Source organism: Salvelinus namaycush, chromosome 32, assembly GCF_016432855.1.
Source record: "Salvelinus namaycush isolate Seneca chromosome 32, SaNama_1.0, whole genome shotgun sequence".
Classification (NCBI taxonomy): Eukaryota; Metazoa; Chordata; class Actinopteri; order Salmoniformes; family Salmonidae; genus Salvelinus; species Salvelinus namaycush.
Window position 1 is genome coordinate 12,767,724 of NC_052338.1, and position 144,179 is coordinate 12,911,902.

The following is a 144,179-nucleotide window of genomic DNA, read 5'->3' on the forward strand; positions in this document are numbered from 1 at the left end:
GTCCTTTGGGAGTATAAACTTGTATGTATTAAACATGCTCACAGTATCTTAGTAGGGTATCCTATTAAGGCATGGAAAGAGAGCTCAGTGGCTAGCCTTAGGTAGCGACTAGGCTAATTATTATCGCGCCACCTAGCACCGTGGCTGTACAGCCGCAGCTAGTTGGTAAAAGCTAATTGTGCCATGTACTGTGAATAAAATATTACTCTAACTATATTGTCCTTGTTAGAACATGTCACCCTATACATACCATCATTGTTCATAACGTTAAGTTACTGGATGAATAATTGTATTTTTTTTGGCAGCAGGGTGGAGGCACGTTTCTAATCAAGATATGAATTCACTAGTTTGTCCTTGGTCGCGTTTAAACTCACCCCATTCCGTACAAATGTGCGTAACCGCGACATTCAAAACGAGGCTACAAAGAAAACTAATGGGACTGTAGCGACTGTGTTGACTTCAAAATCGGGGGTGTGAACTAGGTTTCTATTCAAGCGTTGATCGACATGGTAATGGCTCTATAGTATTGGAGAAAAGTTGAAAAAATTGACCCTCCGTTACATCTTGACGTGTCATGTCGTAACGTACAGCACGCATAAAGCAACTATTTCTGTCTTACAATCTCTCTCCACCAGGTGTAGCACTTCTCTCATCGTTTAATCTTGACGCTAGGGGTCAGATTATTATAAAAAAATAAAAAATAACGTTCCCAAGGTAAACAGACTATTTCTCAGGTCCAGATCGTAGAATATGCATATAATTTACAGATTAGGATAGAAGACACTCCAAAGTTTCCAAAACTGTCAAAATATTGTCTGTGAGTATAACAAAACTTATTTTGCAGGCGAAAACCTGAGGAAATCTAACCCGGGAAGTGATTTTATTTATTTTTTTATCTGTGTTTCCTTGCCCGTCTTTCTTCCATTTAAAGGGGTATCAACCAGATTCCTTTCCAATGGCTTCCTCAGGCTGTGACCAGGCTTTAGACATAGTTTCAGGCTTTTATTTTGAAAAATTAGCGAGATTTTTCAAAAGTAGTCAGGTGTCCTTTGATTAGTTCCTGTGAGCGAGAGGGGTAGCTCTCCATTTTCGTTCTCTCTTTTATTGAATAGGTTACGGTCCGGTTGAAATATTATCGATTATGTTTGTTAAAAACAACCTGAGGATTGATTATAAAAAACATTTGACATGTTTCTACGAACATTACGGATACTTTTTGGAATTTTCGTCGAACGGAACGAGGCTGTAGTTTTCTGAACATAACGCGCAACCCAAATGGCGTTTTTTTGTTATAAAAGTAATATTTATCGAACAAAAAGAACATTTGTTGTGTAACTGGGAGTCTCGTGAGTGCAAACATCCGAAGATTATCAAAGGTAAGCAATTAATTTTATTGCTTTTCTGACTTTCATGACCATGCTAATTTGGGGCTAGCTGTTCTAGCATTGATTGATACACTCACAAAAGCTTGGATTGCTTTCGCTGCAAAGCATATTGTCACGTTCTGACCTTAGTTTTTTTGTATTTTCTTTGTTTTAGTTGGTCAGGGCGTGAGTTGGGTGGGTTATCTATGTTTTGTGTTTCTATGTTGGGTTTTTCGTTTGGCCTGATATGGTTCTCAATCAGAGGCAGGTGTTAGTCATTGTCTCTGATTGGGAACCATATTTAGGTAGCCTGTTTTCTGTTGTGTTTTGTGGGTGGTTGTCTTCCGTGTCTGTGTGTTCCACATGGAACTGTTTCGGTTTTTGTTCGTTCAATTTATTGTTTTGTATTTCAGTGTTCAGTTTGTTCTATTAAAGTTTCATCATGAACACTTACCACGCTGCGCTTTGGTCCTCCTCTCTTTCTCCAGACGAAGATCGTTACACATATTTTCAAAATCTGACACGATAGGTGGATACAACAAGCTAAACTGTGTTTTGGTATATTTCACTTGTGATTGCATGATTATAAATATTTTTTGTCATATTTTGCACCCTGCAATTCAGCGGTTGTTTAGGAAAATGATCACTCTAAAGTGATCCGTAGCGCAGAGAAGTTAAAAACAAGAAATGGACAGTGACGGGGGTAAGGGGGGATACCTAGTCATTTTTTTCGTCATCATTGCATGCGATCATCATTCTCAAAGCCGCTGTTTACTTCTAAGATCACTTTAGCACCGCCCTAAAAACCCGATTCAAACTCGACACAAACCTTCAAATAGGTATGTAATGACGCATTATATAAACTCTTTATAGTGTTTTATTTACATTTTAGAGGCGATAGGGTGATAAGTTGGACAGATCGAGTGAAAAAAGCAATTTTCCCACACGACATCTGTCCTTCTCACTATCACGCATTAGTTTCGTGCGCGACAATGTATTGTTTGGCCTTGGTTGGGTCTAAGAATGTCTTCTGCTCGCAGGAGGGAGTAGTGATCTTCAGTACAGCTGGTAAAGATTGCCCAACTTAGTATCCAGACAGCGGTGTAGGAGCCCCCTCACCTCGTTGAAGGCTGACATCTTCTTCATGACTGTTGCCGTGTAGTCCGGGTAAATGCTAATATTCTGGCCGTCGTGGGTGATGGGAGCCGCTTGCGCTGCCTTACGGAAGAAGACATCCTCCTTCTCCTGAAGGTAGTGGAATTGAACTACTATGGGTCTGGGCGGCTCCCCATTCTTCGGTGCAGACTGTATGCTTCTGTGTGCGTGGTCAAGGGTGGGGGCGTAATCGAGGCCTATAATTTCCTGTAGCAGTTTAGCTATGGACAGGGTAGGCTGCATTCCAGCTACTGTCTCGAGTCCTTCTCTCACACCAAAAATGCAACCGTTCCCCCGGCGTTGTCTGTTCTTGAGGTCCTCAACCTTGGAAGTGAGTTTGACGACATCTGATAATAGCCGGGTGACTTGCTCTTCCAGTGTCACCACTTTGCAGCATCTTCCAGGCTATTCAGACGGGTGTCATGTCTCGCCAAGTCTTCGTTAACGGAGTCAATCTTTATGTTGACCTCGGTGGCAATAATAGCTATTTGTGCGGATAGGTCTGTGGATAATAACCCCACTTTAGCCAGCACAGTCTGTTAAGATGTAATGATAGCCGCCATTACCATGGCTAGGTCGGGGATATCAGAGTCCGTGTCAGGTGAGCCCGAGGCCTCATCAGAGGCCTGGTCCTTTGCGGCCCGCGGCCGTTGTTGTCTAGACATTTTACGATTTAAAGGACAGCAATTTCAGGAAAAAAAGCCAGATTAGTAAATTGGTTCGATTCCAAATTAAATGTAATAAAATGAACACTGTGGGGGAAGTGTTGGTCAAGTATGAATAGTAAATTGTTTGCCCTGGATCGGAGCACCAAGAAAACACGTCTTCACCAGCGCCCCCTCACTCTCGATGATTCTCCTATAGAACACTGTGAGTGCCCTCTGGGACAGTCCAAATTTCTTCAGCCTCCTGAGGTTAAAGAGTCGCTGTCGTGCCTTCTTCACCACAACGTCTGTGTGGTTTGACCATTTCAACTCCTCTGAGATGTGTACGCCGAGGAACTTGACGTTTTTACCGTCTCCGCGGCGAATCCATTGATGAAGTTGGGGGCATGCCCCGCCTGGTTCTCCTGGCACCATACCGTCAGAATGCCTGCTTCCTCTCTGTAGGCCATCTCGACGTGGTTGGTAATCAGGCCTACTACTGTTGTGTCAGAAGCGAACTTGATGATGGAGTTGGAACTGTGGAGGCCACGCAGTTGTGGGTATAGAGGGAGTACGGGAAGGGACTGAGGATGCACCCTTGTTGGGGATCAGTGTGGAGAAGGTAATGTTGCCTACCTTCACAACATTGTGAAGGCCGCCCGGCCTGTCAGGAAGTCCAGGACCCAGTTGCATAGGGAGGAGTTCAGTCCCAGGGCTGTGAGCTTTGTGGTGTTCTTAGAGAACATTAAGGTATTGAAGGCCGAGCTGTAGTCGATGAACAGCATCCTCACATATGCATTCCGCTTGTCCGTCTGGATGAGGTCAGTTTGCAGTGCAATGACGATTGCATCGTCCGTGGATCTGTCGAGGCGGTAGACGAATTGTAGAAGGTCGATTGTGTCCTGGAGGGACAAGTGATGTAGTTATTGACTAGCCTGATAACAGAAGTGAGTGCTACAGGACGGTAGTCATTTAGTTCACTTACTTTCCCTTTCTTGGGCACAGGGATGGTAGTGGACACTTTGAAGCAGGTGGCTATAATGGGGAGCTAGAGCTAATCTGAAAACACAACAGCTAGCTGGTCTGCAACTAGGGATGCCGTCTGGGCCATTTGAATGACTTACACATAGTCCTCTTGGTCCTCAGGGGCTCTCCTCGGCAGCTCAGAGTCATTTTGCTCAAAGCGTAAGAAAAAGTTATTTAGCTCGTCCGGTAGGGCGGCGTTGGTGTCTTCGACATAACAGGTTTTTATTTTTGGTACATACGCCTTGTATTTTCCTCTGAATTGCTCCTCCATTAATCCTCCAATTGTTTAACCATTGATATGTTCTAGGCCATTTTGGGACCTTAAAGGAAAACTCCACCCAAAAACCCAAAATCTTTTGATATTTGTTTCATTAATCCAATGTTGATATAGTCAGAAAATGTTTTGCATGTCAGCAATCAAGTTTTCAAGAGAATCATACGGGCCAGATTTTGTATTTTGAAAGTCAAGTACTGTCCAGTCGTGGCCAAAAGTTTTGAGAATGACACAAATATTAATTCTCACAAAGTCTGCTGCCTCAGTTTGTATGATGGCAATTTGCATATACTCCAGAATGTTATGAAGAGTGATCAGATGAATTGAAATGAATTGCAAAGTCGCTCTTTGCCATGCAAATGAACTGAATCCCCAAAAAACATTTCCACTGCATTTCAGCCCTGCCACAAAAGGGCCAGCTGACATCATGTCAGTGATTCTCTCGTTAACACAGGTGTGAGTGTTGACGAGGACAAGGCTGGAGATCACTCTGTCATGCTGATTGAGTTCGAATAACAGACTGGAAGCTTCAAAAGGAGGGTGGTGCTTGGGATCATTGTTCTTCCTCTGTCAACCATGGTTACCTGCAAGGAAACACGTGCCGTCATCATTGCTTTGCACAAAAAGGGTTTGACAGGCCAGGATATTGCTGCCAGTAAGATTGCACCTAAATCAACCATTTATCGGATCATCAAGAATTTCAAGAAGAGTGATTCAATTGTTGTGAAGAAGGCTTCAGGGCGCCCAAGAAAGTCCAGCAAGCGCCAGGACCGTCTCCTAAAGTTGATTCAGCTGCGGGATCGGGGCACCACCAGTACAGAGCTTGCTCAGGAATGGCAGCAGACAGGTGTGAGTGCATATGCACGCACAGTGAGGCGAAGACTTTTGGAGGATGGCCTGGTGTCAAGAAGGGCAGCAAAGAAGCCACTTCTCTCCAGGAAAAACATCAGGGACAGACTGATATTCTGCAAAAGGTACAGGGATTGGACTGCTGAGGTCTGGGGTAAAGTCATTTTCTCTGATGAATCCCCTTTCCGATTGTTTGGGGCATCCAGAAAAAAGCTTGTCCGGAGAAGACAAGGTGAGCGCTACCATCAGTCCTGTGTCATGCCAACAGTAACGCATCCTGAGACCATTCATGTGTGGGGTTGCTTCTCAGCCAAGGGAGTGGGCTCACTCACAATTTTGCCTAAGAACACAGCCATGAATACTGAATGGTACCAACACATCCTCCGAGAGCAACTTCTCCCAACCATCCAGGAACAGTTTGGTGACGAACAATACCTTTTCCAGCATGATGGAGCAACTTGCCATAAGGCAAAAGTGATAACTAAGTGGCTCGGGGAACAAAACATTGATATTTTGGGTCCATGGCCAGGAAACTCCCCAGACCTTAATCCCATTGAGAACTTGTGGTCAATCCTCAAGAGGCGGGTGGACAAACAAAAACCCACAAATTCTGACAAACTCCAAGCATTGATTATGCAAGAATGGGCTGCCATCAGTCATCAGTCAGGATGTGGCCCAGAAGTTAATTGACAGCATGCCAGGGCGGATTGCAAAGGTCTTGAAAAAGAAGGGTCAACACTGCAAATATTGACTCTTTGCATCAACTTCATGTAATTGTCAATAAAAGCCTTTGACACTTATGAAATGCTTGTAATTATACTTCAGTATTCCATAGTAACATCTGACAAAAATATCTAAAGACACTGAAGCAGCAAACTTTGTGAAAATTAATATTTGTATCATTCTCAAAACTTTTCGCCACGACTGTATAGAAAATTATTTTTACCATCTACTATTCTTTTTATTCAGAATTTCAAAAATAACAGTTTTTGCTATTGGATTAAATGGTAGTTGAAACTCCTTAAGAGTCTATTGACGAACCTGGAAGTCAATATATGTAACATAATAAAAATATCCTCATCAAAATCTTTCAATAGATATATATTTTTTGCATGGGTTGCATCTCAATCCACCACTTCCTCCTATGTCAGCATCTGCAGTGGAAGGTGGCTGAGCTACAATTTAATTGAATCTTTATTTAACTAGGCAAGTCAGTTAAGAACAAATTCTTATTTTCAATGACGGCCTAGGAATAATGTTTTTTTTAATCTTGTCAGCTTGGGGATTTGATCTTGCAACCTTTTAGGTTATTAGTCTAACGCTCTAACCACTAGGCTACCTGCCACCCCGTTCACAATGGTGTTTGTCAGACCTTCTCACAAAAACGTCAGTAGTGTCCAAATGGTTTGGCCTACAAACAAATGGAAGTATGGAGGTAGTTTTGTGCCAACAAAAATAAGGGGTTAAATATGTGTCCAAAAAAACCAAAATATTTCCTGAGCTTTCTTATCTCCTAGATATAGGACAGACACTTCAAAACCTTATTCCTTATGTTACATTTTTTGACTGTCTTTTTTCGCCATTTATTAATGTTATTCAATGCGTATCAAAAACAGGTCATATGTTAGCTTACTATTTAGAAAACATAACTCGGGTCACTAGACATGATGGAGGTAATGTGTAAAGTAAGGTCAAAAGGTAAAAAACTCGAAATAAAATGATGATCACAGACACGTTCTTGCATACAGTATCTCTAAACATTGACAGGTAACGGAAAATGTTTTGAAAGCCAGACATTCTGAAGTTTTGAAAGCCAGACTTCCATTCTTTACAGAATACAACTTTTGGTCCGGGGAAGCTAGTACTATCTAATCATGGATTGTAACATGGTAGAGTAAATAATGTCATTATTTCAATTTCCAAGTCCTGTAATTAATCCCCTTTGCATTACACAGTTGAAAGGCACTCAAGACTCCAGAATGTGATGCAAAGCTGAGCCCATGTTGAGTGTGCATGATGTGTGAATGTGTTTTTCTATTTTCTAAGTGTGGGCACATGCTTATGGCCACATTGGTATTGTACTTGTCTACACCCTACATTGTCTACGTGGCCTTTTGGATCCTATGATCTCTAATTCCATTTTTCACTCTCCGTTCTCAATGGAGTAACAATTGATCATCATGCAAATGGTACTGAAAGTACTGCCCACTCTATTGTCAGGCTATAGTCATTAAGAACAACTATGTGTGTGTCACACCCCGATCTGTTTCATCTGTCTTTATGCTTGTCTCCACCCGCATCCAGGTGTAGTCCATCTTCCCCATTATCCACAGTGTATTTATACCTTTGTTCTCTGTTAATCTGTTGCCAGCTTGTTTTGTTCGTTAAGCCGACCAGCGTTTTCCTCCTTGCTCCTGTCTGTTTCTAGTTCCTTTATTCTAGGTTTCCCGGTTTTGACCATTCTGCCTGCCCTGACCCTGAGCCTGCCTGCCGCTCTGTACATTGTCACATCACACTGGGTAATTGACCTCTGCCTGCCGTTCTGTACAGTTTGGACTCTGATCTGGATTACCAACCCCTGGAACCCGGAAGCGCTGTTCGACATGTTCCTGCATGGAGTTTCGGAGGAAGTAAAGGACGAGCTTACAGCCCGGGAACTACCGACAGATGTCGACTCGCTCATTGCCTTGACCATTTGGATCGATGGGCGACTACGGGAACGAAGGAAGGAGAGGGGATTCAATTTCACTCGCCAGCCCAAGGATTCCAACTCGCCTTTGAGACACCCCATCCCCGTTGCCGAGAGAATCCGAGGCTACCCGGGTTCTCCCGAGAGTCTCCGAAGTCTACCAATTCACCCCTTCCCGAGCCAATGCAACTAGGCAGAGCTAAAGTAGGCTGTCTCCAGCCGAACGGCTATACAGGCTTCACAGTAAGAGTTGCCTGTATTGCAGAACTACGGATCATTTCGTCTCCACCTGTCCACTAAAAGACCAGGCTCACCGGTAGGAGCGAGTACTCTGGTGGGCCATACGGAGAACTTCTCTTCTCCCCTTACTCGCACCCCTTTTCATGCCCTTTTGCTGAGGGGGAACCAATCGAAATCTCTCCAGATACTCATCGACTCTGGGAGCAATGAGAGCTTTATGGATGCTACCCTGGCGTCCAAGCTGGGCATCCCCACTCAGCCTCTCTCAATTCCCATGGACGTTAGAGCGCTGGAAAGGCGCTCTATAGGCCGGGTAACCCACAATACCACCCCCATCAACCTACGTGTGTCAAGGAACCACAGCTAGACGGTCCAATTCCTGCTCATTGAGTCTCTTCAGGTTCCTGTGGTATTGGGATTCTCTTGGCCCGTTCTGCCACGCTCATTGCCTGAAGTCAGCGCAGCCTGCCCAGGACATCTTCCTGGGGGCTCGTAAGTTGCCCCGGACCTCTCCACCATTCCCGCGGAGTACCAGGACCTCCGGGAGGTGTTCAGTAAGGCCCGGGCCACTTCGCATCCGTCGCACCGACCCTATGACTGCGGGATTGACCTTCTCCCAGGCACCACTCCGCCCCGGCGACGACTGTACTCTCTGTTGGGTCGGGAGACCAAGGCTATGGGGGCCTACATTGAGGACTCCCTAACTGCTGGGTGCATCTGTCCTTCTGCCTACCCAGCCGGTGCAGGGTTCTTCTTTGTGGAGAAGAAGGACAAAACATCATGGTGAACTGCTACCCCGGAGAGATAACCGGATGTTTGCTCCTGACGAGGTCCACTCCTCGGTCCTGGAGTGGACCCACTCCTCCAGGCTTGCCTGCCACCCGGGCTCCCGTCGGACCCTGGCCTTTGTGCGAAAGCGCTTTTGCTGGCCTACCATGGTTCCTGATGGGTTCCCTGGGTTATCAGCCCCCGCTCTTCCCTGAGCAAGAGGAAGAGGTCGGCATACCTTCGGCCCAGATGTTTATCCGCCGCTGTTGTCATACCTGGAAGAGAGCCCGGACGGCCCTTCTCAAGACCACCTCCAGGTCTCGACAACAAGCGGACCACCACCGGACCCCGACTCCCAGGTATCGTCTCGGGCAGAAGGTATGGCTCTCCACCCGGGATCTGCCACTCCAAGTGGAGTCCTGCAAACTTTCCCCCCAGTTTATTGGCCCTTTCCCCATCTCCAAGGTCATTAGCCCCTCTGCTGTTCGTCTTCTGTTGCCCCGTACCCTCCGTATACATCCCACTTTTCATGTGTCTAGAATCAAACCCATGTCTCACAGCCCTTTGTCTCCTGTCTCCTGAAGGTTTGACCTCGGGGCAGGGGATTCCAGTACCTGATTGACTGGGAAGTTATGGCCCGGAGGAGAGGTGCTGGGTCCCCGCTAGGGACATCCTGGACCCAGGCCTCATCGCTGATTTCCAACACAGGAACCCCATTCAACTAGGTATGCGCCCAGGTAGGACGCAGGTTGCGCCTGGGGGGACTCTCATACCCTGATCTGTTTCACCTGTCTTTGTGCTTGTCTCCACCACCCTCCAGGTATCGCCCATTATCCACAGTGTATTTATACCTGTGTTCTCTGTTTGTTTGTTGTCAGTAAGTTTTGTTTGTCAAGCGTACCAGCGTGTTCCCCCTTGCTCCTGTCTGTTTCTAGTTCCTCTTTTCTAGTTTTCTCGGTTTTGACCATTCTGCCTGCCCTGACCCTGAGCCTGCCTGCCGTTCTGTACCTTGTCACACCGCCCTGGATTATTGAACTCTGCCTGCCCTGACTCTGAGACTGCCTGCCGTTCTGTACCATTTGGACTCTGATTGGATTACCGACCTCTGCCTGCACTTGACCTGTTGTTTTGCCTGCCCCCTGTTCTAGTAATAAACTTTTGTTACTTCGACACCATCTGCATCTGGGTCTTCCCTAAAACGTGATAGTGTGAAACAGTTTGCAGTAGCTGATAAGTGTCTTATCATTTTGACCAGTGCCGTGATAATGAACTATTTAAGAACAATAGAACATTGCTACAGTGTCCATTGAAATAATAAAATGTAACATTGTCCACTATTGAAATGCTCTATGCTATTAGTAACATAGGGCAATGAATGGCTGACATCGTCAGCATCAGATGGGTTCAACTCTTTATGCTATCATAAGTATATATTGTATACACTGAACAAAAATATAAATGCAACATATAAGTCTTGGTTACATGTTTTATGAGCTGAAATAAAAGATCCCAGAAATGTTTCATATGCACAAAAAGCTTATTTCTCTCAAATTTTGTGCACAAATTTGTTTACTTCCCTCTTAGCGAGCATCTCTCCTTTATCAAAATAATTAATCCTCCTGACTGGTATGGCTCATCAAGAAGCTGATTAAACAGTGTGATCATTACACAGGTGCACCTTATGCTGGGAACAATAAAAGGCCACTCTAAAATGTGCAGTTTTGTCACACAACACAATGCCATAGATGTCTTGAGGAAGCGTGCAATTAATGCTGACTGCAGGAATGTCCACCATGCTGACTACAGGAATGTTCATTTTTCTACCATAAACTGCCTCCAACGTCGTTTTAGAGAATTTGGTAGTGTGTCCAACCGGCCTCACAACCACAGACATCGTGTGGGCGAGCACTTTGCTGATGTCAACTTTGTGAACAGAGTGCGGAGTGAGGTTATGGTATGGGCAAGCATAAGCTACGGACAATGAACACAATTGCATTTTATTGATGGCAATTTGAATGAACAAAGAGACCGTGACGGGATCCTGAGGCCCATTGTCGTGCCATTCATCCACCGCTATCACCTCATGTTTCAGCATGATAATGCACGGCCCCATGTCGCAAGGATCTATACACCATTTCTGGAAGCTGAAAATATCTCAGTTCTTCCATGGCCTGCATACTCACCAAACATGTCACCCATTGAGCACGTTTGGAATGCTCTGGACCGACGGGTACGACAGCATGTTCCAGTTCCTGACAATATCCAGCAACTTCTCACAGCCATTGAAGAGGAGTGGGACAACATTCCACAGGCCACAATCAACAGCCTGATCAACTCTATGCGAAGGAGTTGTGTCGCATGTGTCGCACACCAGATACTGACTGGTTTTCTGATCCACGCCCCTACCCTTTTTTAAAGTTATCTGTAATCAACAGATGCATATCTGTATTACCATTCATGTGAAATCCATAGATTAGGGCCTAATGAATTGATTTCAATTGACTGATTTCCTTTTATGAACTATAACTCAGTAAAATCTTTGAAATTGTGGCATGTTGCGTTTATATTTTTGTTCAGTATATATTAACAGAAAAAATGTTAAATGAACAATGTACAGGAATACAATAGTACCCAGAGTCAATCAATGAAAAATAAATCAAGTGTTTTAAAATAGTATTAAGTTGGGTTGTTAGTTGGCTCTCTTTGTTATCTGTCTAACTATCGTATAAAAACTACACATCCAGGTATTTTATACTATTTTAACTGATATAATCACATTTGACAATTGATGTTATACAAGCGATGTTACACAAGCCTCGAAAGTTATAATGATGTTTAGGGTTATGGGGAGGAGTAAAGAATTGTTGAAGGCTGTGAGCTCCAAAACAACAGAAACCCGTGATTGTGGGTGGCCTGTGTGATCCATAGAATGGTTTCATTCCATTTCTAGTTCCATATGTTCCAAACAACACAGTCAGGAATAAGGAACGCACATTAGATATGGAAGAATTCTCAATGATTGGGCCAAAATAGGCATATCAAGTTTTGTATGTGCGTTCGTAGTTGGTAACTTTGTTGTTTGCAGCGTGTATGGAACAAAAAATGGAATGGAAATATATTAGATGGATTACACGGTTCTGGTTGAGGGTTTTTATAAGGTTTCCTCAAAACCATCTGATTACAATCACACTGGGAGCATGTACAACAGGAAGAGCTCAGTTTAACACACCTGATTATTTGTGTAAAGCTTAGAGAGATTACGGCCTGAAAGACTGTTTTATTCTGTAGACTGTTTACTTTCCCAGTCGTGTATTGACTCTGTACTTTACAACTCATAATGCACAAACACAATGTGGATTTGGTGTTCATGGTTGTAAAGGAGGATTTTAACAGGTTTATTATATTTATGTACAGTATATATATATATATATATATATATATATATCCTTCTTATTCCGGATATATACAGTACATACACCTATAATACCAACTGGGTTTGAACCTCGTTTTGAATGTCTGCACTCCAACAGACGGTTAGCCTGCTGAGCTAAAGCATTAAGTACATATTTGGTTTTCATATATTTTATTGGAGTAAAAATAAATACATTCCAAGACAAAACAAAACATGCCACAATGTTTAATAAAGCATTTATCTTAATTTAATATTTAATAATGATTAAAAAGAAATACTAAGCACAGGTTAACAGATCTCAGCCAGGTTTACTCATCATGCAAAGATAGTTCATGTTTCAAAGTACTTCATCAAACCACCTCCACGACACCTGCATCTTACAGTGAGATGGATGGAGAGAGATATATCATTTTCTTGGAGCATCGTGTCATTCACACATTACTCATATACTACACATGCTAAACAACCTGTCTGCTTACATAATGTTAATGGTATTCACATTGGGTTCAAATAAATATGAAATCGCCATTTAAAAGGCGTATCCTTCCTTTACGGGTGTGGTGTGTAGATTACATGGACAGAGGTAAGCGGTTGAAAGCATTTTCATGAATGAATCTACTTTGTACCAGCCCACATCCTATTTCTGTAAATCAATAAAGCCTAAACCAAATTTCATGTAATTCAAAGGATATTTGGGATTGCATGCATTTTGAATTACTTCAGATTAGATGACTTGAAGCATGTAGTTATTTCTACATTAAACTACTTTTAAGGTAGAAAAATACCAACTTTGATGTTGGAGTGAACTGTCACTTTAATGAGGACACTTCAATTAAGTTTTATATTAAATTGTATATAACATGATGTGATACAAACTCAATACACAGAAATCAAGGACACTAATGATGTGTAGTGCTCAACTCCCAAAACTAACTTAAGATCTGTGCATGTAACTTGAGTTTTTGCAAATCTTCCATTGACATCATTGGGATCTCAAGTCAAGTTAGGCTTCATTTCCATTTTGCAAGATATCACATTATTAGTGTAAACTCCCTATTCAAATATCTGACCAATTAAGGAATGCACTTTGATTTTCACATATATTTTTTAACAATACTCTTTAACATTATACAACTGAACAGTTACACAAGATGCAAAGCAAAACATCTGAGATATTTGTACCAATATGTTTTTGTACCAATGGACAAGTCAGAATATAATAAAGATGCTGGTTGTCTTGATAACAGGGTCAGAGATGATGACGTCATATAGAGTAATAAAAATACTAGCAAGGTTGCCCAATATTTATGCGCAAACAAATAGGTAATAAATAAAAAATTATGAAACCATTCATTCCGATCATTTTCTTTCTTAAAATATAACATACTAAATTCCTGACAAACTATACATATCTACAGGGGCTATGATTTGGTCTTGCTTGTAGCTCATCTTTATCTGCTCTTGTTCTGTTGACCAGAGTTTGCCTGAAAAAAGAAATAATGATTATCATTAATATCTATCATATCAGATAGATTATTCTTTTCTTGATCAAGCAAGAAAATAATAATATGTTTCAAGGGGGTTTGGCTAGTATGGAACCAAGGCCCTACTGTTGATTTTCACAATAATTGAATTGCTTGTTCATGCCAATATTACATATTCTCATTGAACCCAATTTATTGGTAATTTACACTGAAAATTACAGGTTATTCAAACCACACACACAAGGTGGACAATCCTGTTTTTTTCATCAAAAATAATGACTCATTTCGATTGAGCCTCATATGGGAACAGATTGGCCAATGAATGACTCACAATGGGAGGTGGGGAGAGGCAGCATTGTATAGGCTTCTTCCCATACAAGATATATCCATTACATTTAAGGCTATTATCAATATGATTGGCATACGCTGGGCAGGGCCACTAGAATGCAGGGGTGAGTCAATCTGCCGCCTTTACTACCAAAGTAAGTACAGGGGTATCAATCACCAACAAAACAATGGTGCTGGGTGCCATTCACAGGAAGTATCCCTTATAAGCCTTTGTACGAGTGACATATAGTGGCATAAAAGATTGTAGGGCGTTGCTGTGAATGGACAAGCTGTGTACTGATCCAACATAATCTGATATCAAATAGGAAAGACCAACTGTTTTAATTGGACTCCTCTTTGGCCATAGCAGGCCAATTGGATGTCAACAAAACAAAACTACAGATTGCAAATTAGATTGAATATGTTCTATCATTCCATCAATGTGCACGTGACACGCAACACAATGAAAACATATGTATTTAATTTTTGTGCTGCAAATTATTTGCATAAATTCCTGTAACTCTCTCCGCTGTGTAGTGTATTTGAAATAGTTTAATGTATGTGTGTGCTCTGCTTGTGTGTAATCTGCTGCAATGTAAAAGCCATTGAAGAACAGTATTATGAGGTTGACTTGATATGTATTAATAACAACAGCAAAGAGCAGAGATGAATGCATTTGTTTGCATTATGCTTCTCCCCTATTATTTGGATTATATGGCTGTGTACTGTGTGGCTTGGTTAAATTTGTTTAAGCTGAAAGGGCTCGCTCTACCCATTTGTCCCTGTGGTAAGCACTTGAGCCCAAAGTTTTCTGGCCCCTCCTTTCTCAGTCCTTTCAATACTGCTCTTTGTGTTTTGCAAATGTCTTGGAACATTATTCTTGATGCTATGATGACAACTGGGAAAAATAATAGATTTGGACAATGGGATATGGATACTGTCAACAGGTGGAACCTGCAGACATCATTCAATCAAGGTATCCATATGTACCTGAACTTGAATACGCAAAACGTGGCTGTCACAACTATCCTGAGCAATATGTTATTTGTATGTCACAGGTCAATGATATTTTAAGCCGTATTTTAGTGACATAACATTCACAACCAATCCAGAACGGTCTGTTAACACCACCAATCAGGAGCTGTGTTGGATTTAGGTACCTGTTGGTATGTCACCTCCACATCTTCCTGCTCAGGGGTTCACTATGTACATGCCTGTTTTATTCTTCTTTCGGGGCTCATCCTGCTGAGAGATATAACTCAGTATCAGACAAATGCATTCATTTCAGAACTTCCTTTTAAAACACCCCTTCCTCTAATGTCTATTGTCAGATTATCCCATCCTCACTAAATGTTTGCAAAAATGATCTAGGCGAAGTTCATGAAATCCATTCAGCATTGTTAGTCCAATACACTTAACACTCACAGTAATTCAAATATTTGGCTTAAAGTCTTTCACTCTGGCTTTTCAATTTGCAGCTGTTGCCTTGATGTGGTTTTGGATTGTAGATGATCAAAAGTATTATTGTTCCTATTCTTTTGTAGTTGATTATAATAAGTATCATCAAATGTACAGAGGGGGCCAGGCCAATTTGATTCATTTGTATTGTACAGTGGCTTGCGAAAGTATTCACCCCCTTGGTATTTTTCCTATTTTGTTGCCTTACAACCTGGAATTAACCTGGGGTTCATATCATTTGATTCACACAACATGCCTACCACTTTGAAGATGCAAAATATTTTTTCTTGTGAAACAAACAAGAAATAAGACAAAAAAACGGAAAACTTGTGCGTGCATAACTATTCACCCCCCCAGAGTCAATACTTTGTAGAGCCACCTTTTGCAGCAATTACAGCTACAAGTCTCTTGGGGTATGTCTCTATAAGCTTGGCACATCTAGCCATTGGGATTTTTGCCCATTCTTCAAGGCAAAACTGCTCCAGCTCCTTCAAGTTGGATGGGTTCCATTGGTGTACAACAATCTTTAAGTCATACCACAGATTATTAATTGGATTGAGGTCTGGGCTTTGACTATGCCATTCCAAGACATTTAAATGTTTCCCATTAAACCACTCAAGTGTTGCTTTAGCAGTATGCTTAGACTCATTGCCCTGCTGGAAGGTGAAGGTGAACCTCCGTCCCAGTCTCAAATCTCATGAAGACTGAAACAGGTTTCCCTCAAGAATTTCCCTGTATTTAGTGCCATCCATCATTCCTTCAATTCTGACCAGTTTCCCAGTCCCTGCAGAAGAAAAACCTCTCCACAGCATGATGCTGCCACCACCATGCTTCACTGTGGGGATGGTGTTCTCGGGGTGATGCGAGGTGTTGGGTTTGCGCCAGACTTAGTGTTTTCCTTGATGGCCAAAAAGCTATATTTTAATCTCATCTGACCAGAGTACCTTCTTCCATATGTTTAGGGAGTCTCCCACATGCCTTTTAGCGAACACCAAACGTTTTGCTTTTTTTTTTCTGGCCACTCTTCTGTAAAGCCCAGCTCTGTGAAGTGTACGGCTTAAAGTGGTCCTATGAACAGATACTCCAATCTCTGCTGTAGAGCTTTGCAGCTCCTTCGGGGTTATCTTTGGTCTCTTTGTTGCCTCTCTGATTAATGCCTTCCTTGCCTGGTCTGTGAATTTTGGTGGGCAGCCATCTCTTGGCAGGTTTGTTGTGGTGCCATATTCTTTCCATTTTTTACTAATGGATTTAATGGTGCTCCGTGGGATGTTCAAAGTTTCTGATATTTTTTTATAACCCTACCCTGATCTGTACTTCTCCACAACTTTGTCCCTGACCTGTTTGGAGAGCTTCTTGGTCTTCATGGTGCCGCTTGCTTGGTGGTGCCACTTGCTTCGTGGTGCCCATTGGTTAGTGGTGTTGCAGACTCTGGGGCCTTTCAGAACAGGTGTATATATACTGAGATCATGTGACAGATCATGTGACACTTAGATTGCACACAGGTGGACTTTATTTAACTAATTATGTGACTTCTGAAGGTAATTGGTTGCACCAGATCTTATTTAGGGGCTTCGTAGCAAAGGGGGTGAATACATATGCACGCACCACTTTTCCATATAAATTTTTTTTTTATTGTTTAAAACAAGTAATTTTTAAAATTTCACTTCAACAATTTGGACTATTTTGTGTATGTCCATTACATGAAATCCAAATGAAAATCCATTTAAATTACAGGTTGTAATGCAACAAAATAGGAAAAACGCCAAGGGGGATGAAAGGCACTGTATTGCACTAATTGTGGTATTAGTAATGTTAGCTGCTGTAATATTCAACATTTCCAGCGCCAATGGCAGATAAAGGCTATGTTGAGGTAGACCACTATAAGTGCATGATCAGATGATCAGATTTCATGTTTAGAGGTATTCTTACAATGGTCTCAAAGGTCTTTCCATTGGGTTGCTCCTGTATGAGGGCTTGGGGGCCATGGGAGACATATCCGGGGAAAGAGCCGATGTTGGCGGTGCTCTTTTGTTCATCTTTTGACCTTTTACAGCACCAACGCACCACCTGTTGAGAGAGCAACATATAAGAAAGCTATCAGACATTGCGGAAAACTGTTTGCGTTAAAATATCACAAAATATTTTTTTCCGAATGGACACAAAATACCATGCAGGTTACTCACCATCATGATGAAGATGATAATGAGGAGTAGCAGGATGACAGCGGCTAACACCAACAGAGCAATGGCCCATCCCGGTACCCAGTCTCTGAAACCACCACCATTACCCCCGGAAGCAACGTTGGCAGTTGTGCTAGATTTAGTTGTGGTGCTTGACTGAGGCCTGGTGGAAGGCTTCAGGGGACGTTTAGTAGAACCGCCAGATTGGGAGGTGGTTGATCTCTTACTGGTTTTTGCTGGGTCCACCCTCCCAGGTGAAGTACTGGCACGGTGACTTGTGGTTGGCGGAAAAGTTGTATTGGTCCTGTTGTTTACTCCTGAGCCATCGGTTATCACTGAAGATGACGTAGATGTAACACTGGGTGTACTGCGTGCACTATCGTTTCTCATTCCACTGCCTATAGTGGTAGAGACGGTTGCAACCCCAATTGGACCTTCTTTGGTTTTGTCAAAAGAGGGATCTTTCGTAGTTGTAGCCAATGGAGTGGTTGTTGGCTTATTAGTAGTAGTGGTTGTTGGCTGGTTAGTAGTAGTGGTTGTTGGCTTATTAGTAGTAGTGGTTGTTGGCTGGTTAGTAGTAGTGGTTGTTGGCTGGTTAGTAGTAGTGGTTGTTGGCTTATTAGTAGTAGTGGTTGTTGGCTGGTTAGTAGTAGTGGTTGTTGGCTGGTTAGTAGTAGTGGTTGTTGGCTTATTAGTAGTAGTGGTTGTTGGCTGGTTAGTAGTAGTGGTTGTTGGCTTATTAGTAGTAGTGGTTGTTGGCTTATTAGTAGTAGTGGTTGTTGGCTGGTTAGTAGTAGTGGTTGTTGGCTTATTAGTAGTAGTGGTTGTTGGCTGGTTAGTAGTAGTGGTTGTTGGCTTATTAGTAGTAGTGGTTGTTGGCTTATTAGTAGTAGTGGTTGTTGGCTGGTTAGTAGTAGTGGTTGTTGGCTTATTAGTAGTAGTGGTTGTTGGCTTATTAGTAGTAGTGGTTGTTGGCTTATTAGTAGTAGTGGTTGTTGGCTTATTAGTAGTAGTGGTTGTTGGCTTATTAGTAGTAGTGGTTGTAGTCATGGGAGTCGTATTTGTTATGGTTGTAGTAGGTGTGGTGGGGATGGTTATGTTTGGAACCACGGCTGGTACTGGTGTTGCTTGAACTGAACAGAGAAAAGAGGAACTCACTCAGGTAAAACATTCAATCAGAGTAATGAATCAATGAATATTACATTATGTAAAAATACAATTGGTATATTTGTATGTCTTACATTCGGTATAATTTGAAATTATCTGGAGAACGGCAGAAAGATTGGCTTTGATATATTCCAGGAAGAGATACTTGACCACCCATTGATTGATAGCCTCTGTGTAGAAAACTATGGTAGCGTTTGCTATCACTGATCCACGACTGTGAAAGATAAGATTCAGAAAATGAAGAAAGTTAAAGATAATACAGTATAATAACAAATCCAACACCCAACCTTGATCAGGTGGATTGCGGGCATTAAACACGGCTTGCAAACCAGAAGATCAGAGGTTTGGCCCTGCGTGAGGCACAGCCATTTTCAATGTTTGATATGTCTCTACCCTAACCCACCAAAACTTAACATTAAGGATATTGCGTCATTGAAGCTATAATTTTTACGAGATTATGTCGTTTAGACGAGACAAGTCATTCCAAGTCATAATTTGACGTTTCTATCTAAGTCAAGGACAGATATAAATACAGTGTTTATACTTTAGTGACACATCCTCTTAAAAGCAGATCTAGGATCCAGGTGACTTAGTCAAGCTTACTGTACCTGAAAGTCATTGCTGCAATGCCCTCATAAACGGATCCTGTTGAGCACGTACGACACCCGTAGACTTCAGCAAGCTGCAAAATACTACATTAGTCCACCATTTCCATCATTGTCATGAGACCATCCCTTTCAGAGATCATTCCTGCTGTGATAATTGCTGTAAGTAAGTAAGTAAGCCTTGTCCGAGCCAGAACAGCCCATAGGTCCTTGCTGTGGTATAGTGGTATTGTTTAATTCAAGGCATGGTTCTCAAGCTTACCAATTGGTTGACCTCGTCATACATTTTCTTGTAGTCCTCAGAATTTGGACTCAATAGGGAGTCATTGAAGACCCGATTGGTGATCTCCATGCAGATCTGGTAGGCCATTTTTGCTGTGGGGGTGGTGCTCATACCCGCTGGGGTGACTGAACGGGGCACTCGAAAGAAGCTGGCAGACAGGGCACCTGTGAGAAGCAAAAAGATATACCTTACTCAAGTGGATAATTTAAGGCTATGAGTGTAAGGTGGACAAACTTTCATCTTGGGAGTCAGAGGATATTTGAGGGAGCCTAAAGTGCTTACAGATAGATGTAGAGTCTTAATTTGAGCCAGTTTGCTACAGCAAGAAAATAATCCTGCAGCAATAGGAAATGTGAATTATTAAATGTATTATAATTAAATGGACACTTTTTGTTGGGGTTGATACATTTTATGTGAGGGCAAATCAAGCAAATCAATTACACACTTTAGAAGCCTTTTAAAATTTTGAAGACAAGACAAGTTTGCATTTCCTGCTGTGTATGTAACTGTTATGAATTTTGTATTGTCAATTTGTTGTCTACTGTATTTAAATGCCACTTTAAACGTGTACATGATACTGCAATAAAATTGACGTATGGGGACAATAAAGTCAGGAAAGTAAAGTGCAGGAAAATTCTCAGCAGCAAAAGAGATTTTAAGATCCTACATCTGTGCACATACATAGAGTTAGATGTTGGCTGTATAGTTTGAGATAGCCTGACGACTGTTAAATAAAATTGTATTTTTACTTACTTTACCAGTTGTCCGTGCAGTTGGTCCTTTTGTAGTTAGGAATGTGAGACAACATATCCACAGGAAAGTATAATTACATCAACTTGTCAAAGAGCTGGTAGTGCTTTCAGATTTCTATCACCTGACGCATGCGGAGAACCATGTAAACACGTTCTTGGCAAGTATGCATACATCTCATGCATGTATTTTCATCTTGTGCGCATGCTTCAGGTGATATAAATCTGAACGCATTACCTGCGCTTTCAAAAATTGGATGGAATTATTATTTTCTGGGGATACTGTATATTGTATCACATTCCTACCTGTAAAAGGACACGTACAACCCGTAAAGTAAAATATAATTTTATTTAACATTCAGGCCTGTAGAGGTCATAAAAGGAAACTTTCCTATCCAAACACTCATTTATGCCCGACATAGAATTCAATGTGTACCGGATTACTCTATCCTCATTACTCTTTAGCTTAGATTACTCTATTCGCATCAGACATCAATTGAAGAACAATACCCCTCTCAAAAGTGTTTGCACTTAGATTGACTTTGCTAATTAGTTGTTGTGGGATGCTCAACTCATGGAGATCTGAGTGTAGAGAACACTCGAGCGATTCCATCACTGTCATTAATATGCAAGGCATTTAGGGTTGGAACTATGACTACAGTATACAAGGACCATTGTCCTTTTAGCTCAAATGAGCCAAACAAAAGTAGATTGAATTGAATTATGGATATATTTCAAAATAATTGTATTTTCAAGTCACAGAAAGTAGGGCATCTTTTCCCGCTTAAAATCAGTCATATATACCTGAATCAACACCAAGACAATCACCAGTCAATTTTTTTGTAGGGGTTGATACATTTTATGTTAGGGCAAGTCAAGTGTGACATTTTTCCAACTTCAAGCTACAGAAACATTTCTCCTTCCTTTTTCCATAAAGCAACAATAATGTTGTATTTACTTAACTGAATGAGTTTTCTTACCTGAGATGGCAAATATTAAAATGCATTGTGTAGTCCTCAAAAGGTTAGTCGAAGGTCGTACCATCTTGATGATTAAAATCAGGCTATTTAAACAAATTCAACCAAATATATTATACAAATGATTTAACTTCTCAAGTATGGACTTTTCAATGATGAGTGGAATTTGTCATCTACGGGGTGAGGTACCAGTCTTTTATCTGGGTAAACCTAACTCAGTTGTCACGTGGGTCTGAGGCTGGGCCGTGATAAAACTGAGTGAGAGGTGAATCATACCTCAACTCTGTTTGCTTCTGTGATTCTTGAGCTATAGCATCAAGGCACATTTGTTTGACCTGAACACACAATACACTGAATTGGATCTGAAAAAAATGATATCTATATTTGTCCTGACACTTGTGTAAATCATTGGCTGGGCTGCAATTTATTTAACAATTATTTTATCTGGGAGTCATACTGAGACCAAGGTGTCATTTACAGATGAGCCCTGAATTACATAAATTACTGAGAAAACACACTTTAAAACATAAATTCAAAATGCAAGCAGGAACAAAAACATGGTCGTAAAAAACAAACACATTCATCAGTAAAAAGGTCCTCAATCAGCTTTCTGAATTACCCTAGAGGCACCAGAACATCACATTTAACAACATTTTGAAGATTGTTCCACAAATAAGGTGCAAAAAAACTAAAAGCTGATTTACCTAACTCAGTAGAGACCAAAGGAATTTCCAGAGTTAGCCATCCCTGAGACAGGTTGTGGTAACTCGTATGTCTAAAGTTGAATAAGGATGTTAGGTAGAGTGGGACCTTTTGTAAAAGGGCTTTATGCATGAAAACATAGCATGTATCAACCTACGTGACATCAAAGAGGGCCAACCAACTTTCTGGTAGAGAATGCAGTGATGAGTACAAAAATTGTCGCCCGTAATAAAGCGCTTTAATGAAGTGGCAGCTGCGTTCATATAGAGGATGTTGCCATAGTCTAGGACCGATTAACTCAAATAATTAGGGGTTCAACAAGGGTTCTTCTAAGATCCTCAAAGTTCTTCAAGAATCTTAGGGTTCTTGGTACTGAAAATTGCCACCAAAAGGTTCTTCCAAGAACCCCATAGGAGGTGGGGTTCATCAACAAACCTTCTTAGTCTTGCAGGAACCGAACTGCCCAACTGAAACATTTGAATTTGGAAGGATAGCTGGTGCAGGCACTTAACTGAAACATTTTAAGATCTCCTCAATTTAAGGTAAGGTTTGTCCCGTGTGTGATCTAAATTGATGTTGTTTTATAATACCATCTATACATATTTGTGCAAATCTTTCTAAAACAGAAAATGGACACAATTCAATGGATATCAATCAAGAAAGAAGTAAGAATATGTAGGCTATAAGAATATGTTGAAGGCTAGCCGTATTGGATGCAGGACTACTCACTTTTGCGTCTGTGTCTGCAGGTATGCAGACGAGGAGGCACACAAAGGTATGTCAATTGGTATTGGTATGTAATGCAGATCACATTTACCATCCTCCTTCCTTACATTTTCAATGAAAATCCCATAGGCCTCTACATTATGGACAAGGTATGTGTATGGAAACCATTATATAAAAAAACAAAATCATTCACATTTACCACAAAAAAGCAAGTTATGAATACTGTTGTGTGCATGTTTTGCCAATCATCTTTATAATTACTATTTTTTGGATTCACAGACTTCACCCTCCCTACACCTCTGATGAATATAACAGGAAACCTGTTAGATCACCATGCACTGCAAAATCATTCTGGCTGTGGATACGGAGAACATCAAAACATTAACATCAACACACTCTGCTGGGAGTTTACCTCATATTTGGATTTTGGAATTCTGCTTTGCCTCTAAAATCATAATAAACACTGACAACTAAAATATTGTGTTATTGTTATTATGCATGTTATTATTATTATTAATAATAATAATAATAGGGTTCTTCCTCGAGGATCCATTAAAATCGGTTCTTTGAAGATCTTCAAAGAACTTATAGGGGTTCCCACACAGTTTCAATGTGAAGAACCCCTAAATGATACTCCAAGAACCTTTTATTTTCAGAGTGTAGGAACGTCGACTGAATAATCTGCTTTCAACTATTTAGCGGCAGGACCTATTTCTATAGAAGAGCCTATTATTATTCTCAGCTTCTTAACAAACTCCTCAATATCGTTATTAAAATACGGCTTTTCATCTATCCAGATGCCCAGATATTTGTAAGCAGGGACACAATCAATAGGGACACCATTTTTAAACCAGTTACATGCAGCCTGGTCTAGGCCAATTGAGGAAAGCCTCTGAATTAGCAGTGAGTGATCAACAGTATCAAAAGCCTTTGACAGGTCAATGAAGAGGGCAGCACAATGTTGCCTTTTATCCATACAGTTAACCACCTCATTTATAACTAGGGATGCAGCAGAGATAGCGCATTGACCTGGTCTAAAACCTGACTAATGGACATTTAGAATACATTTCAAAGATAAGAAAGATCTTAAGTGAGAATTAATCAAGGATTCTAATATTTTAGGCAAGAGAGTTAGGCTGATGATTATTGAGGTCACAAGGATCACCACCTTTTGGAAGGGGGAGTACATGGGCTGCCTTCCAAACCTTGGGGATAGTACCAGATATAATCATCAGGTTAAAAATATGGATTAATGATTCAGTAATCAGGGTGGCAGAAAGCTGCAGCAAAAATGGATCAAGCATATCAGCTCCAATGGATTTGTTATACATACATCTTATTAAGCAAGACATCTAGCACATCACAGATAGTAAATTGTAGAAATGAAAACAAAGATTCACTAGAAGTTGACAGGTTAACCGTCGAGTCAGCTAGAAGCTGGCAGAGGGAAGAGCAGTCAATTGACTGACCAAGGTCAACTACACCACCGTTTCTCTCAAATAAAAAGCCTACCGAGATAAAATGATGATTAAAAGCATCACTTATCTCATTCTTCTCAGTTATGATGCCAGAGTCAGACAGAACTTGCTTATTATTGGAATAGCTAAATAGTTGTGTTAGCATATGGATAACATTATTGATAACATTTTAGACAGAGAGAGGAAGGCATGCATTTGAGACTCGAGAAGGCTAACCAAATAGGTGTTTTTCCAACACTGTACTCTGATGTTGTGTTTTCTCAGTTAGACTAAAACAGAAAAGTGATTTTCAAAATCATTCAAAATCAGCATTTTCAGTATCTCAATCAAAATGCTTTAATATCTTTGGTTATGATACAGCTCTTTTATATTGAACTTAAACTTCTTGATAACTCAATTTCAAATGTTGTCATTGATTAGGATCTGTTTATACACAAACAAATCATCTCCTTGACGTTAGTTTTTTGCCTAACCTATTCTTATAATTGTGCTTCAAAAGGGAAGGGAGTTGTGTGGCAAAGGAGGACACAAAGAAAGTTTTTGACGTATGTAGCTTGTCACCAGCATGTAAAATTGCTTTTTAATCCATCTATAATAGGTTGTATTTGCTGTCGCAAAGCCTTGGAGCCTTTGCTTACTGTTATTAGGTCCTTGTATCCACCCAAATAACTTGTCATGTTGGAACGATTTACACTCTGTTGTGTAATGGCAAACCCTGTGGGATGCAATTCATCAACCAGAAAATAAACTATGAATAAGACCAGGGTTGGGGAGTAACTGATTACAAAAAAACTGTAACTGTAATCAGTTACCAGCAAAAATATTGTAATCAGATTACAGATACTTTAGAAAAAATAGATGATTACTCATTGGATTACTTTTCATTTCAGAAAGGATGTTTCCAAAAAATGTTTTGATTATGACACTTTTCTGTTTTCTCAATGACATTCAATTCACCATTGAAAAAAAGGCTCAAGTTTAAGTTTGTTACACCTGAGCGAGTCTGGCCACAAGTCAGAGACCACTATGATGAAACGCCAAATGCGTTTGATTAATTATTTTTGTCTAGACTATGATTGAGCTGAGTGATTGACTATCCAACACAACACTAATAATCAACAACACAAGTGAGGTACAGTGCCTGTAATCTTGAATTTTCTTCCATGGCCACAAAATGTTTCAAGGCTGGGATTGTATTAACCAATGTATGACCAAATGAACATCATATTACTCACAGGCTAGTGAGACATTGGGTGCAGACTTTCTGTTGATTTTCAACTATAAAAAACTATGTTTCCATTCTGGCTGCCTGCAATCTATTGGCTATCTGTATGCAGTTAGTGCCGCCCAGTGGTAGAATGTGATTAATATCTTACCTAACTTGTCTGCTATATATAGTACCTATACCGCGGTCCTTGAAGAGCCTCTACACTGTAGAGTCTACAGGGTTCTCAGTGTCCATGTTTATTTTTTAATTTTTTATCCCACTTACCACAGACGTTGAATTTTGATGCAATTTTTGATGCAAGAACCGCGAAAAGGTTGAGTTTAGGTAACAATAAATTAAATACATTTAAAAAAGACTTTGAAACCGAACACTCCGCATCATGCCTAGGTTTTGTATGGGTGTCAGGATGAAATCTCCATTTCAACATTTTACCTCTACCCTATGCTGCTTAGAAAGGATGATATTACTAAGCTTATTGTATCATGACTCAAGATATGACCCAGATGCAGACACGGGAGGCGGATAGTACAGTTCTCAGATGATTTATTAGAAACACGGGGCAGGCAAAGGGCAGTTCGAGGGCAGGCAGAGGTTCGTGATCAGGTCAGAGTCATGCAGGTACAGGATGGCAGGCAGGCTCGGAGTCAGGGCAGGCAGAATGGGCAGAACCGGAAAAAACTAGGAAACAGAAATAGAGAAACAGGAAGGTGGGAAAGAACGCTGGTAAGACCTGACAAGATAAGACGAACTGGCAACAGGCAAACCGAGAACACCGGTATAAATACACAGGGGACAATGGGAAGATGGGCGACACCTGGAGGGGGGGTAGAGACAAGCACAAAGACAGGTGAAACCGATCAGGGTGCGACATATTGAGCACACAAGTACCTTACTATACCCGACCTCTGTAAGGGATATTGGCAAGTGCCATTGTCAGAGGCAACCAACCCGGAGTCATCAGCCTTCCACACAACATCTGATAATATCAAACATCATATGAACTGTAACGGACTTCTTCTCAAATGCCTCTCAGACCACAACGGAAAAAACTGAGAATAGCATATAAACATAGCATAGCATATTAACAAGCATATAGTTCAACACAATGAAACCATGATTAATACACAATTCAATAAAATATAGCTTATAAAATAAGTTTAAAATCTTTCATGTACAAGCTGTTATTGTGTGTGTTGACATGGCTGCATGTGTGTTCATAGCCGCATGCATATGTGTGTGTATGTGTGTATGTGTGTGTGTACCTGGCTGCGTGCATGTGTGTGTGTGCGTGTGTGTGTGCATAACTGGGTGTGTGTGTGTGCATGCATAAAAACATGAATGTTCCTAGCTTTCTCATGCTCCTCCTCTGAAGGGGTGTCCCTCCACCCCCCTCAAGTACCTGCAACAAATCACCACATGGAGTTTGTTAGGACATATCAAACTATTTTTAAAGCATGGCAAGCATTGTCAGCTTTTAAAAAATAATAAGAGCACTATGAATTAAAAAGATTGTTGCTACGGTCATTTTTTTGGAATACCAAAAAAGTACCCCATTCCAGAGAAGTCTTTTAGTAGTGCCAGCACATCTGAATTCTAGTAAAGGTCTCACTTTTGACATATTTATATAAACACAGCAGTATCAGTAGAATGACCAGTAAAAACAGGCCCACAAGACCCACAATCCCCCCCAACTGGGACAGATGAAGACGATCCAAAAGCTGGGACTGATGAGACTTTAAGGACCGCAGAACATCAGACCAATACTCAAAGAAAAATGTATATGAAATAGAGAATAAATATAATTTATTGAAGCGGACACATTACTGTAGATAAAATATAGAATAAATATCTTGACAACTGACTGGCAAAGGTTGCACCTCCAAACCTATGCTTTTTAACACTAACATAACAAATCTTAGACTATCAAAGACATTATGAAAAGATAACAAGTGGTCAAATAGGTTCTCTCACCTCCAACTGTCACCCAGCTCTCTAGTTATTCTCCTTCATTAGACATACACTTATAGGAGCTTTCATCTGCCTGATTATGCCACTATGGGGATAGTTAAATTCTCCGGTGGTCTCATTCTTGATGCGTAATCTGTCTTTGTAGTACTCAGTCCTGATATCTAAATCCACAGCGCATAGTAATAGATTCTCCCCGTCTCCAGGATCACAGCAAAAATATATTTACACTGTAAATCGGCATGCATTAATCAACATCACTATAGACGTCATAGACAGACATCACACACAATTTAACAATTTCGTTTGAGCTTGTATCTCATAATGCATTGAATTCTACAATTACAATTTTCATGGAGTACAACAGTCATACCATGCAATGTGATGTTGACAGCAGTACTGTACTCTCCTGTTCCAGATTCACACCAGTATACTCCACTGTCCCCTTCAAGTGTGTAGCTGATGGTACATGTGGACCCTGTTACTGACCCCTTGTTATAGTCAGACAGACATTGACAGGTATCCTCTGTCTGTAACTTTTCAGTCTCTATCCAGTAGCGTTCCCCTTCTCCTCAGAGCTCAATGTGAGAGATTTCCATGCAAAATGCTGGGTTTTCTTGGGACTTATGGTAAAAGAAACTAAAGGAGGATGCATATCTAATACAAAGACATACTTGGTCAGAGTTTCAACTGAGATACAGTAGTGTGAGATAGACAAGCAGGCAGGCAGACAGACCCATAGAGGCTTACCTCCTGACCAGAGAAAATGAAGTTTGCTATTTGCCTCTCCCAGCTACACACACACACATATCCTCCTTTGTAAGTAGAACCAGCAGGGATAAGAGTGTAGAATCTCCCTGCATTCCCATTACTTATGTCATATAGGGGCTCAAGAGGTTACTCTTCTTTGTATCGAACAATCTTGTTCCAGAAGAACCTCCAGCCTGTAGATAACTCTTTAACCCCACAGCTCAGTCACTGAGTCTCCAGGGTTTGAACCTCTGTCAGTCATTTTGGCAGGACTGATTCTGTACTAGGGCTCTGTACTGGAGTAGCCGGACATCCTGTCCTTATACCACTTATACTCCCAGTCTCTTATATCTAATAATGACTATCTCTCCACTGAATATCTGGGGCCAGTCAGACTACAAGGTCACAACAGCATTGGGTCTGTCTGTACAGACACAACACACACAATAATCTCCATTTTACAATTCTGAATATATTAATCGATACTCATGACAAAAAGCTTGAGGTTACATTAAGAACTGTAAATGGATCATGTGTAGACAATACAATTAAGTAAAATGCATCATCCATTCATGTTTAGGTAAAAAATATAGTTTATTTCAGATTCACCATTAATATTTATCTGGATTGGATCACTGTACAGGGTGTAGTAGGCAGGGTCTTCGCTCCCAGCTCTGCACCAGTACTGCCCTCCATCTGAGACACTGACTCGGCTGTGTAGGAGTATCCAGCGATAGTAACTGGGTCAAAGCCTTGGCTGTGTCTGTACCAGTAGATTGTCCACCCAGAAGACTCGACTGTACAGGTCAGTGTCACTGTGTCGCCTGTGAATACAGCCCTTTGGCCGGACTTCAGTGTGGCTGTTGGACGATTATCTTTTGGAATTAAGAAAAGGGTGTTATGCAACAGGAAAACATCTATCGAATCTGCTGCCTGATATGTCCTCTTGATGAGTAACTGATCAAAATTCAGTGAGGCAGAATAGCCTACTGACACATAACATGTCTATGATTGATTCAACATTGACTCAATGTCCAACTGTATGACAAAAAGTCGCACACAAGAGAGTAACTCACCATTTATAGTCAGAGTAAACACGTCACTTGGTTATGAAGATGTGGGTCTAGAGAATCTGTTCCCTTCACACCAGTACTGACCCTGGTCAGATACAGAAGCTATACTAATGGTGTGAGAGGCTGCAGTCGAATCATCAGACTGGTTTTGATGTTGAGTCTTTGCCCGACAAAGTGATGCTAGGATATATCATTTATTCAGATTTTGTGCCGAATAAATTATGTTGTTGTTGTCAAGTTGTCAAGCTTCTGGGCATGTGGCGGCAGTGTGTAGGAGGGAGGTTCCTAGGTGTGAGAAGTGTGCAGAAGGGCATGAGACAAATTAATGTGTAGCATTGGGGAAAGTAGTGGTATGTGTTAATTGTAGGGGTGCCCATGGGGCTGGGGACCAGAAATGTCCCGTGTGAGAGAGGCAGGTTGAGGTTTCCAGGGTTAGAGTAGTGCAGAAGTTGTCATATGCTGAGGCAGTGAAGAAAGTAGAGGTAGATGGGAAAAGTGGGCAGGATCCTTAGAGGAGTGGTGTGAATAGTAGATTTTTACCAGTACATATGGATTGGCCAACAAGTGATATATGTTTCAGTGAGATTGGATTTTTAGCATTTATAGCAATGGTTATCAACTGTACTGCAGGGATGGAACGTAAGTTGCAGAAAATTGAGGTTGTGGTGGCAGCTGCAGAGAAGTAATTGGGTGTGTTAAGTGGTGGTGTCGCAGCCTTTCAGGTTGTTGGCCTGAGGTAGGACTAAATAGATTTAAATAGTGGAGTAGGGTGGTGTTATTTGTTATAAAAATAAATAAAAATATGAGTGTGGTGTTAGATGGTAGGGTATGTGTTTATTTATTTATTCAAGCCAAGTGTAAGGGGGTTGTACTCCAGTGTAGTAGGTGGCGGTAATACAACATTTATTGGATGCCAACTGCCATTAAACCTCATCGAAGAAGAATATTTTTTTCATTGGTAAACAGCCTCAGTGAACTACCGGTATCTTCATGTATTCACCATCTTTGTCCTCCCTTCTTGTGTCTTCATCAAAGAGCTCATTGTTAAAGCTGTGCCTTCATTCAACGTTGCTAAGGAAGTCCTGAGATTGTTGTCAGTGGTTACAGTGGCGCGAACGCCTTGATCACACCGACAGTGTTTAGGGTTTTGGTACCCCAGAATGACATTCATTTCCAATGGAACGCTGCGTGTGCCTTGCAGCATTGCGTTGCAGAAGCAGTGCGTTCTGTGTGGATTTATCGAACGTATGCATCAAATTGTATGTAGAGAAGGCTTGACCGAAATGGTAGTAGAATGTGAATGTTTAACTTTTATTGCACACATTCAGATGATGCTGCGTACCATTTTGCACAATGACACTGTCGATGTTATCGAGGCGTTCGCATTTTAGCTTCCGAGTGAAGGGTTAACAAATTAAGATGGCTGCCCCCTTGGAGTTGTACTGCTGGAAAGGCGATTGGGGTTTACCCTCAGTTGATACAGACTGTCTAACCGTTTTGGTAAGAAATACAATAGGTGATTACAATACGTAAATTATTATTCACCGTTACTGTCGTCACATAAATAATGTCCTTTCAACACAAGGCCACAGAGGGTGAGGACTGAGGTGACCTAGCTAGCTAGCTAACGGTTAGCTTCGCTTTGATGAATGACTGGAATGCACACTCATGTTAGCTAGCTAACTAACTACATCATGTGTTATTGACAACTTGACATGCATTGAACCAACAATCCTAGGCTGGTCAATGATCGTCACGTCCCCATTATGTTAGCTCAGTTATAACATTTAGCTCAAATCCAGTAAAACATGCTCTTATTATTTAGCCAGGTAACGTTAACTAGTTGGATATGGAACTTGGTCAGGGAGCTCTGTCATTATAATTCTGGTTTATCAGCCAATTTCAGGTTTCTGGTTGCTTGCTTTTGACAAGTCAAGTGTGACATGACTTAAACGGCCTACTGTAACGTTACTACATTGTTGGAATATTGTGTTGAGAATTTCTAGTGCTGAATTTGATGACAGTTTGAACTAGCTACATGTCTTGGTATTAGCTAAAGCCAAGGATCGAGTAACGTAAACTCGTACATCGCCTTGGTCCGTACAATTGCCCTTATTTTAGCGCCCCAAAAACGTAATACTTCCAGATCAACTGTACTGTCAATACCATTGTAAAGCACAATTTCTCCCCTTTCCAACATAATAATTTACATGACCTAAACCAGGGGTGTCAAACTCATTCCACGGAGGGCCTAGTGTCTGCAGGTTTTTGGTTTTTCCTTTCAATAAAGCCCTAGACAACCAGGTGTGGGGAGTTCCTAACTAATTAGTGATGTTAATTCATCAATCAAGTACAAGGGAGGAGCGAAAACCCGCAGACACTCGGCCCCCCGTGGAATGAGTTTGACACCTGTGCCCTAAACGCTGCCCGTTTCTGCATAATTCAAGCAAGCAATGAGCCCCGTCGGGTCTTTTTAAAAATGGCGGTTGGGGAAGCGAAATTAATGCGTGATAGTAAGGAGAGATGTTGTGTGGAAAGTTAGCTTTTTTTTCACTCTATCTGTCCAACTTATCACCTTATCGCCTCTAAAATGTAAATAAAACACTATAAAGAGTTTATATAATGTGTCATTACATACCTATTTGAAGGTTTGTGTCGAATATGAATCGGGTTTTTAGGGCGGTGCTAAAGTGATCTTAGAAGTAAACAGCGGCTTTGAGAATGATGATCGCATGCAATGATGACGCAAAAAATGACTATGTATCCTTTTACCCCGTCACTGTCCATTTCTTGTTTTTAAACGATGAGAGAAGTGCTACACCTGGTGGAGAGAGATTGTAAGACAGAAATAGTTGCTTTATGCGTGCTGTACGTTACATGACACGCCACGATGTAACGGAGGGTCGGTTTTTTCAACTTTTCTCCAATACTATAGAGCCATTACCATGTCGATCAACGCTTGAATAGAAACGTGGTTCACACCCCCGATTTTGAGGTCAACACAGTCGCTACAGTCCCATTAGTTTTCTTTGTAGCCTCGTTTGAATGTTGCGGTTGCGCACATTTGTACGGAATGGGGTGAGTTTACGTTAATGGCCTAAATTGTCAAAGGTTATGTCAAACGTTAAACGCTTTCCATTCTATTTTGCTAAACTGTCTTTGCTCAGACACCAATTTCATAATTTGCGAATTTGTAATTTATAGTGCCATTTTTTTATTCTTAAAGTGACTGATAAGTGGCCACTGCAATGTCCAGTCCACAATACGCATTCGTTTGTGAAGTGAAACATTTACACTATTTACAATGGCAATAATTTTTTGTTTAGATTTAATTTACTACTTCTAACTAAACATACAATTCTCTGAGGTCATACACCCAAATATTTGTGGACAGATTAAACACTAGGCTAGGCTATTTCATGACTTTAATTACCAGATGGTGTTTGAGATCTTTGACTGTAAGAAAAAGTGTCAATAATTTAACCGATTTAAGGGGTTAGCCTAGTGTTTGCTTTGTATTCGGCATAGGGTAATTAATATGGAAGCTCATTCCTGCAGTGAACATCGGAGGGCTGGTAACATAGAGATCCTATTACATTATTATAATTCCTAATTCTATGGCAGACTTCATTTAACTAACACACAATTGATGTCATTGTGAATGGTGGTGACTGGAAAGGGACCGGCTCTCACTTTAGCCCCCTTTTGTTGGTGTTTTTGGGACTTGCTTTGAACGCTGGCTAGCCTGTTATTACTTGTCTTTGTTTGAATTTACCCAGCATGGATAAGCATGGATAAAAAAAATGGATTATCTCACTGTCCAGTGCAGCTGTCTAAACAGCATGCAGCCATCATCATCACCACCACCGCCCAACTAGCAGGGATCTAAGAAACTAGAGAAAAGCCAAGAAAGGGGAAGAAAACATAAATAAGCACACACTCTTCCCCCTGTATAATTGTGTTTCCTATGGAAAGATGCCCTGTTACCCTTCCCCACACCCGCTGCTGACAGGTCTATAAAATCGAGCGTTGACTAAAATACAGTAGAATAGAATACAGTATATACATATGAGATGAGTAAAGCCATATGTAAATGTTATTTAAACATTTATTAAAGTGACTAGTGTTCTGTTATTAAAGTGGCCAGTGATTCCAAGTCTATGTATATAGGGCAGCAGCCTCTAAGGTGCAGGGTTGCGTAACCGGGTGGAAGCCAGCTAGTGATGGCTATTTAACCGTCTGATGGCCTTGAGATAGAAGCTGTTTTTTAGGCTCTCGGTCCAAGCTTTGATGCACCTGTACTGACCTCTGTGTGGAAGAACTTGACTGGCCTGCATAGAACCCTGACCTCAACCCCAACAAATACCTTTAGGATGAATTGGATCACCGTCTGCGAGCCAGGCCTAATCGCCCAACATCAGTGCCCGACCTCACTAATGCTCTTGTGGCTGAATGGAAGCAAGTCCCCACAGCAATGTTCTACCATCTAGTGGAAAGCCTTCCCAGAAGTGTGTAGGCTGTTATAGTAGCAAATGTGGGAACCAACTCCATATTAATGCCCATGGTTTTGGGAAAAGATTTTTGAGAAGGTGTCCACATACTTTTGGTCATGTAGTGTAAGTTCCAGCAAAATATGTGTAGACATGATTGGGAGCAACAAGGACATTTCCTGCTGCCTGACAAAGGTCTCTGTCAATTACTGTGGCTCCCTCCTTTGTCTGTATTTTTAGGGGATCTGAAACCCAAATGCTTGTCGAGCTTTCTCAATTTACATGATTTGCACTGCACAATACTACCAGGCTCTTACTTTAAAGCTCCAATGCCGTCTATACAGCATAAACCATAGACTACATCATCTCTCTCCCCATCTCAGGCAGGTGTTGGCATAATCGACAGTAGTTAAAACCATGTTAATGAACAATGTTCATTCCACAGCTTCTGTTTAATGACTTAGGCATACTAGGATAGGGATCTAGACCTTAGTGTTTCTTTCGTTTCCCTCGAGCCAGACACACTTCAGCTGGCAAACCCAAATAGCTTTTTTTCTGAAGGAAATGGAATTTAAAAGTGTCTGGCAAATCCCACAGTGGGAAGGAAACACTCCCATTATTTTTCCCGTGGCAAGGAAAAATGTAATGATTTTCATTCTCATCTGCAACAAAGTGGGGTCTCCATTACTAAACCCACAACCGAGGGGGATGAGGGTGGGGTTATGGTTTCTAACGTATGGTACAATGTCCTGAGCCCTCTCTTATTATAACTACAGTCACACACAGAGGCCATATGGGAGGGGTAAAGGTGATTTTCTTATATACACATCCGAGTATTAAGGTTGTCTTCATTCTGAGAGCTTAAAGTGGTCTAATAGCCATTTCACAAGCCGAGATGAACTGTTCTGTGCGACCTGGTTACGCATAGGTTAGTTGCTTGAAACATGCTAGAAATTACGATGTAGGGTCAAAGACATATCCAAACCAGACCAGCACAGTTCGGGTCAGCACGATAGTGCCTAAAGGGTAGGCTATGATAATTGAGCTACTCAAAGAGAGATGAGAGCTCTATAGGCCCAAACTGTCTACATTCAGACATAAGGGAATCTACTGTTTAGTTACTGTACGGACATGCTGAGAAAGTGACGTTTGGACTTCATCACACTCAGATTGTGGGAGGGAGGAATGTTCTGCTTAGCTGCTCTAAAGCTGCATAGCAGCCACTGTGGGGTTGGAGGCCACTTGGCAGTGTTATATGATCTGCCATGACAAGGCAGACAGGGCTTTATTTTGTCAGGCCACAGAATGAGTAATCTCATTCAGGTTTCACTTAAGATATTTTCCTAAGTCATGGGCCATTTTCTAAAGCTGTGTCAGTGTTGTCCTGCTCCAGTGAACAAACACATACTGGGCACAAAACGCATCAAGGTATTAAAACCTCTTGAAGCTAGGGGGCAGAATTTTTATGTTTGGAAAAATAACGTTCCCAATGTAAGCTGCCTATTTCTCAGGTCCAGATGCTAGAATATGCATATAATTGACAGAGTAGGATAGAAAACACTATAAAGTTTCCAAAACTGTCAAAATATTGTCTGAGTATAACAGAACTGATTTTGCAGGCGAAAACCTGAGGAAATCCAACCCGGAAGTGACTTATTTTGAAAGATCACTGTTCCATTGCCTGCCTTTCGTCCATTTAAAGGGATATCAACCAGATTCCTTTTCCTATGGCTTCCTCAGGGTGTGAACAGTCTTTAGACATAGTTTCAAGCTTTTATTCTGAAAAATGAGCGAGATTTATCAAATCGCGTCAGTGGATAGCTGAATGTCCTTCCATTAGTTCATGCGTGCGAAAGTTGTAGCTCAACATTTTCTTTATCTTTGTTATTGAATAGTTTACCGTCCGGTTGAAATATTATCAATTATTTATGTTAAAAACAACCTGAGGATTGATTATTAAAAACGTTTGACATGTTTCTAAGAACTTTACGGATACTATTTGGAATTTTCGTCAACCCTTGATGACCTGCCTAAGGCTGTGGAATACTGAACATAACGCGCCAAACAAATGGAGTTTTTTTTATATAAAAATAATCTTTATCGAACAAAAGGAACATTTATTGTGTAACTGAGAGTCTCGTGAGTGCAAACATCCGAAGATCATCAAAGATAAGCGATTCATTTTATTGCTTTTCTGACTTTCGTGACCAATCTACATAGCTGCTAGGTGTTTGTAATGTTTTGTCTAGTGATCGATAAACTCACACAAACGCTTGGATTGCTTTCGCTGTAAAGCATATTTTCAAAATCTGACACGACAGGTGGATTAACAACAAGCTAAGCTGTGTTTTGCTATATTGCACTTGTGATTTCATGAATATAAATATTTTTAGTGTTTTTTTATTTATTTGGCGCTCAATGGCCCGCAATTCAGCGGTTGTTGATGAAAATGATCCCGCTAAAGGGATCCGTGCGTCAAGAAGTTAAGAACCATTGTTTGACAGCATGCATTCACAGTATCAACATCCAGGCCAGTTTACCTAATTTGACTTTCTAGCTACCTGTTTTTTACTTAACAATAAAGGTGTCTTGGTCAGGTGTAGGGTTGCAACAGTCTGGTAACTTACCTACATTTCCCAGGTTTTCTAGAAATCCTGGTTAAAGGATTCTGGATTTTGTACTTATTCCCTCCTGATTCCAGGATATTCCCAACCAGGATTTATGGAAAACTAAATTCTTTAGCAGTCTAGCTTATTTGTAAACTCAGCAAAAAAAGAAACGTCCTCTCACTGTCAACTGCGTTTTATTTTCAGAACTTAACATGTGTAAATATTTGTATGAACATAACAAGTTTCAACAACTGAGACATAAACTGAACAAGTTCCACAGACATGTGACTAACATAAATGTAATAATGTGTCACTGAACAAAGGGGGGGTCAAAATCAAAAGTAACAGTCAATATCTGGTGTGACCACCAGCTGCATTAAGTACTGCAGTGCATCTCCTCTTCATGGACTGCACCAGATTTGCCAGTTATTGCTGTGAGATGTTACCCCACTCTTCCACTAAGGCACCTGCAAGTTCCCGGACATTTCTGGGGGGAATGGCCCTAGCCCTCCCCCTCCGATCCAACAGGTCCCAGACGTGCTCAATGGGATTGAGATCTTCGCTGGCTCTTCGCTGGCCATGGCAGAACACTGACATTCCTGTCTTGCAGGAAATCACGCACAGAACGAGCAGTATGGCTGGTGGCATTATCATACTGGAGGGTCATGTCAGGATGAGCCTGCAGGAAGGGTACCACATGAGGGAGGAGGACGCACAGCGCTGAGATTTCCTGCAATGACAACAAGCTCAGTCCGATGATGCTGTGACACACCGCCCCAGACCATGACGGACCCTCCACCTCCATATCGATCCCGCTCCAGAGTACAGGCCTCGGTGTAACGCTCATTCCTTCGACGATAAACGCAAATCCGCCCATTTGCATTCCTGGTGTAACTCGGGCAGTTGTTGTTACCATCCTGTATCTGTCTCGCAGGTGTGATGTTCGGATGTACCGATCCTGTGCAGGTGTTGTTACACGTGGTCTGCCACTGCGAGGACAATCAGCTGTCCTTCCTGTCTCCCTGAGGCGCTGTCTTAGGCGTCTCACAGTACGGACATTGCAATGAATTGCCCTGGCCACATCTGCAGTCCTCATGCCTCCTTGCAGCATGCCTAAGGCACGTTCACGCAGATGAGCAGGGACCCTGGACATCTTTCTTTTGATGTTTTTCAGAGTCAGTAGAAAGGCCTCTTTAGTGCCCTAAGTTTTGTTTATGGTTCATTGAACAAGCATGGGAAACAGTGAAGATCTGTGAAGTTATTTGGATTTTTACGAATGATCTTTTTTGCTGAGTTTAGTTCAGGCCCTCGTTTTAAACATTTCCAGGATGGATTTCAAAATGAATGTGATATTTGGGCCAAGTTTAGGCTATAGCAAACTTTGCTTGTATTTCCTTGTAAATGTCAGTCAGTGTTTGTTTAGTGTACTGTAGGTTTTTATTTCCCTCTATGTGAAATAGGCTATGCATTCCTCTCCATCCCTACGGACACCCAAAACGAAGATGATTTATAGAGCGCTCCGAGCGCCACAGAGTACCTCAATCCTCAGTGAAATTTGCCAACAGTGCTTCGGGTGAGGGTATCTGCGTTTTATGTCTTTTAACTGCGGTTTCCTAGGGGTTTCAGAAAATGGGGGGTGTGAACCTCAGGAAGTCGACTTAGGGGCTCTTCACCCCTCCTCTCCTTTCTTTTTCTTTCCCCTCTTACTCCTCCTACCACCACAACCACCCAGCTAGATTTTAAGTTGACCTCTGTAAGGGTGACTACTTTTAGCCTACTTTATGCCAAAGCGATGATTGACGTCTTTGTTTTCAATTAAACCCAGCTAGTTTGAGTCTAGGGAATATTGAATGTATCCCCCCTCAACTTTCAAGAGGCCTAGCTTACATGTAGACCTAATTTAGGGAGTGCAGGTTGGTTGTTTCATTTTGTTGGCCTGACGTCCTGGGGGTTTAACTTAAAGTTCTTACAGTGAAATGCTTACTTACAAGCCCTAACCAACAATGCAATTTAAAAAATACCTAAAGAAAAATAAGAATAATTAACATAACTAACAAATAATTTAAGGAGCAGCAGTAAAATAACAGTAGTGAGGCTATATACAGGGGGTACTGGTACAGAGTCAATGATGTGGGGGCACCTGTTATTCGAAGTAATTGAGGTAATATGTACATGTAGGTAGAGTTAAAGTGACTATGCATAGATAATAACAGAGAATAGCAGCGGTGTAAAAGAGGGGGGCAATGCAAATAATCTGGGTAGCCATTTGATAAGATGTTCAGGAGTCTCTAGGCTTGGGGGTAGAAGCTGTTTAGAAGCCTCTTGGACCTAGACTTGGCGCTCTTGTACCGCTCGCCAGTCTATGACTAGGGTGGCTGGAGTCTTTGACAATTTTTAGGGCCTTCCTCTGACACTGCCTGATATAGAGGTCCTGGATGGCAGGAAGCTTGGCCCCAGTGATGTACTGGGCCGTTCGCACTACCCTCAGTAGTGCCTTGTGGTCGGAGGCCGAGCAGTTGCCATACCAGGCAGTGATGCAACCAGTCAGGATGCTCTCGATGGTGCAGCTGTAGAACCTTTTGAGGATCTGAGGATCCATGCCAAATCTTTTCAGTCTCCTGAAGGGGAATAGGTTTTGTCGTGCCTTCAAACCATGTTAGTTTGTTGGTGATGTGGACGCCAAGGAACTTGAAGCTCTCAACCTGCTCCACTGCAGCCCCGTCGATGAGAATGGGGGCGTGCTCTATCCTCCTTTTCCTGTAGTCCACAATCATCTCCTTTGTCTTGATCACGTTGAGGGAGAGGTGGTTGTCTTGGCGCCACACGGTCAGGTCTCTGACCTCCTCCCTATATGCTGTCTCGTCGTTGTTGGTGATCAGGCCTACCACTGTTGTGTCATCAGCAAACTTAATGATGGTGTTGAAGTCGTGCCTGGCCTTGCAGTCATGAGTGAACATGGAGTACAGGAGGGGACTGAGCACGCACCCCTGAGGGGCCCCCGTGTTGAGGATCAACGTGGCGGATGTGTTGTTACCTACCCTTACCACCTGGGGGCGGCCCGTCAGGAAGTCCAGGATCCAGTTGCAGAGGGAGGTGTTTAGTCCCAGGGTCCTTAGCTTATTGATGAGCTTTGAGGGCACTATGGTGTTGAACGCTGAGCAGTAGTCAATTAATAGCATTCTCACATAGGTGTTCCTTTTGTCCAGGTGGGAAAGGGCAGTGTGGAGTGCAATAGAGATGGCATCATCTGTGGATCTTTTAGGGCGGTATGCAAATTGGAGTGGGTCTAGTGTTTCTGGGATGATGGTGTTGATATGAGCAGTGACTAGCCTTTCAATGCACTTCATGGCTACAGATGTGAGTGCTACAGGTCGGTAGTCATTTAGGCAGGTTACCTTAGTGTTCTTGGGCACAGGGACTATAGTGGTCTGCTTGAAACATGTTGGTATTACAGACTCAGACAGGGGAGGTTGAAAATGTCAGGATATTCTTGCCTTTTGAGTTTTCCTAACGAGATCTCTCTGTCTTTGAAGGAGCCGTTGTGTTATTTAAACATTCACTGACTTTTCAAGAAGGTAATGAGCTTTGTAATCTGGTATTTTGGCCGGAAAAGAGTCATGCACCTCTCTTCAGTTCCAAAGACATGTAATTTCTTCAGTGCGATCTGGAAGAAGTGGTGGTCTTTTTGCTTGATTAGTTTCTCTGTGGTGAAAGAGGCATCTCGCTGTCCTAAAGTATAAGGCACCAAAGTAATCCATAAGACTCCATTACTGTGGTTCTGTATGGCTTAGTTGGTAGAGCATGGCGCTTGCACAGCCAGGGTTCTGGGTTTGATTCCCGGGGCCACCAATATGTAAAATGTATGCACGCGTTACTGTAACTTGATTTTGATAAAGGCATCTACTAAATGGCATTTATTATATTGAGTCATAAGCTTTATTGGAAACTGTTTGCTCATCTGTTTCTCTGTCTTTCTCTCAGGCCTATGCCAAATTTGCTGGTGCTCCACTTAAAGTCCACAAGATCACCAACCCCTGGAGAAGCCCCACAGGTAATTCCAACCCAGAGCACTGCTATGTTCTGTTCTCACTAGTGATGGGGGGATAAAAATCGATACATCTTGCAATATTATTTTGGATGATATTATATTGATATTTTGACTTCAAGTATCAATTTGAAATGTTGTATTTTTTTGCTAGGTAGCTTGGCTAGCGCTAGTCGGCAGTCCTTGCGCTAAAACTCCAGTATTTTTCATCTTCTTTTACATAGTGAGGCAACACGTTTTCAGCACTTTTATTTCCATGACTGATCAAAAGTCATTTTCTTATGCTGTCTCGTCTCTCTGCAGCAGACACACACTGAATGTCCAAAACATTAGGAACACTTGCTCTTTCCATGACATAGACTGGACCAGGTGAAAGCTATGATCCCTTATTGATGTCACTTGCTAAGTCCCCTTCAATCAGTCTAGATGAAGGGGAGGAGACAGGTTAAGGAAGGATTTTTAAGCCTTGAGACAATTGAGACAGGGATTGTGTATGTGTGCCATTCAGAGGGTGAATGGGCAAGACAAAGATTGAAATGCCCATCAACAGGGTATGGTAGTAGGTGCCAGCTACACCGGTTTTAATGTGTCAATAACTGCAATGCTGCTGTTTTTCACACTCAACAGTATCATGTGAGTATCAAGAATGGTCCACCACCCAAAGGACACCCAGCCAACTTGACACAACTGTGGGAAGCATTGGAGTCAACATGGGCCAACATCCCTGTGGAATGCTTTCGATACCGTTTAGAGTTCATGCCCTGACAAATTGAGACTGTTCTGAGGGCAAAAGGGTGTGCAAGTCAATATTATGAAGGTGTTCCTAATGTTTTATACACAGTGTATAGTGAGCAATATGTTTGGAACATCAAATCGCAATCGAATCACAATTCAAATAGAATCGGGAGAATTGCAATTCTTATCTTATCGGCATCTAAGCAGTTTGATATCATAATGAGGTCCCTGGAAATTCCCAGCCCTAGTACTCACCATGCCTTTTTGGGAAGGACCTCCTCACTGAACTCAGTACAGGGTCACACATCACCTGACTCCCATAGCGTTACTTTACCGTCTGCGTTCACTCACCCTTAGGAACGAAGAAAGCGATGGTTTGATATATGAGAACAGGAAGCTCTTACTTTCCCCCTCTTCTCACTGGAGTAGAACAGCGAGCACCTGACGTTCTCATATCTCTCAGTACCACCTCCTTTGTATGCCAGCCCAGTTTTGCTGCACCCTCCTGGCTTCTTCACACCACAGGGGGTTCAGACGACTCTGAGGTCTTTATGGTTACTGTCTGGATCGTTGTTTTTTGCATTCCCGCTACGCATTTCAGAAGATCGTTAAACACTTTTCCACGTGTTGTGAGTGAGGTCTGATAATCTGAGCAGCGCGATTGCAATAAAGACGACCTTGATAGCACCCTTTCGGCTGACTGCTTTTGTCCTTCGTTTCAGGTACCTTGCCGGCACTGAAGACCACGGAGGAAAGTACTCGTAGTCTTTCCAAACCCAGTAATATCATCATTCACCTTAGAAAACAGGTGAGTCCTATTCCCACCATGTCTCTTCCTCTTCCCACAGGGGAGATGAATGGTAAACAGGTGAAAGACAACCTCCCCCTCCACCCCCATCCTTTTGGAGAGGGAACATGTGGGTAACGATGCTCTGCCAAATTATGAGCTGTTCTGTAGGAAACAGATGTGTGTTAATGTAACACTAAATGGTTGAGACATTCTTAGTAACAAACAGGTGAGTGACATCCGGAGCCATTTGTAGATATCGTCATAGTCAGGAACTGATTTCCAATGTGTACTGCTTTTGGCTTCAAGGTATATTCTGTTGCATATAAATTCTGGGCATACAGAATCAAGGCACAAATTAGTTTCACAAGGGTTTTCTTGAGCTCCAGTAACAACATGGTAATCTCTACAAGACATCCACATCTGGGTGGCAGGGGCTGCAAGTTGCAAGTTTGCAAGTTTGAATCCCCGAGCTGACAAGGTACAAATCTGTCGTTCTGCCCCTGAACAAGGCAGTTAACTGTTCCTAGGCCGTCATTGAAAATAAGAATTTGTTCTTAACTGACTTGCCTAGTTAAATATAGGTAAATAAATATATATCTATAGTTGGGTTGGGCACTAGTTATTTAGTTGGTGCATTCAAGTTAAATCGTCAGTACTCAGTGGCGGTTCACACTCTCGGATTTAAAGTTTATGTTAAACAATTTTTTATGTGATATAACCATTTAACCAACCATATTAAGAAGTATGGTTAAGAAACTTAAAAAGGCACACTTTTGCATAAGTGCCAGGGGTCTTTCACTTCTGCCAAACTGATACAACTGGTATGCAAAAGGAAGACCGTAGGCAAAACTTGAGGTCCTTAAATATATTGCTGTCCAGGGACAGTGAGTCTTGGGGGTGGAGGTTAACTGGTTATGAGTTGTTGCATTGACCTTTATTGGTAGAAAGTCTTGGCATAGTGATTTACTAGGCTTAATTTAGTGTTTTAGACTGGGTTATGAGCCTCTGGTGTAGAAATCTTGGCCATAAACTCTGCATAGATGGAAGGGGTCTCTCATAAAGTCACCAGAGGGGTATACTGCAAATCAGGATGAATAAATTAGCCAGCTAACTTGCCTTAATATTCTGAAATAACCTTTTACAATTTAGAAAGATAAGCTTGAAATGGACATGGTCTAATTGACTACAACAACCAAAAACACATCTAAGTTTAGCTTTCAGAAATCAATCAATAGTTGTTTCTGGTTGTTTATCAAATGAGTTGGCTAACTCATTGATCCTACTTTGTAGTATACCCCACAGGTTGAGCAACAGATGATTTGTTTAGCAGTGTTGTGGTAAAGCGTCTCCCATATTGCTTCGACCTTACAGATTGAGGGGTTAGGGCCAATGACAACGGTCTTATTGGGGTCCGACACATAACAAAAAATACATTACAGACAAAAAACTTTATTTACATACATTTAAAAACATTAACATCAAATTTTATTGGTCACATACACATGGTTAGCAGATATAGCCCTTGGTTCACTCCAGACTTGACTGCCCTCGACCAGCACAGAAACATCCTGTGACGTACTGCATTAGCATCGAATAGCCCCCGTGATATGCAACTTTTCAGGGAAGTTAGGAACCAATACACAGTCAGTTAGGAAAGCAAAGGCTAGCTTTTTCAAACAGAAATGTGCATCCTGTAGCACAAATTCCCAAAAGTTTTGTGACACTGTAAAGTCCATGGAGAATAAGAGCACCTCTTCCCAGCTGCCCACTCCACTGAGGCTAGGAAACACTGTCACCACTGATAAATCCACGATAATTGAGAATTTCAATAAACATTTTTCTATGGCTGGCGATACTATCCACCAGGCTACCCCAACCCCGGCCAACAGCTCTGCACCCCACGCAGCAATTTGCCCAAGCCCCCCCCCCCGCTTCTCCTTCACCCAAATCCAGATAGCTGATGTTCTGAAAGAGCTGCAAAATCTGGACCCCTACAAATCAGCTGGGCTAGACAATCTGGACCCTCTCTTTCTAAAATTATTCGCCGCAATTGTTGCAACCCCTATTACTAGCCTGTTCAACCTCTCTTTCCTATTGTCTGAGATCCCCAAAGATTGGAAAGCTGCTGCGGTCATCCCCCTCTTCAAAGGGGGAGACACTCTAGACCCAAACTGTTACAGCCTTGGTTTCTCAAATGACTGCCTCGCCTGGTTCACCAACTACTTCTCTGATAGAGTTCAGTGTGTCAAATCGGAGGGCCTGTTGTCCGGACCTCTGGCAGTCTCTATGGGGGTGCCACAGGGTTCAATTCTCGGGCCGGCCCTTTTCTCTGTATACATCAATGATGTTGCTCTTGCTGCTGGTGATTCTCTGATCCATTTCTACGCAGACGACACCATTCTGTATACTTCTGGCCCTTCTTTGGACACTGTTAACAAACGAGCTTCAATGCCATACAACACTCTTCCATGGCCTCCAACTGCTCTTAAATGCTAGTAAAATTTTATGCATGCTCTTCAACCGATCGCTGCCCGCACCCGCCCGCCTAGCATCACTACTCTGGACGGTTCTGACTTAGAATATGTGGACAACTACAAATACCTAGGTGTCTGGTTAGACTGGACATTCTTGTTCCAGACTCACATTAAGCATCACCAATCCAAAATTAAATCTGGAATTGGTTTCCTATTTCGCAACAAAGCCTCCTTCACTCATGCTGCTAAACATACCCTTGTAAAACTGACTATCCTACCGATCCTTGGCTTCGGCAATGACATTTACAAAATAGCCTCCAACACTCTACTCAGAAAATTGGATGTAGTCTATCACAGTGCCATCCATTTTGTCGCCAAAGCTCCATATACTACCCACCACTGCGACCTGTATGCTCTCATTGGCTGGCCCTCGCTTCATATTCGTCGCCAAACCCACTGGCTCCAGGTCATCTATAAGTATTTGCTAGGTAAAGCCCCGCCTTATGTCAGCTCACTGGTCACCATAGCAACATCCACCCGTAGCACACGCTCCAGCAGGTATCTTTCACTGGTCATCCCCAAAGCCAACACCTACTTTGGCCGCCTTTCCTTCCAGTTCTCTGCTGCCAATGACTGGAACAAATTGCAAAAATCACTGAAGATGGAGTCTTATATCTCCTTTACTAACTTTGAGCATCAGCTGTCAGAGCAGCTTACCGATCACTGCATCTGTACACAGCCCATCTGTAAATAGCCCACCCAACTACCTCATCCCCATATTGTTATTTATTTTTGCTCTTTTGCACCCCAGTATCCCTACTTGCACATCATCTTCTGCACATCTATCACTCCAGTGTTAATGCTAAATTTAAATTATTTTACCACTATGGCCTATTTATTGCCTTACCTCCCTAATCTTACTACATTTGCACACACTGTATATAGATTTTTCTATTGTGTTATTTACTGTATGTTTGTTTGTGTAACTCTGTTGTTGTTTTTGTCGAACTGTTTGCTTTATCTTGGCCAGGTCGCAGTTGTAAATGAGAACTTGTTCTCAACTGGCCTAAATAAAGGTGAAAAAATAAATCTATATATTTTTTTATGTTAATGCAAGTGTAGCAAAATGCTTGTGCTTCTAGTTCCGACAGTGCAGCAATATCTAACAAGTAATCTAACAATTTCCCAACAACTACAGTTGAAGTCAGAAGTTTACATACACCTTAGCCAAATACATTTAAACTCAGTTTTTCACAATTCCTGACATTTAATCCTAGTAAAAATTCCCTGTCTTAGGTCAGTTAGGATCACCACTTTATTTTAAGAATGTGAAATGCCAGAATAATAGTAGAGAGAATGATTTATTTCAGCTTTTATTTCTTTCATCACATTCCCAGTGGGTCAGAAGTTTACATACACTCAATTAGTATTTGGCAGCATTGCCTTTAAATTGTTTAACTTGGGTCAAACGTTTCGGGTAGCCTTCCACAAGCTTCCCACAATAAGTTGGGTGAATGTTGGCCCATTCCTCCTGACAGAGCTGATGTAACTGAGTCAGGTTTGTAGGCCTCCTTGCTCACACACACACTTTTTCAGTTTTGCCCACACATTTTCTATAGGATTGAGGTCAGGGCTTTGTGGTCAGGCCACTCCAATACCTTGATTTGTTGTCCTTAAGCCATTTTGCCACAACTTTGGAAGTATGCTTGTGGTCATTGTCCATTTGGAAGACCCATTTGCGACCAAGCTTTAACTTCCTGACTGATGTCTTGATATGTTGCTTCAATATATCCACATAATTTTCCTCCCTAATGATGCCATCTATTTTGTGAAGTGCACCAGTCCCTCCTGCAGCAAAGCACACCCACAACATGATGCTGCCACCCCCGTGCTTCGCGGTTGGGATGGTGTTCTTCGGCTTGCAAGCTTCCCCCTTTTTCCTCCAAACATAATGATGGTCATTATGGCCAAACAGTTCTATTTTTCTTTAATCAGATCAGAGGATATTTCTCCAAAAAGTATGTATGATCTTTGTCCCCATGTGTAGTCGCAAACCGCAGTCTAGCTTTTTTTATGGTGGTTTTGGAGCAGTGGCTTCTTCCTTGCTGCACAGCCTTTCAGGTTATGTCAATATAGGACTCGTTTTACTGTGGATATAGATACTTTTGTACCTGTTTCCTCCAGCATCTTCACAAGGTAATTTACTGTTGTCTGGGATTTTTTTGCACCAAAGTACATTCATCTCTAGGAGACAGAACACGTCTTCTTCCTGAGCGGTATAAAGGCTGTGTGGTCCCATCGTGTTTATACTTGCGTACTATTGCTTGTACAGATGGACGTGGTACCTTCAGGCGTTTGGTTCATCCTTGGGAGCAATTTCCAGACTTGTGGAGGTCTGCAATTATTTTTCTGAGGTCTTGGCTGATTTTTTGTTGTTGATTTTCCCATGATGTCAAGCAAAGAGGCACTGAGTTTGAAGGTAGGCCTTGAAATACATCCACAGGTACACCTCCAATTGACTCAAATGATGTCAATTAGCCTATCAGAAGCTTCTAACGCCATGACATTTTTCAAGCTGTTTAAAGGCACAGTCAACTTAGTGTATGTAAACTTCTGACCCACTGGAATTGTGATACAGTGAATTATAAATGAAATAATCTGTCTGTAAACAGTTGTTGTAAAAATGACTTTTGTCACGCACAAAGTAGATGTCCTAACCGACTTGCCAAAACTATAGTTTGTTAACAAGAAATTTGTGGAGTGGTTGAAAAACTAGTTATACACACAAATCTAAAGGGGTGAATGAGAATATGTACATATAAGTATATGGATGAGCGATGGCCGAGCGGCATAGGGAAGGTGCAATTGGTGGTATAAAATACAGTATATACATGTGAAATGAGTAATATAAGATATGTAAACATTATTATAAGTGGCATTGTTTAAAGTGACTAATGTTGTGTAGTGTGCATGTGTGTTTGCATCAGTTACAGATATGTCAGTTCATACACACAACAAGTAGGTCACATGCTATTTTGTATTATTGAATTTTTTTTGCGTTTAACTTATTTTGTACATAATAATGCTGCTACCGTCTCTTATGACCCAAAATAACTTCTTTACATCAGAACAGCGATTACTCACCTCGAACTGGAAGAAGCTTTTTCCTTTAACGAGTCCGACACGAAGGATATACTGCTTTCTCGGTAACAGGCCCAAATCCCTGTCATTTGCGTGAAGAAAAGATGGAAAAAAAGGGGATCAGAGGTCGGACTGCCTTCTGAGAATTCGTAGGCGAGCGAGTAAACTCCCACTGCCATCCATTCTATTTGCCAACGCGCAATCATTGGAAAATGAAATCGATGACCTACGATGAAGATTATCCTACCAACGGGACATTAACTGTAATATGTTATGTTTCACCGAGTCGTGGCAGGACAGAGAAGCTACGTCTGGTAAGACGAGGGCTGTGTGTCTATTTGTCAATAACAGTTGGTTCGCAAAGTCTTGAGGTATTGCTCGCCTGAGGTATAAGCTATAACCTTATAAGGTATAAGGTATAACCTTATAAGCTGTAGACCATACTATCTACTATCTATTATTCGTGTCTATTTACCAACACAAACCGATGCTGGCACTAAGACCACACTCAACCAACTCTATTTAAGGCCATAAGCAAACAAGAAAATGCTCATCCAGAAGTGGCGCTCCTAGTGGCCAGGGACATAAATCCGTTTTACCTCATTTCTACCAGCATGTCACATGTGCAACCAGAGGGAAAAAGCTCTAGACCACCTTTACTCCACACACAGAGATGCATACAAAGCTCTCCCCCACCCTCCATTTGGCATCACTCAATACAGAAGTGGTCAGGTGATGCGAATGCTACGCTACAAAACTGTTTTTCTAGCACAGACTGGAATATGTTCCGGGATTCATCCAATGGCATTGAGGAGTATACCACCTAAGTCATCGGCTTTATCAATAAGTGCATCAACGACGTCGTCCCCACAGTGACCGTACGTACATATCCCAACCAGAAGCCATGGATTACAGGTAACATCCACATTGATCTAAAGGCTAGAGCTGCCGCTTTCAAGGAGGTGGACACTAATCCGGACACTTAGAAGAAATCCTGCTATGCCCTCAGATGAACCATCAAACAAGCAAAGTGTCAATACAGTATTAAGATTGAATCCTACTACACTAGCTCTGACGCTCGTCGGATGTGGCAGGGGTGAAAACTATTACAGACCACAAAGGGAAACCCAGACGTGAGCTGCCCAGTGACGCGAGCCTACCAAATGAGCAAGCAACACTGACGCATGCACAAGAGCACCAGCTGTTCTGGACGACTGTGTGACAACGCTCTCGGTAGCCGATGTGAGCAAGACCTTTTAAACGGGTCAACATTCACAAAGCCGCGGAGCCAGACAGATTACCAGGACGTGTACTCAAAGCACGCCCAGACCAACTGGCAAGTGTCTTCACTTACATTTTAAACCTCTCCCTGACCGAGTCTGTAATACCTACATGTTTCGAGCAGACCACCATAGTCCCTGTGCCCAAGGAAGCAAAGGTAACCCGCCTAAATGATTTCCGCCCCGTAGCACTCACGTCGGTTGCCATGTAGTGCTTTGAAAGGCTGGTCATGGCTCACATCAACAGCATCCTCCCGGATTCCCTAGACCCACTCCAATTCGCATACCGCCCCAACAGATCCACAGATGACACAATCTCAATCGCATTCCACACTGCCCTTTCACACCTGGACAAAAGGAACAACTACGTGAGAATGCTGTTCATTGACTACAGCTCAGCTTTCAACACCATAGTGCCCACGAAGCTCATTACTAAGCTAAGGACCCTGGGACTAAACACCTCCCTCTGCAACTGGATCCTGGACTTCCTGACGGGCCGCCCTCAGGTGGTAAGGGTAGGCAACAACACATATGCCACGCTGATCCTCAACAATGGGGCCCCTCAGGGGTGTGTAGTCCCCTCCTGTACTCCCTGTTCACCCACGATTGTGTGGCCAAACACGACTCCAACACCATCAGTAAGTTTGCTGACGACACAACAGTGGTAGGCCTGATCACCAACAACGATGAGACAACAACCTCGCCCTCAATGTGAGCAAGACAAAGGAGATGATCGTGGACTACAGTAAAAGGCGGTCCGAACAGGCCCCCATTAACATCGACGGGGCTGTAGTGGAGCAGGTTGAGAGCTTCAAGTTCCTTGGTGTCCACATCACCAACAAACTATCATGGTCCAAACACACCAAGACAGTCGTGAAGAGGGCACAACAACACCTTTTCCCCTTCAGGAGACTGAAAATATTTGGCATGGGTCCCCAGATCCTCAAAAAGTTCTACATTTGCACCATCGAGAGCATCCTGACCAGTTGCATCACCGCCTGGTATGGCAACTGCTCGGCATCTGACCGTAAGGCGCTAGGGAGGGTAGTGCGTACGGCCCAGTACATCTCTGGGGCCAAGCTTCCTGCCATCCAGGACCTATATACTACTAGGAGGTGTCAGAGGAAAGCCCCAAAAAATGTCAGAGACTTCAGTCACCCAAGTCATAGACTGTTTTCTCTGCTACCGCACGGCAAGCGGTACCGGAGCGCCATGTCTAGAACCAAAAGGCTCCTTAACAGCTTCGACCCCCATGCCATAAGACTGCTGAACAGTTAATCAAATGGCCACCAGACTATTTACATTGTGCCAAGAGGTGTTGCTTTATTTGTTTTTTGAAACCAGGTTTGCTGTTCACTTGCACTGTATGAGAAGGTAGGGAGTTCCATGCTATCATGGCTCTGTATAATACTGTATGTTTCCTTGAATTTTGCCAGTGCTGTGTGTAAATTGACTATGTAAACAACGTCTCTTATAAAAACAAGAAGTGATGCAGTTAGTATTTCCTCAACTCTTAGCTAAGAAAGACTAGCATGCATATTATTGATATTTGCTCTCTGATTACAATGAAGAGCAAAACTTGCCATTCTGTTCTAGGCCAGCTGCAGCCTTCTTTGCAGCACTTCTGACTGGAAAATAATCAAGATAAGATACAACTAGAGCCTACAGGACTTGCTTTGTGGAGAGTGATGTCAAAAAGTTGAGCATCTCTTTATCATGGACAGACCTCTCCCCATCTTTACAACCATTGAATCAATATGTTTTGACCATGACAGTTTACAATCTATGGTTACTTTAGTCTCCTCAACTTGCTCAACAGCCACACCATTCATTACCAGATTCAGCTGAGGTATATAACTGTTTTGTACTACTTGTGGTCAATTTGCAGTCTACAAAATATTTGTAATTAAGTTCCGGCCTCCTGACCATCCACTCAATAAAAAATTGGCCGGTGGTTTAATCTAGTTGAAGATCCCTTTTCTACAGTATTAGAAAAAATGTGATCAATACATGTGGATGATATAGTTCCTGTAGTGTTTGTAAACACCCTGGTAGGTTGATTAATAACCTGAACCAGATTACAGGCACTGGTTACAGTGAGAAGCTTCCGCTTGATGAAAACCAATCAATATTCAGGTCCCCAAGAAAGTAGACCTGTTTACGTCACATACAATATCAAGCATTTCACACACATTATATAGATACTGATTGTTAGCACTTGGTGACCTACAGTATAGCAACTCCCTGAAATAATAGGGTTTTGATGAGGCAGGTGAACCTACAACCACAACACTTCAATGACACTTGACATTAGATTTTCTCTAAGCATTACAGGGATATGGCTTTCAACTTTTTACTGGTAATATATATATATATATATATATGTGTATATATATATACACACACACCTACTCATTCAAGGGTTTTTCTATATTTTTACTATTTTCTATGTTGTAGAATGATTGTAAAGACATCAAAACTATGAAATAACATATGGAATCGGGTAGTAACCAAAAAAGTGTTAAACAAATCAAAATGTATTTTATATTTGAGATTCTTCAAAGTAGCCACCCTTTGCCTTGACAGCTTTGCACACTGTTGGCATTCTCTCAACCAGCTTCACCTGGAAGGTTTTTCCAACAGTCTTGGAGTTCCCACATATACTGAGCACTTGTTGGCTGCTTTTCCTTCATTCTGGGATCAAGTCTCTTCTTCTTATTGGTGTCCTTTAGTAGTGGTTTCTTTGCAGCAATTCAACCATGAGGGCCTGATTCACGCAGTCTCCTCTGAACAGTTGATGTTGAGATGTGTCTGCACCTCACAGAGTTCCAGTAACAATCTAAGGTGCAGTTAATTGCCGATTTCTGAGGATGGTAACTCTAATGAACTTATCCTCTGCAGCAAAGGTAACTCTGGGTCTTCCTTTCCTGTGGCGGTCCTCATGAGCCAGTTTCATCATAGTGCTTGATGTTTTTTTCCGACTGCACTTGAAGAAACTGTCAAAGTTCTTGAATTGTTCCGGATTGACTGACCCTCATGTCTAAAAGTAATGACGAACTGCCATTTCTCTTTGCTTATTTGAGCTGTTCTTGCCATAATATGGACTTGGTATTTTACCAAATATGGCTATCTTCTGTATACCACCCCAACCTTGTCACAACACAACTGATTGGCTCAAACGCATTAAGAAGGAAAGAAATTCCACAAATTGAAATGCATTCCAGGTGACTACCTCATGTAGCTGGTTGAGAGAATGCCAAGAGTGTGCAAAGCTGTCATCAAGGCAAAGGGTGGCTACTTTGAAGAATCTCAAATATAAAATATAGTTTGATTTGTTTTAACACTTTTTTTGTTGTTACTTCATGATTCCATATGTGTTGTATATCTTCAGTATTATTCTACAATGTAGAAAATAGTAAAAATAAAGAAAAACCATTGAATGAGTTTCCAAACTTTTGACGTGTGTGTGTGTATATATGTAAAGATATATACACTGCTCAAAAAAATAAAGGGAACACTAAAATAACACATCCTAGATCTGAATGAATGAAATATTCTTATTAAATACTTTTTTCTTTACATAGTTGAATGTGCTGACTACAAAATCACACAAAAATTATCAATGGAAATCAAATTTATCAACCCATGGAGGTCTGGATTTGGAGTCACACTCAAAATTAAAGTGGAAAACCACACTACAGGCTGATCCAACTTTGATGTAATGTCCTTAAAACAAGTCAAAATGAGGCTCAGTAGTGTGTGTGTGGCCTCCACGTGCCTGTATGACCTCCCTACAACGCCTGGGCATGCTCCTGATGAGGTGGCGGATGGTCTCCTGAGGGATCTCCTCCCAGACCTGGACTAAAGCATCCGCCAACTCCTGGACTGTCTGTGGTGCAACGTGGCGTTGGTGGATGGAGCGAGACATGTTGTCCCAGATGTGCTCAATTGGATTCAGGTCTGGGGAACGGGCGGGCCAGTCCATAGCATCAATGCCTTCCTCTTGCAGGAACTGCTGACACACTCCAGCCACATGAGGTCTAGCATTGTCTTGCATTAGGAGGAACCCAGGGCCAACCGCACCAGCATATGGTCTCACAAGGGGTCTGAGGATCTCATCTCGGTACCTAATGACAGTCAGGCTACCTCTGGCGAGCACATGGAGGGCTGTGCGGCCCCCCAAAGAAATGCCACCCCACACCATGACTGACCCACCGCCAAACCGGTCATGCTGGAGGATGTTGCAGGCAGCAGAACGTTCTCCACGGCGTCTCCAGACTCTGTCACGTCTGTCACATGTGCTCAGTGTGAACCTGCTTTCATCTGTGAAGAGCACAGGGCGCCAGTGGCGAATTTGCCAAACTTGGTGTTCTCTGGCAAATGCCAAACGTCCTGCACGGTGTTGGGCTGTAAGCACAACCCCCACCTGTGGACGTCGGGCCCTCATACCACCCTCATGGAGTCTGTTTCTGACCGTTTGAGCAGACACATGCACATTTGTGGCCTGCTGGAGGTCATTTTGCAGGGCTCTGGCAGTGCTCCTCCTAATCCTCCTTGCACAAAGGCGGAGGTAGCGGTCCTGCTGCTGGGTTGTTGCCCTCCTACGGCCTCCTCCACGTCTCCTGATGTACTGGCCTGTCTCCTGGTAGCGCCTCCATGCTCTGGACACCGCTGACAGACACAGCAAACCTTCTTGCCACAGCTCGCATTGATGTGCCATCCTGGATGAGCTGCACTACCTGAGCCACTTGTGTGGGTTGTAGACTCCGTCTCATGCTACCACTAGAGTGAAAGCACCGCCAGTATTCAAAAGTGACCAAAACATCAGCCAGGAAGCATAGGAACTGAGAAGTGGTCTGTGGTCACCACCTGCAGAACCACTCCTTTATTGGGGGTGTCTTGCTAATTGCCTATAATCTCCACCTTTTGTCTATTCCATTTGCACAACAGCATGTGAAATTTATTGTCAATCAGTGTTGCTTCCTAAGTGGACAGTTTCACAGAAGTGTGATTGACTTGGAGTTACATTGTGTTGTTTAAGTGTTCCCTTTATTTTTTTGAGCAGTGTATATATATATATATATATATATATATATATACCAAAAATATAAATGCAACAATTAAGATTTTACTCAGTTACAGTTCATATGAGGAAATCAGTCAATTGAAATATATTCATTAGGCCCAAATCTACGGATTTCACATGACTGGGCAGGGGTGCAGCCATGGTTGGGCCTGAGAGGGCATAGGCCCACCCACTGGAGAGCCAGGCCCAGCCAATCAGAATTAGTTTTTCCCCCACAAAAGGGATTTATTACAGACAGAAATACTCCTCAGTTTCATCAGCTGTCCGGGTGGCTGATCTCAGACAATCCGTCAGGTGAAGAAGACGGATGTGGAGGTCCTCGGCTGGCGTGGTTACATGTGGTCTGCGGTTTTTAGTCCGGTTGGACGTAATGCCAAAATCTCTAAAATTATGTTGGAGGTGGCTTATGGTAGAGAATTGAACATTCAATTCTCTGGCAACCGCTCTGGTGGATTTTCCTGCAGTCAGCATTCCAATTGAACATTCCCTCAACTTGAGACATCTGTGGCATTGTGTTGTGTGACTTGTGTGACAAAGCTGCACATTTTAGAGTGGCCTTTTATTGTCTCTAGCACAAGGTGCACCTGTGTAATGATCATGCTTTTTAATCAGCTTCTTGATATGCCACACCTGTCAGGTGGATGGATTATCTTGTCCATTGAGAAATGCTCACTAACAGGGATGTAAACAAATGTGCACAAAATTAGATAAATAAGCATTTTGTGCGTATGGAACATTTCAGGGTTCTTTCATTTCAGCTCATGAAACATGAGACCAACACTTTACATGTTGCGTTTATGTTTTAGTTCAGTATAGATTCCTCTCTGTGCTTTGTAAAGGCCTTTTCACCAGAACCTTTGCTATGACAGCCTTTTTTCCTGGTGAATTCTATTGACTATTTTGTAACGGCATCCATACTCTCATCTAGGACCTGATATCCCATATCTAAACTAAGTGACTGACTGTCCTTGTCTTTCAGAAATACAACGCTGACTATGACCTCTCAGCCAAGGAAGGGGCGGACACTCTGGCCTTTGTGTCACTACTGGAGGAGAAACTGCTGCCCGCATTGGTGAGATAACGTCTGCATGTGGAGAGGGCGAGGGAAGGCCGGAGGAAAGAGATGACAGTTTGTTTTTCTCTCTTCACATACATAGAACATAGAAAGGGAAAGTGAGATGAGAAGAGGGGTAAAGGGTAGATATGGTTTAGCAGATCAGGGTAAAACAGGGGCATGGGGTCAACACACACACACACACACACTCACAAATAACCATATCCACATCTTAACATTCCCATTATTGACTTTCTATGGTGGTTGATGATGATCCAAACAATATCAAAGGTCTTGGCTCGTTCAGTCTGTGCCAGGGGGAGGAGTTGGAGTTACCCCTGTGGATTCAGGAATGCTTGCAAGTCATTGAAAAGGGGAAATAAATTCTGTCTGACACCATACCCAAACCGGGCGCGTGTGTTCGTCCACCCGCCATCGTGCGCAAATTGATTTTGTCCCCCCCACACCAAACGCGATCACGACACGCAGGTTGAAATATCAAAACAAACTCTGAACCAATTATATTAATTTGGAGACAGGTCGAAAAGCATTAAACATATATGGCAATTTAGTTAGCTAGCTTGCAGTTGCTAGCTAATTTGTCCTATTTACCTAGCTTGCTGTTGCTAGCTAATTTGACCTGGGATATAAACGTTGAGTTGTTATTTTACCTGAAATGCATAAGGTCCTCCGACAATTAATCCACACATAAAACAGTCAACCAAATCGTTTCTAGTCATCGCTCCTCCTTCCAGGCTTTTTCTTCTTTGGACTTTATATGGCGATTGGCATCTAACTTTCATAGTATTACCACCACGACGACCGACCTCAATTCGTCTTTCAATCACCCATGTGGGTATAACCAATGAGGAGATGGCACGTGGGTATCTGCGTCTATAATCCAATGAGGAGATGGGAGAGGCAGAACTTGCACCACGCTCAGCGTCACAAATAGAACTGACTTCTATTTTAGCGCCTGGCAACGCAGACACTTGTTGGCATGCGCGAGCAGTGTGGGTGCAATGATTTGAATAACATGTATGTGTACATTTATTTTGCGACGCGAGCGGTGTTATCAGCATGTGACCCACTCCTAATCAATATCACCTTTTTTTAAATGCTTTCGCCTGGCATGACCTTCAGTGGGCAAGGTTAAATGCCAGGTTTTTGTCTTGGTAATGCAATTGCTCTCTTAATATTACATGAAAAGTAAGTTAGTGAAATATGCTTTAGAACTATGAAATAATAGATTTCTACTCAGCTTAATGTTGAAGGGAAAGTAGGCATTCATCGTCAAAGCTTTTGAAGCTTAATTGAGCATTGATTAGCAGCGATAGTACCCAGCTCTATGGTAATGTACCAATTTTCATTCTAGCATACCACTTAGTGTGCAGCAATGTATTGGGCATGTATTCTTAGTAGTAGGCTAATATGGACATTGGAACATGGCTCAGGGACAGTGATTGAGCAAGACAGGCTTGCCTGTGTTTACTGTTTGGGCCCTGCGGAGAATCCTCATAAGTTTACTGTGCCCAACCTGGGCTGCATTTCCTGTATAAAAGTGTCTGGCTTCCTGTGTAAAAAAAGGTGATCATGAAACAGTCGACAGACGTTGTCTCTGAGGGGAAGGAGATGCGTCTGGAAACAAGCGGAAGAGTCTCAAGTACGTTTGACCATACCTGGGGTGACCCCTTGCATCTGCACTGAGCCCCTGGGAATAGAGCAGCAGTGTGGCCTTACTATTAGGAAAATGGCACCCCAAGATGGTCAGGTTAAATGCCGTTGTGCCCCTGGTTAAATCGCATGAATTATGTCATCAAATTCAAAAATGGAGTCCTAGCCATTGATACTATTTTCAACAATAGGATCAACTGTTTCCCATATTGGAAAGTCAGGGTGGTCCTGTTCTATTAATTCTGTCTGGTATTGGGAGTTGACCGTTTGATAACCTATGGTGTTGACAGGGTAGGAACTACTGTGGAACACGCACGTTTCTCCACCTTGAAAAGATCACAGGTGTGTTTTGAAAAAAGGTGCATTTGATCTTCATTGTTGTGTGTTGGATCTATAACGTGCCTTTGATCATTTGTTGTAGTTGCTCTAGCAGTACATAATGGTCGCAATCTATGGTACCTGCCTCTTCTGTTCTCCTCCATCCATTTACAGTGCCTTCAGAAAGTTTTCATACCCCCTTGACTTATTCCACATTTTGTTGTTACAGCCTGAATTCAAAATTGATTAAATACATTTTTTTCTACACACAGTACCCCATAATGACAATGAAAACATGTTTTTAGAAACGTTTGCAAATTTATTGAAATTGAAATGCACTACATGACCAAAAGTATGTGGACACCTGTTTATCGAACATCCTAATTTGAAAATCATGGGCATTAATATGGAGTTGGTGCCCCTTTTTGCTGCCATAACAGCCTCCACTCTTCTGGGAAGGCTTTCCACTAGATGTTGGAACATTGCTGCGGGGACTTGCATCCATTCAGCCACAAGCATTAGTGAGGTTGGGCAATTAGGCCTGGCACGCAGTTTGCGTTCCAATTAATCCCAAAGATGTTTGACAAACCATTTCTGTATGGACATGGCTTTGTGCACAAGGCCTTCCCTAAACTGTTGCCACAAATCACAGAATCGTCTAGAATGTCATTGTATGCTGTAGCTTTAAGATTTCCCTTCACTGGCACAAACCATGAAAAACAACCTCAGACCATTATTCCTCCTCCACCAAACTTTACAGTTGGCACTTTGCATTCGGGCAGGTAGTGTTCTCCTGGCATCCGTTAAACCCATATTTGACCGTCAGACTGCCAGATGGTGAAGCGTTATTCATCACTCCAGAGAACGCGTTTCCACTGCTCCAGAGTCCAATGGCGAAGAGCTTTACACCACTCCAGCCGACGCTTGGCGTTGCACATAGTGATCTTAGGCTTGTGTGTGGCTGTTCGGCCATAGAAACCAATTTCATAAAGCTTCCAACCAACAATTATTGTACTGATGATGCTTCCAGAGGCAGTTTCGAACTCGCTAGTTAGTGTTTCAACCAAGGACAGACAAGTTTTACTCGCTCATTCTGTGAGCTTGTGTGGCCTACCATTTCGTGGCTGAGGTGTTGTTGCTCCTAGATGTTTCCAATTCACAATAACAGCACTTATAGTTGACCGGGGAGCTCTAGCAGGGAATACATTTTGACAAACTGACTTGTTGGAAAGGTGGCATCCTATGACAGTGCCATGTTGAAAGTCACTGAGATCTTTAGTAAGGCCATTCTACTGCCTGTGTTTGTCTATGGAGATTGCATGGCGGTGTGCTCAATTTGATTGACCTGTCAGCAACAGGTGTGGCTGAAATAACCAAATCCATTACTTAAAGGGGTGTCCACATACACTATATATACAAAAGTATCTCCTTTTACATAAATATTCACACTCCTGAGTCAATACATGTTACACCTTTGGCAGTGATTAAAGCTGTAAGTCTTTCTGGGTAAGTCTCTAAGAGCTTTGCACACCTGAATTGTACAACATTTGCCCATTTTTATTATATTCTAAATTCTTTAAGTTCTATCAAATTGGTTGTTGATCATGTCTTCTTGGTAAGCAACTCCAGTGTAGTTTTGGCCTTGTGTTTTAGGTTATTGTACTGCTGAAAGGTGAATTCATCTCCGAGTGTCTGGTGGAAAGCAGACTTAACCAGGTTCTACTCAAGGATTTTTCCTGTGCTCAGCTCCATTACATTTCTTTTTTTATCCTGAAAAACTCCCCGGTCCTTAACGATTACAAGCATAACCATAACATGATCCAGCCACCACTATGCTTGAAAATATGGAAAGTGGTAATCAGCAATGTGTTTTATTGGATTTGCCCCAAACATAACACTTTGTATTCAGGACAAAAAGTGAAATCCTTTTCCACATTTTTTTTGCACTATTACTTTAGTGCCTTGTTGAAAACAAGATGCATGTTTTGAGATAGCCTGTACAGAAAACAAATTTCTCCTTTTCACTCAATCAATTAGGTTAGTATTGTGGAGTAACTACAATGTTGTTGTTCCATCCTATCACAGCCATTAAACTGTGGTAGGAAGAACGCCTATATCTTCGTAGAGACTGGGTGTATTGATACACCATCCAAACTATCATAAATTACTTCACCATGCTCAAAGGGATGTTCAATGTTTGCTTTTTTTATTTGTACCCATCTACCAATAGGTGTCCTTCTTTGTGAGGCATTGGAAAACCTTCCTGGTCTTTGTGGTTGAATCTGTGTTTGAAATTCACTGCTCAACTGAGTGATGATAATTGTATGTGTGGTGTACAGAGATGAGGTAGTCATTCACAAATCATGTTAAACACTATTATTGCACAGAGTGAGTCCATGCAACTTATTATGTGACTTGTTAATCACATTTTTACTCCTGAACTTATTTAGGCTTGCCATAAGAAAGGGGTTGAATACTTATTGACTCAAGATGTTTCAGCTTTTCATTGTTAGATAATTTGTTTAATTTTTTAAAAATGTATTTTAATTGATTTTACTTTGACATTATGGGTTATTGTGTGTAGGCCAGTAACAAAAAAATTATATTTTAAATTCAGGCTAAAAAAGTCCAGGGGTATGAATACTTTCTGAAGCCACTCTATGTGTCTGTCCCTGCCTTTCTCTGTCTCTCTCCATCTCCCTCCTCAGATCTACACACAGTGGGTGGACTCAAAAAACTATGTGGACGTGACACGGCGCTGGTACGCCGAGAACATCCCCTTCCCACTCAACTTCCTGCTGCCCAACCGCATTCACAACCAGCAACTGGAAAGGCTGAGGCTGGTGAGGGGAGACCCCACACTGGAGCCTGGGGAGCAGCTGGAGAAGGAGGTGAGGAGGAACGGTTGAGGGTGAATTGTGTGAATTGACACAATGGGATTCTGCAAATGGGCCAGTAGCAGGTGGAGGGATGAGGTAGAAGGTGAAGAAGAGGGTGATGCAGAAGAGAGGAACAAAGAGTTTATTCAGACGGTGAGAATGAAGAGATGGAGGGGAGTGATGAGAGGGTCTTGAGAAGGAGGTGAAAAACGAGTATCACCGCAGGGCATAAATTAGGGGTTATACGGTCAAGTCTATGGAAGGACTATTATCATTAAAAATGGCAGCTAGCTATTACTAGAGAGAGGACCTTGAATTGGCTCTTTGGTACACTGACATGGAGAGGGTAGTTCATAGCAATCCCAAGAAGCCAAAACAGTCTGTTTTCACAACACATGGTAATTGGGTCAGGCGGTTTATCTCCATGGTAAAGGGGGTATTGTTTTTTTATGCTATACTTTATTGACTCTAACTCTGGATGGGCAACTCCGGTCCTTGGCAGAGTTGCCCATCCCTGGTTTAACTGTGCACACAACAATGTTCTGGCTTCGTTGAAGGATGGTTCATAAATAAGCCCCATGTGCACTTGCTCGCTGACTATCTTTTTCATGAATGCAGATACAGCTGTTCAGGCTGTGAATGCCTCTGTGTCCATGCTGATGCTTGTCTGGGGGCTTTGCATCTTCTCCACAGCTCTACCATGATGCGCTAGAGTGCATGACCCTGCTCTCTCAACGGCTGGGCTCACACAAGTTCTTCTTCGGGGATTCGTAAGTGGCTGCTGTGTGCAAACTGCAAACAAATTGCATGTATAACACGTTTGCCACACTGTCTTTCATATGAGTGTGTGTATACTGCCATTTGTGGATTGTCTCCACAGCCCATCCTCTTTGGATGCCTATGTGTTTGGTCACCTAGCCCCCCTGCTGAAGGTGAAGCTGCCCAATGGGAAACTCCAGCAACACCTCAACTCCCTGGACAACCTGCGGCACTACTGCACCAACATCCTCATCCTCTATTTCCCCTCAGAGGGCGGAGGTAAGTTCCCTGGAGTATTATTTCTCAACTCCGGTCCTCGAGCAGTACCCCCAACCGTACACACATTTGTTGTAGCACAGGACAAACACACCTGATTCAAATAGTCAAGTGGATGATTGGTTGACTGGTTGATTCAGGTGTGCTTGTCCGTGGCTACAACAAAAAAGTTGTACTGTTTGGGATACTCGAGAACCAGAGTTTAAAAATGCTGATCTTGAGTGCCTAGTCTAGCAGTCTGATACTCAATTCCAAAACACTGAAAACTCTAACTGTATTGAGAATCTATTGCTAAAATGTTAGATCCACTGTGTGCAGAGACATGCTTTCTGCTCTTTGACTCTCATCCTGTTTTTTCTTCTGTTTTAGAGCCACCCATTCGCAAGGTGTCAGTCCATTCGGACAGTAGTGACGAGCCCCATAAACGACGCAAGCAGATCCTGTCGGTCCTGTTCGCCATGGGCTCGATGCTGGGCTACGCCATTTTGATGGGGATCGTCAGCATCCAGCACATCCGACCGCAGGCAGCGCTAGTGGGACACGGCCACATCGAAGAGGGAGGCGAGGAAGAGGAAGAGGAATGAGCAGTACTGTCTCGGTGTAGGACCAGGTAGAAGGAGGTGCTGTGAGGGGAAAATGGACGCTCTCTGACTTATTCTGTGCATATTGACGGAGAATAGAGGGACAGGAATTACGTTCCTCAAAAATCTCAATCTCCCACAATGCACGATAATCCTCTGTCAGTTCAAATCACTTCTAGGCATCCACAAACATGCCTAGTTATGCAGTTTCTGTTTTTGGTGCTTGATTTTTGTTTTCTCGACATCCCAGGAAGGCATACCTTTTCTTGTCTCAGAATCTTCAAGAACGCTTTAATTTAATTCAAGAATGGTATGCCTTTCCTTTTTTTCAGGTTTCTTTCTTTCAGGTAGAGGTTATAAGGGTTGAGCCACTTTCTGAAATGTTTTGTCAGTTTTCACTTACACAAACAGAATTTTGACTTGATTTCAGGTCATTAAAAGTAAAAATGCTGAACCATCTGTCACAAGGTGTTTGTTGTATGTTTGCCAACATTCCAGTTTCTCCAAGCTTCAAATATGTTACCCTACCCCTAAAATCACAATGGAAAACATAGACAGAATTATACTGTACAGCAGATATATTAACTGGAAGTTGTTATTTAAATTGCTTGATCTTTCCAAGAAGGGGAAGGAGACAGACTTTAGGTTTACACAGAGAAGGTTTCTGTCACAACAGGAAAAAAAACACATTTATACACTGAACAAAAATAAACACAACATGAAACAATTTCAAAGATTTTACTGAGTTACAGTTCATATAAAGAAATCAGTCAACTTAAATAAATTGATTAGTGCCTAATCTATGATTTCAAATGACTGGGAAGGGGCACAGCCATGGGTGGGCCTGGGAGGGCATAGCCCAGCCAATCCGAATGTTGTTTTTCCCCACAAAAGGGCTTCATTAGACAGCTGATGAAACTGGGGGTTTGCAAAACTGAAGAATTTCTGCACAAACTGTCAGAAACCATCTCAGGGAAGCTCATCTGCGTGCTCGTCGTCCTCACCAGGGTCTTGACCTGACTGCAGTTCAGTGTCGAAGCCGACTTCAGCAGGCAAATGCTCACCTTTGATGGCCTATGGAGAAGTAGGCTCTTCACAAATGAATCCTGGTTTCAACTGTACTGGGCAGATAGTATGACGTTGTGTGGGCGAGCGGTTTGCTGATGTCAACGTCGTGTACCAGGTACCCCATGGTGGCAGTGGGGTTAGGATATGGGCAGGCTAAGCTATGGACAACGAACACAATTGCATTTTCTCAATGGCAATTTGAATGCACAGAAATACAGTGATGAGATCCTTAGGCCCATTTTTTTTTAAAGGTATCTGTGACCAACAGATATATATATATGTATTATATCTGTATTCCCAGTCATGTGAAATCTATAGATTTAGGTCCTAGTGAATTCATTTAAATTGACTGATTTCCTCATATGAACTGTAACTGTAAAAATCTTTGAAATTGTTGCATGCTGTGTTTTATATTTTTGTAAGGTATATATTGTCTCCAAAAAGCATTTCTATCTGAATATTATGTTATGTTACACCCTCCTGAACACGCCCTGGTTCTTATGCTGAGGTTGAACTGAAGCATATAAACAGTGAAATACATACAGTACACTCAATAATATGCTGAAAAATGGCTCCTACTGACAATGTTTGTGTGTTCTATGAGCTACACTTCAGGCAACTACTACAAGGAGGGAGATATTATTTTCACCATATGTTTTGTCTCCGCATTAATCTTTCGACCTGTGTGTTGTCATTGTGTACAATGTAGGCCAAAACATTGCCAAAGAGACACAACATATGGATGAAATCACACTAATTGTACTTTAGTTTAAACAATCTCAATAATCAATCTACAACCACATTATTTCAGAAAAGAAAGAAAACTATAACTTGAAGGCAAAAGCCCAGAGCCATGACATAATCTCAGCAGTGGTACTTGAACCAAAAAACAAGTTTTCATAAATACATAAGATAATTCTCAAAGCTTCTGGCAGGTCATTCCAAATGTTGTCAAATTTGTCTGTTTGGACCTGGTCTAGTAGGATTGTCAATTAGATCCTGTGGGATGCTTTTTAATAAAATGGTGCTATTATTAAATGAATATCCCTTATTTACCAGCTCTCAATTAAGCAAATCGTTTGTATGCACACAAATGAAACGGAATCATTGCACCAAAATTAAACATTAATTGTGTGATTGCAATTCATGTACAGTAAGAAGTGATATTTGTTTTTCATTTCGTTTGAATAATTTTCAGTTTATCAGTATGCAAGCTGGAGACAGGGAGCGCACAGAGGCAATTGCCATGTTCACTGTCTGTAGTATTTCGCAGACCAGCTCATGTTTCTCATTTGGGAGATGAGGAAAGTGTTCGGCGCAGCACACCCCCAAGCTGCGCGGATCACGAGCGAGACCCGCTGACCTGCGTGGAGAGCGCGACTGTGCGAGCCTAAACTCCTTGACAACTCCACCCGCGCTGGTCAGCGTGCCTGTCGAGGAGTGTTCTTCACACACTCCCACTCACGTTTCGTTACTTCGGTGTAGTCACAGTTGAAAAGTTATACATTATATTATTTAGGTAACGCTTATTAACCTTGTGCCTTGAGGATGGATATGGTGAGGTTTGTGCTAAGTTTGCTGCTTGCGAGCGCGGCGGTTCTCTTGGGCTTGACCAGGGCTTCAGAAATGCAAGGTAATGAAAACTATAACCCATGATTTGACAAAATAGTATTCTGATGTTAGTAAAACTTGTAAACTTGCATTGTAAGTGAAGCCACTGCATCGTTCACTGGCTGTATGCCACAACTTATATGTAAAATAGTAAAAAGGTTAATGATTATTATGGTAATTCCTATCAAATTCACTTTCGCGGTGTTGAGGCATTCTGATTAGGCTATGTTCAATTTAACCACTATAGACTCGAGTGTATTAAAAATAGACCAAATAGACACTTATGTGGCAAACGCGAAATGTGCGCTCTTGTGGAATGCTTGCCATCGCCCACCACCTCTTCAACATTTGAGGTCATGCAAATTGAAGGACTTTTTTTGTTGTTGTTGCGTGTTGTGCCGAAAATTTCCCCCTGCCAGAATCCCCCCTTCTAATTTCCTTATATTTGTGGCTGCGTATTACATAATCTCTATCATTACATTGCAATGCCATCAGAATAATAAATTACATATTAAGCATACATTTACTTTATAAAGAGCTCCTAAACTTGAAACGGTAAACATCTCTAGCCTACTCTTTTCCTTCTTAATTCTGGATACAATGGCTGCAGTCTCTATACGATAGAGATGACCAGATGTCCTGCTAAATGCAGTTTAAGATAGTAATAAGATTCAACCAGTGAAACAATGAACACTCACTGATGGGTCCGCCTCCCAGATGAAGGTGTTTGCTGAACCATATTGTGCAATGGGGCCAAACAGATGATGGGCATCAATAGGTTTTCACAGGAACATGCCCACAACGATGGTGCAGCGGTCGAATGGCTGTCAGCTCAAGGCATGTCAACTACAACTTAGGGAGAGCGAGAAAGAGAGATTCTAATTACACCTGTCCATTACACAGATTACTAATGGTTACTGGCCCATACAACAGTCCCTTTAAAGAGAAGGATCACCTCACAAATTCTTTGCTGCTCTGACTTTTCATTCACTAGGGCTGCTTTAAGTGGGACTGAACATTCAGAATGGTGCAGATAGAAATTATATAGACTGGACTCACTCGTCACCTATACAATTGGGAATCTGTTCTATACGGTGCATTTCTATCTGCTGTGGTCAGTGTTCTGGTCTACTGAACAAGCCCATCCCAAGTTTACAAGTGATTTAATAGAGTGTTCTGAAAGTTGGGGATAGAGGAAAGAAGAGGGTGTCCAGAAGGAGACCTTTCGGATTCGATCAAACAGTGGAGGGTGATAAAAAAAAGAAAGAACTTTGTTAAGGGCGATATCAAATGCAGATAGCCTTGTTTTTGCAAGCCAGGACAGACTCACGGGACTTCCAATGATGTTGAGCTCTACCCCCTTCAATTCTTGCAGCTTTGACTTTCAGCCATGTGTCAGAGGGAATATCTGAAGTGAGAGAGAATGGGAGAAGACTGAAGAGAGAATGAGTGTGAGATGGTAAGGACTTGGAGGAAGATCATCAAAGAAAATACAAAGGAGACCAAGTAGAACTAACCAACAAGCAACGCAGCAGTTGAGATGGGGTGGAGACCAAGGTAGAGAGTGAGAAAAATTGATTGAAAGCAAAGGTGACCAACAAGAGGAGTTAGCATTGTGTGACAATGGAATAAGATGCCATGGAATGCCTGGGGTGCTGATGTGACCAACTGGGTTCAACCAATGATTTATATATACACTCTATGACTGACAGGGGGCGCTGTTTTCAAGCATCCAACATGGCACTCCACCACCACTGTAAAAAATATTTTGGAAGCCATACAAATGCATTTATTAATGTCTACATTTATTTTTGCTATATTTATTATATTACATACATCTTAATGCATACTTTTAAATTATATGTGAGCTAAACATAAAATAAATCCTTAAAGTACAATTTTTTGCATTTTTTTTATGTTACTGCCCCCACTACCACAAAAAAATACTGAAATACATGTAATTTTGTTCTTGAAACATTTAAATGAAATACTGTAGAATTCCATTCATTCCTATCGAGGACTGCTTCTTCTGAGGGGTGCCAAAACTGCCAATATTGCCAACCGGTTGCTTCAAATCCTCTCATTGGCCAATACATAGCATCAGCAATCCTGGGTTTATATACATTATTGGTTTGAACCCGGGTCTCCTGCACACCACAATACTGTATTAACCCGCTAAGCTAAAGCCTAGGCATTACGTTCATTACTTACGGGTGATTTGGTAAACCATGAAGAGATGAGTACTGTAACTGCCTGACACATGAAGGTTTTAGCTGAGTTGGCTAATCTTCTGGCGTGCAAGAGAACTGGGTTCGGATGCAGTTGGTCACACATTAGGTCCAGGTCTATATTCAACATAATTCAGACTGAACAAATCCTGGGCTTGTATTATAAGGGAGGAAGGTATACAGAGACGGGCGTCTGCAAGGGGAGAATTGGTGGTTAGAGGCACCCCTGATGTCTGGCTTTAGTCAGATTGCTGAATGGGCAGCCACTAGGGAGACACGAGAACGATTAGAGAGAGGCTGGTATGTCTAATCTGAAACGTCTGTCATCTCTCTCGTCTCTCTCTTTCTCTCACTCACTCACCTGGACGGCAGGTCAAGCAAAACGCTCATAGGATAAATGAACTCTTAACTAGGCCTTGAACATACTTGTTACAACAGTTGAGAATGTTACACATGACATTTTTTGTCTGCGTTCTGTTGCTGCACACATTTGCAACTTATGATGGTTACAAGCATTTTAAGACTTTTCCTGTCATCTGCACTCCATGTTTTTCTCCCTACAGTATTTCCAACCTCTCAAAGTTTTCCAATATCTTCATAGACAAATATAAGAAACCGTTTTTTTTAAGCGAAGGAACATACTGTATATTGCAGCCCCACGTCAGTCGCCATTGCCAACCATGGCCAATAACTTACCATTATAACACCACCGAAATTCACCATAAATGGAGAGACGTCTCATAAAGAAAAGATTCCAGCAGCACCAAGTTTAATGACAGACATAAATTCTGCCACCAACAGTGACAGCAAAGGCTGGTCTTTTCAGTGATAGTGTTTATTTTGTGGCAGAACAGAAAGAAGAAGAGGCGTTGAGTTTGTGTCTGGCTTATAAATTCTCAATAAACCCTCCAAAGTGGCAGTAAACGCAAAAAGGATGAATCCCCCATTTGTCTATTCATTCATCTTTTCTCTTTCACTCATACTCCATCCGATATCTCCTTTTTTGTGTCATCTGTTTGCCATTCTTTCTTTTGTGTATGCCTATTTTCTCTATTGCAATATCCCTCTTTCTCTACCCTCTCCATCACTATCCATCCCTCCTCCCTTTCACACCCTACACACGTGCACACTTTAAGGAGGCATTTCCAAAGTATTCAAACTGGACCCATCTAATTCACCACCACCCCTCCATTTTTCAGTGATTGACATGCTGGAGCTGCACGATGCCAGGCAGAGTGCGTCCGCGGTGGGAAAGATGTCGGGGGCTCTGGGCTTCGTGTCGGACCTTTACCTGGTGTCAACTCTTCGTCTGCCACCCAAACTGGGAGGAGTGCTGTTGGGAGTCTACAACAAAGGCGACAACAGGAAGTACCTGGAGGTGGCCCTCATGGGCAAGGTCAACAAAGGTAGGGTGTACTGTCAGTAGAGGGGATAGGGAGGGAAGTGTGGTAGATAGATATTTTGGTGTAGCCTAAATTGATTCTCTTCATGGCCTATAACTAAGACACAATCACCCAATCCCAATAGTGGGATTCCCCAATCGACCCCTAGCCCCTACACCCATACGTCTAAGATAGTTGCAAAACAATGAATGTTGTGTATGTTGTTTTTTCATATGGAGCTCTCGTTCTACAAACTGTTCTACAGTATGTATGCTAGCTTCAATGATGCTCAGGGTTGCCTGATCTCTATGTTCTGGGTACATACAGTACATTTTAAGAGAAGGGATTAAGAGATGCTACAACGAGGAGCGGAACCGGAACGAGGATCTCCACCTCTCTTTGCTAAATTACAGGCAAGTTAATCTCGGTTACCTAGAAGTAAAATTCTCCCCTGAAAGTGTGGAATGTCCTGTTTTACTTTCTGGGGTAATGCCATTAACAATTGTGATTACCTTACGAAGCGAAGTCTTCTCCCTCGCAAATGGAAACTCTTGGCTAAACCCCTCCCTTCCGCTAATTTCACTTGTGTTTATCTTGGGCAAAAACGTTTTTTATTTTATTTGTATGAATTTTTATCATAGAGACAATTCTGGCTGTGGAATCTAGTGGAAAGCGTTTATCATCCGTACGTACACAGGCTTGAAAATCACCCCGCCAGTTTAAGCACTGACTTCTTCCAAACCTGATTTGTTCAAATAATCAACGTCTAAAACTCCAAACCAGGAACTACTAGATTATCGCCGTTTCATCTTTCCACGAGAATCTGTCCAAGAGAGATTGCGGGCTATGGACTGAATGTCCCCTTCCCTTCTGTAATTTGAAAGATGCTAACACCTATGAAATTGAGATTTGTCCAGTGATGAAAAATCCAAACACAGGAACTACTGCTGCTCGTTATCCAACACATCCCATTCCTTCCCGACAGATTCTATGGTACCAGTTATGTTTACGTAGATCTGTGAGACAAGAGATGACCTGATCTTAGAATCCTCTCTGTTTCTCAGTTCTGGTGCGCTACGTACGCGAGGATGGTAAACTCCACACAGTGAACCTCCAGAACCCCGGCCTCTCCGATGGACTCACCCAGTCACTCATCCTCCGTGTGGGTGGGCTCCAACGAAACCACCTCCACATGGAACTCTATGTCAACTGCCGATTGGCTGACTCAGCACAAGTCCTGCCATCCATGGTCCAGCTCCCAGCCGAGGCAGAGTCTGTGGAGATACGCAACGGGCAGAAGGCCTATGCCAGGCTACAGGTGATGAAACACAACTTTAATAAGTTCCGAACAGACCTAGACTGAAGTTAAAGGTAGACTTAGCAATAAGATATCATCATACACAGTGGGGCATCCTGCTTACAGAAATCAACAACAACATTTAAATCTGCTCTATGGCTTCCACAATTGAGTCTTCCCAATGTGTGCACGTGTGCCTCAAGGGAGTGCAAAAATTGGGAAGAGCTAATGGTTTTTGTGAAGCAGAAGGTGGCAGGGCTGCAAAATTATGATGTAATATTGCTTAGTCTACCTCTATTTATTCAGAGCACATTTTAGAGCATGCTCTCAGACTCAAAGTCTCTAATCATACTTCCTAACTCAATAATTTGTACTACACTACTTGTATGTAGTTGGCAGGAGTCTGACAGATAAGCTTTTATAAGACCAAAGCAAATACAGGGAGTATTCCAGGTCCCCATACAAATCACCTAATTAGGTAATTAGGCCATACAGTACATGAAACACAAACCCAGCCTGACCACAATGAATTCTTCATTTTAATAGTGTTGCTCATGTATGGTTGTTTTACATGCCTAATCTTCTATCCACAACTGACATCTATGCCACTTAAGCAAATTACCTAGATTTTGCATGGCTATTAAGATGTCGTAGATATTAGTTATCAAATAACATTTTTAGTAGTTTTATTAGTCACATGCGATGAAAACAACAGGTACATTGAAACCTTACAGTGAAATTCTTACTTACGAGCCCCTAACCAACAATGCAGTTTAAAAAAAATACGGATAAGAATAAGAGATAAAAGTAACAAGTAATTAAAGAGCAGCAGTAAAATAACATTAGCAATATTATATACAGGGGGGTACCGATACAGAGTCAATGTGCGGGGGCACTGGTTAGCTGAGGTAGTATGTACATGTAGGTAGAGTTATTAAAGTGACTATGCGTAGATGACAACAGAGAGTAGCAGTGGTGTAAAAAGGGGGGGGGGGGGGGGGGGCACTGCAAATAGTCTGGGTAGCCATTTGACAAGATGTTCAGTAGTCTTATGGCTTGGGGGTAGAAGCTGTTTAGAATCCTCTTGGACCTAGACTTGGCACTCCGGTACTGCTTGCCGTGTGGTAGCAGAGAGAACAGTCTATGACTAGGGTGGCTGGAGTCTTCGAAAAATTTTAGGGCCTTCCTCTGACACCGCCTGGTATAGAGGTCCTGGATGGCAGGAAGCTTGACCCCAGTGATGTACTGGGCCGTTCACACTACCCTCTGTAGTGCCTTGTGGTCAGAGGCCGAGCAGTTGCCATACCAGGCAGTGATGCAACCAATCAGGATGCTCTCAATGGTGCAGCTGTAGAACCTTTTGATGATCTGAGGACCCATGCCAAATCTTTTCAGTCTCCTGAGGGGGAATAGGTTTTGTCGTGCCCTTTCACGACTGTCTTGATGTGCTTGGACCATGTTAGTTTGTTGGCGATGTGGACACCAAGGAACTTGAAGCTCTCAACCTGCTCCACTGCAGCCCCGTCGATGAGAATGGGGGCGTGCTCGGTCCTTCTTTTCCTGTAGTCCACAATCATATCCTTTGTTTTGATCACGTTGAGAGAGAGGTTGTTGTCCTGGCACCACACGGCCAGGTCTCTGACCTCCTTCCTATAGGCTGTCTCGTCATTGTCCGTGATCAGGCCTGCCACTGTTGTGTCATCGGCAGATTTAATGATGGTGTTGGAGTCGTGAGTGAACAGCGAGTACAGGAGGGGACTGAGCACGCATCTCTGAGGGGCCCCTGTGATGAGGATCAGTGTGGCGGATGTGTTGTTACCTACCCTTACCACCTGGGGGCGGCCCGTCAGGAAGTCCAGGATCCAGTTGCAGAGGGAGGTGTTTAGTCCCAGGGTCCTTAGCTTATTGATGAGCTTTGAGGGCACTATAGTGTTTAACGCTGAGCAGTAGTCAATGAATAGCATTCTCACATAGGTGTTCCTTTTGTCCAGGTGAGAAAGAGCAGTGTGGAGTGCAATAGTGATTGCATCATCTGCGGATCCGTTGGGGCGGTATGCAAATTGGAGTGGGTCTAGGGTTTCTGGGATGATGGTGTTGTAGTGAGCCATGACCAGTTTTTCAAAGCACTTCATGGCTACAGACGTGAGTGCTACGGGTCGGTAGTCATTTAGACAGGGACTATAGTGGTCTGCTTAAAGCATGTTGGTATTACAGACTCGGACAAGGAGAGGTTGAAAATGTCAGCGAAGATACTTGCCAGTTGGTCAGTGCATGCTCGTAGTACCCGTCCTGGTAATCCGTCTGGCCCTGCGGCCTTGTGAATGTTGACCTGTTTAAAGGTCTTACTCACATCGGCGGCGCAGAGCGTGATCACACAGTCTTCCGGAACAGCTGGTACTCTCATGCATGTTTCAGAGTTATTTGCCTCGAAGCGAGCATAGAAGTAGTTTAGCTCGTCTGGTAGGCTCGTTTCACTGGGCAGCTCTCGGCTGTGCTTCCCTTTGTAGTCTGTAATGGTTTGCAAGCCATGCCACATCTGACGAACGTCAGAGCCGGTGTAGTATGACTCGATCTTAGTCCTGTATTGATGCTTTGCCTGTTTGATGGTTCATCGGAGGGAATAGCGGGATTTCTTGTAAGGTTCAGGGTTAGAGTCCAGCTCCTTGAAAGTGGCAGCTCTAGGCTTTAGCTCAGTGCTGCCTGTAATCCATGGCTTCTGGTTGGGGTATGTACGTACGTAAGTTGAGTGAACTGTCAAATGTCTACTATTTTATAAGTAACTTTTCATCAAAAAGATTGAATAACATGGACTAGAGCTGCACATCCTATCTATCAGCTACATTTCTATGGCTCATGCTGATGCTTATATGGAGAACTCTGTAGTTATCTGTAACCCTGTGGTGCTGTTTGCATGTGTGACTATCTGACTGATAGATGCCACACCCTGTCAGGATGGATGAAAGAGAGAGCAGGAAGGAGGAGGGGGGAAATTGTAGAAGGAAATATGTAAAATGAGAGGGCACACTGCAGCTATTGTTCCTAGTTTGTATCTCTTATCTTGAATGGACCGCTCAGGTGACATGCATGCAGATGTACACGGGTACTGACCAGGGTCATGTTCACTAGGCATAAAATAGAAGGAAACGGTCAGAAGGGGAGTGAAACTGGGAGGTACTATCAGAATTTGTCCAATAAGAAACACGTGTTTCGCTTTCCGTTGCACAACATTTTGATTATTTTTTGCTACGGTGTGCCCCAATGAACACAACCCAGAGCATGTGCCTCAATATGTCTAAGTAAGTAAGACTGGGGGTCAATGTTCTCTCTAATTGTTTTCGCACTGAGCAAATTTCAGGTCTACTGAGCGCGAACTTGTATGTTGTGAATATTCTGTGCAACTTCCTGCGTGCGTTTACTGTGAACACTGAGATTGTACCCACTTTAAGTTACAGTTTTAACAGTGATCATAATGTAGGCCTACCATTAAAAACAGTATTATTTACATGGAAATAGCAGTTCTAGCATTCAGCCTACAGTAGCAGCCAATGTTTGGTATTCAATGTAGAATTACATTCCATGAGACTTTTTTACAACACAATGCAGGTGTAACGTTCGTCTTGTGGTGCATGAACGGACCAAGGCGCAGCAGGTGAGGAATACATACTAATTTATTGAATGAAAGACGAAAACACTGACAAAACACTAGAACAAACTACAAAACAATAAACGAAGGCAACAGACCTGAAACAAACGAACTTACATATAGACGAAGAACGCACGAACAGGAACAGACTACCTAAAACGAACGAACAAACGAAACAGTCCCATGTGGTATACACAGACACAGGAACAATCACCCACAAACAAACAGTGAGAACAACCTACCTTAATATGGCTCTCAATCAGAGGAAACGACACACACCTGCCTCTAATTGAGAACCATACCAGGCAAACCATTAACCCAACATAGAAAACACATAACATAGACTACCCACCCCAACTCACGCCCTGACCAATTAAACACATACAAAACAACAGAAAACAGGTCAGGAACGTGACAGAACCCCCCCCTCAAGGTGCGAACTCCGGGCGCACCCCTAAAACTCAAGGGGAGGGTCTGGGTGGGCATCTGTCCGCGGTGGCGGCTCCGGCGGTGGACGAGGACACCACTCCACTACTGTCTTTGTCCCCCTCCTTAGCGTCCTTTGAGTGGCGACCCTCGCCCCCGACCATGGTCCAGGAACCTTCACCAACGCCCCTCTAAAATAGAGGAGACAACTCAGGACAGAGAGGTAGCTCAGGACAAAGAGGTAGCTCAGGACAAAGAGGTAGCTCAGGACAGAGGGACAACTCAGGACGAATGGCAGCTCCGGACTGAATGGCAGCTCCGGACTGGGTGGCCGCTCCGGACTGGGTGGCAGCTCCGGACTGGGTGGCAGCTCCGGACTGGGTGGCAGCTCCGGACTGGGTGGCAGCTCCGGACTGGGTGGCAGCTCCGGACTGGGTGGCAGCTCCGGACTGGAGGGCAGCTCCGGACTGGAGGGCAGCTCATGACTGGAGGGCAGCTCATGACTGGAGGGCAGCTCATGACTGGAGGGCAGCTCATGACTGGAGGGCAGCTCATGACTGGAGGGCAGCTCATGACTGGAGGGCAGCTCATGACTGTCTGGCGGCTCTGGCAGCTCCTGACTGGCTGGCGTCTCTGGCAGCTCCTGACTGGCTGGCGTCTCTGGCGGCTCCTGACTGGCTGGCGTCTCTGGCGGCTCCTGACTGGCTGGCGTCTCTGGCGGCTCCTGACTGGCTGGCGTCTCTGGCGGCTCCTGACTGGCTGGCGTCTCTGGCGGCTCCTGACTGGCTGGCGTCTCTGGCGGCTCCTGACTGGCTGGCGTCTCTGGCGGCTCCTGACTGGCTGGCGTCTCTGGCGGCTCCTGACTGGCTGGCGTCTCTGGCGGCTCCTGACTGGCTGGCGTCTCTGGCGGCTCCTGACTGGCTGGCGTCTCTGGCGGCTCCTGACTGGCTGGCGTCTCTGGCGGCTCCTGACTGGCTGGCGTCTCTGGCGGCTCCTGACTGGCTGGCGTCTCTGGCGGCTCCTGACTGGCTGGCGTCTCTGGCGGCTCCTGACTGGCTGGCGGCTCTGGCGGCTCCTGACTGGCTGGCGGCTCTGGCGGCTCCTGACTGGCTTGCGGCTCTGGCGGCTCCTGACTGACGGACGGCTCTAGCGGCTCCTGACTGACGGACGGCTCTAATGGCTCGGGACAGACGGGCGGCTCTAATGGCTCGTGGCAGACGGATGACTCAGATGGCGCTGGGCAGACGGATGGCTCAGACGGCGCTGGGCAGACGGATGGCTCAGACGGCGCTGGGCAGACGGATGGCTCAGACGGCGCTGGGCAGACGGATGGCTCAGACGGCGCTGGGCAGACGGATGGCTCAGACGGCGCTGGGCAGACGAGCAGTGCAGGCGGCGTTGAGCAGACGCGCAGCGCAGGCAGTTCAGACGGCGCTGGGCAGGCAGGCAGCTCAGACGGCGCTGGACAGACGAGCAGTGCAGGCGGCGTTGAGCAGACGAGCAGTGCAGGCAGCTCAGACGGCGCTGGACAGACGAGCAGTGCAGGCGGCGTTGGGCAGACGGACGACTCTGACCCGCTGAGGCGCACAGTAGGCCTGGTGCGTGGTGCCGGAACTGGTGGTACCGGACTGGAGACACGCACCTCAAGGCTAGTGCGGGGAGCAGGAACAGGGCACACTGGACTCTCGATGCGCACTATAGGCCTGGTGCGTGGTACCGGCACTGGTGGTACCGGGCTGAGGGCACGCACCTCAGGGCGAGTGCGGGGAGAAGGAACAGTGCGTACAGGGCTCTGAGGACGCACAGGAGGCTTGGTGCGTGGTGCCGGAACTGGAGGCACTGGGCTGGAGACACGCACCACAGGGAGAGTGCGTGGAGGAGGAACAGGGCTCTGGAGACGCACTGGAAGCCTGGTGCGTGGTGTAGGCACTGGTGGTACTGGGCTGGGGCCACGCACCATAAGGCGAGTGCGGGGTGCTGGAACTGGAGGTACTGGGCTGGGGCGGGAAGGTGGCGCCGGATATACCGGACCGTGCAGGCGTACTGGCTCCCTTGAGCACTGAGCCTGCCCAACCTTACCTGGTTGAATGCTCCCCGTAGCCCGTCCAGTGCGGGGAGGTGGAATAACCCGCACTGGGCTGTGTTGGCGAACCGGGGACACCATGCGTAAGGCTGGTGCCATGTACACCGGCCCGAGGAGACGTACTGGAGGCCAGATATGTAGAGCCGGCTTCATGGCACTTGGCTCAATGCTCAATCTAGCCCGGCTAGTGCGGGGAGGTGGAATAACCCGCACCGGGCTATGAACACGTACAGGAGACACCATGCGCTCTACTGCGTAACACGGTGTCTGCCCGTACTCTCGCTCTCCACGGTAAGCATGGGAAGTGGGCGCAGGTTTCCTACCTGCCCTCGCCACACTACCCTTTAGCCCCCCCCCAAGAAATGTTTGGGTGAGCCTCTCGGGCTTCCAGCCGCTCTGCCTTGCTAGCGCCTCATAATGCCGCCTCTCCGCTTTAGATGCCTCCAGCTCCGCTTTTGGGCGGCGACACTCCTCTGGCTCTGCCCAGGGTCCTTCTCCGTCCAGAATCTCCTCCCATGTCCATTCCTCCTTGAACCACTGCTGCTGTCGCTGTTGCCCGTTAACCCGCTGCTTGATCCGGGTTTGGTGGGTGATTCTGTAACGTTCGTCTTGTGGTGCATGAACGGACCAAGGCGCAGCAGGTGAGGAATACATACTAATTTATTGAATGAAAGACGAAAACACTGACAAAACACTAGAACAAACTACAAAACAATAAACGAAGGCAACAGACCTGAAACAAACGAACTTACATATAGACGAAGAACGCACGAACAGGAACAGACTACCTAAAACGAACGAACAAACGAAACAGTCCCATGTGGTATACACAGACACAGGAACAATCACCCACAAACAAACAGTGAGAACAACCTACCTTAATATGGCTCTCAATCAGAGGAAACGACACACACCTGCCTCTAATTGAGAACCATACCAGGCAAACCATTAACCCAACATAGAAAACACATAACATAGACTACCCACCCCAACTCACGCCCTGACCAATTAAACACATACAAAACAACAGAAAACAGGTCAGGAACGTGACAGCAGGGATTAACATTAACCTGTTTATCCACTTGTCCTTCAGACAAGGAAGTGCCAGAAAATGTTGTTGTGTTGTGTTTGATGCAAGAAACCACTTTACAAAATAAAATGCATTATTATTCCCATACCATTATTATTGTTACAAAGAATCAGACACAAATGTATGGTATCCTCTGCCTATTGGCTACTTATTAGCTTATTCAAGCCTGTCTCAAAATATAACACTGCCCCTTTAAGACATAAAAAAGCTCTTTACCTGACTCGTTTTTCAAAGATGCTGACCAGAAATGAGCCTAAACTCAATAACTAGCAAAGAAGATGAATAAATCTGCACACGTGGCTACATGCAGCTCTCGCTTTGATCTCACAACAAGTTAATCTACTCGCAACCGCTCATGCTTGTCACGTTGCATTGAAAGTGGCAAATATTACATTGATTTTATGAAAAATTGAGTAGAGGGAAATGTTGATTGTGTTAACTAACGGGGAAACATTTTTTTGTACTTCTCTGCACGGGCTGGTATTTCTTTAGCGCAGCAGTCCTGGGGGAGCTGCAATCCCAGAGGAGTTTTGTAGGGAACATTGCATGTTGTCAGTTGCATATCATAGCCCTAGGCCTAGACATTCATTTAAAAGTGACAGTTTACTCCGAATACAAATTAGCATGATTTTCCACTTACCATGCCCCTTTGTGTGTGTGAGAGAGTTCATTAATTTAACTGTACTGTGCTTGTGTGTGCGTGTTTCAGGGCTCAGTGGACTCTTTGCAACTGGCTTTGGGTGGCTCCATAGCCAAAGCAGGAATCCTTACCGACTGTCCGTTTCAGGGGGATACAAATTTTCAGAATTCAGGTAAAATCTTTGTATACAACCATAAACACATACAAACGATCCTCATACTAATTTATTACCCTGAGTATACAAAACATTAAGAAAAGCTGATCTTTCTATGACATAGACTGACCAGGTGAATCCAGGTGAATATTATGATCCCTTATTGATGTCACCTGTTTAAATCTACTTAAATCAGTGTAGATGAAGGGGAGGAGACAACTAGGGCTGTTATGGGGACCGTATGACCGCCACAATGGCAGTCACGAGTCATGAAGGCAGTCAAATTCCACTTGTAATTAGGCTTCTCCAAGCTCTGATGCTGCTGATGGTCATTAGTAGCCTACCAAACTTGCTAACTGCCTGGTACTCACCACTCAATTGTCCCTCTAATCACTCTGACATAAATGCAAATATACAGTACCAGTCAAAAGTTTGGACACACCTACTCAATCAAGGGTTTTCTTTATTTTACTATTTTCTACATTGTAGAATAATAGTGAAGACATCGAAACTATGAAATAACACATATGGAATCATGTAGTAACCAAAAAAGTGTTAAACAAATCAAAATATACTTTTGATTTTCGATTCTTCAAAGTAGCCACCCTTTGCCTTGATGACAGCTTTGCGCACTCTTGGCATTCTCTCAAACAGCTTCACCTGGAGTTTCCACATATGCTGAGCACTTGTTGGCTGCTTTGTCTCACCATTTTGTCACCGTTTTGTCTCACCATGGGTGATGGTCCCCTTTTTTCAGGGACACATTATTCCATTTCTGTTAGTCACATGTCTGTGGAACTTGTTCAGTTTATGTCTGTTGTTGAATCTTGTTATGTTCATACAAATGTTTACACAAGTTAAGTTTGCTGAAAATAAACGCAGTTGACAGTGAGAGGATGTTTCTTTTTTTGCTGAGTTTATTATCACTTATCACTTGTGAATGATGACCAGCATAATGATGACAAGAAAGAAGACATACCTTTTTTTGTGACTTTTTCAAATCATAGTCGCACAACTCATGTAGCCTAGCCCATAGGCCTATATGTTTTGGTAAGGTTTGTATCACAACTAAAGTGGCCAAATAACTTCTTAAAATGAAGCACATTAATCCGCTTTGCAACAGGCGTAGAGCCTACCTAGCATACATACGCAGTGCGTGAGTTTGAAGTTTAAAAATGCACCTCTATAATAAAAGCATTACATGCATAATCCTTTGTGCGGTCAGTTTTGATAATGGTGTTTTCCCGTTAATGGAACATTCGCGCTTATCGCCTACTGCCGTGTGCGCATGGCTGCTCTTATAATGTGAAGAAATAGCCTAATAGTTTATCAACATTTTAAGCTAAACATTATTATCTGTTGCGTAAGCCTCATTGCTTAAAAAAGGGTTTTTGGATGCTAGTGGTTGTATTAATTTGTGATCTATCGCATCCCACAACTGTCCCAGACTATGTTTGGAACATTTATTTCTCGCACAGAATAGGTCAACATTTGTACCATGGGGGATAGTAGACTGACATAGGCTAGTGCTTTTGCTGTTTGTTAGGCCTACTCACCTAGTTGGCTGACAAATTAAATGTGGACCATTCAATATCTTCAGTATGCGCCTCAGAATTGGATAAAGACACACGCAGTTGCATCCCCGATGTATCGGTCTTCACTTGTAGCCTGTGAGAAAGACCCGATCACGTGATGGAGAGCCTGTCACGTTGGTAACAATGATTCGGGAGACAGGCGCAGGAATGCGTAATAGGGTTTTTTATTACGCCCCCAAGTTACGGCGTGCCGTGTGAGGGCACGGGGATGAAGACCAAACAAACACGTATACAAGACACAGGGTTGTACAGATGAACGTGGTACCTTCAGGCGTTTGGAAATTTCTCCCAGGGATGAACCAGACTTGTGGAGGTCTACAATTTTTTTTCTGAGATCTTGGCTGATTTCTTTTGATTTTCCCATAATGTCAAGCAAAGAGGCACTGAGTTTGAAGGTAGTCCTTGAAATACATCCACAGGTATACATCCACCTCCAATTGACTCAAATGATGTCAATTAGCCTATCAGAAGCTTCTAAAGCCATGACATTATTTTCTGTAATTTTCCAAGCTGTTTAAAGGCACAGTCAACTTAGTGTATGTAAACTTCTGGCCCACGGGAATTGTGATACAGTGAATTATAAATGAAATAATCTGTCTGTAAACAATTATTGGAAAAATTACTTGTGTCATGCACAAAGTAGATGTCCTAACCGACTTGCCAAAACTATAGTTTGTTAACAAGAAATTTGTGGAGTGGTTGAAAATCGAGTTTTAATGGCTCCAACCTAAGTGTATGTAAACTTCCGACTTCAACTGTACAAGTACTAATCCGTGGGAATAGGGGACAGGTGTGCGTAATGAAAGTTCCGAGGGATCCGTGACAGAGCCATGTGAGTGAGAGGTGCTTTGGAGCAAGCAGGAATTATAATTATTATATTCAGCCCAAGAGCACAACAGCCACTGGCCACAAAAGGCATGGATATTTTGGGGGGGAATTACGGCCACACAAAGGGGTTGTCGCTGGGAAATTCAAGGCATTATCAAGTGTTTGTCAAATTGTGAATGATAGACTGATGAAAAACAAATAGAGCTCATGCCTTTCATTCAACTTTTTTTCAAATAATCATTAGAGTCGCGTCATGCAGCCTTAGAATGTATTAAAAATCAAAACATAGACAAGCCTTTGTATCATATCTAAAGTTACATAAATAACTCTAAATTAAGCATGTAGGAGTACCTGTTTCTTTGTTAACCGCTCAACACAGAATAGCTGCATGTGCACACTCCCTCAAATCGTTTAGAGAAAAGACCCTTTCTAATTTATACTAGAAAATACTAGAAAATAATGCCACGGAATTCTAAGCAAATCTTGTCTGCTAAATGAACTAGTGTAGCCCACAGCCATATGGCATAGCCAGATCAGTACCTAACATAAGGACAACTCAGAGTATGCTATTCTGTTCTTCTGCAATAGACTACATTTTCTTCATATCATGTTTCTTTGGACCTGTCTAAATTAAATAATGGATTTATTGTGAAGGTGTGGGCTATATTGCATGGATTTATTATACTTTTTAAAATGTAGATGTTCCAAAGGTCTGCATCAGTGGCTTGTAGGCTGTCTGGAAGCCAGAAGATGCTAAATGTGTTTGTTAATTAACGGTCAATTATCGTGAGACCGGCAGTTATTTGCTTGACAATCACCAGCTGACGAAATTTGTGATCGCCACAGCCCTAGGTGCAACTCAGTATTAGGAGGTTGTTCCTAATGTTTGGTAAACTCAGTGTATAATGTTATATTCACTTTAGTCATAGAAACTCAGACCTAGGAGTAACATCACTAGATCTGGGATTAATGACATTTTCTTGGTAACAAAAAAACTACATTTTGTGTAGGGGGGTTTACGCTAGGGCAACTTGCGGTTAAGACAGTGATGTAGGAAAGCCAGATGTCCCAACTCTACATTTTCCTCTGTGCCAAACTGACATTTATTATGTACAGACATGTAAGCCAGAATATTGGTACATTGTGGGAGGAAACCTGTCTGTCTATAGAGACTGTTCACTTTGATATCTGCTGATATATATTTCCATCCACATGTTCCTCCTACCCAAACGTCACATTAGGTATTTGGTCAGCAGAAGCTAATCTCAGTAGTGTATTCTTATCACTTTAACCCCCTCTAGTGGTGAGCCCACGTAACTAGCATATAATTGTCATGTTGGTTGTCCTTTTTCCATCTCTGTTTACATGTACTAGTTCATGTCTGTGAAAGGCATTGTTAGGAATAGTATATTAAAATGAGTAGTGTGTTGTGATTGAAATGATTAAAGTGGACTTTCTTGTCTCCATAGTTAGCGCAGATGTCAATGCCATTCTGGGTGAGTATCAATCAGAAACACTGGTTTATCAACCTCCCCCTACCCAAATGCTACCTAACAATTATAATTACCGGTATAATGCTATCATTTACTTCAATGGTTTCCCTGTGCTTATGTTCTAATGCTTGGACATCACTGTGTCAGGTGACCACACCAAGGCTTTGATTGGCCAGCTGATCATCTTCAACCAGATTCTTGGCGAACTCCGAGAGGACATCAGGGAACAGGTAAGAGATGGAGAGAGAATGAGAGGGGGAAGAGGCCCAGGGGTAAGTTTGAGGGGGAATGAAAGAGAGAGAGGGGAGAAGACGGGGGGGGGGGGGGGGTGACTAGATAAGAGGCACAGGGACTGAGGGTGAGCGTGGACTAAAAGAGAGAGATGAAAGAGAGAGGAAACAAGCAGAAATGTGCAGGTTCAACAATTGTGTGCTCACATAAACAAGAACGTAACTGTTTGAGAGATGGCAGTGTTCTATAGCATGGGTTTTCAAGCTTTTCTTGCCCAGGGACCTCCTCCCAGGAAACCCAACAGGGACCTCCTCCCAGGAAACCCAACAGGGACCCCCTTTATATGTCATGTCTTATCATCAGGCAAGGAGAAGTTATCATATTTTAAAATGAATAGATTTGCTAGATAGTTTCTCATTATTTTGACCTCCACAGCCACATTATTGCCAATAAGCTAGAAAGATCACTCCAAACACATTTTCGCTAAGAGCAGCTGTTTAGCTGGCTAAACAAAGGTTTGCAAAAATTAATGTCTTAAGTCGAGAAAGCTTAAGTGCAGCCAGCAGCACTGGTAACCTATTCAAGGCTGCCTTTTCAAAGCCTATGTCCGATACTCCAGTGAGTGGAACTGGCTCCAATGAGTGTAATTTACTCAATATTAGGAGTTGAGAAATAAAGTTGACATCATTAGAAAGAAGATATTTTCCCATTTTCTACTGTGGGTATATAATTCAAAATTAGTTCATTGTATTGTTACTAGCGATATTCATTAAATAAACATTACATTTTCCACTTTTAAAATGTGCGGACCCCCTGTACCTCCCCCAGTTGAACACCCCTGTTCTATAGAGCAACTACATTATACTACTGTTCTATAGAGCAACTACAGTATACTACTGTTCTATAGAGCAACTACATTATACTACTGTTCTATAGAACAACTACAGTATACTACTGTTCTATAGAGCAACTACAGTATACTACTGTTCTATAGAGCAACTACATTATACTACTGTTCTATAGAGCAACTACAGTATACTACTGTTCTATAGAGCAACTACAGTATACCACTGTTCTATAGAGCAACTACAGTATACTACTGTTCTATAGAGCAACTACAGTATACTACTGTTCTATAGAGCAACTACAGTATACTACTGTTCTATAGAGCAACTACAGTATACTACTGTTCTATAGAGCAACTACAGTATACTACTGTTCTATAGAACAACTACAGTATACTACTGTTCTATAGAGCAACTACATTATACTACTGTTCTATAGCGCAACTACACTATACTACTGTTCTATAGAGCATCTACATTATACTACTGTTCTATAGAGCAACTACAGTATACTACCGTTCTATAGAGCATCTACATTATACTACTGTTCTATAGAACAACTACAGTATACTACTGTTCTATAGAGCAACTACAGTATACTACTGTTCTATAGAGCAACTACATTATACTACTGTTCTATAGAATAACTACAGTATACTACTGTTCTATAGAACAACTACAGTATACTACTGTTCTATAGATCTACAGTATACTACTGTTCTATAGAGCAACTACAGTATACTACTGTTCTATAGAACAACTACATTATACTACTGTTCTATAGAACAACTACATTATACTACTGTTCTATAGAGCAACTACAGTATACTACTGTTCTATAGATCTACAGTATACTACTGTTCTATAGAGCAACTACATTATACTACTGTTCTATAGAGCAACTACATTATACTACTGTTCTATAGATCTACAGTATACTACTGTTCTATAGAGCAACTACATTATACTACTGTTCTATAGATCTACAGTATACTACTGTTCTATAGATCTACAGTATACTACTGTTCTATAGAGCAACTACATTATACTACTGTTCTATAGAGCAACTACATTATACTACTGTTCTATAGATCTACAGTATACTACTGTTCTATAGAGCAACTACATTATACTACTGTTCTATAGATCTACAGTATACTACTGTTCTATAGAGCAACTACAGTATACTACTGTTCTATAGAGCAACTACATTATACTACTGTTCTATAGAGCAACTACATTATACTACTGTTCTATAGAGCATCTACATTATACTACTGTTCTATAGATCTACAGTATACTACTGTTCTATAGAGCAACTACATTATACTACTGTTCTATAGAACAACTACATTATACTACTGTTCTATAGATCTACAGTATACTACTGTTCTATAGAGCAACTACATTATACTACTGTTCTATAGAACAACTACAGTATACTACTGTTCTATAGAGCAACTACAGTATACTACTGTTCTATAGAGCAACTACAGTATACTACTGTTCTATAGATCTACAGTATACTACTGTTCTATAGAGCAACTACATTATACTACTGTTCTATAGAGCAACTACATTATACTACTGTTCTATAGAGCAACTACATTATACTACTGTTCTATAGAACAACTACAGTATACTACTGTTCTATAGATCTACAGTATACTACTGTTCTATAGAGCAACTACATTATACTACTGTTCTATAGAGCAACTACATTATACTACTGTTCTATAGAGCAACTACATTATACTACTGTTCTATAGATCTACAGTATACTACTGTTCTATAGAGCAACTACAGTATACTACTGTTCTATAGAGCAACTACATTATACTACTGTTCTATAGAGCAACTACATTATACTACTGTTCTATAGAGCAACTACAGTATACTACTGTTCTATAGAGCAACTACAGTATACTACTGTTCTATAGAGCAACTACAGTATACCCCTGTTCTATAGAACAACTACAGTATACTACTGTTCTATAGAGCAACTACAGTATACTACGGTTCTATAGAGCAACTACAGTATACTACTGTTCTATAGAGCAACTACAGTATACTACTGTTCTATAGAGCAACTACAGTATACTACTGTTCTATAGAGCAACTACAGTATACCACTGTTCTATAGAGCAACTACAGTATACTACTGTTCTATAGAGCAACTACATTATACTACTGTTCTATAGAGCAACTACATTATACTACTGTTCTATAGAGCAACTACAGTATACTACTGTTCTATAGAGCAACTACAGTATACTACTGTTCTATAGAGCAACTACAGTATACCCCTGTTCTATAGAGCAACTACATTATACCACTGTTCTATAGAGCAACTACAGTATACTACTGTTCTATAGAGCATCTACAGTATACTACTGTTCTATAGAGCAACTACAGTATTCTACATTTAGAGTTGAATACATTAAACAGTTCTGGTGACTGCTGTATGTTTGTGGTCTTCACAGGTAAAGGAGATGTCTCTGATTAGGAACACTATCTTGGAGTGCCAAGTGTGTGGTGAGTGTATGAAGAGCAGTACCATACCATCAGGCTGGGCCTCCGTGTATAAAACAGAGGGGATTCATATAAAGAAAAGATCAACAAAAAGAGATGAGAAGCACAGGAAGTCAGAGAGAGAGAGAGAGATTGAAATATATGAAGTACTTTAGCTGTGTTTAATTGATCTTGCTGGGCGCAATGGAACCAATGGAAAAATTGCCCCTTTCAATTTAGCAATATAAGAGGAAGAAATGTAACCACTCTCAAATTCATAGACAGAGCTATTGATGCAAGGACTGACCATCCATGATACCAAAAATGATAGTTTTGAGGCTATACAGTGTGTGTTTACATTTAATTTGTTTACAAACATTGGAGTAAAACAAGCTTATATTTTGGGTTCTGATAGGATGTGACAGTTGAACTGAGCTCATTAAGCATTTATAAGTTATATTCTTCAAGAATCAATGGATACATATAATTCATTTCTAAGTTCAAAAATGTATGTAGCAACTGCAGATTGCCCGTTTAAGTGCAAACCCTGCCCATATGGCACTCTGTGCAGGCTCGAAGGCATGCTGAAAGATTTCAAATCCTATTTTGAACCCAGCTCTGGTATGCTCTATATCTTTGTTAACCAGGCTTCCATGAGACCCACTCTCGCTGCGAGCCCAACCCCTGCTATAAGGGCGTGGCCTGTACAGAGACCTGGGAGTACCCAGGGTACCGTTGTGGTGCCTGCCCAGACGGCATGACGGGGAATGGCACCCACTGCCAGGACATTGACGAGGTATTCTAAGGGTCTTATTTATATTTCTTTAGCACCACAAGATGATAGCATGATATGCTCCCATCATTTCTTAAACATTCTTGGTTGAGTTTCCCAAAAGCTTTGCCGCTAAGGTGGAACAATATTTCCCCAGACGACCCAGCTGCAGAGTAACAATTAGAAAGTTAATGTTTGGCGACCAATCTTCATCAAATGAAGCACTTTGAGGTGTGACAAAAACACAAATACACTGATATATGTATTGTTAATTTCTGTCTCTATGTCTAAGTGTGCTCTAGCCCGGCCCTGTTTCTCGCCTGAGGGGTGCGTAAACACGGCCAAGGGCTTCACCTGTGAACCATGTCCCGTCGGCTTCTCAGGACCCCTCCTTAGCGGGCTTGGGGTGGAGTTTGCCAAGAGCCACAAGCAGGTCTGACCAACATGAGACCCCTTGACACACACACACTCACTTTGTTTTCGTGAAATGTCAGGACTTTTTGGAGTGTAAAAATGTTTGACCATTAAAAATCCTATTTTCCCTAACCCTACACACATACATAAACGTTGTGCACACACATATGCACAGCAGGCACAGACCACCACCACTATTGACACCTCTTCTCACCCACTGTATACATAGATGTGCACTGTGTCAAAGTGATTGCCTCTATGGTCATGATAATAGGTGGTCTGATGTGTTTTGTCCTTAAATTGATGTGTTTGCCTGTCTATATAGAAGTGCACAGATGTGGATGAGTGTGCTGACCTCTCCAAGTCCTGCGTGCCCAACTCTGTCTGCATCAACACAGAGGTCAGTAGTGGAAAGGGAGTCAGAGGTTGCTTGGTGAAATATTTTATCACAAGAAATACATGATTCCCTTTCTCTGTGTCTTTCTCTCTGTCTCCCTCTCTCTCCCCTTCTGTCTTACCCCAACTCCCTTCTCCATCTCGCCCTCCCACCAAAGGGCTCGTTCAGGTGTGGTCCGTGTAAGGAGAGCTTCGTAGGCAACCAGACGGTGGGCTGTTTCCTGCGGAGGTCCTGCGCCACGCTGGGCTTCAACCCCTGTGACGTCAACGCCCACTGTGTCATAAAGGGTGCTGCCAGGGTCTCCTGCGAGGTAAGACATGCATAGCACATCTCAATAGGCTAAAGATACTTTTAAAGGGAAGTTGTTAAAGGGATAGTTCACCCAAATTACAAAATGACACATTGGTTTCCAGCAAAGTTTCCCTGGCATTGTTTCCACATGCAATATTTTAGCATTTATGGCACAAATCTCATTCAAGTCATGGGACCGATATTATCATTTTTCGTGCATCATGTCCAAATCGTCCAAAAGTATCTAAAATTGATTGTGAACCTCAACAATGTCCCTTATAGTTTATTTGAACATGATGGGCGAAAAATGCTAATATCGGTCCCATGACTTGAATAAGACTTGTGCCAGAAATGCTAAAATATTGCATGTGGAAACTAAACTAAACCAACGCATGGATTTCTGTCATACCTTGTCCCTATACTGCTTACGGGGTAAGGAAACCAATATGTCATTTTCTTCCCTTCAATGTCTTTTTAGCAACAAGAAAAAGACAACAACCAAAATATGTCATTTTCCCCAAAATGTGTTGCCATGGAAAATACTTCTTTATCTGGTTGTAACAGAGACCAGTTGGTTGTAATCTGGTTATACAGTATGACATCATTAAGAAATCACATTCCAATTTTTTACCACTTGGTATATTCTCTCTGAATATCTCTTCCCTTACAGTGTAATGTGGGCTGGGCAGGTAATGGGCATACATGTGGTCCAGACACAGACATCGATGGCTACCCCGACCAGCCTCTCCCCTGCATAGACAATGACTATCACTGCCGAGTCGTAAGCATGTTACACACACACACACACACACACACACAAAACACTAACAAAATGTCTTACTTACCACAATCATCATGTGTTGTGTTCCCTATGCAGGACAACTGTGTGAACACGCCCAACTCTGGCCAGGAGGACGCAGACGGAGACGGTATAGGTGACCAGTGTGATGAAGATGCGGATGGAGACGGCATCAGGAACGTGGAGGTCAGTCTAGCCTTGTATCAAAGACAGTACATTATGAAGATAGGCTAAAACTGTTTCTCCAACAGAAATCCCCGATCACACTTATAGGCGATGTCATGGTGACGTTGCCTAGCTAAACTCACGCGTAGACACATGTCATCAGGTCTAACGGTCGTCTCGTGCCAAACTGTGCATGTGCAGGCCGTCAAATCAAATGTTCTCCTTCAACATAAAGTTGTTTTTGTCGAAAATGTGTCAATTAGCCAATTTCACGAGGTTGAAGTAATAACATGTTCAACTACTTAAGACATTGGCTCGAATCAAGGTTGTGCCTTTACATTTTCAGAAAATTAACAACTAAGGAAGAATTTTTCACTTCTCTCTTTGACTCTTTTAACCATCGTCTGGTCTGTTGTGTTCCCGGAAGTCTTGCGATGGTTGCGCCTCTGGGTTTAGAAATTCTGTGCTTGTATTTTGTCCGTGTGTGATCATGTTCAGTAGGCAAAATGGAATCTCCCTGTTTCCACTTCACACCATTTAGTTTTTCCTCTTCATTTTTCTAGGACAACTGCCGTCTGGTCCCCAACAAGGATCAACAGAACTCGGACACAGACTCATATGGGGACACGTGTGACAACTGCCCCAACGTTCCCAATGGAAGCCAGAAGGACACAGATGGAAACGGGGCTGGGGACACCTGTGACAATGACATTGATGGGGATGGTAGGCTAATTACTGTCCCACAAGGACCAAAGTACTGCTGGGGTTTTTTCCCACCTGGTAGTTAATTGATTGGTTTATATTACTGATTATGTTCCTTGTCTGATTTAGTTCATGAATAGAGGGAGAGAATGGAAGTGTTTGTTTTGCAAGTGTTCCCGGAAGTGTTTCCGCCCTCCAGGGCCCGTATTCACAAAGAATCTCAGAGTAGGAGTGCTGATATAGGATCACTTTTGCCTGTCAATCATAATGAAGAAGAGTATATGAACAGGGAGGACTTAATCCTAGATCATCAGCACTCTACTCTGAGACCCTTTGTGAATACCGGCCCAAAACCATAATTGAATCGCTCATCTTCCTCCTCCTTGTCCTCTCGCCAGGTATCCCAAACGTGCTGGACAACTGTCCCAAGGTGCCCAACCCTATGCAGACTGACCGTGATGGGGATCGAGTGGGGGACGCCTGTGACAGCTGCCCGGAAGTCAACGACCCCATGCAGGTCAGAGGTCAAGAATAACATTCTAGAGAGTTGAAATAAAAATATAGTTTATTGAGGAAATCTTTGAAACCTCTTTTCTCCGTTCAGTCTGATATAGACAACGACCTGGTGGGAGATGTGTGTGACACCAACCAGGACATGTGAGTGCTCTTACTAGTTTTCTGGTTTAGGGGACTTCAGAACAACATAAAGAAGCTATTTTGGGGTTGATATCTGGTTATATAACCAGATGACAACCAGGCTGAACCGGGTAAAGCTGTCTTTTTCTTGTCACGTACAAGATATGTAAAAAACAAGAAAAAAAAGTATACAACCTGTCCATGATCTCAGGTTGTATATTTGAGCCTTCTCCTAATGTCTCAATCTTGTCCAGGGATGGGGATGGCCACCAGGATTCAAGGGACAACTGTCCAGACGTCCCTAACAGCTCCCAGCTGGACTCAGACAATGACGGCATCGGCAACGAATGCGACGATGACGACGACAACGATGGCATTCCAGATGCAAGACCTCCCGGGCCGGATAACTGTCGTCTCATCCCTAACCCCAGCCAGACAGACACTGATGGTATGGAAGGAGTTCCAGGGAAAGAAATGCTTTGAAGCACAGAGTTTTAACCCTTTGACACGTATGAACACATGGGTGTGATCATTCTACAGTGGTCCCTGTAGTGTACGCTCAAACCGGTGTGATTAGAACACTTATTTAGAAGGTACAGTTACGATTGACGCAACAGTCAGTGTTTGAGCTGGCCACATTAGTCGTAGTGTTAACTGAGGAAAGAGTGACCTAACACAAGCAGTCATATTTAGCTAACTCTCCGATGACAGAAACCATAATATGAATTAGCTAATAGAATTTACTATTTACAATTCATCACATCACTGGTGACCTCACCAGTTATCTAAATAATTGAGTAAAACCCTTTCAAAAAATCTAATAAAAGTAATCCGACGATGGGTAGTTTGTGCGCGCTGCCCTGTTTGTTTGTTTGTTCGCGTCAACCAAAGGTAAGAGGTTACAAGATGAGTTGGGTCTGTTTGCAATATGCATGTTGAAGGGGGTGTGTTGTCTAACATCATTCACTTCCATCATTTAATTCCGAAAGTTTACTCGAAAGACGAGTGAACCATCCCTTCACCTCGTTTTGTTATAATATCGTTGGTCTAACAGACGTTTACGTGAATGCATTGTATGAGGTCAACAAACATGGCGCCACACATACAGTTGAAGTCGGAAGTTTACATACACTAAGGTTGGAGTCATTAAAACTCATTTTTCAACCACTCCACAAATTTCTTGTTAACAAACTATAGTTTTGGCAAGTCGGTTAGGACATCTACTTTGTGCATGACACAAGTAATTTTTACAACAATTGTTTACAGACAGATTATTTCACTTATAATTCACTGTATCACAATTCCAGTGGGTCAGACGTTTACATACACTAAGTTGACTGTGCCTTTAAACAGCTTGGGAAAATCCAGAAAATGATGATGATTTTATGGCTTTAGAAGCTTCTGATGGGCTAATTGACATCATTTGAGTCAATTGGAGGTGTACCTGTGGATGTATTTCAAGGCCTACCTTCAAACTCAGTTCCTCTTTGCTTGACATCATGGGAAAATCAAAAGAAATCAGCCAAGACCTCAGAAAGACAATTGTAGACCTCCACAAGTCTGGTTCATCCTTGGGAGCAATTTCCAAACGCCTGAATGTACCACGTTCATCTGTACAAACAATAGTACGCAAGTATAAACACCATGGGACCACGCAGCCGTCATACCGCTCAGGAAGGAGACGCCTTCTGTCTCCTAGAGATCTACGTACTTTGGTGCGAAAAGTTCAAATCAATCCCAGACCTTGTGAAGATGCTGGAGGAAACAGGTACAAAAGTATCTATATCCACAGCAAAATGAGTCCTATATCGACATAACTTGAAAGGCCGCTCAGCAAGGAGGAAGCCACTGCTCCAAAACTGCCATAAAAAAAGCCATACTACGGTTTGCAACTGCACATGGGGACAAAGATCATACTTTTTGGAGAAATCTCCTCTGGTCTGATGAAACAAAAATAGAACTGTTTGGCCATAATGACCATCGTTATTTTTGGAGGAAAAAGGGGGAGGCTTGCAAGCCGAAGAACACCATCCCAACCGTGAAGCACGGGGGTGGCAGAATCATGTTGTGGGTGTGCTTTGCTGCAGGAGGGACTGGTGCACTTCACAAAATAGATGGCATCATGTGGAAGGAAAATGATGTAGATATATTGAGGCAACATCTCAAGACATCAGTCAGGAAGTTAAAGCTTGGTCGCAAATGGGTCTTTCAAATGGACAATGACCCCAAGCATACTTCCAAAGTTGTGGCAAAATGGCTTAAGGACAACGAAGTCAAGGTATTTGTTCGAAACGTTAAATGACGAGACAGAGACATTCATGCGAGTAACCAGCCTTGTTCTGTACATCATGACACTCCCGGGTGTCTCAAGCACCCCGGTATAAATACATGAGTTGCAGTAATGAACATTTACCAACAGATGGCATCACTGTGCCATCTTACACCCATAACATCTTCCCTTTAATAAAATAGGACAGGAGGTGTCAATTCATTAACAAAACAAACCTAGTAATAATTTCCACCATGAACAGTTTAGTATATATATATATATATTTTTTTTTCTCAGCTAACAACTTAACACATCTTTTTTTTTCTTCTGTCTGCCAACCCTGATGGGAAACCTACAGATTAAGTCTTTTTGGTGGCTGAGACAAACGCCTGTAGCGTGAAAAGACAGGGGGCTTGTCTGCGAGGACTGCGGGTTCCCGCACAGGCGTGTCACCTGACTGTCCAAGGGGAGTATTGATGGGCGAGGGAGCAGCCGACCTGTGATCACCTGGCTCTTCGCCCAGTGCCTCAGGCCCCATTGCTGGAGTTCCATCTTCTGTCATGCGACCCCTTTGACCATCAGGGCCCTGAGTAGGTGCTGGCTCAGCAATCCGAAGGTCAACCCTGTTGCGACGGTACAGTGATCCATTCACTTCGACCAAGTAGGAGCGTGGTGCCACTTTCTGTACACAGGATCCGAGTCTCCAGAGGCCCGTCCGGTCCCCTGGTAGTGGCTTCATTCGCACCGTTTCACCCACCCTGAGCTCAGGTAAGTCTTTTGCTGATTTGTCGTAGATGAACTTGGAGACCTGTCTTCTGTGACGTAGCTTCACCAGCACGTCAGTCACCACACATGGCTCCAGGAGAGTGCTGGCTACTGGCAGAGCTGTTTTTAAGCGCCGTGCCATGAGGCGCTGGGCCGGGCTGCTATCCATGCCTTCTGTCGGGGTATTGCGCCACTGCAGGATTGCTTTCCAGGCATCTTTGCCTTCTCGCAGAGCCTTTTTGCAGAGGTTCTTTGCGATTTTTACTGCGGACTCCGCCTTCCCATTAGCTTTTGGGTATCGTGGTGATGAAGTGACGTGCTCGAATTCCCATCCTGCAGCAAATTTTCGGAACTCAACTCCAGAGAATTGGGGTCCATTGTCTGAAATTACCCTATCTGGCTGGCCATAGCGGGCAAACTGAGCCTTGCAGCGTTTGATCGTTGTCTCTGCTGAGAGGTCGGGGAGGAGGTCAATCTCCCAAAAGTCTGAGTAATGATCGACTACTAGCAGAAAGTCTTTGCCACTGTGCTGGAAGAGATCTAGGCTTACTATCTGCCAGGGGCGCATCGGTAGCTCGTGGGACATCATCGTCTCTCTCTGTTGCTCAATGGCATATTCATTGCAGATTGTGCATTTACTGACATAGTCTTTGATTTCACTCTGCATTCCTGGCCAATACAGTGTGTCACGTGCTTGTCTGTAACAGGCCTCACCTCCTATGTGACTTGAGTGCACACGCGCCAACATCTCATGGCGCAGAGACCGGGGAATAACGACTCTCTGACACATGAATATTACTCCGTTTTGAACACTGAGCTCCTCTTTGACTGGCCAATATTCTCTGACGGCTAAAGCAGTTTCTTCCTTGCAGTCGGGCCAGCCCATCATAATCACAGACCTCAATGCCTGGAGTTGTCCGTCCCTGTCTGTGTGCTGTCTGATTTGTATAAGGCGCTGGTCCGTAACATTGAGGTAGTCAGCCTGGTTGATGTATTCAACATCCACTTGCTCTGTTTGTAAGCTGCACACTGCGTGTTGTTCATGCATGGAGCGTGTGTGAATGCCTGATGCAGTAGCCCTGCTGAGCGTGTCACTCACATACATCTCTGGCCCTGGCTTATACACCACCTTGAGATTGTAGTTTTGTAGGGCCAGTAGCATGCTCTGCAGTCGTTTTGGGGCATTCAGAAGAGGCTTGCTGAATATAGCAATAAGGGGCTTGTGATCTGTCTCTGCGGTAATATTGTCGCGCCCGTACAGGTAGTGGTGGAAGCGTTGGCATGCAAACACAATGCTGAGGCACTCCTTCTCTATCTGGGCATAGTTCTGCTCTGTTAGGGTGAGTGCCCTAGAGGCGAATGCCACAGGCTGGCTCTCCTGCATGAGGCAACAGCCAAGTCCATACTGGCTTGAGTCACTCTGAATCGTGACAGGTTTTGACACATTGTAGTAACGCAGTACAGGTGTCTGGGTGACCAGTTCTTTTATTTCCCTCACCGCTGCGTCATGTTTTGGGAGCCAATGCCAGATGGCGTCCTTGTCCATGAGCCTCCTTAGTGGCTCACACACTTCAGAGAGCCGCGGTAGGAATTTGGCCAGGTAAGTGACGAATCCGACGAAGCGCTGCACTCCCTTCACGTCAGATGGGTGGGGCATTTCCAAGACAGCCTTCACTTTTTCAGGATCCGCCTTCAATCCGGTGGAGGACAAGATGTGCCCATGAAAGCGGACCTCTGGCACTTTAAACTGAAGCTTTTTTATGCTTAGCCTTAGCTTGACCTGTCTGCATCTGACCATCAGGGCTAGCAGCTTGGCGTCATGGTCGCATTCTGCCTCCTCATCACTGTCCCCACAGCCCACTACGAGGATGTCATCTGCTATAGGTTCCACGCCACTGAGTCCCATCAACAGCTCGTGCTGTTTCCGCTGATACACCTCTGGAGCCACGGAGACACCAAACGGAAGCTTCAACCACCTCTTCCTGCCCCAGGGTGTCCAAAAGGTGGTCATATAGCTGCTGGGCTCGTCGAGCTTGCACTGCAGGAAGGCATCTCTGGCGTCCACGAGCGTGAAGACTCTGGCCTTTGGGAGCTTGTAAAGAACATCCTCCAACGTGGGCATAATGTAATGTGAATGTCGCAGAGCCCGGTTGAGGTGTTTAGGATCAATGCATATCCGTAGCTTGTCTGGTTTTTTGATGATAACCATATTACTTATCCAGTCTGTAGGCTCAGTGACGGATATCATGTGGCCATCTGCTTCGTATTTGTCAAGCTGAGCCTTCGTAGCTGCTTTCATGGCCACTGGTACATTGCGGGGTGCACACTGGACAGGCTGGATTGCTGCGTCCAACTCAAAGTGGACTTCCCCGGGAACTGACTCGACCGGTGCGTTGAAGACATCATGGTACTTGCTTAGGAGTGTCTCCTTGCTCAGGGGCCCAGCCTGGACTTTGTCTATAATGTTAAGATCAGCTGGGATGGTAAAGTTAATAAGCCCAAGGCGCTCGCATGTAGAACCTGACAGTAATGGCTGTTGACTAGCCTCAACTATTTCAAACTCAAGGGTGTGTTTCTGGCCACGTAAAACACACTCTGTCACAAACAGGCCTAAAGAGGTCATGAACTGGCCTGAATACAGTTTCAGCTTGGTCCTACTCTGTGTGAGATTGTCTCTGGGAGCGAGCCTCCTTTTATCTTTAAGGCTCATAACGTTGCATGTGGCCCCTGAATCTATCTGGCATTGCTGTGGTTTATTATTAAGTAGCAGAGTGACAAACCACTTTTTTCCTTTTGCCTTCACTGCCCCTATGCACTCGCTAGCATATACATCCTCTGTGCTGTTGTTCCCTTCATCTGTGTTTGTTTCAATGGAGTGCACCTTACCCTCCTTTCTCTTGCTTTTCATGCAGACCCTTGCAAAATGATTAGCTGTACCACAGGATTTGCATATTTTTCCATAGGCTGGGCAGTGTTCTTTTCCTCGTCCATGAAAAATGCCACAATATCGGCATGTATTGGGGTTGTCTACTGCCGAGTTGGCTGTAGTATTAGCATTAGCTGTAGCAAAGGGGAATTTCTTTACTGGCTGTCTTAATGTAGCATTGACATTGTCCATATGTTGCCTTTCTAGCTCCATGGACCTTATCCGTATATCAGTAAGCTCTGCTGCACGGCATGTCTCCACTGCCAAGACCAGCGTCAGGTCACGTTCTCTCAGCAAACGTCTGCGGGTGCCCTCATCAGTTATGCCAAGCACAATCTTATCTCTGATCAGTTCATCTCTTAAAGCACCATAGTCACATGTAGCTGCCTTTTCCCTTAACCTAGTGACAAAGCTGTCAATGGACTCCCCGTCCTCCTGTTTGCAACAACCGAAAACATAACGCTCGTAGATGACGTTCTTTGCTGGCTTAAAGTAATGTTCAAGAGCATCAAGAATAGTTATAGCGTTACCTTGCTGAGCTGCTGTTAGGTTCAGGTTGTGTTTGTATACGTGTCGGCATTCAGTTCCCATTATAGTCCTCAAAGTGGCAGCCACTACTTCATCGTCCTTTTCCAGAAGTCCCGTTGCTAGCGCATAGTCCTCCCATTCACCTCTAAACGTATCCCAGTTCGTGCTCCAATCCCCGCTGAGCTTCATAACGGCGGGAGGGGGAATGTTCGCTGCCATGTCTAACCGGTGCTAACAACACTGAAGCTAACTAGCAAACTCACTCTAGCTAAGGCCAATTTCGGCGAAATTTTACTCAAATAAACAATTGTTTGGTAAACCAGTACAGGTTACTCTAAGGAACGCATGGTTCAAATCCCTCTTCTGACACCATGTTCGAAACGTTAAATGACGAGACAGAGACATTCATGCGAGTAACCAGCCTTGTTCTGTACATCATGACACTCCCGGGTGTCTCAAGCACCCCGGTATAAATACATGAGTTGCAGTAATGAACATTTACCAACAGATGGCATCACTGTGCCATCTTACACCCATAACAGTATTGGAGTGTCCACCACAAAGCCCTGACCTCAATTCTATAGAAAATGTGTGGGCAGAACTGAAAAAGCGTGTGCGAGCAAGGAGGCCTACAAACCTGACTCAGTTACACCAGCTCTGTCAGGAGGAATGGGCCAAAATTCACCCAACTTATTGTGGGGAGCTTGTGGAAGGCTACCCGAAATGTTTGACCCAAGTTAAACAATTTAAAGGCAATGCTGCCAAATACTAATTGAGTGTATGCAAACTTCTGACCCACTGGGAATGTGATGAAAGAAATAAAAGCTGAAATAAATCATTCTCTCTACTATTATTCTGACATTTCACATTCTTAAAATAAAGTGGTGATCCTAACTAACTAAAACAGGGAATTTTTACTAGGATTAAATGTCAGGAATTGTGAAAAACTGAGTTTAAATGTATTTGGCTTCCGACCTCAACTGTAGCTGGCAAATAGCTTAGCATTAGCTCATCATAATAAGTACATCCTTCAAAAAAGTATTTTACACACATCATATGTGTCCATTATAATCTATGCAAGAATCGGAATGCATGATTTGTCAGCAGTACTTGAAAACGTGAATAAAACAGTTAATATATTATGCTCCATACATACATACGGTGTGCTACATTAGAAACGACAACACGATATACAGAAAATATAATGATAGCGTAATAAGGCATTTACTTTGATAGGAATGCACACATGTCCAAAGTTATTATTAGTGGTGAAGGAAGCTGGAAAATGTGCCAGGGAGGAAAAAGTTTGTGCTTGGGCTTTCATTGAAGAGAGAAGTATGTCCTGCTCAGTAAAGCCTCAAACGTAAATTGTCCGCAACAGTGAAATGGACTACTTATATGTGAATTCATGTGGAGGTGGAACACACCTCAATTCAAACTCTATTCAAAATCATTTGAAATTGACTAGTTGAAACATAGCCTATAGATAATTAGCAGGCAGCGTGACTTGGTTTGAATCACATTTTGGAACAGTGAGTAAATTCATTCTGACATCACGTGCATAAAGAAACTCACACTGGGGCGACTGTTCGAGATAGTTGAAACTCACACGTGAGAAGGTTACCAGGATTAAAAGGCCCAATCTGTAACTTTCCAGACATACACAGAGGGGTAGCACTTTTTACTGGAAATTAAAGTTAGAGTAGAATTTCGTATTCTGATTTAAATGGTTTGCCATTTTATTGGACTGCTGGCAAACTACCACAGGCCACCTATGTTTGTCCGAACCTATACTGTATGTCATACTACAGTAACCTATTTCTGCTATACTCCCATCACCCATCTGTGTTCTCAGAGTGGTGTATGTTTGTGTATTTTTCTGTCCCCCTTATCCAATCAGGAAATGGCATTGGTGACATGTGCGAGAATGACTTTGACAACGACTCCGTGATAGACTTGATTGACGTGTGTCCAGAGAGCGCTGAAGTCACAATGACCGACTTCAGAAACTATCAGACGGTCATCCTGAACCCGGAGGGCGATGCCCAAATCGAACCCAAGTGGATTGTGCTCAATCGGGTAACCATTTGGAATATTCCCATACAGAAAACAAACATTATATTGTATGTACTTCAATTAATTTAGCATTGTTCTGGAATTTATTTTTAGGGTATGGAAATTGTTCAAACCATGAACAGTGACCCTGGTTTGGCCATAGGTAAGTCTATAAACCTCCTTCTGCTATCTTTCTGTCTGTCTTTCTCTGCCCCCCCATCTTTATCCCATTTCCTCTCCTTTTTAAGTGAAGATGTCTCAAAAAAAGAGCATGAAAAGTCAAGTATCTCGCTCTCTCTCTCCCTCCACTCAATCCCCACCAGGCTACACAGCCTTTAACGGGGTAGACTTTGAAGGGACGTTCCACATCAACACAGCCACAGACGATGACTACGTGGGCTTCATCTTCGGTTACCAGGACTCGTCCAGCTTCTACGTGGTCATGTGGAAACAGACGGAGCAGACCTACTGGCAGTCGCTGCCTTTTAGGGCCATGGCTCAGCCAGGCCTGCAACTAAAGGTGGGGCACACAGGAAACTGCACCAGTTGGCTTTAAAGGGACATTACACCAACACCAACATCAGACGTTTGTCAGATGTTTTTAGACCTTCAAAGTAGTCTTGTGTAAATAATCCCACGCCATCCAGTTGTGTAGTTCCAGCTACATGCCTCAACTCCAAATGTAATAGATATTAGATTACCACAGCCACACACTTGACTTTACTCGCTTTTCTCTACAGGCAGTGAAGTCACGTACGGGTCCAGGCGAGTACCTCCGGAACGCCCTGTGGCACACGGGCGACACCCCGGGCGAGGTCACCCTGCTGTGGAAGGACCCCCGGAATGTGGGGTGGAGGGACAAGACATCCTACCGCTGGCACCTCAGCCACCGCCCGCAGGTGGGCTACATCAAGTGAGCAAAACGTCATTACAGCCACAAATGCTCTACTCCTAGTTGTATTCTCCTGCCAATTTATTATTTTTATTTAACCTTTATTTTAACAGGGAAGACATTTTGAGATCTAGAGACCTATAAATATACACATTTTACACACCCCAAAAAGTATATGTATATACTGAACAAAAATATAAATGAAACAATTTCAAAGAAGTCAGTCAATTGAAATAAATTCATTTGGCCCTAATCTATGGATTTCACATGACTGGGCAGGGGTGCAGCCAGGCCTACCCACTGGGGAGCCAGGCCCAGTCCATCAGAATGAGTTTTCCCCACAAAAGGGCTTTATTACAGACAGAAATACTCTGCATCACCCCCCCACCTCTCCCTCAGACGATCCCACAGGTGAAGAAGCCGGATGTGGAGGTCCTGGGCTGGCGTGGTTACACGAGGTCTGTGGTTGTGAGGCTGGTTGAACGTACTGCCAAATTCTCTAAAATGACTTTGGAGGCAGCTTATGGTATAGAAATTAACTATCAATTCTGTGTCAACAGCTCTGGTGGACATTCCTGCAGTCAGCATGACAATTGCATGCTCCATCAAAACTTGAGACATCGGTGGCATTGTGTTGTATGACAAAACTGCATATTTTAAAAGTGGCCTTTTATTGTCTCCAGCACAAAGTGCACCTGGGTAATGATCATGCTGTTTAATCAGCTTCTTGATATGCCACACATGTCAGATGGATTATTTTGTCAAAGGAGAAATGCTCACTAACAGGGATGTAAAAAAATGTGTGCACAACATTTGAGAAAAATACGTTTTTTGTGCGAATGGAACATTTCTGGGATATTTTATTGCAGCTCATGAAACACGGGACCAATATTTTACATGTTGCGTTTATTTTTTTGTTCTATATATATATATATATATATATATATATATATATATATATATATATATCCTAGGCCTCCACCAAGCTACTGTGTGTGTGTGTGTGTGTATTGTTAGTAAAACTCACGGAAGATTAGTAAAGCTTAAACCAAGTTTATTCACCCATTGGGTCATACAGCTGCATAAGACAAAACAAATATTTACACAACCACTGGTATCCCGGAGTCGCCTCTTCACTGTTGATGTTGAGACTGGTGTTTTGCGGGTACTATTTAATGAAGCTGCCAGTCGAGGACTTGTGATGCATCTGAATCTCAAACTAGACACTCTAATGTACTTGTCCTCTTGCTCAGTTGTGCACCGGGGCCTCCCACTCTTCCTATTCTGGTTAGAGACAGTTTTCGCAGTTCTGTGAAGGGAGTAATACACAGTGTTGTACGAGATCTTCAGGTTCTTGGCAATTTCTCGCATGGAATGGCCTTCATTCCTCATAACAATAATAGACTGACGAGTTTCAGAAGAAAGTTATTTGTTTCTTGCCATTTTGAGCCTGTAATCGAACCCACAAATGCTGATGCTCCAGATACTCAACTAGTCTAAAGAAGGCCAGTTTTATTGCTTCTTTAATCAGCACAAAAGTTTGCAGCTGTGCGAACATAATTGCAAAAGGGTTTTCTAATGATTAATTAGCCTTTTAAAATTATCAACTTGGATTAGCTAACACAACGTGCCATTGGAACACAGGAGTGATGGTTGCTGATAATGGGCCTCTGTACGCCTATGTAGATATTCTACTAAAAATCATCCGTTTCCAGCTACAATAGTCATTTACAACATTGACAATGTCTACACTGTATTTAAGATCAATTTGATGTTATTTTAGTGGACAACAAATGTGCTTTTCTTTCAAAAACAAGGACATTTCTAAGTGACCCCAAACTTTTGAATGGTAGTGTACATGTGAGTACAGTGCCTTCCGAAAGTATTCAGACTCCTTGACTTTTTCCACATTTTGTTGCGTTACAGTAATTCTGTTCTAAAATTGGATTAAATATGCATTTTTTTCTCAGCAATCTACACTCAACACCTCATAATGACAAAGAGAAAACAGGTTTTTAGAAATTTTTGCAAATTTATTACAAATAAAAACGGAAATACCATAAATATATAAGTATTCAGACCCTTTGATATGAAACCCGAAATTAAGCTCCGGTGCATCCTGTTTCCATTGATCATCCTTGAGATGTTTCTACAACTTGATTGGAGTCCACCTCTGGTAAATTAAATTGATTGGACATGATTGTAGAGCTCCAAGACAGGATTTTGTTGAGGCACAGATCTAGGGAAGGTATAAAAAGAATTCTGCAGCATTGAAGGTCCCCAAGAACACAGTGCCCTCCATCATTCTTAAATTGAAGAAGTTTGGAACCACCAAGACTCTTCCTAGAGCTGGCCGCCCGGCCAAACTGAGCAATCGGGGGAGAAGGGCCTTGGTCAGAGAGGTGACCAAGAACCCGGTGGTCACTCTGACAGAGTTCCAGAGTTCCTCTGTGGAGATGGGAGAACCTCACAGAAGGACAACCATCTCTGCAGCACTCCATCAATCAGGACTTTATGGTAGAGTAGCCAGATGGAAGCCACTCCTCAGTAAAAGGCACATGACAGCCCGCTTGGAGTTTGCCAATAGCACCTAAAGACTCTCAGACCATGAGAAACAAGATTCTCTGGTCTGATGAAACCAAGATTGAACTTTTTGGCCTGAATGCCAAGCGTCACATCTGGAGGAAACCTGTCACCATTCCTACGGTGAAGCATGGTGGTGGCAGCATCATGCTGTGGGGATGTTTTTCAGCGGCAGGGACTGGGAGACTAGTCAGGATCGAGGCAAAGATGAACGGAGCAAAGTACAGAGAGATCCTTGATGAAAGCCTGCCCCAGAGTGCTCAGAACCTCAAACTGGGGCGAAGGTTCACCTTCCAATGAGACAACGACCCTAGGCCCACAGCAAAGACAATGCGGGAGTGGCTTCGGGAAAAGTCTCTGAATGTCCTTGAGTGGCCCAGCCAGAGCCCGGACTTGAACCCGATCGACCATCTCTGGAGAAACCTGTAGCTGTGCAGCAAAGCTCCCCATCCAACCTGACAGAGCTTGAGAGAATCTGCAGAGAGGAATGTGAGAAACTCCTCAAATACAGGTGTGCCAAGATTGTAGCGTCATACCCAAGAAGACTTGAGGATGTATTCGTTGCCAAAGGTGCTTCAACCAAGTACTGTGTGAAGGGTCTGAATACTTATGTAAATGTGATATTTGCTTTTTTTTTTAATACATTTTCAAAAATGTCTAAACCTGTTTTTTCACATTTGATGCAGGAAAAAAACTATTTCATCAATTTTGGAATAAGGCTGTAACGTAACAAAACGTGGTAGAAGTCAAGGGGTCTGAATAATTTCTGAATGCACTGTATTCAGTCGTGGCCACAAGTTTTGAGAATGACACAAATATTAATTTTCAAAGTCTGCTGCCTCAGTTTGTATGATGGCAATTTGCATATGCTCCAGAATGTTATGAAGAGTGATCAGATGAATTGCAATTACTTGCAAATTCCCTCTTTGCCATGCAAATGAACCTAATCCCCCAAAAAACATTTCCACTGCAATTCAGCCCTGCCACAAAAGGACCAGCTGACATCATGTCAGTGATTCTCTCATTAACACAGGTGTGAGTGTTGACGAGGACAAGGCTGGAGATCACTCTGTCATGCTGATTGAGTTCAAATAACAGACTGGAAGCTTCAAAAGGAGGGTGGTGCTTGGAATCATTGTTCTTCCTCTGTCAACCATGGTTACCTGCAAGGAAACACGTGCCGTCATCATTGCTTTGCACAAAAAGGGCTTCACAGGCAAGGATATTGCTGCCAGTAAGATTGCATCTAAATCAACCATTTATCGGATCATCAAGAACTTCAAGGAGAGCGGTTTCAATTGTTGTGAAGAAGGCTTCAGGGCGCCCAAGAAAGTCCAGCAAGCGCCAGGACCGTCTCCTAAAGTTGATTCAGCTGCGGGATCGGGGCACCACCAGTACAGAGCTTGCTCAGGAATGGCAGCAGGCAGATGTGAGTGCACCTGCACGCACAGTGAGGCGAAGACTTTTGGAGGATGGCCTGGTGTCAAGAAGGGCAGCAAAGAAGCCACTTCTCTCCATGAAAAACATCAGGGACAGATTGATATTCTGCAAAAGGTACAGGGATTGGACTGCTGAGGTCTGGGGTAAAGTCATTTTCTCTGATGAATCCCCTTTCCGATTGTTTGGGGCATCCGGAAATTAGCTTGTCCGGAGAAGACAAGGTGAGCGCTACCATCAGTCCTGTGTCATGCCAACAGTAAAGCATCCTGAGACCATTCATGTGTGGGGTTGCTTCTCAGCCAAGGGAGTGGGCTCACTCACAATTTTGCCTAAGAACACAACCATGAATAAAGAATGGTACCAACACATCCTCCGAGAGCAACTTCTCCCAACCATCCAGGAACAGTTTGGTGACAAACAATGCCTTTTCCAGCATGATGGCACACCTTGCCATAAGGCAAAAGTGATAACTAAGTGGCTCGGGGAACAAAACATCAATATTTTGGGTCCATGGCCAGGAAACTCCCCAGATCTTAATCCCATTGAGAACTTGTGGTCAATCCTCAAGAGGCGGGTGGACAAACAAAAACCCACAAATTCTGACAAACTCCAAGCATTGATTATGCAAGAATGGGCTGCCATCAGTCATCAGTCAGGATGTGGCCCAGAAGTTAATTGACAGCATGCCAGGGCGGATTGCAAAGGTCTTGAAAAAGAAGGGTCAACACTGCAAATATTGACTCTTTGCATCAACTTCATGTAATTGTCAATAAAAGCCTTTGACACTTATGAAATGCTTGTAATTATACTTCAGTATTCCATAGTAACATCTGACAAAAATATCTAAAGACACTGAAGCAGCAAACTTTGTGGAAATTAATATTTGTGTCATTCTCAAAACTTTTGGCCACGACTGTACATACATATACATACAGTAGCTCGGTGGAGGCCCTAGGAACATCAAGTTAACCAATCATGTGAAAAAGTTAGGCAACTCAGGTGTCTATAATTCAACAGCAAAGTTAGAGAAGATGGAAGTTTATTAAGTAGGGCCTTCCTCACTGTTTCATTGAGTTGTTTACTCTATAGAGATAGCTCTTTATGGCTATACCGTATCTGTATATAATTCAGATGATTACAGAGAGATCTGTACGGCTCTTCATTGTGTATATCTATGCTACAGAGTGAAACTGTATGAAGGCATGACATTGGTGGCAGACTCAGGCGTGCTGGTGGACACTTCAATGAGGGGCGGGAGGCTGGGCGTCTTCTGCTTCTCCCAGGAGCAAATCATCTGGTCCAACCTGGGCTATCGCTGCAACGGTATGTCAACCTTCTCAGAACAGAATTTTCTTGATTTGGAATTTAACCCCTTGAATTAATTACATTTAAATTGTTATGGCTTCCCTGGTTATGTTATAACCTTCCTTTCTTTTTCCCATCAGATACTGTACCAGAGGACTATGAGTTCTACCGCAAGCAGATCCACATCAGGGTCTGACTGTGAGCCTAGCACAGGATCTGTGCAGATACACTACATTACCTGTGCCTTCGCTGTGTTCTGTGTGTGCGCATATACATGCATACTTGTGTGTTTTTAAGGTACATTTACTTTACAGTGGTGCTCTTTCTGTCTTTAACCCCACAGCAACCTTAACCCTGACTACAGGTTGGCCAAGTCAAGTTAAAGATTGATTGACAAAATAATAGCTTTTAATATTATTATATAAAATGAGTTAAAGATTGATTGACAAAATAATAGCTTTTAATATTATTATATAAAATGAAGAATGAAAGCTATACTGAACAAAAATGTTAACGCAAAATGCAACCGTTTCAAAGATTTTACTTAGTTACAGCTCATAGAAGGAAATCAGTAAATTTAAATTAATTAATTAGGCCCTAATTTATGTATTTCACATTACTGGGCAATGAGCGCAGCCATGGGTGGGCCTGGCCCAGCCAATCAGAATGAGTTTTTCCCAACATAAAGGCTTTATTACAGGACAGAAATACTCCTCATCTCCTCAGACGATCCTGCAGGTGAAGAAGCCGGATGTGGAGGTCCTGGGTTGGCATGGTTACACGTGGTCTGCTGTTGTGAGGCCGGTTGGACGTACTGCCAAATTCCCTAAAATTATGTTGGAGACGTTTTATGGTAGATAAATTAACATTAAATTATCTGGGTAAAGCTCTGTTCAACATTCCTGCAGTCAGCATTCCAATTGCACACCCTCAAAACATCTGGCATTGTATTGTATGACAAAACGGAACATTTTAGAGTGGCCTTTTATTGTCCCCAGAACAAGGTGCACCTGTGTAATGATCATGCTGTTTAATCAGCTTCTTAATATGCCACACCTGTCAAGTGGATGAATTATTTTGACAAAGGATAAATGCTCACTAAAAGGGATATAAACAAATGTGTGCACAATTTGAGAGAAATAAGCTTTTTGTGTATATGGAACATTTCTGGGATCTTTCTCATGAAACATGGGACCAACACTACATTTACATTTTTGTTCAGTATAGTTTTAAGAAATCAGGATTGTGAAATCCCAAGGTACAGGACTACACTGAGTGTACAAAACATTAGGAATACCTTCCTAATATTGAATCAGAAGAGCCTCAAGTCGTCGGGGCATGGACTCTACAAGGCATCGAAAGCATCCACAGGGATGTGGCCCATGTTGACTCCAATGCTTCCCACAGTTGTGTCAAGTTGGCTGGATGACCTTTGGGTGGTGGACCATTCTTGTTACACACGGAAACTGTTGAATGTGGAAAAACCCAGCAGCATTGCAGATCTTGAATTGTTTGTCATGCCCACTCACCCTTTGAAGCACCCTAATGTTCCTAATGTTTTGTACACTCAGTGTATGTGTATAATGGAAATTTAAATGCATTTTTTTTTTACTAGTGAATATATGTTGGAAAAATGTCAAATCTTAGACTTAAACTGAGCATCATGAAGGTTTCAGACTCACACTTGTCACATTACACACCACTGAATCCACTGTTAAATTGTACAATATTTGTCATGATGAAGGGTTTAACACAAGGCTGAGTTTACAATGAATTCTATACTTCTTTCTATGAGGATCATCAAAAACAAAGGTGTGTGTGTGTTATTTTTGCCCAATAAGGAAATAATGCTATGCATAGCTATTACAGATATGGAAGTAATTCAAGAGAAGTACTGTATATCTCACTGACTTTTGTGAAGAATGAGATGAGACAGGCCTATGTGGAAGCCTGCGAGAAACACATTTCACAGTAATAAACATCCAAATCTGCATCCACCATCTTTTTTACTGAGTCTGTATGTAACCCATAATATTAGATCTCACCAACCCAACATATACATAAGATTAATTGGCTACATTTACACAGGCAGCCTAATTCTGATCCTTTTTTTCACTAATTGGTATTTTGAGTGAATAAGCAAGCTGAGTTCAGTCCTCGGAAACAAGACACGCTGCTTCTTAACACACTGCTCGCTTAACCCAGAAGTCAGCCTTACCAATGTGTCGGAGAAAACAGGTCATGGCTAGAAGGGATCCAGCTTTGGTCAAATTAACATCAGATTTGAATTTTTGTAGCAGGTTAGGGGAACTTATACAACAGGTTAGGATAATTAAAGTAGCAGGTTAGGAGAATTAGGTTAAGGTTAGCTAAAATGCCAATATTTTACGTTAATTTGACAAAAGTTGGAATCCTTCAGCACATTGGTAAGGCTGGCTTCCGGTGTTAAGCGAGCAGTGTGTTAAGAAGCAGCACGGCTTGGCAGGTCACGTTTCAGAGGATGCGTGTCTCAACCTTCGTCTCGTTGCAGGGATGATACAAGGTTGTAACTACCAATTGGATATCACAAAAATGGGGGCAAAAAACTAAGATGCATTGTGATCTGAATGTGATCAGATCCTCCTGCCCATCTTCGAAGGTAGTCAGGCACGCATTGTGTCTGGATATCTTACAACTGTAGACGGCTCTGGACAGTGAATCCATTTAAATGATTATTCTGCCCTCTAAAATAATTTATAGCTGGCAACATTGACTTATGGCATCAGCAGGCTATGCGTCTTACAGGGGGGCCGGGACTTGTGTGCTATACAACATCGGCGAGACTTGTGTGCTATCTGGGTATAATATATGTCATGACATCCAATCAAACAATCTAATGTCTCAGAAAAAAGGGTAACACTTGAAGTCTTGATAACTTTGCAGCATTTAAATAAAGTCACAGAAAAAAGTAAGGTATGTAGGTCTAACGGGTGTCCTCCTCCTCTTCGGAAGAAGAGGAGGAGTAGGGATTGGACCAAAGCGCAGCGTGGAATGTAGACATAATTAAGTTTATTAAAGTAAATACGAAAACCGAAAACACTTCAACAAACTACAAAATAACAAACGCACGTAGACTGACCTAAAACATGAGAACTTACATATAACACGAAGAACGCACGAACAGGTACAGACTACAACAAACGAACAAACCGAAACAGTCCCGTATGGTGCAACATACACAGACACAGAAGACAATCACCCACAAACAAACAGTGTGAACAGCCAACCTATATATGGTTCTCAATCAGAGGAAACGTCAAACACCTGTCCCTGATTGAGAACCATATAAGGCTAATTACAAGTGACCTAAACATAGAAACACAAAACATAGAATGCCCACCCCAACTCACGCCCTGACCAACTAAACACATACAAAAATAACATAAAACAGGTCAGGAACGTGACAGTAGGTAAAGCCCAGGTATACGTTTTATAACTTAAGAATCCATAACTACTTGGAACTCTGTAATGTGGGTCATATTCATTCATAGGTCAAACTTACAGTATGAGTATTACCTATGAAGCCCGCGTTTAAACATTGACATTGCTTGAGTCAGTTGTTTTCCTGCTTCCAAGAAAGCACCTGGCATACTCATAAACATCCGTCGTAAAAGCAAAAGCAACAGCAGTCGACCTCTCTTCAAACTTTATTCATACATTATGTAATTGGCACAAAGCCAGCTGTCGTTTTGTAATGGATATTACAAGCAATTTCAGGAATGAGCTATGTGTGTGACCCTTTATTCTGAGATTGTTTACCAAATTTGTCTTCAACCCAAAATTAGTTTGACTCATGTTTGGTGTTTTACGGAATATTTTATTCATGCTACGGTTTCTCACTGGGCGCTTTTCTCATTGCAAAACAGCAATACCACCCACGCGAAGCTACAGAATAACAGTTCTGATTAGAATTCCATTACACTTCCGTTTCTATGTCCTGGTGCATGTCTCATCCGGTATGAATTGATGAAGGGCTCGGGAATATTGGTAACACTTTTCTAAAAGCTGAATGGTATAATGCTTTATGAAGCCAGACACAGGGGCACTGCATGTACACATCTGGCAACATGCTCTGCATGTCCTGGGAAAAGCAAGGCCTTTCACCCATATTCCTCACTCAAAATCAAATCAAATTGTATTTGTCACATGAGCCGAATACAACAGGTATTCACCTTACAGTGAAATGCTTACTTAGAAGCCCTTAACCAACGATGCAGTTTTAAGAAAAATAAGTGCTAAGTAAAAAAATAGATAAGTAAAAAATGAAGGGAAAAAAAGAGTTAAAGAGCAGCAGTAAAATAACAGAGTCAATGTATGGGGGAACAGGTTAGTCGATGTAATTGAGGTAATATGTACACGTACGGAGAGTTAAAGTGACTATGCGCAGATAATAAACAGAGAGTAGCAGAAATAGTCTGGGTAGCCGTTTGATTAGCTGTTCAGGAGTCTTATGGCGAGGGGGTAGAAGCTGATAAGAAGCCTTTTGGACCTAGACGTTGCGCTCCTGTACCGCTTGCCGTGCGGTAGCAGAGAGAACAGTCTATGACTAGGGTGGCTGGAGTCTTTGACAATTTTTAGGGCCTTCCTCTGACACCGCCTGGTATAGAGGCCCTGGATTGCAGGAAGCTTGGCCCCAGTGATGTACTGGGCCGTACGCACTCTGTAGTGCCTTACGGTCGGAGGCCGAGCAGTTGCCATACCAGGCAGTGATGCAACCAATCAGGATGCTCTCGATGGTGCAGCTGTAGAACTTTTTGAGGATCTGGGGACCCATACCAAATCTTTTCAGTCTCCTGAGGGGGAATAGGCTTTGTCGTGCCCTCTTCATGACTGTCTTGGTGTGTTTGGACCATGATATATTTTTTAACATTTTTATTTAATTTTTTAGGGTGGATCAGCTTAATATTGCGGAAAGATTGTTGCTTCCATCAATGTAATTGTCTGCATCATTTCCAATCCCCCATATCTTTTTTGGTAAATATATATATATCCATATACATACACGTACATACCCATACGTATACATATGCATACATAAACATTCATACATATACACAAATATACATACATACACATACCTATATAGATATACTTGCTTTTTTTTAGAATATACCTTTATTATTCCCCGCAAACCCTACCACCCTTCCCCCAATTGGAGTAAACTAATAAACAATAGCACTTAGGCTTCTACCTTATACATATTATACACATTTTACAGACACAATCTATTTTTACAGACATATTTTGTTATATTTTGTTTGTTTTTAGTCCATTTCTGATGTCCATCCAGTTTGATTTCTATTTGCAACTGTGCTATTTCACAACATTTCTGAACCAATATACATTTTATGTTTTACATTGGTTATCTTGTTATTAGTCCCACCCTTCAGCTCCATTCAACCCCTCCCATCTATCTCTTAACACCATCCATTTTGGATTTCTATTTGACATATATTTTTAAACTGTGCTGTGATGCTTCACAAAAGTACTGAACCTTTCTATTCTCATAGCTTCTACAGATTGTAAATTAAAGATAATTTACCTAAACCTAAACCTATAGGGGAGGGTCTGGGTGGGCATCTATCCGCGGCAGCGGCTCAGGCGTGGGACGCAGACCCCGCTCTCACCCCACTTTGGTGGCACCTCTGGTGCGGGGACTCTCGCGCCGACCCCGGACTGGGGACCCTCGTTGCGGGCCCCGGACTGGGGACCCTCGTTGCGGGCCCCGGACTGGGGGCCCTCGTTGCGGGCCCCGGACTGGGGACCCTCGTTGCGGGCCCCGGACTGGAGGCCCTCGCTGGAGGCCCCGGGCTGGAGGCCGTCGCTGGAGGCTCCGGGCTGGAGGCTCCGGGCTGGAGGCCGTCTCTGGAGGCGCCTGGCTGGAGGCCGTCTCTGGAGGCTCCGGTCTGGGCGCAGGCACAGGACTCACCAGGCTGGGGAGACACACATGAAACCTGGCTCTGGGAGCAGGCACAGGACTCACCAGGCTGGGGAGACATACAGGAGGCCTCTTCCTTGGCCGAGGCACCGGATACACTGGGCCGTGGAGGCGCACTTGCGGTCTCGAGCGCAGAGCTGGCACCACCCGTTCTGGCTGGATGCCCACTTCCACCCGGCAAATGCGGGACGCTGGCACCGAGCACACCGGCCTGTGAATGCTCGGCTGAGACACAGTGCGCATCACCCCATAGCACGGGGCCTGACCAGTCACATGCTCGCCACGGTAAGCACGGGGAGTTGGCTCAGGTCTCCAACCTGACTCTGCCACAATTTTTTGGGGGGGCTGCCTCTTGGGCTTCCTTGCCAGCCGTGTTCGTCTCGCCGACTCCATCCTCTGGTATCCCTCTTCGCACTGCTCCATAGAATCCCAGGCAGGCTCTGGCACTCTCCCTGGGTCGACCGACCACCTCTCTACCTCCTCCCAGGTTGTCACATACCCCTGGCCACGCTGCTCCTCCTTACCATGCTGCTTTGTCCTTTGGTGGTGGGAAGTTCTGTCACGGCCGTTGAAGGATGGGGACCAAGGTTCAGGGTGGTAAGCGTACATTTTCTCTTTATTTGGAAAAGACGCCGAACAAAACAACAAACACTACAAAAACAAACTGTGAAGCTCAAAGGCAAAGTGCCCTAAACAAAGTCAACTTCCCACAAAGAACGGTGGGAAAAAAAGCTACCTAAGTATGGTTCCCAATCAGAGACAACGATAGACAGCTGTCCCTGATTGAGAACCATACCCGGCCAAAACATAGAAATAGAAAATCATAGAAACACAAAACATAGAATGCCCACCCCAACTCACGCCTTGACCAAAACAAAATAGAGACATAAAAAGGATCTCTAATGTCAGGGCGTGACACTGCAGCGTTAGTTCTAGGCAAATGTTGCAATTCCTCAGCCATTCCTGGACCTGTGACCAAAAACGAGCTACATATGGACAGTACCAAAATAAATGATCTAATGACTCTGCCTCCTCACAGCAAAATCTGCAAAGCTCGGAAGATTGTATCCCCCATATACAGTGGGGGGGAACAAGTATTTGATACACTGCCGATTTTGCAGGTTTTCCTACTTACAAAGCATGTAGAGGTCTGTAATTTTTTATCATAGGTACACTTCAACTGTGAGAGACGGAATCTAAAACAAAAATCCAGAAAATCACATTGTATGATTTTTAAGTAATTCATTTGCATTTTATTACTTTTTCCCCTTCTACTTGCCTCTTCCATTTTTGTGGTAATGCTGCAATTAGTTGGTTTGGGTAGAGCAGACATTTCCATGTGTCTGTGTTAGCTGCATGTGTGACATGACTCCACATGAGTCCTATTTATGATATCATTCACTAAAATTATACCTTTTTTAAACATTTCATTGAAAAATATGTAAAAAAAAAATAATCAATTAGTATATTTGAGTTTAACCACAATATTTGTTGTATTATTTGTTCTGTCTTTTCAGGTGGATTAAACTGAAATTGCAACCAACTTTCTAAGGCTTGTTTAAAAAATAACCATATTTTGGAGATTATTTCCTTTTCACACATCTGAAAGTGAGCAGGTGTAATCTGAATAAAGGGAAAAGGCCATTCTTGAACATGGGGTGAGACATTCCTACCAATTTACTAGAGAACCAGTTTGGATTTAAGTATAACTTTTGTAAGACTGATGCCTATAGTGAGAGCTCTAATGCTTTAATTAATAATTTCTGCCCTCCGAATTCATATTCGTTATATAAATAGGCCATTTTAATTTTGTCTGGCTTGCCATTCCAAATAAAATTGAATATTTTTTGTTCATATAATTTAAAAAGTAGTTCACTAGGTGTAGGCAAAACAATATGCAAATAGGTAAACTGTGATATGACTAAAGAGTTAATCAGGGTGATTTTTCCACAAATAGACAGGTATTTTCCATGGTAGCAAGATCTTATCTATTTTTGCTAACTTTCTATAAAAATATATTGGAGTGAGATCATTTCTTTCTTTTGGGATTTGTATACTGAGTATGTCCACATCCCCGTCAGACCATTTTATTGGTAAACTACACGGTAATGTACAATTAGCATTTTTTTATGTAATATAGTACATTTATCATAATTTGCTTTTAATCCAGAGAGGTTAGCAAAAGTATCTAGATCCTCTATGAGGCCATGGAGGGATTCTAATTGTGGTTTTAAAAGAAAACATGAATCATCAGCGTACAATGACACCTTTGTTTTTAACCACGGATTTCTAATCCCTTAATATTATTGTTGGATCTCATTTTAACAGCTAACCTTTCGATGGCAATAATAAATACATATGCCGATAGTGGACAACCTTGTTTTACTCCTCTGGATATTTAAAAACTTTCTGAGATGTAGCCATTATATACTATTTTACACCTAGGGTTACTATACATAACTTTAACACATTTTATAAGAGATTCACCAAAATGGAAATATTCTAGGCGTTTATATATAAACTCCAATCGTACTTTATCAAAAGCCTTTTCAAAATCAGCTATGAAAACCAGGCCTGGTGTCCCCGATATTTCATAGTATTCTATTGTTTCCAGTACTTGTCAAATATTATCTCCAATATATCGTCCATGTAAAAAACCTGTCTGATTAGGATGAATAATATCTGACAATACTTTTTTAATTCTACGCGCCAAGCATTAGCTAGGATTTTTGCATCACAACGCTGAAGTGTAAGTGGCCTCCAATTTTTTAAATGGACTGGATCTTTATATATACCACTTGGGTCCTGTTTCAGTAAGAATGATATCAGACCTTCTTGTTGCGTGTCTGATAATCTACCATTTATTTAGGAGTGGTTAAAACATGCTAATAATGGTCCTCTGAGTATATCAAAAAAAGTTTGGTATACTTCCACTGGTATGCCATCCAGCCCTGGAGTTTTCCCAGCCTTAAAGGCTTTAATTGCATCAAGAAGTTACTCCTCTGTAATTTGGCCTTCACATGAGTCTTTCTGTACAGATGTTAATTTTACATTATTATTAGGTAAGACATCTATACTATTAGCTTCGGTTAGTGGAGATGGAGGAGACTGAAACTAAAATATAATTTGGTGAATAATGTGTGACTCCATCATTTGTAACAAGTTTCAATACATATTTTTTTGTAGCATTTCTATATTAAATATTGAAAAAGAATTTGGTGCATTTTTCCCCATATTCCATCCAGTTCGCTTTATTTTTATAATATATTACACTGGATCTTTCTTGAATAAGTTCCTCCATTTCTTTTTGTTTTTCCTCTAACTTATTATGTGCCTCTATGGTACAGTATTTATTGCTATCTAACTGTACTGTTAGTCCTTCAATTTCCTTTGATAATATGGACTCTTTTGATCTAAATTGCTTTTGTTTTATAGATGAGTACTGAATTGCATGTCCTCTAAAGGCACATTTAAAAGTGTCCCATACAATAAGGGGATCTGCAGTACCTATGTTATGTCTGAAAAAGTCAGTTATACATTTTTCTGTCCTAGTTATAAACAATTTATCATCTAGTAGGCTTTGATTAAAAGTCCAATATCCTCGCCCACGTGGAAATTCTGTAAGAGTAATATATATGCCAATTATGTGATGATCCGACCGCATTCTGTCCCCTATCAACACTTTTTAAACTTTTGGTGCCAGAGAGAATGACATAAGAAAGTAATCAAGACGACTAGCTTGATTAAGCCTCCTCCATGTATATCTCACTAGGTCAGGGTATTTAAGCCTCCATATATCCACTAATTCCAATATATCCATGACATGCATGATTTCCTTAAGTGCCTGAGGGTGATAGTTTGTAGTGTGATTTCCTTTACGGTCCAGAGGTATTTAAGACTATTAAAATCTCCCACCATAATAATAGTCTAGTGTTGCTTGCTATATAAGCCAAGTTATGGCTTATATATATTTTCAAAGAAGCTTGGATCATCATTATTTGGATCGTATAGGTTAATAAGCCATATCTGTTTATTGTCCAATAACATATTTAAAATTATCCATCTACCTTGATGATCTGTTTGGACAATTTGCACATTTGGATCAAAATGACTGTTAATTAATACCAATTTCTTTGAATTTCTTTGCCCATTTTCCCAATTCTTTCCCCCAGTCCTTTTTCCACAAAACTTAATCTAACATTTTTGAATGAGTTTCCTGTAAACAATATAAATTATATCCCTTCTCTTTTAGCCAGGTAAATACTGATCGTCTTTTCTTATTATCTGGTAAGCCATTACAATTATAACTGGCTAAACTTATTTCACCACTTACCATAATGAGACACAACTTTCAATTCTATTTATCTAAATATATGTTTGTAAACGTAACATTCACAAGTAACACAATGATTGAGTGTCTATATAGCTGTACCATGATATTTGCATTGTTACTAAGTAAACCAATTGGTCCCCACTATTCCACCCTCTAAAAGCCCTCCTCATCCCGAGTTGGGTTGCCATCCCAACGCCCGGCAGACCACCCCCCACCCCCCGGATCCCATAGCCCTGAAGAGACTGGGATCCATCCTTCGAAAAGTGCACACAGTGCCACTCACAGAACAGAAGTAGATCAACCGCCAAATGCATTTCTATCGCCCTCACCTCGATTTGTATTATGTATAGCCATCAATTTTTTTCAAAATCCTGTTTATCTTATTTTCCATAATTAGCTATTAATATTTGTAGTAATGTAGGCAATTTATGCAAAGGATTTTACCTCTCACCAGTCTCGCCATCACCAAAATTACATTATTGCAAGCAATTATTATATTAGCAAACAATAATTGTGAATCATCCTATATTGTCCCTAACATCTTTTACTCCCTCGCAACAGTTGTGGAATACACCCACACACTCATACACACTCATCATACACACTCAACCCCTTTCCCCCACACAACCATAGGCTCACATTTTCAACAGTTGCACCATCCCAGAGCCCAACTCAAGAAAGGTCTTGATTTACAAATGGATATACAGTTGCAGCTGTCTGAGAAAGCCTGCAAAACTGTGCAAAAAAATGGCCAGAAATGGGGATTTTATTAACCATTGTCACGTCCTAGATGATGGAGGTCAGATGTACCCCTTTCCCCTGAAACACCCACAACACGGTCCCCCGTATTGACCATATTCCAAAGCATCTCCATGCAGTCAGACTTTTGACTTTGTGCCACCAGGGCCACAATAATATACCCCCTCTCATGATAGTTTGTTGGTGATGTGGACACCAAGGAACTTGAAACTCTCAACCTGCTCCACTACAGTCCCGTCCTTGAGAATGGGGGCGTGCTTGTTCCGCCTTCACCTGTAGTCCACAATCATCTCCTTTGTCTTGATCACGTTGAGGGAGAGGTTGTTATATATAACTTGTTATAAGCATGTATGCGCCTTTATGATGTCTTATTATAAGGGTTATATAATATATCTCTCTATGTATCATATTTTGAACTGACTCAAAATGGCTGGTATTTAGTTAGGATCATTACTTATGGGATAATGATAAGACATAGGATCTACATGCTAAAAAGATGACAGTTGTTGAGAAAGCGTTCCTGTGACCCATGGTTGCAGGGCCTTCAGTCCTTGTCATGGTTGAAAAGAACCCAAAGCAATTAAGCATGTGTGTGTGCATGCATGCGTGCTTGCTCCTGCATGCATGCATGTAGGCCTATGCTGAGGCCCCTGGGCCCAGGACTGTGGGGGGCACAAGAGGAAGCAAAAAAAATTATAAAAAATAAATATATACTGTATATACTATATATACTGTATATATTACATATGTAGTGTATATTTTGTCTTTTTTTTTTACTGCAACTGCCAATCACAGGAGGACTCAAGATCCACTCGCAATGAGTGTAGACAGCTTGCTGCTGCCACTCTGCTAATCATTATATGGGGGTGGAGAGGAGGTAGGAGACCCACATGGGTAACTGGCAGGCCCTGTCTTGATTGTGTAATTGATTAATTTAAAAACTGCATAATAAATAAATGTGACTGATCAATTGTGTGAGTCAGGGGCTGGGCCCAAGAGGCAAAAGAATAAACAAATAAATAAAAAATGTGGTTATTTTGTTTTATTATAATATTTTTTTATTCAACCACAGGAGCCCGCTCTCAATGTTCAAAATACACCAGAGAGCATAATTTAGCTACAGAGGATCAATAGTTTCTTAAAAAATACTGTGGATTAAGTTGTATCACAAGCACATAAAGGTATCTGACAAAAATAAAGGAAACCCCAACATAAAGAGTCTTAAAAGGGTGTTGGGCCACCATGTCCTGCCAGAACAGCCTCAATGCACCTTGGCAATAAATTCTACAAGTGGACCTTAACCATGCCAGGAAAATGTATCCTTTATTTTGGCAGTTACCAGTATGCCTACCTTTGGGAAGGCCACAGTTTGGGCAGCGTGCACCAAATATGCAGTGGTGTAAAGTACTTAAGTAAAAATACTTTTTAAAGTACTACTTAAGTTGTTTTTTGGGGTATCTGCACTTTACTATTTATATTTTTGACAGCTTTTACTTCACACATTGTTAAATAAAATGTGGTACTTTTTACTCCATACATTTTCCCTGACACCCAAAAGTACTCGTTGTAGCAATATTGATATATTATTGAAACACTTGTTACATTTTGAATGCATAGCAGGACAGAAAAAGTCAAATTCATGCACTTATCAAGAGAACATCCCTGGTCATCTCTACTACCTCTGATCTGGCAACTCATTAAACACAACTGCTTTGTTTCTGAATGATGTCTGACTGTTCGAGTGTGCCCCTGGCTATCTGTAAACAATTGTGCAGTCTGGTTTCCTTAATAAAAGGAATTTTAAATCATTTATACTTTTACTTTTGATACTTAAGTACATTTTTGCAATTATATTTACTTTTGATACTTAAATATATTTAAAACCAAATACTTTTACTATGGCAGAATTTCACTGGGTGACTTTCACTTTTACTTGAGTCATTTCCTATTAAGGTATCTTTACAAGTATGACCTTGGGTACTTTTCCCACCACTGCAAATATGCCTTGTGGTTATAGACATATAACCCATAGAAGGGTTTTGGAACCTCTTACTCTGGCAATTCGAATGTTATACTCATGGGTGCCCTTGCAATGTATGCCAGTCCTGACTTGAATGGGAACTGCCATCTATGGATTATATTTAGGGCTGGTTTCAGAAACCGAGGGAAAAACGTAGTTTGGAAAGAAAATGCATACAGCTGAAAATACTTATCTGTCTGTAGAACCGTTAGAATTTTTTTTTTTGCTAACAGCAGCACTGTTTTTCAAAGTAGCGCATCTTGAGATAGGTAACAGTACGCTGCTGCCACTACGAGCGCATCGGCCATCAACGGTCCATGAGTAGCCTAGTATGGCTATCACCTTCATCATTAGGCGAGTCAGTGTGCCACTTGAAATTGTATTTAGTAACCTACTGTAGCCTATGATATACACTGAGTATACACAAATGTAAGAACATATGTTCTTTCCATGACATAGACTGAACAGGTGAAAGCCCTAGACCCTTTTCCAGATGCGCGCGACTCTAGGCGGCGGTAAGAAAGCCATCGCCAACTGCCCTCCTTTCAACATAGCCTAGATGTACGTTTTTATTACTTCTAAACAAAATTACTTTGTTGGGTTATCATACGCTTATAATGATGTTTTGATAATTGCTTGAACAGTCGCTAAGATTATATTTGCTTGTGATCTTTGCAAAATAACTATTTTGGATGCAGAAGCTGTTAGCTAAAATGCTAACGTCATTGATATAGGATAGGCTGTCAAGTTAACTCATTTAATAGTAAAAGCTAGCCAGAGCCATTTTACTGGTTGAAGTTGGAAGTGTTTTATAAATTTAATGCAGTTGATTTGCGATGATGAGACAACCATTCTATTAAGCACGAATTTCATCCCAGCTTTACAGTTAAATTATAATCCAAAAGTAGTGTGAAATGCACTCATATGCAACATGTAAATAGAGGTTTTTGTTTTGCTGGCGGTCTATAAGAACTCCCCCTTGTTCTGGCACCCGCCATCAATTTGCGTACCGGTTTTTGTCAAGAACTGCAACGGCGCTGGGTTTTCCACGCTAAAGTTTCCTGTGTGTATCATGAATGATCCACCACCCAAAGGACATCTAGCCAATTTTACACATCTGTGGGAAGCATTTGAATCAACATGGGCCGAAATCTCGGTGGAGCGCTTCGACACCTTGTAGAGTCCATGCCCTGACGAATTCAAGACCAATTGATCTCAGTTTGTCAGTCAGAGTAGCCACTCATTTATGTAATTTGTCTGTTATTAAAAAATATTCAGCTATTGTCTTTTGTCATGTAAATTACGTAGAATTGCATGAAAAAAACTAAGCCATGGGGCCAATGATTTCTTAATTCGGCCAGCCTATGCTGGGAACTTTAGAGTCCGTATGTTAGTTATCAATATGTCGTTTTGGATGTTGATTTGATAATAGCAGTGGATGTACACTGAACATCACCCCTCATAAATGCAGTGCTGGCTACTTTTTCTAAGTGGGTTTCATGGAATAACAAACCGGAGGAAAATATATGTAGTTCTTTTTGATCATGTTGGGGATGATTGTAAGTGTTATGTTGTGTGCAGTGTGTGAACCTAATCACGGTGTGCTTCCTTGAAAGCCTACTAAATGGCCAAGCCTACATGGCCAAGCCTATGTAAAAATATGACCAAAAGGTTTTACAAAAATATTCCAAAGCAAGCTTGTCCTCAAACAACTCTGTCAAATTGTTTTCCCAACACGACTGACAATAGTTATTGCCATAACACTAATTTATCCACTACCAGGATGGAAAATGTAAATCGATGGGGCTGTAAAATACTAAATCATATTATAGACTTGAGGGCAAATTAATTCTCTCCTTCCTGTCCCGGGCTTGTGAAGTTAATTTCTTTCTCCAGACAAGCGTCTAGTCTAGCCACTCCTCCGCATCCGTTACAGCTGCTGAGCACTCGCGCTATCCTCTCAGCCACGAGGTGTCCACGCGCAGTTCCCGGGTGGTGATTGGTTAAAGACGACACAAACATCTTTTTCAACCAATGACAGTGATGTGCATGCGCTGAGCCATGATGTGCATTCTGCTTCCACATGCTCAGTTTAGGTGATCGACAACCCTGGTGAATCACTGGCTGGTGTCCTCATATAAAAGCTGCGCCTTCTTGGTTTATTGCGCACACTGATAACATGAGAGTAGGTAACACATGAGTTTAGTCGTACGCTATAAAGCAAGCATTTTGCTCTGCTTCACAATCGTAGACCTCTGAACCTCACTCACTCAATCATATTGACAGTCTAATTGAACAACAAAACTTCGAATTGGAATAGCTCTGAACTTCTTGCAGTTCAAATCTTCTTCGACTTGGATATCAATTAAATAGCGAACATGGTTGTTATGTCAAAGAGAGTGAAGACCTTCGAGGTTATTTTCAGCGATCCTAGCAAGACTTTTTACTGCAGTGGAGACAAAGTAGCCGGGAAGATCCTGGTGGAAGTAGCTGAGGTGACGAGAGTCTCGGCTATGAGAGTGCTCGGAGTTGGATGCGCAAAGGTGGAATATGCCAAAGGAAAGCAGAAATGCCGAGAGGAGAATGAGTACTTGAGATACGAAGAGGTTGTTCAACTTGATGACCAGCCAGCTGGTAAGATCCTCCTAGAATTTTCCCAAGCAATCAATATGATAACTTGTTTTCAAGTGTAGCCATGTGGATGCCCGTTTAGCTGGTGCTGCTGTCGATGATGATGAACTTGCTAGCTAAGGTTAGTGACTCGAATCAATTTCGTGATAATGACATGCATTTCAAATGTCACTGTAAGGGTCGAATTACAGATTAAGTTCATGTGAAATAACGTTATTAGGTTACTTTACCAAGCAGTTATATTTGCTGTTATTTAGACTGAAAGTGTCCCCTACTTATGAGGAGTCATTGATTTAGAGTTGAATTTCATGGAATGAACAATGCAAAAGATTATGGCAGCATTAACTGAGCAGTGCATGGTCAGTCGATACAGGGAATCCCCTTATGAGGTGTCAAGCATTTAGTATCTATGTTTCACCATACTTGGCAGAGTGGCATGGTGTCCTTGGCAAACCCCCAACACAAGGCTTGGCAGGAAGTTAACATAGCTGATAAAATCCAGGTCTAGTCCAGGTCTAGTATAATACAGGCCAGCTGTAAAGTAAAAATAAAATAAACCAACCTTTTGCCTGATTAGTGGAATTGGCAAGATAAATCACCTTTATTAAATAGCTTTCTTTTCATTTTCAGATCAAGATGGATCAGTTCTCCTTAGACCTGGCAACAAGTATGAGTACATGTTTGGATTTGAGCTCCCCCAGCAAGGGTAAGTCTCTGCATTGGCCTGTATTCTTTTATTGAGTCAATACAATAAATTTTCCTCTCTGGGTCTGTGGCTCTGTCTTATCTTTACCTTTTTGTTTCCCCAAAGGCAGATTGTGTCTTCCTACAAGGGCAAGTTTGGCTATGTCCAATACTATGTCAAGGCCTTTATGGAGAGGCCTGCTCAGCCTGCCCTGGAGTGCAAGAAACACTTTGAGGTGGAGGAGCCCCTGGATGTGAACACACCAGATCTGTTGGTGAGTTCATCTCTCACTTACCGCAGCCTGAACTGCAAAAGTAGAAATAGCTGAGTTGCATGCTAACTTGCCACTTGAAGTCTGAAAGGAAACTCATCTTTAATAGTATTTCTGATACACAACATATGACATTTTGAAAGCATTAAGAGTGAGCAGTATGTATCGCAGACTTTTCCCTTGAGCTATAATTTTAAATGTGGGATTAGTCGGGTCCTGACGTAAAGCTTCAGGTCGGGCACCTCTGTCATATCCTGCGCATCTGCCTTCCTTGTAAAGCCTTAAAGCATGGACAGATTTGACCACATGCAATTCAGGTCATAGACCCTAGAAGTCTTTAAATTATTAAGTTAACTCGGCATTTATGTGGACATGAAGGAATAGAGATATTGAATTGGAGCTCTAAAAAACATGGTTAAACATCTGTTCAAGTGAGCCCCTGTGAAACCACTATTTTTCTTGCCCCCTCTTCAGTCTCCTACAGGTGGCATGAAGGAGAAGAAGGTCACCTGCATGTTCATTCCTGATGGCCAGGTGTCCCTGAACGCCAAGATTGACCGCAAGGGGTTCTGTGAGGGTGAAGACATCTGCATCTGCGCCAAGTTTGAGAACACCTGCTCACGGATTGTAGTCCCCAAGGCGGCCATCATCTCCAAGCACACCTACCAGGCCAATGGCAGGACCAAAGTCTTCCGGCAGAAGCTCTCCTCAGTGCGCGGCAACCACATCATCTCCGGCATGTGCGACGCCTGGCAGGGCAAGACCATCCGGGTGCCCAAGATCAAGCCCTCCATGCTGGGCTGCAACATCATCCGTGTAGAGTATGCCCTCATGGTGAGCATCTTGATCCCCCTCCAACTAGCATAATAGCATAGTGCTAATGGTTTTGGTGGTAAGCAGCCGTTTCTAGTAGCAAAGAACTTTCATTGGGTAAATTAAGTGTATTGATCAACCTTCAAACTAACTCATCATAGACATGCTTGTAATACTATGGTCATTACTGTAAATCCGCCAGATCCCTTCAGTTGGATAAGGGGATTAGCCAAGTGACCGCACTAGTTTAGACATGCAACCTTTTGAAATGGCCACTCGGCAAGTCTGGTTTCTAATGTTATCCCTTCCTCCAGATCTACATGCACATCCCAGGCAGCGAAAAGCTGATCCTGGAGCTGCCGCTGGTCATAGGCACAGCCGGCCTGGGAAGCCGCACCAACAGCATGAGCAGCACAGATGGCTCAGTCAGCAACGCCTCAGCCAGCTGGGTGTCCCTGCGCATGCCTTCTGCTCCCCCCAGCTACTGTGATGTCACGCGTGACTGCCGCCTGGACCAGCCCCTCACGCCCCTGCTGAATGACTACGATGGTGACGACAGCCCCATCTTCATGCACGCCTCTGCATTCCAGTTCCCGAACCTACCTGCCTACTCTGAGGTGAGTGTCTCGAAAATAAATGCAGAGTGATTAAGTGATATCTCCATGATGGTACTAGTTGAAGGGTGATTGAATTGATGAGCAGGTGATCTAACAAAGCGTCTCGTCTGTTTCAGGTTGATGAGGAGTTCAGTGGAAACGCTCACATGCTGCAGGTCTGCTGAACTACCTTGTCGCTTCCAGAACTCTGGTCCACTGCACAAGGGCCACTTTCGGCACTTAGCTCACTTGAGTACAAGAGCCAAACTACTTATGGAAGAAGTGTTGGACGGACTTTGAGAAGTGATGTTGCGGATATCGGAGCTGACCCTGCATCAAGAAAGGAAGAGGATGTGAAGTGCAAGAGACTGAATTGTTCTTGTGCCAGTGCTGTCGGCAATCTTTGCTGCGCCATCTAAGCTGATCTTGTTCTGTTTCCTCCTGAACTGTTGCTGTTCTGGTTTCAGAACGTGACACTGCAGACCTTGTGGTTTGCGATGTCTTGTCCATTAGTTTCCCACCGGGGCCAAGCACATGTTGACAAGGCCCCAACTGATTATGAATAAGCTCTTTGCTTGTTGGGTGTCCGTCCTTCATAGTGTATAGTCAATTCATATAATTCCTGTATTTCATGAAAATTGGGATTTCATCTGAGGAACCATATTTTTGTTTATTTCTAAAATGAAAGTAAGCAATTTTGTTTGACAGACAGATGTTAAGAGAATATTTGTTGCTTTTGATAATTGCGGCATGTTGAGAGATATATTCTCCCAAGGGACAATCGTGCCGAGTCCATATATTTTTCTGTACCAGTGTTTTTGAAAATGTTAATTGTGGTATTGCACTTTTTTATGGATGCATATTGCTCTGTAACTGCCTACAGGAGATCTCCTGGTTTAAAAAAAAAACAAGGTTTCTGTTATGTTTGAGTGTCCAAAACAAACCTCAATATATTATGGCAAGGGCTCAAATTGTTTCTTATTCCAAATGAGGGCTGAATCACTAAGCCAAACTGGGGTGTATTTAGGCTTAACTCCTCGCACATGATATCAGACGTTGACTAATGAACGTATGTGAATATTATTGTCAATATATTTGGTTTCTCCTAGACAGTGTTTTACTGTGGGATGCCTAAGCAGGCCCTCAACTGAATGACCAAGACTGATCTGTGAGAACACATGCAATGCATCTTTTATATTTTGTCCAGATCATATATTTTTTTTTTGTATGAGACCCTATGGGTTAGTATCTATTAATAAAAAGTTGAAATTAATTTGTCTTGTGGTACAAATCTAATGTGCATGACGACAACCTACAATCATTACGCCAAGTGTTAACGGTACCAGGCCACAATTGCTTATAGAGATGATCCCTTTGCTGAAAGGGAATTTTAATTAAAAGCCTAGGGTGGGATTCAAACTGTATTGCAGAATATCCTCATTATAGCTCAATTGAAATGTAAAGGCAATGTTCCTGCATTCACAATAAACTCATGTTGGCGCAATGGGAAAATGTTTTATGCAGATCTGCCCCTAGTATTTACACAATGGTTCTGAAACCTTCGGTTTCACCAAATTCCATTTTATAACCAGTCATACTGACTTTTTTTTTACTTTTTATTGAACTTGTGCAACTACAGCTTCACGACTTTTGGAGGTAGCACCTTTCAGAACTAAAATCGGACACAATTTTTCAAGAGACCACGATAACAAGAGCAAATATACTTGAACCGGGATTCAATCCAATTGCACTTTGCAATGCATGTTTTAAAGGCAACGTTACCCCATTCACAGTAAATGCTGCGTATGGCGCCTCAATCGGAAATTGCCTTTAAATGACACATTGTGCAAATCCACAATTGATTTAGATCCCTACCTTGCCTGTAAAAACTTCCCCTGCCCTACCAACTGAACAAGGATAAACACAATTCTTTGGAAACATTCCCTTCATGAAATAGGTCAAGACATACAGAAATACTCACTGTTTACCTAGCTAGAAAAGATACTTGAAAGGCATTTCAAATGAGAGTGGAGCTAATGCAGGCTTAGTTTAGTCGTGCTATGCATGGTGTATACACTATTGGGTTTGTGACCTCTTTCTCATCGTCTTTGGGAAGCTTGTACTTTTATCCTTTCAAGTTACTTCCATGTCTAGTGATCCCAATTATGTTTTGTAAATAGAGGGAGATCGAAAGAACACCTGTCCCCAGGTTTTTACCACTTCACCTTATAAAACTAATCTCAGCAAAAAAAGAAATGTCTTCTCACTGTCAACTGCGTTTATTTTCAGCAAACTTAACGTATGAACATAAGATTCAACAACTGAGACATAAACTGAACATGTTCCACAGACATGTGACTAACAGAAATGGAATAATGTGTCCATGAACAAAGGGGGGGTCAAAATCAAAAGTAACAGTCAGTATCTGGTGTGGCCACCAGCTGCATTAAGTACTGCAGTGCATCTCCTCCTCATGGACTGCACCAGATTTGCCAGTTCTTGCTGTGAGATGTTATCCCACTCTTCCACCAAGGCACCTGCAAGCTCCAGGATATTTCCGGGGGGAATGGCCCTAGCCTCACCCTCCGATCCAACAGGTCCCAGACGTGCTCAATGGGATGGAGATCCGGGCTCTTCGCTGGCCATGGCAGAACACTGACATTCCTGTCTTGCAGGAAATCACACACAGAACGAGCAGTATGGCTGGTGGCATTGTCATGCTGGAGGGTCATGTCAGGATGAGCCTGCAGGAAGGGTACCACATGAGGGAGGTGGATGTCTTCCCTGTAACGCACAGCGTTCAGATTGCCTGCAATGACAACAAGCTCAGTCCGATGATACTGTGACACCGCCCCAGATCATGACGGACCCTCCACCTCCAAATCGATCCCGCTCCAGAGTACGGGCCTCGGTGTAACGCTCATTCCTTTGACGATAAACGCGAATCCGACCATCACCCCTGGTGAGACAAAACCGCGACTCATCAGAGGAGAGCACTTTTTGCCAGTCCTGTCTGGTCCAGCTACAGTGGGTTTGTGCCCATAGGCGATGTTGTTGCCGGTGATGTCTGGTGAGGACCTGCCTTACAACAGGCCTACAAGCCCTCAGTCCAGCCTCTCTCAGCCTATTGCGGACAGTCTGAGCACTGATGGATCTCGGGCAGTTGTTGTTGCCATCATGTACCTGTCCCGCAGGTGTGATGTTCGGATGTACCGATCCTGTGCAGGTGTTGTTACATGTGGTCTGCCACTGCGAGGACGATCAGCTGTCCGTCCTGTCTCACTGTATCGCTGTCTTAGGCATCTCACAGTACGGACATTGCAATTTATTGCCCTGGCCACATCTGCAGTCCGCATGCCTCCTTGCAGCATGCCTAAGTCATGTTCACGCAGATGAGCAGGGACCCTGGGCATCTTTCTTTTGGTGTTTTTCAGAGTCAGTAGAAAGGTCTCTTTAGTGTCTTAAGTTTTCATAACTGTGACCTTATTTGCCTACCGTCTGTAAGCTGTTAGTGTCTTAACGACCGTTCCACAGGTGCATGTTCATTAATTGTTTATGGTTCATTGAACAAGCATGGGAAACAGTGTTTAAACCCTTTACAATGAAGATCTGTGAAGTTATTTGGATTTTTACGAATTATCTTTGAAAGACAGGGTCCTGAAAAAGGGACATTTCTTTTTTTGCTGAGTTTGTCCCAAATTAGATGGTTTTCTCCTTTTTGTCTGTCTAGCGTGGGAATCCAAAGTCATGTCAATTTGCTTATATTACCTGAATGCGATGGTTATCCTACAAGCCTGTGGCAAGACTATTTTGGTAATTTGGCCTTTTAACGCTTGATTGAGGGAGACAGGCAGATATGGAGTTTGGAGAGGACTCCTTAATTGTTTGTGCACTTGTCTGGTCAGTGATGGATTCAGTCAAGACTGAGGGCCCAAGAAGCATGAACAGGGGTCATTTTTCCTAAGCATATTCTCTGCTCTTTTGGTGTTGACGTGCCTGAGTGCTACTCCTGTGGGTAGAGCGATAAGGGCCGTCGCTTATCTTCTGTCCAGCAGCTCCACCCCCTCTCTTCTCTGACTTAACCTCTGAAGCCTTTGCTTCAATTTCACTTTCTGTCTGAACATATAGGGTTGATCCTAAGTTGAGATCCGCAAGGCCTGACTCTTCAGACGTCATAGGGTACCCGGTCACATGACCTGGGGAGACCTTATTAACAAATTTGTTTGCTGGGCCCATCCCTCGTATCCATTCACGTTTGTGGACACATGGCCTCACACAGCTTTGTGAGGTCACACCAACTAGCTACAACGTTAGTAGTAGAAGTGTCCATTCTCATCCCGTGCCATGCTTTTCCATTGCCATTTTGCCAACATCTGCACTAATGTACATGGGCAAACTGTTTGGTTTGGCCATATGTCATGGGTGCGTAGTTGCATGTACAGGTGTATACAACTTCCCTATGGTCAGAGGATGAGGGTGGCATAGGACAGATAAAAAACTGTAATGTCCACCTTCTTCTGGAAACATTCCCAAAGTTAATGGTTGACCAAAGGAGTAGCAGATGGCGAACTGAAATGGTTGAAACCCGCCCACGCATATCGGTTAATGGCTGTTTCCCTTGAGATTGTTCCACTCCATTGAGTCACCATTACTTGCCCATTCTGAACTTAATGAGTGAGTATGGCTAATGTGGTGGCTGTGGAAGAAATATCAACAGCAGATAACTGTTGATAAATACTATAATACTAATACTATAGGAAATGTTATAAATAATATAGTATTCACTTTACTGTACTGTAGTATGCACTGTAATGTTTTTGCGGACTAATATTGTAGTATTTACAGTTAAAGCTGCAATATGTAACTTTTTGAGCGACCTGACCAAATTCACATAGAAATATGAGTTATAGATCTGTCATTATAATTGCAAGCAAGTTTAAGAAGTGGTAGATCTGTTCTATGTGTTTTTGCGGACTGTAGTGTTTTTGCGGACATTACTGTAGTACTTACTACAGAGTTTTTGGGGGATAATACTGTAGTATTTACTATAATATTCTACAGTATAGTACAACATTATATAGTAAGTACTACACATGATCGAGGGACACTACAGTGTGTAGTATAGTGTTCTACAGTATACTACAGTTTACTATAGAATTCTATATTAAACTGTAGTATTTTTTAATGTGGGTATGATGTGCAGAGGGCATGGCTCCCTAAAGATGAGATGTGGTGAGGGGCTGCGTAGATAACTCTGTTAGCTGACCAGAGTGGACACAGATAACAAACATTAAGACATAACGTCAGCATTTCATTTAAATTATCTGGCAACAGCTCTGGTGGACATTCTTGCAGTCAGCATGCCAATTGCAAGCTCCCTCAAAACTTGAGACATCTGTGGAATTGTGTTGTGTGACAAAACTGCACGTTTTAGTGTCCTTTTATTGTCCCCAGCACAAGGTGCACCTGTGTAATGGTAATGGTGTTTAATCAGCTTCTTGATATCTCAGGTGAATGGGTTATCTTGGCAAAGGAGAAATGCTCACTAACAGGGATGTAAACTAATTTGTGCACAAAATGTGAGAGAAATACGCTTTTTGTCCATTTCTGGGATCTTTTATTTCAGCTCATGAAACATGGGACAAACACTTTACATGTTGCATTTACAGTATATATTTTTTTCAGTGTAGATTACTCGATTATATTCTCAAAATGAAAACGGTTGTGTATAACACCAACAGCTGTATGCTCAAACAGGTTATAGCACACAGCTGTTAATAATATGTACGTGTGATCATTAAATGTCACTTTTTTTGTTGGCGTTCTTCTTAAAACTGCATTGTTGTTTAAGGGCTTGTAAGTAAGCATTTTACTGTAAGGTCTATCTATACCTGTTGTATTCAGCGCATGTGACAAATGAAATTTGATTTGATTTTGAGTGAGGAATATGGGTGCTTTTCCCAGGACATGCAGAGCATGTTGCCAGCTGTGTACATGCAGTGTCCCTGTGTCTGGCTTCCTAGGTTGAAAAGCTGCTGGGGATAGTTCAATTGTTCAAAGTCTTCAATAACAACACTGTTTCACTGACAAAATGTGAAAAATATACACTTTCTAATGATATTCAATGCTTTGTAGCATTTTGCTTCCCTTGAAATAAAGCCTCTCCGACAAAGTATATTTTTCTCAGATATTGTGTTCTCCATCAAGGCACCAAAGCATTAGCATTGAACTCCTGCACAGTTACAAATCAGTCACAGTATGCACCCTATCCCCAGCAGCTTTACAACCTATGAAGCCAGATACAGGGACACTGCATGTACACAGCTGGCAACATGCTCTGCATGTCCTGGGAAAAGCAAGGCCTTTAACCCATATTCCCCACTCAAAATCAAATCAAATTTGATTTGTCACGTGCGTCGAATACAACAGTTGGAGACCTTACAGTGAAATGCTTACTTACGAGCCTTTAGCCAACATTGCAGTTTTAAGAAAATACCCACCAAGAAAGTAACAAATAATTAAAGGGCAGCAGTAAAATAACAATGGCGAGGCTATATACAAGGGGTACTGGTAAAGAGTCAATGTGCAGGGGCACCGGTTAGTCAAGGTAATATGTACATGTAGGTAGAGTTATTTAAGTGACTATGCATAGATCATAACAGCGAGTAGCAGCAGCGTAAAAGAGGGGGGGCAATGCAAATAGTCTGGGTAGCCATTTGATTAGATGTACAGGAGTCTTATGGCTTGGGGGTAGAAGCTTTTTAGAAGTCTCTTGGACCTAGACTTGGTGCTCCGGTACTGCTTTCCATGCGGTAGCAGATAGAACAGTCTATGAACTAGGGTGGCTGGAGTCTTTGAACATTTTTAGGGCCAACTTCTGACACCGCCTGGTATAGAGGTCTTGGATGGCAGGAAGCTTGGCCCCAGTGATGTACTGGGCCGTACACACTACCCTCTGTAATGCCTTGCGGTCGGAGGCCGAGCAGTTGCCATAACAGGCAGTGATGCAACCAGTCAGGATGCTCTCGATGGTGCAGCTGTAGAACCTTTTGAGGATCTGAGGACGCATGGCAAATATTTTCAGTCTCCTGAGGGGGAATAGGTTTTGTCGTGCCCTCTTCATGACTGTCTTGGTGTGCTTGTTAGTTTGTTGGTGATGTGGACGCCAAGGAACTTGAAGCCCTCAACCTGCTACACTACAGCTCTGTCTATGAGAATGGGGGCGTGCTTGGTCCTCCTTTTCCTGTAGTCCACAATCATCTCCTTTGTCTTGATCACATTGAGGGAGAGGTTGTTGTCCTTGCACCACACGGTCAGTCTCTTACCTCCTCCCTATAGTCTGTCTCGTCGTTGTCGGTGGTCAGGCCTACCACTGTTGTGTCATCGGCAAACTTAATGATGGTGTTGGAGTTGTGCCTGGCCGTGCAGTCATGAGTGAACAGGGATTACAGGAGGGGACTGAGCACGCACCCCTGAGGCGCCCCCGTGTTGAAGATCAGCATGGCGGATGTGTTGTTACCTACCCTTACCACCTGGGGGTGGCCCATCAACAAGTCCAGGATCCAATTGCAGAGGGAGTTGTTTAGTCTCATGCTCCTTAGCTTAGTGATGAGCTTTGAGGGCACTATGGTGTTGAGCGCTGAGCTGTAGTCAATGAATAGCATTCTCACATAGGTGTTCCTTTTGTCCAGGTGTGAAAGGGCAGTGTGGAGTGCAATAGAGATTGCATCATCTGTGGATCTGTTGTGGCGGTATGGAAATTGGAGTGGGTCTAGGGTTTCTGGGATAATGGTGTTGATGTGAGCCATGACCAGCCTTTCAAAGCACTTCATGGCTACAGACGTGAGTGCTACGGGTCGGTGGTTATTTAGGCTGGTTACCTTAGAGTTCTTGGGCACAGGCACTATGGTGGTCTGCTTAAAACATGTTGGTTATACAGACTCGGTCAGGGAGAGGTTGAAAATGTCAGTAAAGCCACTTGCCAGTTGGTCAGCGCATGCTCACAGTACACATCCTGGTAATCCGTCTGTCCCTGTGGCCTTGTGAATGTTGACCTGTTGAAAGGTCTTACTCACATTGGCTGCGGAGAGCATGATCACACAGTTGTCCGGAACAGCTGGTGCTCTCATGCATGTTTCAGTGTTATTTGCCTCGAAGCGAGCATAGAAGTAGTTTAGCTCGTCTGGTAGCTCTCGGCTGTGCTTCCCTTTGTAGTCTGTAATGATTTGCAGGCCCTGCCACATCCGACGAGCGTCAGAGCCAGTGTAGTATGATTCGATCTTAGTCCTGTATTGATGCTTTGCCTGTTTGGTGGTTCATCAGAGGGCACATCGTGATTTCTTATAAGCTTCCGGGTTAGAGTCCAGCTCCTTGAAAGCGGCAGCTCTAGCCTTTAGGTCAGTGCAGATGTTGCCTGTAATCCATGGCTTCTGGTTGGGGTATGTACGTACGGTCACTGTGGGGGCGACGTCATCGATGCACTTATTGATAAAGCCAATGATTGATGTGGTGTACTCCTCAATGCCATCAGCGGAATCCCGGAACATATTCCAGTCTTTGCTAGCAAAACAGTCCTGTAGCTTAGCATCTGCTTCATCTGAACACTTTTTTATTGATCTTGTCACTGGTGCTTCCTGCTTTAATTTTTACTTGTAAGCAGGAATCAGCAGGATAGAATTATGGTCAGATTTGCCAAATGGAGGGCGAGTGAGAGCTTTGTATGCGTCTCTGTGTGGTCCAGAGATTATTTTCCTCTGGTTGCATATTTAACATGCTGAGAGAAATTTGGTAAAACGGATTTAAGTTTCCCTGCATTTAAGTCCTCGGCTAGTAGGAGCGCCGCCTCTGGGTGAGCGTTTTCTTGTTTGCTTATGGCAGAATACAGCTCATTCAATGCTGTCTTAGTGCCAGCCTCTGACTGTGGTGGTATGTAAACAGCTACAAAAAATCCAGATGAAAACTCTCTTGGTAGATAGTGTGGTCAGCTTTTCATGAGATACTCTACCTCAGGCAAGCAATAGCTCGAGACTTCCTTAGATATCGTGCACCAACTGTTATTTACAAAAATAAATAGTCCGCCGCCCCTTGTCTTACCAGTGCCGCTGTTCTATCCTGCCAGTGCAGCGTATAACCAGTCAGCTGAATGTTGATTGTGTCGTCGTTCAGCCACGACTACGTGAAGCCTAAAATATTACAGTTTTGAATGTCCCGTTGTAGTTTAATCTTCCGTGTAGGTCATCTATTTTATTGTCCAAAGATTGCACGTTTGCTAGCAAACCTCAAGGGAAGCCAGTTTGGATTTGGCTTCACACCAATCACATCACATCTATAAGCCAAATGTCATTGACAGAAAAAAACAATTGCAACTCAATATAAAGAAGGTGTTCCTAATGTTTGGTATACTCAGTGTATATGTAAGCAATTAAATAAGAACACACAAAATAGACTTCAGAGTCCCTGGACTTAATTAAAGCATTGAAACCCTTTGAAAATGGCGTACTGTATGTGGCATCGATATGAGTCAGAAACAGTTATTCTAGAGTCAAAATTTACTATAAAGTGTAAATATGATCGTATATATATGATCACAAAAGATCATAAAAAATATGATCTTTTGGTCATAAAGTCAGTCTCGTCTAAAACAGAGTTTTGAACATCCGTGCGTCACAATGGGTAAATGAAGGTTGGATTTTGATTTCACGATGTCCATCCCATGTCAGTTCCTATGCTTCCTGGCGTAGTGTCCAGAGCATGGAGGCGCTACCAGGAGACAGGCCAGTACATCAGGAGACATGGAGGAGGCCGTAGGAGGGCAACAACCCAGCAGCAGGACCGCTACCTCCGCCTTTGTGCAAGGAGGAGCACTGCCAGAGCCCTGCAAAATGACCTCCAGCAGGCCACAAATGTGCATGTGTCTGCTCAAACGGTCAGACCATATGCTGACACATGCACATTTGTGGCCTGCTGGAGGTCATTTTGCAGGGCTCTGGTTGTTGCCCTCCTACGGCCTCCTCCACGTCTCCTGATGTACTGGCCTGTCTCCTGGTAGCGCCTCCATGCTCTGGACACTACGCTGACAGACACAGCAAACCTTCTTGCCACAGCTCGCATTGATGTGCCATCCTGGATGAGCTGCACTACCTGAGCCACTTGTGTGGGTTGTAGACTCCGTCTCATGCTACCACTAGAGTGAAAGCACCGCCAGCATTCAAAAGTGACCAAAACATCAGCCAGGAAGCATAGGAACTGAGAAGTGGTCTGTGGTCACCACCTGCAGAATCACTCCTTTATTGGGGGTGTCTTGCTAATTGCCTATAATTTCCACCTTTTGTCTATTCCATTTGCACAACAGCATGTGAAATTTATTGTCAATCAGTGTTGCTTCCTAAGTGGACAGTTTGATTTCACAGAAGTGTGATTGACTTGGAGTTACATTGTGTTGTTTAAGTGTTCCCTTTATTTTTTTGAGCAGTGTATATAGAAGAGGCTTTTCATTCTAAACTCAAACTTTTTCCATGGCATTGCATTTGTGCACTCAGATAGACAAGCAGGTTATAAATAAAGAGTGTGCGAGCGTTGTAATCCTCGATCCCTCGCTCCCTTTGTCCAATGCATGACCTAGCCAGGGCATACCTCTAATCTTAGGCCCTAAACCTAGCGGAGACAGGAAACGGTTAGCATTAGCGTAATCTCGGTTAACCCAGAACTAAAACTAAACCTCAACTTAATTTGGTCAGATGCTCTGGGGGGAGTCGTGTTAGAAAATGTGATAACGCGATTTGCGAAGTCTCCAGCCTTGTAAATGGAAACTCTCTGCCAAAGCCCCCACCCTTCCTTTCACCTGTGTTTATCACCCATGCAGTGTCAACATGAAAGTGTGGGAGAATGTTTTCGACACTGCTATTTCGAATCTTAGCAGTGTCCATTCCATCCCTTTGTTTAAGCCACTCCAACAGATGTGTTTAAAAAGGTTGACTGGCAAAAGAGACATTATACTGTAGCATGCTTGTCAACTGGCTATGGTAAAAGTTTAATATATCAAGCGTGGCAAGGTTAGTGCAGTTTGCTGTCGGAGGTAGCCTCTTCGCTCAGGAGACTCATGCTGAAAGCTATATCCCTTGCCCCGCAGGCCCTGCACACCACAAGGCACCATTATAATTTGAAGAGGTAAGGTTCAAATGGCTGGTATTGAAAATAAATGTGATTGGAATTGAAAGGAATAATGGTGACAATATATGTTCATAGAAATGCATACTTCACACACTATATGACGTAAAAAAAAATATGTATGCAATTCGTTCTTTATTAATAAATTGTCTTACAAAATGCAATTACACAGTGGACATGAAAATTCTGAAATCAAATGCACTGTATACTATGATAACAATCATGTCTGCAATGTAAAAACACATAGATTAAAACGCATAATTAATGCAGTGGCCATTTACATTTAACTGTTGCCTCCTCTGTCCACCAACATAGCCCAGCAGTCCCATTGATCAGTGTCCTAGTGAGCCCCTACAGACACCCCATTAGCAACCCAACACTGTTGTTTACTCCACCTGCAACTATTCTTAGAATAGAGCAAGACTCCCCTTTGGACTTGACTCCAATACCTCTCACCTCCTTACCCTCACCCCTTCAAACCCCTAGCTGTCAAAATAGCAGTCAAGGTAACTACAGACAGGGGAAACGAGACACAAGGGAGCGCCAAGTGAGGCCAGGTCAAACCCTGCCCTCCTCCCTTCCATCACCACTTCCCCATTATGTGTGAGCATTTACTACCCTCTCATCACCAACTAACGACGATTGGCTTTGTTTTAATGATAGTACCAACCTTGTCAACATGTCCACACCTCACCAGGATAAGATCCAGGTTCATGCAATTTCCATGGATTTAAAATATATATATAATATTTATTAACCTTTATTTAACTAGGCAACTCAGTTAAATAACAAATTCTTATTTACAATGACGACCTACCAAAAGGCAAAAGGCGGGGACAGCGGTTGGGATTTAAAAAAAAGATAGAACTATAACTATAGCATTATAGACTATGGAAATAACTAAATTCATCTTAAAGCGGCAATCTGCAGTTGCTACATACAATTTTGGACCTATACATTTATGATATATACCCATTGATTCTTGAAGAATATAACAGAACCCAGAATATAAGCTTGTTTTGTAAACATAGCAAATGTAAACAAACCCTATATAGCTTCAGAAAATTGTTAAAACTATATATTTTTTCATCATGGATGGTCAGTTCTTGCATCCATAGCGCAGTCACTGAATTTGAGAGTAGTTACATTTTCTCCAGCCCCATCCATCAGCTTTTGACCAAAACAGAGGCGTGGTGTCCACTTTGTTAATGTTTCAACTGCGGATTGGCCCTTAAATGCTACAAAAACAAACAACTTTGAAGCAAGCAGTATTAGAATCTCTGCATTCTGAAGAGGCATATCGTCAGCATCACGAATGGAACTGAATGTACTGTGGAGCAGCATGAGCTGGGAGTACAGTATGTGAACTGAGTGGGGAAATTGGCCTGATGAGCCTTTTACGTTACATTACGCCATGTGGAACAAAGGTGAGAGGATAAACCTGTTCTCCAGTTTCCACCCTCATGCTGGTGAGCCAGCGACATCAACATTTCTCTTAAATCATTTTTTAATCCAGGCACTCTGGGAGACATGCAACATGTGGTGTAAATGCGTTTGTTTTGGAACGTTCAATGGCAAGCGAAGCCAAGAGGTGGAACAAACAAGGTCATGTCCTAGAGGACGTAATATGAGACCTGTTCTGGGATCTTTCTGAGAGAATTATATCAAAACAAGGCTTACTGAGTAGCCCCATCTAGACTGATCTCATTACCATCTTCCCTTTCACCCAGTTGGCAAGATAATGATCCTCAAGAACAAAGTGGATTATATTTCTGAGACAGCTGTGAAAATGATTCTGTCCGTAATCAATGAAAAATATGTGCATTGAGATATACGCAGACACTGCATGGTTATAAATTGATAAAAACTACTTCAGTCTATAGGTCCAGTAAAGAAGCCTATCTCAGGAGCTCATAAGAAAGCCGGTGCGTTTTCACAAAAGCTCAGTCGTTATAGAGTAATAAGTAGAACATAAGTTTGACAGTCAATCCTGTGTCTATGAGCAAACCAAATTCGTCGAATAAAGCGGTTCTGTGAGTGGTGTGCGTTTGGGTCGTCAAGAGAAAAAGGACCACTGAGTACAAAACATTAGGAACACCTCCTTATATTGAGTTGCACCCCCTTTTGCCCTCCGAACAGCCTCAATTCATTGCCCAGGTTGACTCCAATGCTTCCGACAGTTGAGTCATGTTGGCTGGATGTCCTTTGGGAGGTGGACCATTCTTGATACACAGGAATCTGTTGAGCGTGAAAAACCCAGCACTGTTGCAGTTCTTCGCACACTCAAACCGGTGCACCTGGCACCTACTACCATACCTCGCTCAAATTCACATAAATCTTTTGTCTTGCCCATTCACCCTCTGAATGGCACACATACACAATCCATGTCTCAATTGTCTCAAGGCTTAAAAATCCTTATTTATTAACGTGTCTCCTCCCCGTCATCTACACTGATTGAAGTGGATTTTAACAGTGACATCAATAAGGGATCATAGCTTTCGCCTGGATTCACCTGGTCAGTTTATGTCATGGAAAGAGCAGGTGTTCCTAATGTTTTGTACACTGTGCCTTTCAGGAAACTAATCTGAGAATGATGTCACAGAGAAGACACTCCACTCCATTGAACCCCAGGGCAATAACTGTAAAGCTAGCTAGTGCTACCCACACCACCAGACAATATTAATATGATATAATTGAATATTTTCCATCTATTTTAAATGTGCATATGTTAATGCAAGCATTGCAAATTATTGCTGAGCCACCCATTCTATACTTAAAGGTGCTGGAATGTCTTTACAGGGACAGGGCAAGTGTGCACACTGTCATATAGCAGCCTGTTGATTAAGCCATTGAAATCCTTAGATTAGTGGGGGCTAAATTTATACAGTGCTCATTCGTGCTCTGAGGCCCCGGCATACTGTAGGAGAAAGTATTTTTACACCTGCAATCACTGTCACAGTGCCAAGATCACGACCAGTCAAATGGGATTAAAAACAGAGGACCAATTCCCATTTTGGTTCTAGAATTGACTTCATCAACCTTTACTTGAATTTTTTGAAAGATATATGACAACTCTACAAACAGCATCACTATCCCTATACAAATGTTTGCGACGTTAGAAAGCCTATTTACAGTTGAAGTCGGAAGTTTACATACACTTAGGTTGGAGTCATTAAAACTCATTTTTCAACCACTCCATACATTTTCTTGTTAACAAACTATAGTTTTGGCAAGTTGGTTAGGACATCTACTTCGTGCATGACACAAGTAATTTTTCCAACAATTGTTTACAGACAGATTATTTCACTTATAATTCACTGTGACACAATTCCAGTGGGTCAGAAGTTTACATACACTAAGTTGACTGTGCCTTTAAACAGCTTGGAAAATTCCAGAAAATGATGTCATGGCTTTAGAAGCTTCTGATAGGCTAATTGACATCATTTGAGTCAATTGGAGGTGTACCTGTGGATTTATTTCAAGGCCTACCTTCAAACTCAGTGCCTCTTTGCTTGACATCATGGGAAAATCAAAAGAAATCAGCCCAAATTTCCAAACGCCTGAAGGTACCACGTTCATCTGTACAAACAATAGTATGCAAGTATAAACACCATGGGACCACGCAGCTGTCATACCGCTCAGGATGGAGACGCGTTCTGTCTCCTAGAGATGAGAATGCCGCTCAGCAAGGAAGAAGCCACTGCTCCAAAACCGCCATAAAAAAGCCAGACTACGGTTTGCAACTGCACATGGGGACAAAGATCGTACTTTTTGAAGAAATGTCCTCTGGTCTGATGAAACAAAAATAGAACTGTTTGGTCATAATGACCATCGTTATGTTTGGAGGAAAAAGGGGGAGGCTTGCAAGCCGAAGAACACCATCCCTACCGTGAAGCAGGGGGGTGGCAGCATCATGTTGTGGGGGTGCTTTGCTGCAGGAGGGACTGGTGCACTTCACAAAATAGATGGCATCATGAGGCAGGAATATTATTTGGATATATTGAAGCAACATCTCAAGACATCAGTCAGGATGTTAAAGCTTGGTCGCAAATGGGTCTTCCAAATGGACAATGACCCCAAGCATACTTCCAAAGTTGTGGCAAAATGGCTTAAGGACAACAAAGTCAAGATATGGAGTGGCCATCACAAAGCCCTGACCTCAATCCTATAGAAAATGTGTGGGCAGAACTGAGAAAGCATGTGCGAGCAAGGAGGCCTACAAACCTGACTCAGTTACACCAGCTCTGTTTCGGAAGGCTACCCGAAACGTTTGACCCAAGTTAAACAATTTAAAGGCAATGCTACAAAATACTAACTGAGTGTATGTAAACTTCTGACCCACTGGGAATGTGATGAAAAAAATAAAAGCTGAAATAAATCATTCTCTCTACTATTAGTGTCACGATCGTTATGAGACGAATGAGTGGACCAAGGCGCAGCGTGGAAAAAAGACATCTTCTTTTAATGAAGAAAAACAAACACTTATTAAACGAACAAAAACAAACGATCGTGAAGCTAAAACGAACTAAGTGCACACATGCAACATAGAACATAGACAATTACCCACAAACACCTAAAGCCTATGGTTGCCTTAAATATGGCTCCCAATCAGAGACAACAATAAACAGCTGTCTCTGATTGAGAACCAAACCAGGCAACCATAGACTTTCCTAAACACCTACACTGAACACAACCCCATACATTCTACAAAACCCCCTAAACAATACACACACCCTAAACTAGACAAAACACACAAACATCCCCCATGTCACACCCTGACCTAACTAAACTAATAAAGAAAATCAATATAACAAAGGCCAGGGTGTGACAATTAGTCTGACATTTCACATTCTTAAAATAAAGTGGTGATCCTAACTGACCTAAGACAGGGAATTTTTTACTAGGATTAAATGTCAGGAATGATGAAAAACTGAGTTGAAATGTATTTGGCTAAGGTGTATGTAAACTTCCGACTTCAACTGTATATGATTGGTGAGTCTCTTGAGGTAATTGGAGGAAAAACAGCATGGGAAGTTTGATCCTTATCTCAGGTAGCTAAAGGCATTGCAGACACTCTTTATTAGAGCTCTGATTGGTTAAGGGGAGTTGTTCCTCCAGTCTCCCATTGGCTGCCATGTTCCAGACACTTGCTTGGCTCCTGACAGTTTGGAGCATGTCTAGAGTTTCATAGATTTCTTTGGCCGCAGGCGAAAGAGATTGAGACACGAAGTAAACACACTAATGGTTTTACTGTATCAGTCTTGGTTGTCTTCGCAGAATCACCTTGAGGTGTGCATGGCCTAGAGACTACAGAGGTGAACAGGATGGCATCTGGTATGGGTGTGGGCTTCGTAGAGAGAGTTCTCTTGGACACCCAAACCAAAAAAGAAAAAAACGCTTAGGTCAGCTAAAGGAGAACACTCGAGTAGCCACTACCTCTCAGTGACACATGTTGGAGTTTAACTGTTGTTTTGTCTGGTTGGCTTGGAGTTCTCTCTCTTGGGGAATTTCAAAGAACTCTGTTTCTGTGACAGAGTGGTGGTGAAGGGGGATTTTGGTTCTCATTTTGCCTTTACTTTCTGTTCCACTAATTACTTTCTTATTTTGCAATATAACTTGCCTCAGGCTCTAGTAGTCACCACCTCTCTCATTTGTGTTTTTGGTCTGTCACAGCAAGTCAATCTCACAAAACATTATATAACTTTGTAAGAAAAACAGAACTCAAAATCTAGATAAGTCTTATAAGTCTTGAACTTGTATTTTTAAGAGAAGAGACAACTGAACAAATGAGGATGTTTATGACAAAGCTGAAGATGTTGCCTTTTGTATGTGTTTGCCTAATGAAAATTCCTGAATGGTGGTGATGCCTTACTTGCCAGTTCATGTTCATCAAGAGTTTCATGATTATAAATCCAGCATGACCCAGAGCTCTGGGAAGTGCTGTGCATGCAGGGTGCACGTGGCAGCCCATGTGAAACTGGTCTCAGCCAGAAGAGTTCAAGACTCTTCCTAGAGCTGGCCACCCGGCCAAACTGAGCAATCCGGGGGAGAAGGGCCTTGGTCAGGGAGGTGACCAAGAACCCGATGATCACTCTAACAGAGCTCTAGAATTCCTCTGTGGAGATGGGAGAAGGACAACCATCTATGCAGCACTCCACCAATCAGGCCTTTATGGTAGAGTGGACAGACAGAAGCCACTCCTCAGTAAAAGGCACATGACAGCCAGCTTGGAGTTTGCCAAAAGACACCAAAAGACACTTAGACCATGAGAAACAAGATTCTCTGGTCTGATGAAACCAAGATTGAACTCTGGCCTGAATGCCAGGCGTCATGTCTGGAGGAAACCTGGCACCATCCCTATGGTGAAGCATGGTGGTGGCGGCATCATGCTGTGGGGAGGTTTTTCAGTGGCAGGGACTGGGAGACTAGTCAGGATCGAGGGAAAGATGAACGGAGCAAAGTACAGAGAGTTCCTTGATGAAAACCTTCTCCAGAGCGTTCAGGACCTCAGACTGGAGCAAAGGTTCACCTTCCAACAACCCTAAGCACACAGCCAAGACAATGCAGGAGTGGCTACAGGACAAGTCTCTGAATGTCCTTGAGTAGCCCAGCCAGAGCCCGGACTTGAACCCGATCGAACATCTCTGGAGAGACCTGAAAATAGCTTTGCAGCAACGCTCCCCATCCACCCTGACAGCGCTTGAGAGGATCTGCAGAGAAGAATGGGATAAACTCCCCAAATACAGGTGTGCCAAGCTTGTAGCATCATACCAAACAAGACTCAAGGCTGTAATCGCTGCCAAAGGTCCTTCAACAAAGTACTGAGTAAAGGGTTGAATACTTATGTAAATGTCATATTTCATTGCATTTGCTAAAATGTCTAAAAACCTGTTTTTGCTTTGTCATTATGGGGTATTGTGTGTAGATTGATGAGTAAAAATAAGGCTGTAACGTAACAAAATGTGGAAAAAGTCAAGGGGTCTGAATACTTTCCGAATGCACTGTATTACCTCAATTACCTCAACTACCGCGTACACCTGCACAATGACTCGGTACTTGTACTCCTTGTATATAGCCTCATTATTGTTATTTTATTGTGTTACCATTTACTTTTTTTATTTTTCTCTTCTTTGATAATCTTTTCGTACTTTTTAAATCTGCATTGTTGGAAAGGGCTTGTAACTAAGCATTTCACGGTTAAGTCTACGCCGGTTGTATTCGGCGCATGTGACAAATACAATTTTGTTTTGATTTGATTATTTGTGTTCCCTATAGCTTTTCTGTAACAGTTGTGGTCAGTCATTTGATAAACTGTCGGAAACTATAAAATGCATTATTCATGTTACAGTGATATTGAAGGGAGACGATGGTTTAAATTGAACTACTTCACATAAAACTGACAGACATAAAGCTTTATAACTTGTTATAACCATTTATGAGCCTTTATAATGTGTTATTATTTTAAGGATTCCTGTATTATACAGTATGTTATGTTATGTCTCTCTATGTAGCAAATTGTTGTACTCAAAATGGCTGTTATTTAGTCAGGAAGTCATACATGCTGATAACAAGTGCATTATAAATCGATCATAATATGTTATACCTGTCGGTGTTAAGTATTGTGTTGTGACCGAAAGCTTGGCCAGCATTGTAAAGCTGAGAGAAGTACCCAATGTTCTCTTAGCCGTTCTCTCTGACCAAACAAGGTCTGCTGCAATGCTCTCCTTCCTTGCTCAGTGCTGCTCTGGTATGCCTTGACTACTATGGCATGTGCTTCAAGATTTCCTGACACACACACACTTACACTGGTCTCTTGCCAAGATATGTGCAGCCGGTCTTCTAGGAAAAAAGGAAATACACCCCATCCAGTTTCCACACTTGACCAAGCTAGTAAACTGCAGTGGTGTAAAGTACTTCAGTAAAAATACTTTAAAGTACTACTTAAGTATTTTTTTGGGGTGTCTGTATTTTACTTTACTATTTATATTTTTGGCAACTTTTACTTCACTACATTCCGAAGGAAAATAAGGTACTTTTTACTCCATACATTTTCCCTGACACCCAAAAGAACTTGTTACAGTTGGACAGGAAAATTGTCTAATTCACACACTTATCAAGGGAACATCCCTGATCATCCCTACTGCATCTGATCTGGCAGACTCACTAAACACAAATGCGTTGTTTGTAAATTAAGTCTGAGGTAGCCCCTGGCTATCCGTCAATCACATAAAAAAAAAAGATTGTGCCGTCTGGTTTGCTTAATATAAGGAATTTTAAATGATTTACACTTTTACTTTTGATACTTAAGTATTTTTAAAACCAAATACTTTTAGACCTTTACTCAAGTAGTTTTTTACTGGGTGACTTTTACTTTTGTCATTTTCTATTAAGGTATCTTTACTTTTACACAAGTATGACAATTGAATACTTTTCCCACCACTGGTAAACCGTGGACGCTGAAGCTACTCTAGTAATAGTTAATTTTGCAGCTAACTTTCAGTCAGCCAACACACAGACACAATAATTGTGCCCATTGTGTGGTTACTATATGTTGGTCACTCTTGAATCAGAGTTTGGAGTCCTTGGTGTATGTCGTTCTCTTCAGTAATCATTCCATATTCTGAAACAAGCTAGTACGATACAATTAATAGAATATTACATTTTGTGGGAAGATTTGCCAGGATGACACCCAGTTAACACAAATTACAATAATGATTCCCTGTAACTCTATTCACTTTCTGAATACCTTTGGAAATAAGCTTCATGTCAACTTTTTTTCATAATCAAAAAGGAAAAACAAGGTTACCATCCCCTGGATTGGAAGATGTTGTAACTTTCCTTTCCGCAAAAATGCACAACATTGCAACAGACTATCCTGCCCTTGTTCTAAATTTGAGTATTGTCTCATCACAGAAAACCCTCTGATGGTATGAAACCATTATACTCAACTCAGTATTCACACTCTCTGGTTTCTTTATAGGGCTTCTCATTGGCTCAGCCACTTGATCACTCACATTGCGATTGGTCATATCGGTTGTTCACGAGGGCTACCATTCAGTCAGCGCGTGTTCACCACACCCTGCACCAGACACCCCTGCCCTCCCACTTGTGGATTTCCTGTTTCTGTTCTAGGGGCCTGAGTCAAGCAAGCCTCCCTCTCTTCTCTTCTCTCTGTTCTGCTTTTATTACAGCTGGTTGAGAGAATCCAGGCCACCATGTGTTAGCTAGCTGCTATAGGAAACAAACAGCATCTCTGATCAGTTATAGACCTGCTTTTACGACTATTAGGCTTACGCACCACTGAAAGACATCCATAAAACCATGGCACACAATATATTTTAATATAAAATGGTTTACAAAAGATTAATGTAAAAGATTTTTACAAATATATAACATATTTATTGTAAAAAGAGGGGTTGAGCGTGTGTGAGTAAAAAGTATGTGTAAGATAACAATGAATCCTGATCTGTGAAAGAACGCCATAAGCCATCACACTGGCCGGGCAAACAATTTCTGTCTCTAAAATCCCTCATCACACTTTGCAGTCTTCCTTTCTGTGCCTTTCTCTTTCATGTTCCCAAGGGAGAGCATGTCCGGATAAATGCAAAGGCTTACTTGGCGTGCTGGCTTTACATTACATCACATTCCTGTTCAACAAGTTTGACTATTGACCATTCTAAATACAGATCCGAGACTACCCCTCAGACCCTTTTCACCTATAACAATTTGCCTGACAAATTAGTGAGGTAGTCCTACTGTATGTAGACTACATGACACACAAGATATTTGATGGATCGGTGAATGTTAACTTAACCAACATTTTGTCAATCCAGTTGACACGGGCATTAGATAACTAGAGTCACAGAAGCACCAGTATGGAGTAACTGTCTTTCTCTTATGCAAGCATGGATCCTTTCATTCCCAGTATAGCCCAGTCTGACTCTGAAATAGGAAACTGATTAGGTCATTGTGTAAATGCTTAGAAAGAAGAGCTGATCTGATAGCAGTATAGGATCTCACGGCAGGGATGATCAAAGTCAAAGCAGATGCGTGTACAAACTACACTGATTAAAATGGGGAATTACTAATTGAAATGTATATGGAATTGATGGTGATAAAGAATGGGCTAAAACATGAATATATCACAGGTTAAAAGTGGATTTAAACATGTGAAGGTTATATTGTTTTAGAATAATCTAATAGCCTGTATCAAATAAACTCATCACATACTCTATGAGGTGAGATAATTTTTATGACCTTCAGAACATTTGCTATGGTACAACAAGGCCCTCGCTTGAGGTGAACTCAGTCTTTCCTCTCTGCTTATCCGCAACAAAAATTAGGTGAGCCCCCATTGGCCGACAGGCGCTATCACTCGCTCTCTGATTGGCTGAAGGGCGTGTGCATGCGGCTGCCATGCGAGGAGTGCATGTAAGCATCCCCTGCAGGCAGTTCAGTTCAGGCTCTGGTCTTGAGACAGTACTTTCTCCAGGGCCTCCCTCATACCACTAATGACTAACTTTGTTTTAAGAGTGAGCTCCCCATTCCTACGTTGGAGCCCAACTTCAAATGGACTGAACCTGAAGAACAAGTTGTGCTAGAAATGAAACCTAGTTAATGTCTCTTACCCCCTCCACTCAATGTGCACTACTAAAAGGTTACTAAATATTTCTTCCCATTTCTTTCATTCTTGTTAAACACTGGTTTATCTGGTTCCCAGTGAATTTTTCTACAGTACATGTGAAACACTGGTTTATCTGGTTCCCAGTGAATTTTGCTAAATCAATCCCTGTTCCCACACTCTTATGGCACTACACCCCTGGGCCCCACTCCAATCTCCCTATCTCCCCTGGGTAGAAGGTACATTGGTGGCGTCCACGTAACTCAGACACTGACCTACATCTTCCATGATTGAGTGGACACACATGCGTCAGTTAAATGGGCTGAGTCTTCTAGCATATGCTCTTTCTATAGACAGGTTAGCTGACAACGTCACGAAAACAATGTGCGCTCTTTAATGGGGCAGAAGGCCGCGTGTTGGTGTGATTCTGGATGGCCAGATAGCTAGCAACAATGACAAGAAGCTGCCATGTGGGGAAT

General features: G+C 42.5%; 3 protein-coding genes across 5 annotated transcripts; all 3 read left to right on the forward strand.

Annotated features, from left to right (window-relative positions):
• The first annotated feature begins 30,953 nt into the window (after positions 1–30,953).
• Positions 30,954–62,226, forward strand: LOC120027119 (metaxin-1-like). Its single transcript, XM_038971958.1, has 8 exons — positions 30,954–31,073; positions 40,654–40,723; positions 42,175–42,260; positions 55,203–55,295; positions 59,978–60,160; positions 60,842–60,918; positions 61,029–61,186; positions 61,553–62,226. The coding sequence occupies exons 1-8, from the start codon at positions 30,993–30,995 to the stop codon at positions 61,765–61,767; spliced, it is 963 nt and encodes a 320-aa protein (XP_038827886.1). The 5' UTR covers positions 30,954–30,992; the 3' UTR covers positions 61,768–62,226.
• Positions 62,227–64,380: 2,154 nt separating this feature from the next.
• On the forward strand, positions 64,381–104,024 carry LOC120027534 (thrombospondin-3b-like). 3 transcript variants are annotated; one of them, XM_038972513.1, is made up of 23 exons: positions 64,381–64,465; positions 67,871–68,077; positions 69,118–69,371; positions 77,302–77,404; positions 81,279–81,305; positions 81,450–81,532; positions 84,862–84,913; positions 85,537–85,685; positions 85,954–86,094; positions 86,401–86,475; positions 86,630–86,782; positions 87,434–87,544; positions 87,641–87,748; positions 88,291–88,450; positions 88,828–88,946; positions 89,034–89,086; positions 89,320–89,513; positions 97,454–97,632; positions 97,723–97,771; positions 97,932–98,128; positions 98,349–98,521; positions 103,707–103,846; positions 103,969–104,024. In XM_038972513.1, the coding sequence occupies exons 1-23, from the start codon at positions 64,381–64,383 to the stop codon at positions 104,022–104,024; spliced, it is 2,868 nt and encodes a 955-aa protein (XP_038828441.1). The 3 variants fall into 3 exon arrangements, with proteins under 3 accessions (XP_038828441.1, XP_038828442.1, XP_038828443.1); XM_038972514.1 differs by lacking the exon at positions 64,381–64,465 and adding an exon at positions 79,207–79,227 and having other exon boundaries at positions 67,879–68,077; positions 77,302–77,389; XM_038972515.1 differs by lacking the exons at positions 64,381–64,465; positions 81,279–81,305 and having other exon boundaries at positions 68,044–68,077.
• Positions 104,025–119,071: 15,047 nt separating this feature from the next.
• LOC120026934 (thioredoxin-interacting protein-like) lies at positions 119,072–123,186 on the forward strand. Its single transcript, XM_038971710.1, has 6 exons — positions 119,072–119,551; positions 120,179–120,254; positions 120,360–120,507; positions 120,979–121,338; positions 121,632–121,934; positions 122,051–123,186. Exons 1-6 carry the CDS (start codon positions 119,296–119,298, stop codon positions 122,096–122,098), a joined length of 1,191 nt encoding a protein of 396 aa, XP_038827638.1. The 5' UTR covers positions 119,072–119,295; the 3' UTR covers positions 122,099–123,186.
• Positions 123,187–144,179: the final 20,993 nt, after the last annotated feature.

What these genes read in the sequence shown, in the direction of transcription:
- LOC120027119 (XM_038971958.1), top strand. Translation starts at nt 30,993, where the DNA reads ATGGCTGCCCCCTTGGAGTTGTACTGCTGGAAAGGCGATTGGGGTTTA. An exon ending in CAGACTGTCTAACCGTTTTG is followed by an intron (nt 31,074 to 40,653) that starts GTAAGAAATACA and finishes TCTTTCTCTCAG; the next exon opens with GCCTATGCCAAATTTGCTGG. An exon ending in TCATTCACCTTAGAAAACAG is followed by an intron (nt 42,261 to 55,202) that starts GTGAGTCCTATT and finishes CTTGTCTTTCAG; the next exon opens with AAATACAACGCTGACTATGA.
- LOC120027534 (XM_038972513.1), top strand. Translation starts at nt 64,381, where the DNA reads ATGGATATGGTGAGGTTTGTGCTAAGTTTGCTGCTTGCGAGCGCGGCG. An exon ending in AGATGTCAATGCCATTCTGG is followed by an intron (nt 81,306 to 81,449) that starts GTGAGTATCAAT and finishes TCACTGTGTCAG; the next exon opens with GTGACCACACCAAGGCTTTG. An exon ending in CCTGGGCTATCGCTGCAACG is followed by an intron (nt 103,847 to 103,968) that starts GTATGTCAACCT and finishes TTTTCCCATCAG; the next exon opens with ATACTGTACCAGAGGACTAT.
- LOC120026934 (XM_038971710.1), top strand. Translation starts at nt 119,296, where the DNA reads ATGGTTGTTATGTCAAAGAGAGTGAAGACCTTCGAGGTTATTTTCAGC. An exon ending in ACTTGATGACCAGCCAGCTG is followed by an intron (nt 119,552 to 120,178) that starts GTAAGATCCTCC and finishes TTTCATTTTCAG; the next exon opens with ATCAAGATGGATCAGTTCTC. An exon ending in TTTGAGCTCCCCCAGCAAGG is followed by an intron (nt 120,255 to 120,359) that starts GTAAGTCTCTGC and finishes GTTTCCCCAAAG; the next exon opens with GCAGATTGTGTCTTCCTACA.